This window comes from Galleria mellonella, unplaced genomic scaffold, assembly GCF_026898425.1.
Source record: "Galleria mellonella isolate WM207_F2 unplaced genomic scaffold, CSIRO_AGI_GalMel_v1 utg172, whole genome shotgun sequence".
Lineage (NCBI taxonomy): Eukaryota > Metazoa > Arthropoda > Insecta > Lepidoptera > Pyralidae > Galleria > Galleria mellonella.
Window position 1 is genome coordinate 260,935 of NW_026442015.1, and position 117,437 is coordinate 378,371.

General features: G+C 31.2%; 11 protein-coding genes across 15 annotated transcripts; 5 read left to right on the plus strand and 6 right to left on the minus strand.

The window, feature by feature from the left end:
• The first annotated feature begins 2,314 nt into the window (after window positions 1-2,314).
• LOC113513840 (coiled-coil domain-containing protein 63-like) lies at window positions 2,315-30,198 on the plus strand. Its single transcript, XM_052893098.1, has 12 exons — window positions 2,315-2,480; window positions 3,714-3,836; window positions 10,084-10,183; window positions 10,650-10,747; window positions 11,970-12,109; window positions 12,403-12,577; window positions 15,902-16,084; window positions 17,449-17,599; window positions 18,381-18,552; window positions 28,281-28,413; window positions 29,043-29,176; window positions 29,995-30,198. Exons 1-12 carry the CDS (start codon window positions 2,391-2,393, stop codon window positions 30,188-30,190), a joined length of 1,695 nt encoding a protein of 564 aa, XP_052749058.1. The 5' UTR covers window positions 2,315-2,390; the 3' UTR covers window positions 30,191-30,198.
• Window positions 30,199-49,115: 18,917 nt separating this feature from the next.
• On the minus strand, window positions 49,116-55,889 carry LOC113514319 (translocator protein). 2 transcript variants are annotated; one of them, XM_026898375.3, is made up of 5 exons: window positions 55,684-55,889; window positions 53,666-53,910; window positions 51,893-51,987; window positions 51,099-51,297; window positions 49,116-50,534 (listed from the first exon to the last, which is right to left on the minus strand). In XM_026898375.3, the coding sequence occupies exons 2-4, from the start codon at window positions 53,898-53,900 to the stop codon at window positions 51,103-51,105; spliced, it is 525 nt and encodes a 174-aa protein (XP_026754176.1). In that variant the 5' UTR covers window positions 53,901-53,910; window positions 55,684-55,889; the 3' UTR covers window positions 49,116-50,534; window positions 51,099-51,102. The 2 variants fall into 2 exon arrangements, with proteins under 2 accessions (XP_026754176.1, XP_026754175.1); XM_026898374.3 differs by lacking the exon at window positions 55,684-55,889 and adding an exon at window positions 55,244-55,382.
• Window positions 55,890-57,699: 1,810 nt separating this feature from the next.
• LOC113514395 (nucleolar protein 14 homolog) lies at window positions 57,700-65,263 on the minus strand. Its single transcript, XM_026898478.2, has 10 exons — window positions 64,914-65,263; window positions 64,127-64,320; window positions 63,718-63,809; window positions 63,025-63,350; window positions 62,709-62,854; window positions 62,173-62,288; window positions 61,188-61,843; window positions 59,392-60,386; window positions 58,296-58,451; window positions 57,700-57,843 (listed from the first exon to the last, which is right to left on the minus strand). The coding sequence occupies exons 1-10, from the start codon at window positions 65,109-65,111 to the stop codon at window positions 57,753-57,755; spliced, it is 2,970 nt and encodes a 989-aa protein (XP_026754279.2). The 5' UTR covers window positions 65,112-65,263; the 3' UTR covers window positions 57,700-57,752.
• Window positions 65,264-67,147: 1,884 nt separating this feature from the next.
• On the plus strand, window positions 67,148-75,079 carry LOC113514229 (uncharacterized). Of its 3 annotated transcripts, none has more exons than XM_026898252.3 (4): window positions 67,148-67,320; window positions 70,203-70,378; window positions 71,154-71,288; window positions 71,837-75,079. In XM_026898252.3, the coding sequence occupies exons 1-4, from the start codon at window positions 67,278-67,280 to the stop codon at window positions 72,104-72,106; spliced, it is 624 nt and encodes a 207-aa protein (XP_026754053.1). In that variant the 5' UTR covers window positions 67,148-67,277; the 3' UTR covers window positions 72,107-75,079. The 3 variants fall into 3 exon arrangements, with proteins under 3 accessions (XP_026754053.1, XP_052749038.1, XP_031763989.1); XM_052893078.1 differs by lacking the exon at window positions 67,148-67,320 and adding an exon at window positions 68,318-68,340; XM_031908129.2 differs by lacking the exon at window positions 67,148-67,320 and adding an exon at window positions 69,056-69,080.
• Window positions 75,080-75,289: 210 nt separating this feature from the next.
• LOC113514476 (cilia- and flagella-associated protein 206) lies at window positions 75,290-86,045 on the plus strand. Its single transcript, XM_026898568.3, has 11 exons — window positions 75,290-75,789; window positions 76,999-77,243; window positions 78,057-78,234; window positions 79,268-79,442; window positions 80,021-80,213; window positions 80,468-80,746; window positions 82,016-82,158; window positions 82,892-83,016; window positions 83,655-83,764; window positions 84,618-84,849; window positions 85,680-86,045. Exons 1-11 carry the CDS (start codon window positions 75,591-75,593, stop codon window positions 85,757-85,759), a joined length of 1,959 nt encoding a protein of 652 aa, XP_026754369.1. The 5' UTR covers window positions 75,290-75,590; the 3' UTR covers window positions 85,760-86,045.
• A 3,172-nt stretch (window positions 86,046-89,217) lies between these two features.
• LOC113514355 (uncharacterized) lies at window positions 89,218-93,427 on the minus strand. The gene is made up of 3 exons (XM_026898424.3): window positions 93,232-93,427; window positions 90,143-90,534; window positions 89,218-89,985 (listed from the first exon to the last, which is right to left on the minus strand). The coding sequence occupies exons 1-3, from the start codon at window positions 93,317-93,319 to the stop codon at window positions 89,815-89,817; spliced, it is 651 nt and encodes a 216-aa protein (XP_026754225.1). The 5' UTR covers window positions 93,320-93,427; the 3' UTR covers window positions 89,218-89,814.
• On the minus strand, window positions 91,138-93,141 carry LOC116412817 (glutamyl-tRNA(Gln) amidotransferase subunit A, mitochondrial). Of its 2 annotated transcripts, XM_031908187.2 has the most exons (2): window positions 91,958-93,140; window positions 91,138-91,486 (listed from the first exon to the last, which is right to left on the minus strand). In XM_031908187.2, the coding sequence occupies exons 1-2, from the start codon at window positions 93,035-93,037 to the stop codon at window positions 91,475-91,477; spliced, it is 1,092 nt and encodes a 363-aa protein (XP_031764047.1). In that variant the 5' UTR covers window positions 93,038-93,140; the 3' UTR covers window positions 91,138-91,474. The 2 variants fall into 2 exon arrangements, with proteins under 2 accessions (XP_031764047.1, XP_031764045.1); XM_031908185.2 differs by lacking the exon at window positions 91,138-91,486 and having other exon boundaries at window positions 91,511-93,141.
• Window positions 93,428-94,963: 1,536 nt separating the features above from the next.
• On the plus strand, window positions 94,964-106,654 carry LOC113514213 (biorientation of chromosomes in cell division protein 1-like 1). The gene is made up of 5 exons (XM_026898227.3): window positions 94,964-95,222; window positions 99,092-99,252; window positions 100,010-103,458; window positions 104,538-104,636; window positions 105,082-106,654. The coding sequence occupies exons 1-5, from the start codon at window positions 95,136-95,138 to the stop codon at window positions 105,261-105,263; spliced, it is 3,978 nt and encodes a 1,325-aa protein (XP_026754028.2). The 5' UTR covers window positions 94,964-95,135; the 3' UTR covers window positions 105,264-106,654.
• A 3,427-nt stretch (window positions 106,655-110,081) lies between these two features.
• LOC113514308 (uncharacterized) lies at window positions 110,082-111,859 on the minus strand. Its single transcript, XM_026898358.3, has 2 exons — window positions 111,724-111,859; window positions 110,082-111,628 (listed from the first exon to the last, which is right to left on the minus strand). Exon 2 carries the CDS (start codon window positions 111,608-111,610, stop codon window positions 110,762-110,764), a length of 849 nt encoding a protein of 282 aa, XP_026754159.2. The 5' UTR covers window positions 111,611-111,628; window positions 111,724-111,859; the 3' UTR covers window positions 110,082-110,761.
• A 473-nt stretch (window positions 111,860-112,332) lies between these two features.
• LOC113514361 (uncharacterized) lies at window positions 112,333-114,907 on the plus strand. Its single transcript, XM_026898433.3, has one exon. It carries the CDS (start codon window positions 112,703-112,705, stop codon window positions 114,140-114,142), a length of 1,440 nt encoding a protein of 479 aa, XP_026754234.1. The 5' UTR covers window positions 112,333-112,702; the 3' UTR covers window positions 114,143-114,907.
• A 32-nt stretch (window positions 114,908-114,939) lies between these two features.
• On the minus strand, window positions 114,940-115,612 carry LOC113514417 (28S ribosomal protein S18c, mitochondrial). Its single transcript, XM_026898501.3, has 2 exons — window positions 115,454-115,612; window positions 114,940-115,379 (listed from the first exon to the last, which is right to left on the minus strand). The coding sequence occupies exons 1-2, from the start codon at window positions 115,488-115,490 to the stop codon at window positions 115,009-115,011; spliced, it is 408 nt and encodes a 135-aa protein (XP_026754302.1). The 5' UTR covers window positions 115,491-115,612; the 3' UTR covers window positions 114,940-115,008.
• Window positions 115,613-117,437: the final 1,825 nt, after the last annotated feature.

Genomic DNA, 117,437 nt, shown 5'->3' on the forward strand with positions numbered 1-117,437 from the left:
GTACATCACTTTTTTAATTATTTGATAATGTGGTTAAATACCTATGTGAGCTGTCCCTGTGTTTATTGCATTTTTTTAGATGTTTTCTGAGTATAAATTATATCTTCTTTGAAAATAAATCATTGCTTTCATATAAGGTTCTCTGTAAGAGATTCATGTATATATATTTGTCTATATCATTTCATATTTATTCTCTTTTACCATAGTAAAACATATTCTAATTTCTAATTATCATTGCATATTTTGCATACATTTTACATGCAATACATCATAAATAAATAAATAATCCTGTACTGGACGGTGTAATAAGCGGACGCCAATGCCTTCTTTGTCTATTAAAATCCTCTTTTTCAATGTTTTTGCGGTACTATTCCCTTCGAAGTGCCTCTTACAGTTGGAACTAAAACTCTTCAGTGCTCATTTTCTGAGCCGAACGTACCTACTGTTTAAGATTTATAAAAAATAATCTTGTAGTATTATCATTGCATTTATTGTTTTTAATTGTCTATTTCTTATTCTCTACAAAATAAGACCTTTTTTCGTCGGTTCTTTTTACGTTCTCTGTCGTTTAATATTCATAATAAGCTTAAAATTAAATACCTATCTGTAACAGCTAACATTGATATATTCATTGATCGGGATAAAAATTAGCCAATATCCTTCTCTATTCCATATGATACCTACACATATGCAAAATTCTATAATAATTAAATAAAGAGTTAAGGTGCTAAAAAGTAACAAACAAATTTATTTTCATGTTTATTAATATAAACATAATATTAATAATTAAAAAAAATTTAACCTTACAAAAAAATCACCAAAAACGGTCACCAGAGAGGTTTAGTCGCTAAATGCTTAATTTACAAAATGGCAACTAATTTTATAAAGGACTAAGTGTGAAAAGGCTATTTCGATAAATTCTTATAATGTCTTATTCTCTTTAGGACTAATTCTTAAAACACGTAATCAACAAACATTTTTTTTAAATAAAGAATAAATGGTGTCGGCTAGATTCCACCTCAAACCACAATATAAATAAGTTTCTTGTAAATTAGTCAGCTATTCAAGACAACTTCCTTTTTCCTCAATGTACAGGCATTACTACTTTAAACGGTTTTCACTGGCTACATTCAAAGAGTAGGTCTGCGTTTCTTTTTTATTTTATGTTCTGTGGAAATTGTTTTAAACTATACGCTTCGTCTTGTTAAATTTGTTGTCTACTACAAAATCAACTAAAGTATAGACTCTGATCTTATTCTACAATATCCGTATGTTCTACAGTGTACAGTGTGTATTTTAACACTTATTTTAATAATATAATATTATATTTACTTAAAAACATATATACACATTATCATATAATTAATCAATTTTCATATCGTGACTGTAAGTAATAATGCTTTGCGAAACATAATTAATTGAAACAAACTAATATTGCCGGAGATTGCTTAACAAGATTAGTATAATAATGATTTTAAAAAGGAATCGTGCATCTCGATTTACTATTAGTGAAGAAATATTGTAAAAAAAAAAAATCAGTTAATATTCTATGGTTTGTTAAATGTGACTCAATATATATATATATATCTATTTATTCGAATGTCAGTTGGTAAAGCAATTCTATCAGTGATAATAAAAACATAAGACTATATTATTTTTATCGTAATAAATTACATCTCATATTTTGTTTTGTAACATAAAATTAAACTGACGGCCCACCAGATGAAAACATGTAACTGTCATCTCTACACTTGAATGGGACATCACAATACACTATGATCAGCTATGACACGAATGAAATTCCTCACCCGATGTCATACTCGAGAACAAGTTTAAAATGTTCCTCACTCTTCAAACATAAACACAGCGGCTCAACGATAAGCAAATGAACGAGTGACACATACTTTTTTTTTAATGGGTGATAATGAAATGGTTACCTCGCCTGCGCTAACGGTATACGCTGACGGGGCACCAGTGAGAGATAATAGGTGACGATGAAAACAGGTCAATTAGCCCATCATGACGAATTACACTAGAATTAACCATGACGGTTTCCAGGGGGAACCACGCGGAGGTCGAGCCGATAGGATGTATTATTACCAATGGTGCAGTTAGACCCCATTACTAACAATCCCTTTCCCCCCAGTGAGACATACGCCATACCACGTAGACCACGTACTTATAAACCCTTTCTCTCTCTCTCTTTCTCTCTCTCTCTCTCTCTCTGTCTTTATGTATGTGTGTGTGTGTGTGTGTAGGTAGGCATTATATGTTTTTTTTTATTATTAGAACACTGACAAATCAAAATTACAAATCACACAAATCAAGTTGGTCGCTGTAATATTATTTTAGAAAAGCAAATTTTTACATAATTTATAAATTCTTAAAGTATGGAAGGTTCCCAATCTTTGGAGACGCAGACCAGTGACATGGAACTGATGAAAAAGATGGAGGACGACCATTTAAGACTTCAAAGACAAGTATACTTATATTCTATATTTTTCCATAGATTAGTAGTAGCTACATTACCTAGACAAACAGCACACAAAACTATTGCTAGACACGTTTTCCTTAGCATATTTAATGAGAAAGAACCAAACACTTGTTGTCTCTTTTTATCTCATACCAGTGATATAGATTAGTTTGCGATTTATCTAAACGATATAAAATAAAATAAAAATAAACTACATTTTTAAAAGTATTTAAAATATTTATTTATTCTTTATTGCACCAGTTATAAAATAATACAAAGAGATATGTTTCAGTAGTAACAGCACATTTAATAATAAATACATTTCAATAAATAATATTTTATTCAAATTGACTCTTTTTTTTATTTAATATACCGCCTCGTAGAAATCATAATAAATCTAAAGTAGTATATAGTTGACCATAACAGTAGACATTGAATCGTGTGAACTAATAATACAAAATATGCCAGTAATTCATATAAGCTACGGAAAACCATAAAATACAAATAATTGCATAGAATAGTCACGACTCGTAATTAATCAAACTAATGTATATAAATGAATCTCTATCATTGACTAATATTGTATGTATGTATTTGCGAACGGGTACACTTTTCTATATATTATTATATTATATGGATATCCCCATATAATAAAATAATATAACTTACCGCCGTAATATAAAAATCTTTTCTATGGTACAATCCATAACTTTAAAAGAAAGAAAGTTAATACTTTTTTTCAACTTACGGCAACCACTTGAATTCTGCCGTTAGATCATTAAATACTAGGTACAATAAAAATTGTGGGATAAAAAAAGAAAGAATTATTACAGTGCGTGTGTAAGTTAAAACAGTCTAATTCAGCAGTTTACTTGAATAGATTCTAAGCATTTTTAAAGGTAAAAGCTTAATATTAAAACTGTGTATACTTTTAGTTTAATAAATAAACTGGAAATACTGGATAAGTACAAATATGGGCTCAAAATATCGGCTACCGCTTTATCTAAATCTACTAGATACCCCATAATGTCTTCCCGAATTTTTACTCATTATGTCGCAGCAACACTATCTTCGTCTTCAAACTGCGAGTATTTATTTGCTAATTTTATTTTTTAGTTCGTTTAAATAATTAATTAAATTTAATTCATGTTACATTAGAATTTTAACACGACAATTATTACTTGCAAACTATCAATTTCTTAAACAATGTGGTTAATTATAACTAACTTTTCCATAAAAGGTACGAATGATACAAATTGACCGACTCCATCGAACTATGGGTGTGCATCCTCAGTTTAGACGCCAAGATCAACTATTGAGGACTCTCAAGAAGGAATATATCAATCTAATCAAAGACTTAAAGGTGAGTTATTATGATTTGAGTAACTAAACTGATTATATATTAGAAATATTCTATATTTTTCACTACAAATATACCACTATAAGAATCAATTGACTTTAACCTATATTGTAATTTTTTGGTATGTTCACTTTCATAACTATTTTTTTATTGAAATTAAATATTATTAGCTGACTCCAATAAAGAATAAAAATCCGAATTTTACTATTCTCTTATGTGTAACATAATAGACGTCATCATCATCATCATCATCATCATATCAGCCGTTATCTGTTTACTGCTGAACATAGACCTCCTCCATAGTCTGTTATAATGAATAGGGCAATTCCTTCAGACAGATCTGTAATAGATATATTTCTTTTTAATTGCCACTTATTTTCAAATGAACTCGTACTAATTATAAAATATCAAATTTAAAATGTCTTACAACCTCTTCAGTGATGAAAACAACTGCTAAAAAGTCAAATTAATCTAATAAATGACGGTAGACTCGCCAAACGAAATGAAGCTGAAAGATGACTCCTCTCATCCCACGTTTGATCTAAATATATTCTGCGAAATGCGAGCATTTCGAGTGTTAAGCTAAGTCCACAGCTGCAATCTAACCTGTGACCTATCAAATCCGACCACCAGTTACCCAATAATCGCGTAAACCACTCTCTTATTGTGTGCTACGGAGTCTCCAATAACTGGATCAAAAACCGCTATTATTAGCTTTTTGTTTTCTTAAGTTACATCACTATGAATACTGCGTTACGTTTATCACTACGATAATACTCGACTATTGCCTCTAACTTGTGAGCAAATTGGTTTATTTTATAAAACTAATTTAACTTCCGAACTAGACAGTAACCAATGATGTAACAAAAAGGGCTCAAAACATTCTGACAGTGACATATAGGACAAGTCTGTAAGGTCGTGGATTCGGTGTTAGATCACCAAAAGTTTCCACTTATCGCATACTAACTTTGACAACTTCCCAAACACGTAGCCTCCTTTCCAGTCACACTTTTGTTCCCCTATTCTGGCACATTTTTTATTGTTATTTTTATTAGTGGAGAAAAAAGAAGTAAGAATTTTTATGGTATATGAACCATAAAAATTCCTACTTCTTTTTTCTTTATGTAATATAAAGGAGTCTTTCATTTATATAAATCATTTTTCTCTTTAACTAACATCAGTTGTCTGTAGACCCGGCGTGAGTAGAAATAGATATATTCTTGTATTATCAAAATTTGTTTAAGATTTTATAATTATTATGTCAGCTGTTAACTGTCTACAACTGAACATAAGCCTTCCCCATAAGTTGCCAGTAGTTGCCACGCTTGGCAAGCGGGTTGGCAACCGCAGTTAGGCTTTTAAAGATGTTTTAAGAGGGACGCTGCTGCCCATCCCTCGCCCTCCCTTAGTCGTCTCTTACGACACCCACGGAAAAGGAAGGGGTGGTCCATTCTATGCCGAGGCACACACAGCGATGTTTAAAATTACCTATTATCTACTAAATATTTTTATAAACATTTATTTTTCAAAATAAAAAGTGATAGTGTGTCTACCGGCTAACATTTTTAGATTATTTTTTAGAAATCAGTAATTGTAAATAAAATAAGTATCTCTAATTACATAAATCTTTTATACCTAACTACTACTTACCTCCTTTTAGATTACAATCGTGATAATTTCGTAAAGTTTTTATAACATAAAAAACTTATATCACTGAAGTCGTAATCTCACTACTTCGTGGTATACTGCAATAACTAATTTCTAATCTTAAATAATAAAATATATGCATACCGTTATAAAATGTACACGAAAATACCTGCAGAAGTATCAAAATTTGTATTAATATGGCTTTTATGTATTAATGTTAGACGACGTTTCGACTACGTTGCACAAGCGATGCTTTATTAGTCGAACGTCGGATGAGATGAATATTTTATAAAGCCATTAAATAACTCGTGTTTGGACTCGGCAAACGATATTAATAAATGTGTACTAAACGTGGCACTTTATGAAGCCAAAATAATAAATTATTTCAAATGTTTGGCTGAATTGGCGAACTTGTATAGACAAACGTAGTCTAGAACGGCACCTCATGAATCGACGCACCTGGAAAACGACGTCATAAAGTAGAAATACTCAGGACCACTGGGTCGCAGGTGACAATACTACACAACAGTATGAGGAAATATAGGTAGAAATATTATACAGTTAATAATATAATGTATTGTTCCCGTCTGTAGGCAATATTTACTACAACTATCAAGACCATAAGACACACCACAACAGTTTATTTCCATAGTGTATAAAAAAGAAACAGTGTGCTATGTACTAAAATTATAAATCTTCTACTTTTTAAAGTTGGTTAAAACAATAATACTTCGTCTGTAGTTAAAACAGTTTCTTTGGAAACGTCTTTAATGTTCCTTCTCTTCTCAATATTTGTTTTTTTTTTTGTTATTGTGTAGTGTAATAACCAACCTAAATTTCTTTCTCTATAAACATTGAAGTTGACGGTAATGTTGCGGGTTATATTGAGACGACAAGATGTGTGAAAATGTATATTTCCAATGGCTCGGTTATAACTGACAAAATTAAGAAATAAAAAAGATCTTATATACTAAATACAAATATAGGCAATTAATACAAAACTAGTGGGCCTATATATTGACCTAATACATGCAGTGCTAAATTAACAATTAATAAATTTCTTAGTAAACCAACAATTTTATTGCACTACACGCATGAACATAGATATGACTCCATAGGTAACAAGAAATGAAACAATAATGTAATATAGTTTTAAAAAATTTCATTATATTAAAGAAAATAGTGTACAAATTAAATATTTGTGTAGGTACCTACAGAAAGCCGCCTACCTTTCTCGCTCGCCCGAAAGAGAAACCGTAACTTTTTATTACGCCACTCTTAATAAAAGGCGCAGTGAGAACAAACGAATTTAATTCTACTTATATTTAGAATGATAGTAGATAATAAAAACAATTTAACAATAATGAAAATTAAAGGTTATTTCACTACGCCAATATTCTCAACAGTAGTGTTTATAATAAAGTGTAAGCAGTAATAATATTGTAATAAATAATAGTATGAATTAATTAAAAAATAATCTTTTTGAAATGAGTTCTACAAAACTTCGAAGATAATTTATATTATCTACTTAAAGTAATATACAATTATTACTTAAGTAAAAACTTTCGATGGATTTTTACGGACGAGAAGTATAAAATTTATTATGTTCGGTGAGAAACCTTTATTTCACCTTGATAGAGAGATTAACAGTCTGTGTCTCAATTCATACTTTTTAATGAAAGTCAAGAATTCTGTAATATAATTCTTTAATTATACTATAAAATTAAATAATAAAACACTATGGGGCCTTCACATTCAAAAGTTGCAACTAAATGAAGATCTGCGGCGTACATATGTTGTTGTTTTTTTATTATTTAAAATTTTCCTCTTGTCGCCGCAACTAATTTATGTAATTCTGTTAATGTCGTACGCAGAGTTAATACAGTATACTAATATCGGGACTGCTAGATTAGTTTATTTTAGTTACTTTTATAGTATACTATCCTATTTAATATTATACTGAGGTAAAGCGGCCGATATTCAAAGCATATTTGTATTACAAAAACGTGCAATTTACACGATTTATTCTATGGGAACTCGTGAATCACTAGGAAAAAAATTTCAAGGAATAAATGTTCTCACCGTAGCTTCATAATTCATATAAGTACGCAAACATTTTGTATATACGTAGAAATCTTCAACTGTTTCTTAAAAACAGCGATCTCAATAATCTTAACAATAGATACAAATACAAACTAACTGTTCCGAAATATCATTTAAAAAAATCTAATAGGCCTTTTTTGGGAATGGGTATTAAATGTTATAATAAGATACCGAAGAATATTTTGGATGACCTTTTAATAAATTTAAAATTGTTATTAAAAACACTTATTAAACAAAACCTATTCGTACTAAACGATTACTTGAATGACAAACGTGCATGGTGTTAGTCGATCATGAACTTTGGACTTATTTACTTACTAATGGGCTTTTTTATAGACCATGTAATTTTAGACATAGTTAACAAAGACTTAAAAGAGTATCTGTTGAGTTAAATGACGATTTTAAAGTGCTTGTAAACAAGTATATTTGAATAAAGATAATTTTAATTTGATTATCATTAAACTTTACTCTACTGGGAATAACAAACACGCCAACGGGTAACCTTAGGATAAGTGATAATAAACGCTATGTTATACTGCGTCGCCCTATCACTTTCCACTTATGTTACTGCACCATGTTTCTATTACTTGTGTGAGTGTGATACGTCCTAATATCACCGCCTTTCTATACATGAAATGTAAACAAATGTCTTTCACTCCATAGAATTAAGTAATGTGTCAATATTTTTTTTATAACACAAGGGCAAACAAGCATATGACTCACCTGAGGGTAAGTGACTACCGCCGCCCAAGAGCACCCGCTACACCAGAGGAATTACAGGTGTACTGCCAGCCTTTTAAAAAGATTATGCTCTTTTCTTGAAGATTATGATGTCATATCGTTTCGAAAATACTGCAGCTCAAAGTTTATTCGAAAGCGTGATTATGCGTAGAAAGAAGAAAGTACCTTAAAAACGCACGGTGGAAGATCGTCACTTATCTAGGTTTTTTTTTACAACACAGGGGGCAAACGAGCATGCAACTCACCTGGTGGTAAGTGACTACCGCCGCCCATGATCACCCACAACACTAACGCCATTGCGGATGTGCTGCCGGCCTTTTCAAAAGGAATATGCTCTTTTCTTGAAGGTTATGTTGTCGTATCGGTTCTAAAATACTGCTGCTGAAAGTTGATTCCAAAGAGTGGTTGTGCGTGGAAGAAAGTGCTTTGAAAAACGCACGGTAGAGGACCGCCACTCGTCCAGATGGTTGTGATGAAACTTTAGTTTGTAGCGGGTTGTACGACGATTGTTGCAATTATTGCGTAAATTTTATCATTGAGAAACACAATTCGTTGTTATATACATAACTGATTCTTATCACGATGACTTAATTATTTTGAGCTTGTCGTTATTTCAACCCTATTTTGAGTTATGGTCACTGTTACGATATAATTGATTATATAATATAATTCTATAAATAATTATGTATCTTAAATAAAAATACATCACCCAAAATCTTAAAAGTTTTGCAATTCCACGTTAATACACAACTGCGTTTTAATTTGAAATAAGAATGTAGTTCAATGTAATGTGTCTCAAAAATATACGCTTCTTCATCGGTATACTTTGCTGCGATTAAAATTACCGCTTTTTTTGCAAACCAAAATTTACTTTTCGAAGTAATTCCAATGAAATTATATCCTAACTACTATATACAGTTGTCATTTTTTTATAAAATTCTGCGATATATATTCGTATTCGAAAATAAAAACTTTTACAGTTTGTCTATATTGGCCAGGAACTTAAACTCCCGTAACATTCGCCAGACCATGACTAAAACATTTTACCGACGTTGCAGAATGTTTTCCAATAGCGAAAATAACCAATATATTTACAAATAACAATCGACTCACCGTCTTTGTTGCAAAATATCGCATACAAACATATTCTTGTTGAAAATACATGGTACGATATATTGTACGTGACAGCCAAATGAACCATGAATATCGAAAATTAATCAAGATTTAAACATTCTGAACCATCACAAACGTTACTACTTTTCATCAGATGGGTCATCAGCTCGATTGTCGTAGGTATTCAGTCGTATGGAAAATTAGACTAACCTATGCATATCGAAATTAACACCTGTATCTTTTACAGCTTATCCGTCTTTAAGTTTTGGTTGTTGTTGGTTTGTAAGCAATCTACTAAATATTTTTAAAACTACTCAAGCACGTATATCGAACTTGTAATTTTGGTAGGCAGAATTTAGAATCAGTGGCGTATATGTTATATCCCTGATGGGGAATAGGTTTATCATCGAACTCGCAACTTTGGTTATAACTAAATTGAGTTCATATCTCTGTATAAAAAGCAAGCTGTACGTATACAGACTTTCAATATATACATAACTCTGTATATATAGAAAGTGCATAATTATGTAGTAAAATATATTTATGGTAATAAGGATAATATTCTATATTCAGTTCCATTCATAGAATGGATGGCAGGCAAAGTCGTAATAATCTTCCGTATATTGATTGTACCAATTTGCTACAGATAGCGAGGTCTGGAGCGCACAAGAAAAAGGACAAGCGAATGAGAAGTGAGCTCACGAGAGCACTGCTGATTAGAATTAAAACAGAATTCGATTGCGAAGGTTAGTTTTGTATATCATGGTGTATATATTGAATTAATTATTCGAACATTTTGTACTAGAAGTATTCTACTAATACTAATATAAAGAAAAGTATAACTTAGGCTGGCAGCACACCTGCAATGCCGCTGTTGTGGGTGATCATGGGCGGCGGTAGTCACTTACCATCAGGTGAGCCGCATGCTCGTTTGCTCCCTGTGTTGTAAAAAAAAAGGTATTATTTTGTCTATGGAATAAGAATGAAAAATTTAATAGTTTCGCAATTGCTAATAAAATCTAGGAAAAAATTTTTATAAATACATAGGATAAATAAAATTATGGAATGTATTTATATATAAAGATTATGCATTTCTTAAAAAATTGAGAGTATTTTCCTTTTTGAAGCTGTTTAAAAATCCGAAATTGTATGTAAATAATGTAAAAGCAAGTATTTCTTGTAAATAGATTTAAATTTATTGTATTATTCTAGCTGGTCTAACCACGATGCATCAGATCGATGGTTTGCTCCATGACAACAGCAAGGAAATGTTATCACTGAGAAAACGCACCAATGCCAATGAAGGGCAGGTAAGTTTATGATTATTCAGAAGTTTCACATTAAGTTACTCCGAATTTAATTTCTTTCTTAGACCATGTATAATGTAATGATAAAATTATTTATTTAAGAAATATTGTACATAAGATACAAGAACCTGTATCTGACTTTTTTTTTTATACCACTGAGGTGGTAAACAAGCATACGGCCCACCTGATGGTAAGCAGTTACCGTAGCCTATGAAAAAAAAAGCCTTATTTGAAGTTCAATTACAACAAAACGTCTTTATTATTTAAAAATTAATTTGATTCATTTAATTTTGAATGCCGAATATTGAATATATGTTAATTAATGTGGGCTATGTTCAACGTATATCAATAAAAATAACGTAACTCATTTTAAAATCAGTTTTTAAACTAATAAAACTTTTTGAAGACATTACCCGTTTACGTAACCTATATTATGTAATAATGATATAGATATTTATTCTTCTTAGAATTAGATAGAGACTTAGAATGATAAACAAATTTAAATTCCATCCTACAGACATGTATTGCGCCATACACAAAATACTGCTCAGACTGTATATAAGTACATTATACCTCATTTTGACATCTTCAGTCGAAGATAGTTTTTTATAAAATTAATGAATAATCTTATATTTTTAAACACTTCATTTACCTTTTATCATCAGTTATAATACTTCGTAAAGTTTTAAAAATTTCTTAATGTTAAAAACTCAAACTCAAGAACATACCAAAAATTTTAAAGAAACCGATATATACTCACTGCAGTATAATTATAGTTGAGGGTGTAATACTTAAATGGCCAAAGTTACAATAAATAAAAATATAGGTTCTCAACTCCACTTTTCATTATAATTTTAAAAAATATACCGTTAAGATTATTTTATCACACTTAAGTGGCTGAAAAAATTTAAAACATAAACAGATTATACCTTAGTATAATGCATAAGGTATTTTATACACCAATTAGGAGTAATCCGCAGCTTCACCCATAGTCGTATCGTGATGTTAAATATCCTTCCTCATGAAATCAGCTATCATATACAAAAAGAATTTTTCAAATTCGCCTAGTACCTAGTTCTACAGACTAGCGCGTTCAAACAAACATAAATCTTATTTTTTATTACATTAGTATAAATTCAAGTAAGTGAAACTGAATATAGTAGTTTATAATAATAATAAGATTAGTAAAAATTTAATACAATTCCTTACATATTCCAATTTAAAGATTGAAAAACGAAGACAACAAAGTGAAAATCGACTGGTATCAATGGAGAACCGGCTAGAAGCTGCCAAGCTAAGGTTTAACGCTGTACAGTATGAAAACAAGAAGATTAGAGAGGAGATTGAACACATGTTGAAAGATAGGTAAGTAGTGTCTCAAAAAATAAAAAAATTTAGACCTCATAGAATTCTCATAGTTAAGTAATATCGGTATCGAACCCTAAGTCTAAGGGAAAACTATGCCTCTCTTTGTGTGTTCTACCGCTTGTATTATGTACCACTTTACCATCGCTTATTTCTTTGGTGAAAACGTTCAATATAATTAGGAAACTTTTCTTCAAAAGATGATCGATTTCGATTTCAACATGTAGAGTTCTAGTTAAAAAAATTTTAAGAAATATTTCACTCTATATAAACAATGATTATCAATTTTGCAGAGCAGCGTTCAATCAGGCGTGGGACAAATTGATGGGTGCGCTGAGTAAAGGAAAGAAATTCCTCATAGATTTATTCGAATCATCTACATTAGCATATGACCAGAGGGACGAATGGTGCACTAAGTTGCGCTCTCTACAGGAGAAGGGAAAGATGGACCAATCACTTCAAGTTCAGGTAATTAAAACTATTTTATGTTACGTAATAAATTAAATAGATTAAAATCGAAAGCTAATTTTTTTAAGCTACTTAAAACGTACCAATAAGTTATCAGAATATATAATGGTAATAGTAATCGTCACTTACACACATTAACGACACCATGAACATTATAAAAAATACTGTGACCCCATGGTCTCTCATGAGTCAACATTCTTGAGAACTAAAATATAAATGAAAAAACAGTTCCATCAAAACGTATCTTTCAATGTACTAGCTCTTATTGCATATCGTATAGGATTTGTGATCCATTTGTCTAAATCCGTCTTTGTTGAATATCAACAATGATGTATTAATAATAGATATTACACTATACTACAAAACTGATACTAAAATAAGTAGAACAGCGGACTCATTGTTCTCGCAGAGAACATAATCCGAAATAGTATATTTAGTTTACATATATTTCAGCGCCAATCAATTTCAAGCACCAAGTACTGAAACATTATTATAAACTCATACCCATGTATTTAGCAAAATTTTTGAAGAAGCATAGAAAAATTATCTTGGGTAAGACTGACAAAATCCAAAATCATTCAAAGAGAAATGTTACTAGTACAGCACTCTTTTTAAGTCAGTCTATTAACAAAAGTCGCCCAGTCGTGGTGAAATTTTGTATAAATATTGTATTTAGGATGAGGAAGGAAATAGGTTACAATATATAAAGAGGTTGGGCAAGAGAGAAAAGTTCAAATAATCCCAATGAAAATAATTGTGACCAAACTTCTTCCTCAAGCATTATCACTCACTAGTGCTCCACCGATGTATACTGATAGATGAAACAAAATTACCATTCCCTATTCATAGTTCAAAAATAACGCCAAGCATATGCAATTCTACGCCATTATTTATTACAAAAGGTCTACACATTACTCCACTACGTTTCACTCGGTAGTAATATAGAAATACAGTTTAAAATAACACGATATACCACTCAACGATACTTACACTACACCACAATAAAATACTTAATTGCAAGTTTTTGCTGCAACACATTATTACTAAATTAGTAGAACGAACCAGAGAATGCACTATAATGCCTACAATGTAATTAAATATTATAATATTTTATATTTTATATATATAATAATATTTTAAAAACTACTCGTAACTATTTATTTTTCCTTAAGAAATATTGAGGTTTTTCTCAAGTGTTACGGTCATGAGAGCATATCAATCTAAATGACCATTTTTCGCGGAAAATATCTAATAATATAATCCAACGTGACGGATAAACATATTAGTACTGTCATTAGGATTAATTTGATAATGCTTTCATTACCAGAGAGTTAGCTGGAAGTTTAAATTTTGATTGATATCAAAATTAAAATTTCCAATTAATTCTGATGATATCTGATAATAGAATCCAACTCATGACTTATTATATATTTGCCCCCCAGTGAAGCTTAACAATGTAGAAATCCCTCAAGCAGACAATGTAAAATATTTAGGTCTGTACCTGGATAGACGACTTACCTGGCAAAAACATATAATGACCAAACGCAAACAATTGGGTTTACAAATGCGAAAGCTTTACTGGTTATTAGGTCACCAGTCACAATTGTCTCTGAGCAATAAACTGCTTCTATACAAGACGGTACTAAAACCTATCTGGACCTATGGAATCCAGCTCTGGGGAACAGCGTCTCATTCCAATGTCGAGATTTTACAAAGATTCCAAAATAAAATGCTGAGAATAATAACTAATGCTCCTTGGTTTGTCACAAACGAGCAACTACATCATGACCTAAAAATTGGAACTGTAAGACAGGAAATACTACAATACACACAATCCTACAAGGAGAGGATAACAAAACACCCTAACAGACTGGCAAGAGATCTTATGGACGTAAATTACACAACTCGCAGACTGAAACGCAGAATGCCCCAAGACATGATTCTATAAAATAAAGTAAGATGCGACTCAAGTCGCATACTGAGCACGCCATTAAAGTATAAATCAAAATACTATTTATTGTCCCAGCAAGGAGACAGATCGTAGTATATACAAAAACAAAAAAAAAAAAATCTCATGACTTATAAGCCTATAAAACAGGGTAACATGCCACTAGGCCATGACGCCCTCATAAATTCATAATAATTCAATTCTTCCACTAATAATTAAGGATCAAACACAATCAGGTAGAATGATGTGCTATGCTGTGACAATCAATTGATTTACTTTTAATTGATGTGTAGGATCGCAAGGAATTAAATTCAACCTTACACTAATATAATTACAGTTAAAACTCAAATAAAGCTCGAACACTAATGATGTTTAATACTATTAATTAATCATGGACATATCACGCCATTGATTCTAGAATTACAATATTGACAGCACGCACGTTAGTAAGTGTATATTGTAATTAAATCTTTATTAAACAGAAAACATAATGGTTTACTACCCCGACACGTAAGAACCATAAATCATATCTGGTCATTACAATCGGACTATAACTATCTCTTTAAATAAATGGTGATGCTAAATACTGTTAACATGTTAAAATACTCCAATAAACAATAGTAAAGTTACTCCTAGCATGATGAAAAACAACTGAAATCTTTATTTACTTATTTGCCTATTTACTCGTTCACTCGTTCACTCGTTCACTTGTTCACTCGTCCACTCGTTCACTCGTCCACTCGTTTACTTGTTTACTTATTTACTTATTTATTTAACACTTTATTGTACCAACAACAAAAGGCGGTCTTATTGCTAAGCAATCTCTTACTACTTTATTACATTATTTAAAGATTAAATAGTGTTTAAAACTTTAGCTTGCTGGAGTATAGCAACATCGCAATTATATGTCAAATATTCAAAGAAAATTTAACATTTTTCAATCTTTCTAATTATATAAAAACTAGCAGAGGCTAGTGAACTAAAACATTAATCGTGCAATAATATTCTTATAATACTGCTCACTACTTATAACACACTAGCCATGTGGTTTGTTATATTCCTATTATATTTTACTTTGTACTTTTTCTCCTTATTTTTCCCTTAGCCGCCTCTTACATCGTTACGAAATTAACAATATAATAACGTGAACAAATTTTTATCTCGAAGGTGAAAAATATTTCATGTTATTATTTATTCAATCGATTAGGTGAACTTTACAATTTCCTAATATGCTCACCTAGGAAAAATATTCGGTACGAGAACAAATACATGGAAAATATAAAAAAAAATATAAACAATATTTAATACGGGTAATATGAAATATTTTAAATGTTGTTAATTTAGCCAAATTATTTATATGCTTCTTTATTGTATAGGAAATGCGGGAACTACAAAAATATTTTGACCATGAAATGAAATTATACAATTTCTTGGCAAAAAAGGGTATCATAAGAATTAACAAAAAGCAAGAGCAGAAAGAAGAAGAACAGAAAATAAAGGAAGAAGAAAAACTAGAGAGAGAATATAATAAACATTGCAAAATCTTGACAGAAATTCATGTAAGTTTTATTATATATTATATATTTGAAAATGAAATATTTGTCATGTTTTTTGTAACTTTATGTTTAACATCATTTACATATAGATTTAGCTTCTAGTAACAAAACATAACGAGAACGTACATTGGTTTTTTATATTAACCTTTAAAAAATTTAATCCCTTGTCTCTTAACTTTCTGACATTGTTTAAAAGAATAAAAATCTGATAACATTGTAAATATAAATAAATAACGAATTTGGCACATATATAAAATGCGATTAAAAAACGTACTATTTAATAAAATTTGTTTGCTCCTTTGTAACGATGTAAACATTGTTAAAACCTTTGAATAAAACAACCTACCTCTTTTTAAAAAAAAGTACATTTAAAAGTACATTTGACCTATGTCTAAGAAAATACTTTACTATTCAATGTTCCTTCTATCGAAATTGGCTTACCCATTATAAATGTATGGAAACCGCTAGCTGAACTAGTCCGATCTTGGCGAGTTATCTAGTACCTCTAGTTTCTAACGACAGCTTCGTAACAGAAATATTAAGAATTCATAAACTATGTATTAATATATTTGTTATTAATAGGGAAAAGCATCTGGAAGTCTTGGCTAGATTTACTACGAACAGATAAAATAAATATATTTAGCAGACAATAATTATCTTCTCGATAAGACAAACTTTCATAAAGATCACAAAGTTAGAGCTCTATGTGATAATCTTAGTGGTAATGGTTTATCACGCTATCTATGATATGTATATATGTACAAAAAAAAACATAATTGTGAATCCAATACCTAGTACACCCAACATATAAGTTCGTCTAGTTTAGGACTATAAACCGCTTTATGCCTAGCATTAATATGTACCTAATAAAAATATGTAGCTTTCCATTTCCACTTTACTACATCACTTTTAATAAAATGACGTATTACGTTAGTCTAGTGATATGACAAATTACTGCAATAAATATATTTGTAATATTTTATCATTCCGTCATTTTTTGCGATCTCCCTGGCGCAGTGTCAGACACGTGGCTTTTCGTTAATGAGGTCCCGGGTTCAATTCTCGATTGGACCAATCTAAAAAGCAAACTTTTCTAAATTGATTCGAGTCGGAGTATTCTTCGTTATGCCCAATTTTTTCGCTACATGTTTCCCCATAACGCAGAGTATTCTAGTTTGTCGTTTAGATGATTAGTGTTATTGCGTGGTACACATTTATTGTACCACTACATTTTTTCAATAAGAATACGTAATAGGTTAGAATATTCGACATTTTTTAGTGTTTTCATAATATTGTTAAGTATTTCATAAATTCCTCATTTTTCTAAAACATAGATACGAGTATAATACATAATTTTAATTTATCAGAATTATACAAATGAAGTAAACACGAAAAAAATAATCATGAATTTCCAAGATATAGAACATACCAACTTCTCTATGTATAAACTGCTGACAGAGTATTGCGCGGAGAATGAAGTGCTCAATCGTGAGCTTAACCGCGTCAGACAACTAGTAGGTCAGTATGTAATATTAATAGATACCATTCAATTGACGTGATAGGCTTCACACAAACGCATTTGTATTCACAAATGAAATACCCACAGTAGCTTATTCCAGCTCAGGTATTTACATACATGATTGAATCATGCGTAATAATAGATATAGTTATAATCTAATCTATGTACGGTTATTACCGTAGTGAGAGGTCATTTTACACCACAGACTAAATAAGCGTAATATGGACCACCGATAAAAAGGTGGTACCTGGTAAAAAGGCTACTGAAGCCTATAAACGCAAACATTACGCGCTTACTGCCAGCCCTAAAGTCCTTTTATCAAAATTATTAAAAAAAATGTCTGTAAAGAAACAACGACTTCGAATTTAATAAAATTTATATAGGACCAACAGGTCTACTCTTAAATCTAATATCAATATCGATCCAATCTATTGCTAATGTCAATTTTATAATATTCATGAAACAACAATTAGGAATTACTCGTAAATTATAATTAGGATCAGTTTACAATAGATTACATTGGCAAGAGCATCTATCAGAACAATATGGAGACAATATGTCGCTAGCTAGACAATTCGAGAGTGCAAAACATCTCAATTTCAATATCAATTTCTTGGAATTTGTTTCAAGAGTAACCCCACAGCACATCGATTACAGAAAGAATTATCGAAATTGCTTTAAAATTGACTATAAAAAAATGAAAATTCAGCATATTAACAATTCTATTCAAGGTCTAAAATTGAAACAATACCTACCTAACTACTAATTATATTCATTTAGTTGATCGTCGAGACTGGAATGAAATGATGGAAGCCAGAAGAACGGAGAAGTTGCAAGCGTTGAGGGATGACTTGGAGAATAAAAAGAAAATTACAAATGAATTGAGAGGCAGACTAGAAGAAAAAAATCTATTATTAAATGATACAATGGCAAAAATAGAAGAAATTTTCAAGTAAGGAATTAAATTTAATTAAAATTAGTAATTGTATGTATCTAAACTATATTAATTTTATTTTATTTAATGACGAATATAAAAGCTCATAAGTACTTAATTCTTTAAGGATAAGTCACTTCTTTAAGATTTTAATGATTTCTTTTATTTCGATCTTTTTTATTTAGCAGTATAATTGGAAAAATATAATATTCAAACATATCAAGAAAAGATAGAGTTGCAAGAGCGTGAAATATTAATAATTATAAGTATTGAACATATTTTTACATTTTACTAGTTTTTACCCGAATTTCGTCCGCGTAACTTGAACAGAAAACCTATATCCTACTCATATCAAACACTACGTTTATGTTAAATTTTATAATGATTACCTAACAACATTGATGCCTTATCAATAAAAAAAGGAAGTAACTAGCGAACAAAATAATTATCACAATGATATTTTAAGGTAAGTTCTAAGTAAAGATTTTATATTATCAGTGTACTAACATATTGTAATGTTAATATTCATGAATTATAATTTTCGCCTGTATAAAATTCAATAATTGTGTTAGAGGCTTTTTTTTACTAAACATTGTTTTTAATCTCGAGAGAATTTTATGTCTGTCAATATAATTCCATAACAAAAAATATAATTTAACCAATTTTAATGAAAATGTTACCATATTACACCTATTACGTAATGCGCTGTCACACAAAAAAGAAAAATAACAGTTTTCTATAAAACCTAAAATATTATTTTTTAGATTAACATATAGTATATCATATAAGAAGATTTATTTTGTGTTTGTTATAAACATAAAAAAATCTTTACTCTCTATAATATTCATCATCATCATTCATCATTTCAGTCATTTTTCGTACACTGCTGGACATAGACCAACATAGACTACAATAAGAAACAGTCCTGAGCCACCTGCATTCACTGATACCCTACAATGCATTTTAGGTCCTCATTCCATATAGTGGGAGATCGTCCTACACTGCGTTTGCGCATACGGGATCGCCACTCAAAAATCGGACTTAACTATTGGGACAAATTGTCCCAAGTATACATACTCGTCGACAATGTCGAGCATAATGTTCTCAATCATAACCGGTATAGGTGTGACATGGACATTGGACATGATTTTAGTCTAATCCATGTTCATTTTAAACCAACCTATTGAGAAACACCATTGAGATCATTAAGCATAGTATTCAAATCCTTCGGGAATTCAGCCATGATTACTATGTCATTGGAAATCAAAAGTGAGTGATATATTATATGTGCCATTGATGTTTATACCATATCTTTTACAGTCCAAGAGTTTAAAAACATCTTCCAGTGCAGCTATGAAGAGTTTTGGGGATATGATTTAACCCATCTTACACCTTTCAGCACTAGAATGGGTTTTGTACTCTGGTTCGATATTCAGATAGATATCGTAACCTTACTGTACATAACTTACACGTACTTCAACACTTCGATATACTGGCACCGCTGAAGAGACTGTAGTACCGCCCATGTCTCGACAAAATAAAAATGGCTGTCTCACAGTTCACAAATACCAGACTTAGCGGCAGATAATACTCTTCGGTCTTCTGTATAATGTGCCGTACTGTATGTATATGGTCTGTGGTGCTAAAGCCCTTCCGTAAGCCAGCTTGTTTGGGTGGCTAGAAGTCATTGAGTTTGTACGTAAGACGATTGGTCAGGGCATTCGAAAACAGTACTTAGACGCGATTCAGAAGAGATATCGGTCCATAGTTCTTAATTAAGGTATTGTCACCCTTCTTGAAGAACACCGCGTGTCTACCGCATTTCTGCTCCACGCCTCGGATGTAACACTGTTATGAATGACGAAATTCAATAACTTCTGAAGGACTACAAGTACCGGTTTTCCACCCGCTCTGCTGTAATTCCGTCTTCCTACGGTGCCTTGACGTTTTTAAGCTGTTTAAAAGCCATTTCAATTCCTGCAAAATGACATCCGGGATGTCATCGGTATAGTATCGAGTGACTTTAGCTCTTTGGTCGTTATTTGCATTAGTATGCAATGTTGACGACGTTGTGTACAGCTGTCCATAGAACTTCTCAATCTCACTCAAAATCTCAGACGTGGCAAAAACTATATCTTCGGTTTCGATATTAAACTTTGTCTGTTGACTTCACCTAATAGCCAAATCTCTGGCAAACACTTTGGAGCCTTGATTCCGCTCAATTGACTGTTCAATACATATAGTATTGAACTGGCGTATGTCACGTCAGTTCATTTAGAGATTTGCCTATTAAGCTACCTATATTCTGACGCAGACGTTGAAGACTGGGAACATAATTTACGCCGTTTCTTCAAAGAATCTAGAGTGCAATCAGAGAGTTATTTGTGTTCTTTTTAAGCGTTGGAACTTCCAAAATTTAACTCCTACTGCTTGGTCAAGATCCACTAACATATTATTGATATGGTCCGCTATTTCACAGCTCTTTATAATATTAATTTGGATGAAAAATCATGTACTTACTTTATTTTAATGAACAACTATTATTAACAATCAACTATTATTTTAATTTAAAAATTAAACTACTAAATTGAAAAAAAAATGTTTCAAATCGGTGTATGTTAGGACAGAGGACAGGATTATTAGGTAACAAACATAAAAATAATACAATCGAATTGAGAACCACTTTTTTTTTAATCAGTTGTAAAAATAAAAGCATCTTTTATTTATTACTGAATTGTTGAACGATTTTACAATTGAAAAGAAGTACTTACACACACTACAAACATAATGAGCCATCATTCTTTTCAATCTCAAACAGACCCAATTAATGCTAAAAATTTAGCATTTAAAATATTATATCCACTGTAGATGTCACTATGTATTTATCTATTCTGTAATGTGTCACTTTATTTGTATATAAAAATTTAACAAAATACCTCATCACCTTAAATATAATAGTAACTCAGTCATATTTGTTTTACTTCAATAGTCTATTGAAAAAATGAATAAATGCTCGTTTAATTTTTTTTACATAATTGAACTTTAGTAATGTTACTATATGTCAAGGACCTCTACAATATTACTTCCCCCTCCCCCCCACCCCAGGGGGAGGCTTAGTTTCAGCAGTGGACAATTAAGGGCTGGTATTATATAATGATAATACATTCTAACTCTTACCTGCGACTTCGTGCACGTATCTATGGGTGTAATACACACATCAAAGAAATCTAAATCTAAATCTAAGCAACACATACAAATTTAAATTTTACAATGTATTTTCGCATTAAATCCTTAGTATTTTCTTATTTATATTATTTTTTAATGCTTTTTTTATATTAAACAACTTTTTTTTTTATTTGTTTTTTGAATAATCTTAATTAACAATAATTACGAGTAAATACTGTTTGTACGTAGTACAAAGTAAGGTGCCTAATCAACTAAACTTAAATTAAATGGTTGTATAAAAATTGCATAAATTAATACAAAGTGTGACCTCCTCTGTTATGGAGAACTTGCTGGCACTGATTATTCATAAAATCGATGAGACTGATAATGTTATTCTGCGGCAATTGCTCCCAATGAAATTTTAATAAGTCCATCAGTTGTTGGGTTGTTGTCACTCCATCCAAGTCCTTTAAAAAACGTCTCTGGAGCATGTCCTATGCATGCTCCATGGGGTTGAGGTCTGGCGATTGTGCAGGCCAAGGCAATACCAGGATGTTTTCCCTTGCCAAGTACTCCCGTGTGTGCAAAGCTGTATGCGAACGCGCATTCTCATGCATCAACCTGAAATCGGAGCCAAGCGTTTGTGTGAATGGACGGACATAAGGCCTTAGACCATCCTCAACGTAATTTACAGCGTTTATGTTACCATTTACAAAAACGAACTCAGTTCGTCTGAGTTCATAAAACCCGCCTATACAATACCTGTTGAGCTTCTTGCAGTCAGTTGTATGTATCGATCTTGCCATGTGGTTGTACACATTCCTCGATCTGGATGCTGCTCAGCAGGATATCCCGTGTTAACGTAACGCTGATGAAGACGGCAAATAACGCTTCTGTTGACACCAAAATACCGAGATGCCTGAGATTAACTTCTTACCGCTTGCAACATCCCTACAGCTCTTTGCATTTCATTTACGTTCAAATGACGTCGCTCCGTGACGTCTCAAATTTGTTCAAAACTTTTTTCAAATTATTGTTTAAATCATTAAATTGATACAGAATACTAAATTTTAATAAGCAAAGAAAACTCTATAAAATCGAACAAATGCATTCGCTTTTAAATTTGTGAAAAAAACAAAATGTGACTCGATTTTTTTACAACCAGCCAGTATGTCCTGTAGATCAAAAAAGTTTACATAGATATTACCTACTTGGTAAGAAATGATATAATAGTTGATTAATAATTTGAAATAGTATGTATTGCTTAGACTTCTTTGATGTGTTTATAATATGGAATATATCGATTGTCGTGAATTTAATAGTAGCTTATCTCTTTCTCTTTCCCAAATAGTAAATGTATACCAAATTGCATAAAAAATAATATCATAAGTAATAAGTTTACTTTTACATTTATATTATTACCAACTGTATCCCGTGGCTTTGTTTGCGTATTAAAGTATCCTATGCGGTTATAATAAAATCTAATCGTGTACCTTTCATTCAAATCAATCTAATAGTGTTTATATGAAAGAATAACAAACTTGCCTTTCATGCATACATTCGCGTTTATAATAATAGTTAAATTTAAAATTTCGTGGATTATCGTCAAGCACTTAGCACTTTTATCTTAAGTAATTTTAATCTTAACTGTTAAATTAAATATTAATTAAAGTCTGTTAATATAAACTTCAATCAGTATTTCTTAATAGAATTCTTGTCTACAGATACATAAATAGTATATATATCTCGGTGCATACAAACTATGTCTAGATCTGTGTACCTATTATTCATCTGTGTCAATGAAACATCCACATACATATCTGTGTATGCATATAACGGAAGTCGACGGCTGTAACTGACGCGTGTAATTCAGTTTTGATGGTAATGATCCGATGATTACAGCGTGGTATCATGGTTATTAAATTCATAAACACACATTTTAACCAGCTCTGAAAATTATACATTTACATGCAGCTAATGGAATTTGCTTCTAATTAAGTGACTTCTGAAAGCAAGATTTTCTCAAATCGTCTGTTTCTTTTTTGTTTCATTATTGGCTGGCCGATTTCTACGATTTTACCTTATGATAAAAATTATACTATGTATTAATCCAATTTAGTTATGGTCCATATAAGTACCAAATTTCTTTCAAATCCATTCAGCTATTGAAACGTGATTGAATAACAAACATTTAAACATTTGTACAATCCTTCAAATTTATAATATTAGTAAAACTACCTGGCGAATTCCATATGCTGGCAAAACCCCCTTATGGGGAAGGCTATGTTCAGCAGTGGACAGTTAACGGTTGATGCAAATTTTTTTAACGGCACAAAGTCCTACTTGTTGTGATGTAAATTCTGTTTGTAGACACGATTCGCCTATTTTATAGTTTACTAGCAACGCGCCTCGACTTTACATTTTTTTTTTTATAAAATATAACCCTTATTACTGACTAATAATGTAGTTCTTTATATAGTACATGAAATATTTTTTTAAATTGGTTAAGTGATTTTTGAGAATATCCATTCATCATCTTCCTACTCTTATCCCAATTATTATTTGAGGTCGGCGTAATATATTTTTTATCCTACAAAAAGATTTGGCTTATAGTTTTACAATCGGCCGCCTGCCTAACGTCAACCCTCTTTGGGAATGTATTTGCTGGTGGTTTCTGCCTACGGAATGGAGGAAAGAATTGAGAAAAAAAAAGAACGTTGGAAATGTGTAAGGAAAATTGGTAAATAACAGCAATAAGGGACTTATGTGAGCAAGGAGAGGAGAGGACACTGCAGTTACAGTAAGGACTGGGACACTGCAGCAGTACTGTAGCATACCCGTATGCTCTTATTTTAGAATCGGACGTATTTCTAGAGAAGAACACCCCTGACATTTTGAGATTATCCATTGCAAACAAAAAATCTTTCCTGTTTATAATATTATAAACCTCCTGTTTCCTGTTTATAATATTGATATCCTATGTTTATTTCACGATTAACATCATCCGCCATTTGCTACTCACCCCAACATTGTCACATGGTTTTTTAAAGCATCCTACAATGTTGCCCTATGCGGTTGTAAATTTTTAATGACTCCAAGATTCGTCAGTTTACGACTGCGTATTACTGAATGATGATTCAAATACATAGTATGTAAGTGAACTTTTCAGGACAATGTATCGTTATAGGATCTCATTACTTACATAACATTATTAATGTGAAATTGAGTTTGTTGACACCTTAACAACTCAAGCAGTCTTGATAAAATTTAGCATACACTTTATATTTGGAATGAAGAAGGGCATAGATTATAATATGTTGCCGAGAAAGAGGAGTCATCAGGATGATCTTCTGACCTGACCTATCGTCCGTCATTGGCACTCCACTAGCGTGTACCGATAACGCAGACGGGGTTATTATTCCATTTCATTCCATAAAAAAAAATATGTTGCCAGGTTAGTCGAAATACAAGGAAACAAAAGTTTTTCAAGTACAAAAATAAAAATAAATACATCTGGATAGAGTTACTCACGTTCACTTTTTGAAATCGGTTTAATAAATAAAAAAAATTCAATGTATGTAACACTATACCGCACTATTCTAAATTAAATAGCTAAAATCCAATTACAAATTAATCCATTTCTCTAATCGCTAATACAATCGGTAAAATAAATCTTTACAAAATCGAATCCATTCACCCGTGAGTGGCGAGTTGCTACTACTAGCACGTACCGGTACGTGATCAATTTTAAAACTAGTTTGCTAACGAAAGGTGAACCAAATGGATTGCTTGCCCCTACAATACAGGGATGTAGATTAGAACAACCTTTTTGCACTTTTATGTCTTTTTTCGGGCGGCGACTGAAAATTCGTAACGTTTGCTCTTTGGGCACGTAGTAATTACTTGCTAAGTGCTTTGGGCAAAAACCCATATGAGTACACTGAATTTCCACGATATTATTATTAAGTCATAAAATTATTGTTACGTATATTTTTATATTTTTTATATAATATTATTTACTAACTTTTGTCGTGTGATGCCGGCATAGAATGGGCCATCATTTCCCATCCCGTGGATGTCGTAAGAAGCGACTAAGAAAATTTAATGATCAAAGAATGGGCAGCAGCGTCCCTCTTAAAACATTACCAAACCCTAACTGCGGTTGCCAACCCGCCTGCCAAGCATGATATCTATTGGAAAAACTCTACTTATTACATTACATTAGTGGTTTTAATCATATTAATTAATGAAAATAGGTCGTGTGGTTCCGGCATAGAATAATTTACTCCTTCCTTTCCAATAGGAGTCGTAAAAGACGACTAAGGAAGGGCGAGAGTTGGCAGGAGTGTCTTGATTAAAACTCCTCTAAAGTCTAATTGCGGTTACCAATCCACCTGCCAAGCGTAGCAACTATTGACAAAACCCCCAAAAGCGAGACTTTTGTTCAGCAGTAAGCCGTTAAAGGCTGTTATGATGATGATATGAAATAAATTAATAAACACCACAACCTGGTTATGTTAACTAACAAATGTAACATATTATATATTACAAAATCTCCTTCTTGTGTTCTGAATCGTACAGGTCTGAAATACAAAATATTTTTATAAAGATTAATGTTTATAATTTTTCTTGTCACCTCTATTATACTACTGAGTGGTTTAAGCACTACCGTCCCACGATTTGGTATTCTTTCGAAATAATATTAAAAGAATTAAGAGAGTAGTTAGAAATATTATAGTATTATATTTATTAAAGTAAAGGGCTTTTCACTTGCTGCATTCAATGACTCTCCGCAAAATAATTGTATGTAGTTTGTCACAGTGATAACAATCAACAAAATTCTCTAATTACCTAACTAGAGATGTTTACTTTTTTATTTATTTATAACTCATGTATTAATCAAATAATCATCTAAGGTAATTTCTATGCCATAACACACTTGTACAAGAATGGCAACCCTGATAGTCACTGACAAGACTATTCGCTACTCAAATAAAAAGAAAAACAAAATGTATCCTAATAATGAACTGAAACGTTTATTATTTCTCGGAAAAAATATTGAGTCAATATTATAAATAACAATAACAGTAAGTATGCGTTCCTAAAACTCAATAGAAGTCATAATTACAAAATCAATAGACAACTTCCATACATAACTCGCTGTTAATTTAATTAATAAATTTATTTTAATTAACATAATAATTCCACTGACACAATTTCTCGCTCTTGTGTAGACATATTGTCATAACTTTTAATTGGCATCTATGTAATTGTAATAACAATCTATAATGACATAGATGAGAAAGTCGGTAGAGGGTGCCTCAACGAACATTGACTAAATAGATGATTAAAAAAAGAGACTTAATTAAAAATACCAGAAACCGACTGCATCTTTTGCGGTGACAGATGACCTCTTGGCAGTTTTTGCAGATTCCATTATAAAAAGATTGTCTTGATTAGGATTTTTAAAATTGAAAAAATCTAATTACGTAACCATAATTAATTTGATCTCACAATGATCTGTTTCCCTCAGTTACGTTTTAGCAATTTTTTACGTGATTTTAGTGACTTACTTCACACTCTCATAATGTAAAGGACCTCCAACTTGCTGGAGTTTTGTCGAGTGACCACAGAGTATTTGTGTTCAGATGTTTTTTGTTTGAGTTAAATCTTTTTATATTATTCTTGTTATTTATGTGTAATATGTCTTTTTTATATGTTATTGTACTCATGCTTTCCTGGGTGAGCATATTGGAAGACTGTAAGGCTCACCCAGTGGATGTTATAAATAAATAAATTGGAATCGAAACATCGACGCACTCAAATAAATTTTCACATCAACACCCTTACGGTGAGGTTGACATGAACACGATATTTATTAGTATTATCCACTAAATTAAACAATTGTCCAATTATATTCGCATATCCCAAAGAGAAAAAGACATGTATCTCAAAATAAAAGAGAATCTCAGGCCATATTTTTATAAATAGTAAAACCATATCGTTTAAATTTAAAAAAATCATATACTTAGCCAGATATTGTAATGATTTAAAAGAAAAAGAATAACCTACATTGTTTAATAATAAGGGCTTCTGTTGAGCTTTAGTTGAGCACTCCCATTTAAAACGTTGAGTAAACCCATTATATTTATAATTTAAATTACAACACAATCAGAATTTAAAGTTAAATAGCAAACTGTAGAGTTCATTTTTAACAAAATGCTATTTTATTAAAGTTACAATAGTGAAGATTCTAATTTATAATACAAAATATGTATTGTATACTAACACCCAACACCCGGCAGCAAAGTGTATTTTCACAGGTTACGCCTGGCGAGATGTTGACATCGGACATGTGAAGGCTGTCATAGATAACCATACGTTTCGCCACCGGACACCCAACAGAACATGTAAAAAGACACTTAGAATTGTAAGTTTACAGATACACACAATTGCAATAAAAAATGCTCAAAACTCTGCACTCTCAAGGGACTAAAATATATTTACGTTAAAACAAATTCAAGAGCCATTTTCTTGTGCTCTATCGTTATATTTTTGTTATAATAATTATATTGTTTCAGAATGTTAGATTGTTCGTTGGAACCGTTCCAAAACCTTCTTGGTAACAAGCAACCCTCACTGCGCCGACTGAACTTGACTTTGAGACTCATAACAGACAAAATTAAGGAGCACATAGAAACCGTTTATTATTATGTAAGTTTAAAACATTTTGATTTTCCTTTAAATATTTCTTTTTTAATATTTTCTGTGGCGGCTATACAGTTGCTTTGAAAGAAAATTATTTTCTTGAATGAGTGTACCTATATTTATTCAAAGGAAAAAGCGCACACGAACAGATGTCAAACAAGATCTAAAAATAAATGTATAAAACAAAGAATATGAAATATACATAATTAAAAAAAGTTAGCTGGTCAATTTGCAAGTATTATTAACAATTCGAAAAAACGTAAAAAATATCTATCTACACATAGTAGGTATATTAAAATAAATATATCGCAGCAAAACAGCGCTTATTGAGTGACGCGCCGCGTGAATTCTTTCTTAAAAATCCGCTTATAGAATGAACACTAATCATACGAACTAGTTATTTTATGATTATGGCTTTTATGGAATAATGATTTAAGAATTTATTTCGCAAAATAAATATAGATTCAACACGAGAGTAGACCAAATCTATTGCAAAATAATCATCAAAATTGATATAAAATTGGCGAATGCATAAAAACGCTAAAAACCCAAAAATCACTCAAAACTCAAAATGTATAGGTTTAGTAAATAACACAAAAGGAATAAATTAAAAGATTTTCTTTTTAATTATTAAGGAACGTTTTATACAAAAGAAAAGTGATAAGAGCAATACATCTCGTTTGAAGAAATATACTGTGCACGCAGAACAACGGCCGTCTTACACTCCTTTGCCTATCAACTTGATAATCCCTGGGGATCCATGTCCTTCGTAAGTATTTATGCTGACGTCAAGTTCCTTAATAGGGAGATAGAACACGAAATAGCATTACACACATCTCTTGCTTTATTTACTATAACAAATTATCCCATTCATTATGTCAGTTCTGTACAATTTTGAATTAAGTATATCACTCAAAAATATACCAAGGAAAACTGTAAAAAAACTAATTTTATTGACTATTCGACATGGAGACCTACTGGTCCCGAGAGAGATGAATGATACTGCTAGACTTCTACTAGCAACCCTACGCGGACAGGGAATAAAATACATTATTAATAATGTAGTCTAATAACCCCTTTGCTAACAATATACCCTGTCAGGTTGACCTCCATACGGTTCGCTCTGGAAACCATCGTGATTATTTTTTTAATTCGTCCCTATGGGCCAACTAACCTGCTTTTCTTACTCTCCTATCATCTCTCCCTAAGGCCTCCTAAGGCCCCGCCAGCTTATACCGATAGCGCAGGCGTATTATACCGCCATGATTACCCATCCTATTTTCAAAAAATCCCTACGCGGACGTGGGTTCGCTTTCACATTCACATTGTACTAAATAAACATTACATTAGGATGTGTAAATAAGTTAGAATAGAAAATAATGTTTGACATCATCTCAATAAAAACAATAGGAATTCTATATCTCTTAGTCTTATAGTCATGTCATCTGTCCAAGAACTACAGCCATAAATAACTACATTTCATATGAAAACGGTTTAAGGCGGCGTAAAAGTATTATAGTTTTGTTTAACTTTATTTATCTATGATATCAAACAAAATTTCTATTTAATTCAAACTGTTTTTTATAGATGTGTAGAGGCCCGTTGGATGTCCCGAGTAACCGATACTCAAGAAGTACCATTCAACCACAAGATGGCACTACAGGCGTTGACAGAGTTAAGCACAGACCCAGCTTTCATGACAAGCGACCGAGTCCACCCACTCACCGAGTGTCGAGTATCGCGCAGTCGACTTATACTAGCCCGCACGTACATGAGTTATTGAAATGAGCATTATCCAATAAACGTTATCTTTTTTGCAATGTATTTATTTTTATACAATTAAAAAAAAGTAACTATTATTATATCTGCTGTGAATTTCTTTTAACGGCAATACACGTATCAATCAATATTGAAAAACCTATAATAAAAACGAGCCAACTGGTTGACCATGTTGGTTAACCGGGATACGTTCTATACATCGCGTCACAGAGATAAAACCATGGGTAAGATCTGCTGAATTTTATAATTTCAAACTCTTAGTATAAAAAAATTCCATATCACAATGTTTGTTCACGCTAATCTCTAAACCCATTCGACCAAATAAATGTCATTAATGAAATTTATTGAATGTGTATTGTTTGCCTCAACTTGAGAGAGAGTTTTATATCTAGATGTGTTTCTATAAAATCTTTTACTTGTTTATTAAAATCGGTAATACAGCAGTAGGTTCTGGATTTTAATCTTGGTCGAACCAAGGTAACAAACTTTTCTTAATCAATTCGCACCCCCATTTATACCTAGTTTCCCTAACAAAGGATATCTATGACTAGTTTGTATTATCTATAACTAGGTAACTATATCCAGTTTCCCTAACAAAGGGTATCCTATATTAAGAATCAAGCAATTGATGTTTCTGTCAGACATTTATTTATTTCATTATTTTTCAGTTATTTTATACTTCCAGCTACAGCCAGGGCCAACTTCCTTCCTTTTCCTTCTTCATTTTGCCATCATTACTGTCATAATATCAAATATAAAACCATATTATCATCCCGTTAAACTATGATATCGTTACGTATGTAGAGATACTTTACTTACATTAACGGATTACTTAACCGGCCACCAAACGTGGTAGTACTAGGAAAATCGCTGCCAATTTGTCAGGCCGACATCTCAGCCCTTTTATAATTTAGATTTATTGTAGCCCTTCGCTGACGAATCGTAGTACCCTTTTACCGGCAGACTTGTACACAATTAACATACCTTAATATTTCAGGAATACTTGTACCTACATTAAAATACTAGAATAGGAGAATCTAGAGCATCTTTTATACTACTATGGTAGCAAACAAGCATACGACCCGTTAGATGCTAAACAAGGTTACCGTAGCCTATTTTATTATACTACATAGTTGTTTTTCGGAATATATTGATTGATTTCAATAAAAAATAGACTATGTCATTCTTTAACATAAATACTTTAAAATCTAAATACTTATTTATAGTTTCACAAAAAGAAAACTTCAATATTAATAAAAATATGATATATATATATATATATATATATATATATATATATATATATATATATATATATATATATATATATATATATATATATATATATCCCATATTATATCTGTACTAGAATTATAAAAAGAAATGATTTAATTGGTTGTTTATAATGCATAAACTCAAAAACTACTCAGCTGATATTTAATATTCTTTCACTTATAGAAAGCGAAACATTATCAGTGAGTAACATATATAGGCTATACATTATATTCGAAAAGTCTATCTATCCGTACGAAGCCGGGCCGAATCTCTAGTATTATAAAAACGTATATAACATAACAAGTTCCGTAAAAAAACCATCACATTTTATTTATAATTGGCAAAAATATCACGTAAACATGTAAAAAAGTACAATCCAATCGAGTGAGTCCTACTTTTTAATTTACAAATTATATTTTACCAAAATATATTTTATCCCTCCGGAAAGACAAAATTTAAAAGATTTGCCTTATGTGTTTTGTATAATTTTCATTATCAAAAACAAAATGGAGCTTTCTGCTCAGTAAGCGTTTTATGTATGTTTTCATATTAAGAGTCAAAAAAGAAAACATAATTTTTTCTCTTTCTTTTTAACCATCTGATATCCATCTGATGAAAAAAGACAACAGTTGCTTATGGACATGAACGGTACTTTGAACATCACAAAATATCCTGTGACGCCCATGGTACCACCCTTTATACATTGCCATTTCTGAAGATTATATAATTTCATGTTGTTGTATGTAATTTCACTTTGCCATATTCCACCCTTAAAATTGAGACAGAGCCATGCATGTATAGCTGCTTCACGGCAGAAACACGATTGGGAGAGGTAAATGCAAACGACTTTTGTACAAAGTCTCCCTCTGGTAATATCTCATCTGAAATTCTCTTTTTCAACTACCTACCATTCGTTGTGTGTACACTCACCGTTTCCAGTATTATGTCGACTTTAGTTAGGCTGTACCATTTCATAATTATATTAACGACGGAACATTCTGGAGCATGCTGGCTTCTAAATAAGGCTATACTTATTAATATCCGTTTCGCAGCGTTAACTTCTCAGAAGTAAAATGCATTTTATACATATATATCTGAAATTTACAAGTACAATAATAATATCTAATATATGTTACGTAATATATTATTTTATTATCAATAATAAAATACAAATATTTTGGCTTGTTTTAAATAAATATCGTGACTACAACACTAGTATTATTTTTTAAACCATAATTTGATTCAATGAAGTTAGTTTTATTGGCAAGTATTTAGAAACATAAAGGAAAGATATTAATTGTATTTAGTGATGTATATGTGCAACTTGTTCTGTCATTAACATTTTTTATTAATAGATAGCCACATTTATAATTATATATATATATATATATAATAATTATATATAATTATATATATATATATATATATATATATATATATATATATATATATATATATATACTTTTTTTTTATACCACCGAAGTGGCAAACAAGTATACGACCCACCTGATGGATGGATGATTGTCATTGTATATTTTTATATTTTTGGTGCAATAAAGAAATAAATATATAATTATGTATTCAGAAATATTGAAAAAAATTTGCTTTGAATATTGACAGTTTAGTATTACCCGTCTTCGGAATAAACACTCGCTAGTTCTAAATCTAGTAGGAAAGCTAATATTTTTCTTCTATACATTAAACTATTACCTTCATAGCATACCTGTTGACTTTGCTCATTGACCTTGATGCTAACCAACATTGCCGTGTCCGTCTGGATTTATGTCCAGTTAAGTTTTCAGCCAAGGTCCTCGTGATGGAGAGCATATAAACCTTCCCTTTACTGCCCACTATAAATTACTATTGCTCAATATACCAGAACCTATTTTTTTACCAATACCTTCTGTGCACAGGGTTGTTTCTTACAGAAATTAAGAATAGGTAAACATAGAGTTTACCTATTTTTAATTTTTGCAATTAAATTTAAGGAAAGGGTTGACTAAAAAAATCAGTACATATACATTAGAATCTGACCATTGAAACTATCAAATTTGATGTATAACTATAAACCTACAGAAATTATAAAACAAAAATCTATAGAAATGTTATGCAACATTTTTGGTGGTATGTACGTTATTTAACGAATTCATATTAAGCGATTACTATTAAGCTTCTCTTAGTGCGTTCTTTATCTGTCGCTGGTAATCTAGTTGAAGTTTCTCGTAATTAAGTATAATAAAATCACAAAATCTAATATCTGTACAAAGTATTATTTTTATTTCATCTATCGCTTGACAACCCTAACAACACCTTTTCCCGATTTACGACTGTTTCGTCGATAGCTGATAATTTAAGAGCTCAAAAATTATACAGCGCCCACGATTACATCATATATATTATTACTTGTATTTTGTACTTTCTGTTAATTTACATTGTTTATACCTACATAGATACTTACATATCATAAAATGCCCGATATCTACCCAAATTCAAATTTATCTCTACTTCTTGTCATTCATACATGTGCAACTTTATACTTAAACTTTAGCAAATAAAGAACTATGCTCCAGCTCAGACTATGACTTGTGAATAATTGGCTCCTATAATTAAATTATAAGGAAAATGAAAATATTGTTAATAAAATCTAATAATATTAATCTTGATTCTGCACATGTATGCATCCATACACGCTTTCTTACCCGTAGTAGTTTTACTTTAAATAAAATTTCTAAATATCTCTATTTTAATTGTCCTACGAAATCTTACTTTTTTATATTTAGAATGTATTTAGAATTCATAAAAGTGATCAATTTTACCCACGAAAGGTCGTACGAAGGCGGAATAAAAAAATTTTCATCCTTCACACAATCATGCGTCATGTGTTACATTTTGTATGAAAGGTTCAAAAAATTGCTTTTATATTTCAACCCGACATAGGTTGGGAAAAGTTTGGAGAAAGTTGTTGGTAAATACTGCCGCTGAATTTCAGATTATTATAATATCTATCTATCTTTATGCCAGAGCCCTTATTGTGGGTAGAAAATAACAAGTAGGTACCTATGGCTTCTACACCTGTTTTTACATCTACTTTCTCGAATGTCATGCCGTTACCAGAGACTCTTGACTCTGCCCTCAGATAGTACATGATCTATTTGATCAACTATCAAATTTATTATAGCCAATTTTTTTATGTAACTTAGAGTGGCGGCTGACGGCCCACTTGATGGAAAATGGTAACTGTCGGTTATAGACATGAGCAGTACCATGGACAGGGGGAAAGGGATTATTAGCAATGGAGTTTGATAGCCTCCTTGCTAGCAATATGCCCTATTAGGTCGACCTCCACGTGGTTCCCCCTGGAAACCATCGTAAATAATTCTTGTTAAATTCGGCACGATGGGCTAACTGACCTGCTTCATCCTCACTTATCACCCTTCATTGGTGCCCCGCCGGTATATACCGATATCGCGGTAGGGTTACCATCCATTGTCACTCATAAAAAAAAAGTACCATGGACATAACGGAGTATACTATTTGGCCCATCATTTTTTTTTTAATTAGTGAAGATAGAATAGTAACCCCGCCTGCGCTATCGGTATACGCTAGGGGGGTACCAGTGAAGGGTGACAAATAAGAATAAAGACAGGTCAATTAGCCCATAGCAACCAATCAACAAGAATTAACCATTTTAGTTTCTACGGAGAACCGCGTGGAGGTCGACTTGTTGGAGTCTATTGCTAGCAATGGGGCTGTTACCTGTCATGCTATGCCATTCCTGAGGAGTAAGGTGTTATGCCTCTGTACCCTGTAAATTCACTGCCACAACCCACCCTTCAAACCGAAACACAGCCACAATTGTTTTATGGTTGTAACATGAATAGAACACAGGTGCCCAAGCAAACGACTTTTGTAGAAAGTTTCCCTCTGGTTACTTTACATGCTTTATAACATAACGTATGGAGTTATATTTCGGAAATTGCGCTTTTCAACTTTATTAACTTCCAAATAACTTCCCCATAATTTTTACAGTTTTACATTTCCCATCATTACTACAATTTCATCCACACATTTCAATAATTCAATCAAACCAACCAAATCGAACTAAACAATAAAAATAAGGTTTCTTGGAAGAAATCACTATTTAGTAATAATGCCGCTCATTGATCTTTTTTTCTTGCTTTTATGTAATTAAGTATTATTTATTTTGTTTGTGTATATATCGTTAATCTATATAATCTGTAACACTCTTTGAAGGGAACAATAAAAAGTTTCCATTCATTCATGATTCTTTAGATGATTCTGTGTTTAGTTAAGTTATAATAGGTAAATCATTGACGTATTTAAGATTACTTTTCAGGGAGACCCTTAACAAATTATGTATTCCCAATATATATTTTTGAATAGTTAGATGTTCCACTCGTATCCTAGGATTAGTGCCAGACAATTCTGGGGTGAACACGACCCACCTAACTCCTCCTAAAACTCAAATATGAGATAATTAAATATTTGTTCATATGGTATTTTAAATTTAGCACACGTTTAAAAAATATCTCACTACATTTTATTGGAACAAAATATGATGATTATGGGTGAAAATGGAATGGTACCTCGTCTGTGCTATCAATATATTCTGGCGAGGTACTAGTAAAGAATGATAAGTAAAGATAAATGCCCATAAGTTGGCCCATCATGACGATTTCAACTAAAATAAACCATGATGATTTTCAGAGGGAACCGAGTCGAGGTCGACCTGATCAGGTATATCGCGATATTAGACCACTTCGTAATATATTTTGCGTAATCAAATAACTACATCAATGTGAGTGAAATCCTGGAGTCGGCAAACCTGTCATGCCGGCCCTCGCCCCAGGGTATATGTCAAAAAGGAGCAGGTAATATAGTTTAACCCTTGTGTGCGAACACAGAGCCTCCGGCCAGGTATCGTTACTCCACAGGTGTGCTCAAACACCGCCTCGTCACGTCACCTGTCAAAGTCAAACGTTTTCCACTAGGCTATGCCCGCAGCAATGTTCGTGATGTCTCGTATTTCTTTACGATGAGATTTATAAAATCACTACAAACTCTTTTAAAGCGGCGGCTGAAAAGAAAACGCAATGTATTTATGCAAAAGATAAAACCTTCACGCCTTGAAGGTATATTAAATGAAAAGATTCTCGACACATGTATGGTCGCCACTAAAAATATATATTTATCACATTCACACAATATAAACTACATACTAATGAAATAAAATTTTATACATTCCCATATATTAAGATCTTAATTATGTTGTCAAGTACTTGCACGGTATGTCTATTAAGAAACAAGCTTCAATTGAAATTTTGTTTATGCGTCTATTTTTCATATTATTTAGGTACATTTCTATAATAATTATTCATATTTGTTCCAAGTACCTATTTTCTTCGAAAATATTGATCGGAAACGAATGATGTCGGGTTCCTTGAGGTTAATGACAATAGATAGGTATTTAATGAAGTATCCAAGTAATAAACTATTAAAGTAACAAATTAATTTGAATATAGTAGTATTAGTTTAAATTAGTTAGATTGAAGTAGTAAATGAGTTTTAATAACTATCAAAATAGCTTAAAATATCTCACTAAATATGAAAATGCTTAGGTCAGCAATTAGCACGTCTATGAATAGTATATATCTACTCATCCGAAACACGACCATCCTCAATCGCGCTTAACCTCGTTAATTAACTGAACAGCTACGCTGGAAACACTTCTTTACATACAAAATATTAAGTAAATAAACGTTCGCTTGCCATGTCTGAAACGTTCTCGCGTATAACCGTAATTCAGAGCTTCTCGTCTCCACAAAAGTTAGTCCCTTGCAAGTTCTTAAGTCAATTACACAATACCACTTTGGTCTTAGTAGGTAAAATACGTTTGCTAACTGAAAAACTCGAGATTTAATTAATAGTAAACATTTACTTACATCAATATAACAATATAAATAACATTCTATCAGTATAATGTACAAGATGAAGTCAAAATTATTCGAACACATCTAAAGAAGTGTTTTATTAAATAACTGACATTTTTCCCTAAAAGTTTCCTCAAAAAACATGAAAATTTAGAATTTCCCATACTGATTTCATTGAGATACTCAACATTCTTTATCTTTTGTAGACTCGTTATTTATTTATTTATATTTTATATCTATAGTATTGTTCATGTCTATAGGTGACAGTTACCACTGTCCATTACGTGGCCATCAGCTTATTTGCCATTTTAAGTTGCATTAAAAATTATTAATAGAACCATATATACTTGAAAAAAATGTTAAATTTTACTAAAAAAAAAAATCTTCATTTAAAAGTGCTTTGATATTGTTTTAACCTGTATACGTAAATACCCGTATATAAGTAGTATAATTTAATGAAGAAGATAGGAACACAAAGTAAGTTTCGCTCTTGTGCTAATAGGTATATTACTCAAGTAAGTCTCTTGGCATCCTCCTCTCGGATACAGCACAACAGGTTTACGATAATTAAAGTAGGTATCTATAGAAAATTTTGCAACAAAATTAACTTTTATTCAAATAAATATAATAATTTACTAGAAAGACTAATGATGTAAAAAATATTCTCTTAATACGACTTAGAAATGTTATTCTCTGTTCCTAGAAAAGAAGTTCCTAAAAAAAGTAACCTTAACCATAACATAAAAAATCATTTACAAAGAGTTATCAAAATCAGTTAAAAATTGGCTAAAATATCGCGTAACGTGAACACGCACACACTGTGAAATTAGAATCATCTTTTTTAATTTATTGTGCGTAGTATTTTTTTAATGGGTCATACTCAATGTAAGTAAAGGTAGATGCATGTGCACGTAGATGCATTACATTGTGTGAAAAGTGAAATGAATGACGACATGAATTAGCTTTTAAAATTTACATACGTACAAGCAATACAAGCAATCCGGTACTCCCCTTTACTATTAATTCTTCGTTACTTTTTTTTACTTTATTGTAGATCCCATACTATTGAAATGTGTTGATATTCTTTTAACTTTTAAACTTTTTTGTACATACTATGCTCCTAAAAGCCTGTTGGTACTATTGTTATAATATATTTATGAGTTATTTTATTTGTTAATTTTCATTCTGTTTGTAACCTAAACAAAATAAGAACAGTAACAATGTACGGTCATCAAGCAAGTCGTAACATACCAACATAGTATTTAATAATATTAAAATATATAACACAATAGATAAATAGATAAACAATCATTCTTCGACCATCAACCGTTAATCAGTGAGGTGAGATGGGATCCCTCAACCCTTCCTTTTTACATGCACCCACCATCCATCTCTGTGGGTCATGTGTAGACCCAAAATAATTGTAATAGCTTTAGACTCTGATTTAGAAACGATAGGAAAGGGTTTTATAGTAAATGTATTGTTCCACCAACACGATATATTTTTATGATAGGATCTTGATAGGATTGTTAAATATATGCAATAATTTAATTAATTGTTATTTAAAGTTATTAGATGGAATATTATGTTGAGATTTACTATTAATAGTAAATATGTCATTACCGTTATGGCAATGCTCTAACGTGCATTTAGCTCTAGGAAAAGTTTCAGTCTCCTTTTAAGGAGTGACCTACCAATCAACCTGAACAATTTTCCCCGGAAAGTAAGGGTCTAAAACAATTCAATAAAATCAAATTTATTCATAGAATACTCCCTTAAAAGAAACAATAATACGATATTATATATTATAATATTAAATTCTTTAAATATTTATAATAAATATAAAAGCTTGTTAAAAAAACATGTAACTTACACATAAATAGCAGAATAAATTTAAATGAAATTCGCCGCACACATGAACCATATTCTGATTGACTCATATATAATATAGAATATTTCTATCGGAATTTACGTGAGTAAACCGTGGAATACAACCAGTAATTAATATTTATTATAATCGACAACGTATTGTTAGTGATTGACCATCGATGAAAATTTGCACTTACCCAGGCAAGTCATATGAGATTTATCATTAACTCCAGATTCGGTTAAACGTAGATTAATTGAATGTTGACGTTTAACATAAAAGTAATAGTCGGCAACCCCTTTGACTAAAACTAATTACAGTCCTGAGCATATTTATATAATTAAAAACAAAAACAGTGCACAGCACGTAAAATTTTTATATATAATATTATTTCATTTATACTTCACTACACTTTACGTTCTACAGCCGCGAGCGAGACTAATTGTCGCGAACAGATCACAGACCCCCTTCCTCCCGCCACCCGTTCCCGGGAGATTATTTAAATCAGTTCCCAGTTAAGTTTCATCAGCAATACTTCATCAGGCGTAAGGACTGAATACCGAATGCCATTTTATGGTGTTTACCGCTTGTTTATTGATTCAACGGAAGCGTCTTTCTACGATACTATAAATAGTGATCCTACGTAAACTTAACAGAGCTCCTGATGAGTTTTATGTCAGCAACACGCACCTGATATCAACGGATAGCCATATACTTGATTGACATCTTTATGGTAGAAATAAAAAACCAAGGCTTTTATTTTCGTATCCTGTGAAAACTTAATGAAAAGTAAAAGAAAGAATGGACATTTGAAACAGATTTCAATTTTTTATTTCCTGTTTGTATTATGACCATAAATCTAATAAAAGATGTTAAAGGAACTGTAGAAAGAAGTAAAAGTAGTCACTTTTACTTATTTTTGTATATTTTTCAGTCTACTGAATTTTATATTTCCAAGCGACTACGTCATAACAAAGTATGCGCTCTGGTCGTGCATAGAGGACCTCGTAAACCAAACAGCCCGACACCTCTCAGATTTATTATTGCCGGTTACAATGTACATACATTGTTACTATTACTACCCACTACTGATGTACACACAGTATTCCACTGCCACAGAGATGAACATATTCAACTCATCTTATATAGTCAAATAAAATTTTATGTATGGATAAAATTTCTGCGACTTACTTAAACTGATACAACGTGTTGTCTCTTTCTGCTGTGACAAACCAATAAAGGCTGAAAAAAATATTGGTTACAGAGACATGATGCTTTTATATTGTGTATAATGCTCTGATATTGTGAGAATTACCGCTTTTCTGACTTTTCATTAGACCTGGTATAAGCTTGTTTTGAATTTAAATTCTATTTGATGGAAACTTAGTAGCAGCATCTCTTGTAGTAGTAAATATTCCTATGACAATTTGATACAAGAGATGGTATCTATTAAAGCAACTCTATTAGTTTCTCTTAGTGGTTCAACCGCAATGTGTACTGCACGTATGTAGTTTTGGTTTACGATTACGACGCACTTTGAGGCCAAGGGCCGGGGGTTGCGTTCTATTTGATGGACAGTTTACTGTTACTAATTCGTTATTTGATGTTAACATCTCTGTTAACAACTGGAATCAGTGTAATGTTATGAATATTATGTATATTATGTCATATTAGATCAGATTATACATCTAGAAACAAGATTATTTATTAGCATACTGATCTTGTCAAGATAGAAGGTAAGAAAAAAAAGAAAGAAAATAATAGATTTACTAGCTATTACTCGCGACTTCGTCCACGTAAACGGAATATCTTCATCGAACAGGATAAAAAGTAGCCTATGTTCTTTCTATCCCATACCACTTGTATAACAATTTCATAATAATCGGCTCGGCTGTTTAGGCTAGGTAATAGACAAATAAACTCACTTTCACATTTATAATATTAGTATAAATCTAAAATATTTTTAATAGGATATACATACACATACATTACTCGTACACCATTCATTTTATACAAAACCACATCCTTCTATCAATATAATTAAATTGTGTTTAATAATAACATGCTGCTATAAACTCTTAATAATGTTCGGTTGTCTTAACATATTATTAAAGTGTTATATTATGTATACACCTAATTCTGCGGTGAAATGTGCGTGTATGTCGACGTAAATTCGAGCGTGACGCGTATAGAATAACATATAAAGCTTTTATACTTTACCTCTGCTTTCGTCAAAATTTTAACAAGCCTGAGCGCCATTTTAATACAGCTAAGTATAAAACAAGACGCCAGTCGCGTCCTTATATATGGTACCACGCCGCTGTCGTACGCTTTATGATATATTTTTACGTTACTCTTAAAAAGAAACTTGATAATTCTGAAGCTTACTTGAAGCTTGATCTTAGAGTTCGCCAAGAGATATTGTACTATTTATTTCATATGTTATCCTAGATTTTTTTTTATTTATTAATTTAATTAAGTATTACATCACTACACTCTATGTAAGTTAGTCATTTATTTATTTACAATTTGTGTATGATTGTTTTATTTACATTATTTTTACCTGTACCTTTCCTGCACTATATACCTGCCAAATAATTATTTTCTCTTTAACTACAATGGATTGGCTGGAAGAGATCTCTTTTAGAGATAAGCCCACCCTTGCTAACAAGTTGTTAAACTAATCGCTGTATCTATTGTTCAAGTGCAATAAAGAATATATATAATGTTTTATAGCTAAATTTCTAAACCAATTTGAATTAAAATTAGTCTCTGTATTGTCAGACAAATATTCGAAACGTTAAAGATGATCGTAGACATATACGTAATGTCATTAGAAATAACATACGTTATATTCATTTTATTTGGTTACTACTTTACTATCAAGGTATTTATATAATATGCTTTCTTGTCATACAAACAGGCATGTATAAAAATACATAACTAATGTAAAAAAGTCGTAAGGCGTAGGCATAGTATATACTAAAGGCGAGTCCAAGTTTATATTTCTCATAAAATTTCGGATAAGAAAAAAACCATGAATTACTAGTAATATCTATAGATTATACTATATAATAAACTAGGCAACAAAATTAGACCATAAATAAAAACGAATGAATATAAAAACTATGCCTAACTGCTTATAAAAGTCTTCGAACTTTAAAAATTGGGGGCAGATAAAATATTTCGTTCTGGTCCACTTCGTAGGTAACTACGTAAATATTTTAGACAAAAATAAGTGAGGCCCTTCGAACCTAATTTCACTAAAGTAACTTTCAGTAAAATTGAGTTCCAAATACTTTCGCATTATAGATGTTATCGCCGAATGGTTTAGGGGAACGAAGTGGAGGGAGTGCGAGAACTTATTGCGAAAAAAAAAAACAAACTTACACACATAATTAAAAAATAAAAGATATTTGAACAAGTAATTGTATGATATATATTTAGTATATATTTTTTTTTATATTTCTTGCACAAAATAATAAAATATTCCCTTTTATATCAGTCACCCATGTTTGTACGTATGTGAATATATAATTATAATAATACGAGTAATTTTATGTATAACCAACTTTATAAAGACGGTTTTAAAATTTCTTTGATGTCGGGCCGAAAAATTTGCATCTCCTTACAATTAGCTACTGTTTTTACTAAAAAATTGTAGTAATATACTGCAATATATTGTAACATTTTTATCATTTTTGATACATACCGACTTATAATCATAACTTATGATTACTGTTACCGATCAACCATCATCATAATAACATACTTTTTGTCCCTGACAGTATACATATATATTTAACTTTTATCAAAAAGATAAATTGTAAAATTTCAAAATACCTAGTTATAGACTACTAAGATTTTGATGATAGGTTTTTTTTTTAATGGGTGAAAATGGTATGGTAACCCCGCCTGCGCTAACGGCATACGCTGGCGGAGCACCAGTGAAGGGTGATAGATGAGAATTAAAACAGGCCAGTTAGCCCATCATGATGAATTCATCAGGAATTAACCATGATAGTTTCCAGGGAGAACCGCGAGGAGGTCGACCTGGTTGGATATATTGCTAGCAATAGGATTCTCAGCCTCTAATACTAACAATCCCTTTCCCCCCTTTGATGATGGGTTGTTATGGTTATAAAATATACTGCAATACAAATCGGTCTAAATAAAGAGAATAAATAATAATGTTTCAAGAGAATAAATCACTAATGTTTTAATTCCATGCAAATATTTACATTTTGGTCAGTTTAACTAACCGACAGAACAACACCGCAAATCCACATTTTGATTTCACAATTGGAATACAATTAGACTTTTAGATTAATTACTACGGTTTAATGAATATAGTTGTGTATATAGGAAAAAGGATGGACAGCAACATCTCTCTTAAACATTTCCAAAGCCTAGTTGTGGTTGCTAATCCTCCTGCCAAGCATGGCAACTTATAAATATATATATTAAGTATTTTGTAAATTTTAGAAACTACTTATATATATATATATATATATATATATATATATATATATATATATATATATATATATATATATATATATATATATATATATATATATATATAACTTTATATATATATAACTTTATATATATTATATGTATATACACTATCTACGCTTATTAAGGTTACTTAAAAAATTAATCTCACAGTAACCTACAATTTCCGTTCCTAAAATTTACAAATTACTTTTAATCTTCTTGTGACGGGTGATTTTACAGTAATTTTTATTTTTTGCAGCCTTCTTTGATACCTAATTTAACTTAGAAGTTTTAAAAGTCAAAGCTACCTGGAAAAGGTGGGTATTTATTCATGTAAATGGATGAACTATGTAATCCTAAGACCTTGTATACACCCATAATGAACAATAAAGGTAATAATAATAAATAATATAATGTAACGCAAATGAGTATACATTAATAACCAACACTAGTACATAACTAGGTAATCTAATAATATAATAATAGACATTTAGCTGGATGATTCGTGGTTTGTGTAAAACCTCATTCGTATCGTATCTCGCTAGCTAGACTACCTAATTACAGAGTTATACTCCGTTAAGAAACTGCTCATTATATGCTGAATTAGACTTTGAATATCTAGTTAGCAAATAAATAGAATAACCATACCTGTACCAATTATATCCACATATATCCACATATGATAAACACAGTAAGTGTTTATTATAAGTATGTTCTACAAATAGGTTTTTTTTAAATGGATGACAATGGAATCGTATACCCGCCGGCGCTATTGATGTATGCTGACAGAGCATCAATGAAAGAAAAGCAGACCAGTTAGCCTATCATAGCGAATTCATCTATATTAATTACAGTGGTTTACAGGGTGAAACCACGTGGATATCGACCTGATAGGGTAGCAATAGGGCTGGTAGTCTAACAATCCCTTTCCCCCTCTACAAATTAGTAGCTGTATAAATTATTTTGCAAATTAAGTTAAACCTTTAGAATAACCAGTAGCAGATTTATATATTTGCTGCCAGTAGGTTTTTCAATTATATTAATTACAAATTTTCGTCAATAAAACTATTACTTTCGGCCCCAAATTTGCCGCTCCTAAAACCCACTGCCCTAGGCTCTAACCTACGCAGCCTACTAGTAAATCTGCAACTGAAAATAATTTTGAAAACGGCATTTAATTTGATTCAGTAGTTTTTACATGATATCAGAACAAACAGACAGACAGACAATACTCATGATGTATTCAAGTAACTTGAAGCTAGTCATGCTCATTATAATGGTCTTGACTGAAGACGTGATGAGCCGGGTCGTTGAGTTTCCTAAAATATGACCGAACGCAATAATGGTTTTATTGCTCTGATTAAAACCACTCATTATTTTTAAATATCTTCTATATACGGGCATCATTTAGTTACAATTTTATTATATTATTAAATTTATAATTAGTATTTCCTAGACTTTTCTATAGGTTTCATTAGATATTAAAAATGTAAAACTCATTTTCTACTCTAATTTTTCTAGCTTTAGTAAAACCATCGTATACCATCATAGTACAGCTAAACTGGTAAAGTTATCAAATTACTATGATAAAACCAGAGCACATAGGAACAAGTCTTAGAAAATTAATCCCAAATTTCATCAAGTATCATTAATCACCAAGCAATTTAACTTTTTTATCTTTTTAGTTTAAATATTTCGATAACTAATGACTTGCCGTCATTCTTGTTTAATAAATCTCAAATTTAACGGTGAACTAATGAAAACATATGAGGAAACACCGGTTTGACGCCGTAATGAAGATAAGTGTTCAGTGCACAAACTGCATGTCAAGTACATTAATGTGGAAGGAATGTTGGTAAATTATGCATTAATCCTATTTCCCACTAGTATTATATATTCGTTGTATGTGGAATTATGTTTGTATGTATGAATATCATTTAATTTCAATTAAACATCACGCAGCAACAGGCTTTGCTTCTCTCACATACATATTCGTAACGCCAGTAACGCAGAGGTCATACTGTTGTCAACGTCAAACAATTGAGAATGTTGAGAATTGATACAAAGGCGTCAAATTCCATCCTCCTCAGGTATTCTACATCGAATAGCTAAACTAATCAGTTCAACTACCTATATTCAGACCGTTCTAGCCGCTCCCATCGCTCGTAGAGCTCACATCGCTCACAGTGAGCGTGTTTGAGCACGTATGATGCAGCGACATGCTGACGTGCCGCCGAGACGGGCGTTGTTGAAATTTCAATGGAGGTTAAGGAACTGTATTTAAACAATGCTAAGCGATAGAGGTTTTTTAATGATTAAAAGTAGAACTGGTTTTTTTTTTATATACCACAAAGGGGGCAAACAAGCATATAGCCTGTCTGATCATAAAGGTCAATCTCACCTACACTTTTAATTTACACTAACCGGGTATCAAAGAAGACAGGTCAAATAACCTATCATGACGAATTCTTCAGAAATTAATCATGATGATTTCCATGTATGTGACGTAGAGCCACAAAAACACGTTTATTTTTTATGAAAAATAAAGTGTTTATGGCAATAAAATAAATAACATATTTTTAAAAATTTTTACATCCCTACAGAATTGGAACCCGCATCTCTCCTATAAACAGACCGAACGCGTTCGAATATTCCTAAACACTTTCGACGTCATTAGGCCTGACTATAGACTTAGTATAACATACTATAAAACCTCACTAACGTAAAAAGCTAAGGACGATCTACCAGGTTAAAAAGCAACACAATTAAAACGATATTTCTTTCATATAATATTTAAGACTAGCACCCCGCCCAGGCTTCGCAAGGTGAGCATTCTTTAGATTGATATAATTTTTTATTTATGAACAGATTGAAATAAAACAAACATTAAATGTTAAGTGGAGTAAATTGCAACGCACTAGTGAAAACCGCATTTAAATCGGTTAAGCCGTTTATAAGATTAACGTGCACAAACGTACGGACAAACACAAAAATTCTAAAAATCATTGTTTTTGTTTCATAAAACTTCTCTATAATAGTTTTTCTTATATATTTTCCGTGTACAGATAGCGACCAGTTACGATTTTATTATATATATTAATTCCAGATAATTACGAATATATATTTTTTTTTATTAAATTCAATTTTTATTTTTTAGACTTCCCTTTTTTTGACATTTGCAAATTGGTAATCCAACTAACCGAAATATTCTGTTTAAATGGTACTTTTGAATTATAAAGAAATACTTTAAATATCATTTTGTAATTATTAGCATTGGTATAGCTAAGTATATCACTGCTTTGACTGGTATTCAAACACGTGTACCCCAACTCGGCAGCAATGCCGGTAGGTCGGAGCATGTTTTCACAGCAATGCAAACGTTGCCGGATATGTTAGCAGAGCATACTTTACCACAATAACCCAAAATACATAATTTGCCTCTATTTATGGAGCATAGAAATAGGCAAATGTCAGGCACAATATAGCGTCGTGTACTCTGATATCGCGTCTCCCCTACTCTGTGGTCCAAGTACATATTTACTGCAATTTGAAAATTGCGATTGAGAAATAAACCCATTTCCATTGCAATCCATATCGAGTGTTTTTTTTATGCAACTTAAGATAGCAAACAAGCTAATGGCCCAACTGATGGAAAGTAGTAACCGTCCCATATAGACATGAGCAGTACCACTGACAACAAAGTATACTGTTTCGCCCATGATACTCCGCATGCGTTGGCATTCCTGAGGACTCAGGTGTTATTCTTCTGTACCCTGTAAATTCACTTCCATATCCCACCCTTCAAACCGAAACACAGCCATGCAAACATAACTGCTTCACAGTAGAAACACGAATGGGACAGAGGTGCCCAAGCAAACGACTTCCGTACAAGTATCCCTCTGGTATACAAAGTCTCCCTTTGGCATACGTTGCCATTCATAAAAATTAAGATGTTATACCTCTATAGCCAGTAATTCCCTTGTCATATTCTACCCCATTAACCAAAATCCTACAGTGCTTCTACAGTTACTTAGCAATAGAAACACGTGTGGGATAGATGTACCCAAAACGGCGACTTTGTACAAAGTTTCTCTCTATATAATTGACAGTTTCATTACATATTCTTTGGATTGTCCAAACCGATGATTACAATCGTCTGTGTATATCGGTGTTTCGAATTATTTCACGAAGTGAAATTCCAAGAATAAACCTTTCCATAGATTCTCGAGTAACTAGGAGACTAAATAAGTATTTTCCATATTTACGCAGTCTATTATTACATCTGGAACAAAACGTTTTATAATACAGACTGCAGTGAGTAATCAACCCAAACCACAGCCCGCGGGTATAAAGCTCAAAAGGTTTTGTAAAAGGGCCATATGATTACAACGAATTGTCCTGACATTGCTTGCATTGACACTCTGTTTGTGAATTGAAATGCTGTTCGAAAATATTAAGAACGTAAATTATTTATTTAATAAATTAATTATATTTAAATTAACTGTAAACAAAGAACGTATTTCTGAACACGAAGTAAAATTAACTCAGTCCATTTAAATATTTATTATTTATTATAAAGCAGGTAAACTTAACCTATTTTATACTAAAAAAAAGTCTCTGTTGTAAGAGCGCCATCAAGAAATTTTGCCCAACAAGTAAAATGACACTTATCCACTTATTGAACAGTCTCTCCTAATGGTACAGTTCAAGTCAAAGTACCAACCCCGAATTTGATGATTTTACTGATACGTGGCTCCAAGCCCCTTTTTCAGGGAAGGAAGGGATTGTTAGTAATAGTCTAAAGGTCCCATTGCTAACAATATACTCAATCAGGTTGACCTCCAGCCGTTGGGGGGAAAGCAAATATAATAAATAATAAAAACAGCCCCATTGCTAGCAATATTCTCCCTTAGATCGTCCTACACGGAAACCGTCTTGGTTAATTATTGTTGAACTCGTCACGATGGGCTAACCAACCCGTTTTTATCTCATTTATCATCCCTCACAGGTGCCCCGTCAGTATAAACCGATAGTTCAAATGGGGTTACCATACCATTTTCATTCAATGAAAAAAAAATATCCCGCGGTCCCTCTGAAAACCATTGTGGTTGTGAATTACTGACAATTGTTCGACTGACTTTCATCTGTCATTGGTTCCCTGCCAGCGTATAGCTTTAGCGCAGGCGGGATTACCATTTCATACTTACTTTTTCATCCACCGGGAGATCAGCTCGTTTGCCACTAGTACCTACAAATAAAATACCTTTATACTGAGAATGTATCTCAGTACAAAGATTATAAAATCATTTTAAATTTAGAAAAAAAAAAGACTGAAATGCTAAAATTATGCAGTTTTATTATAACATGAAACAAAATATTCGAAAAGAAGCATAGTTAACAACAAACTATAATATATACATCGAAAATAGATCAAAGTACCTACGTAGGTATTTTTATTTAGTAAATGCTTTAGGAATGCTAACAATAATTGTGCTCAAAAGGTCACTTATATCTTAAGTCTAGGATGAATTATATAGATAATGATTACAAACTAATAAATATGCCAAAACCAACTAACAATACTAATTTAATAAAATTAATATTCTTAACACCAGTGTGCAAATTCCTATGTTTAATTATCTTTTACAATATACTTCGATTGCACTTCCACCCGATTTTTGGTACACTTACCTAATAAAATTAACAATTTGCAACAATAAAAAGGTCCATATGTTAGACAATTATTTTATTAAGCATTGTCAATTATTAGTTAATTTATTTTAACAAGCTTTACACTTATGTGCTTTACTTATTTACATCGCTAATTTCGTTTACAAGATTCAAGTCAAAATTATTTACCAAATAATACAGATACACATTATACTACGCACATTTAATATAAATTATATAAATAACCGGAATGAGCACACTGTTTCACAAGAGATTTCAATATTTCTACAATTTTTCAATTGCAATCATTTACCTGCTGAGAGGTTCTCTATTGTCGCCTCAAGTCACTTCAAAAATATAACAATTCTTCATAAAACATTAAACGTTATATTTTTTATAGGTGCAATAATGAATAAATACTGATACGTAAACATAATCTTATTTAGTTATTAACAAAATATTGCTAATAAATAATATATAAAACCATACAATTTATGGGTCGATTATAATAATAAAATACTGTTAATAAATTGCAAAATGCATTAAAAATGTAGTGACTTGCTCAATGTACTTAATAGACTTACATCTCACTGGATTATTTATCAAATATATATACTATACATTAGGTAATTCAAAAAGCAAATATAATTATTATAATCTAATTATTTGTATGAATGCAATATATATCACTACTGACACAATTAGAAAGGCAAAGAATAGCCTTTCAGCTTTACACCAATTTTAGCAATTAATTTACTTGGCGACTTCAAAAATTTATGCCTTAAGAAAAAAAGATATTCTATGTGATGTTAATATAAATATTAGTGTTGTTAATTCCAAAATTTGTTTTTCAATAGACTAGTTATTACTTTTCAAGGCTTGCTTATAGACACTAACGGTCAATTTCTGATTTGAGAATTAATAATTATTTAAAATAGACAGAAATTTATGTAACAAATAAATGGTTTCGGTATCAAATTACGAATAAGGTAGTTAAAAATGTTATAATTCTCAAATCAAAAGTCGATGTAAAGACTAAGAAAAGAACACATTGTTCGTTATATTTAAGTAAAACGCCTTTAGATCTGTAACAAAAAAATCCTTAACTTAATTTAGAATTCACAGTTTACTTGTGTTAAATAGAGACAAAAGTTTATAGTAACCGGTTTTTGTATCTATTCCGTAAAAGATCTGGGGTAAAGATATACGAGTATGTATGTTTTAAACTGTGCATTTAGCGCTTCATTTTGAAAAATATTTTTTAATCAAAGTACGCAAGGATCAACACAACATAATGCCGCCCACAGCATAAGACGTTGCCACTCTCGTAGAATAACATACAAACATATAGATACATAAATGGAGAAATCTTGCGTAAATGTCATGCGAACTGTTTCCGCCAAAATACATGTCACAAATACATGTTTTTCGGTAGATAATTTTTCTGATCAAAAAATAGGTGGCGAAAACAAGTGAGACAAGATACCTAATTAGTTATACAAAACTCTTTCAACATAACTGAATTTTAATTCACATCAGTAATAGCTTCATTAACTTCTAATGTATGTTCTTATGAATATATTATTGTACTAATAGCATGCTACTTTTACGTGACTACCAAATTTGAATTATTAGAAACATATATTTACCTGTTTACTTGGTTTTTTCATCATCCTTGATCTCCTTCACTTGAGGGTTGTTTTTCCACACATAGTATGAGAGGGAGGTGGCGTATCCGAGCCACGCCAGATATGGTACCAACAGCAAGCCCGCAGTCCTATTCACGTACGCGAATGATATCGCGGTAGCTGTAGCCGCTCCGGACAGCACCGAAATCTCGATGAAGGCCTATAAACGAATTATATTCTTTTTTTTTCACATAACGATAAGAGGGCATCCTTCATATAAATTCGATTTTTGTATGCAGGATGCAAATGACAGACAAACAGCCCACTTAATGGACAGTGATTACTCTCAGCTATAGACATAGACAAAACCATGGATATTACAAGATACACAAATTTAATGAAACTTTATTACGTTGTCAATGAAAATTTTACAACTTTTCATTGTAATCTTAATTCTCTGAAATAAACAAATTGAAGCAAATTAACATATAAAATTATTAAAATCTCAAGGATAAATGTGACATACAACATAAGGAGACTCACAAAACCTCACCAGTGGGGAGAGAATACAAATAAAAAAAAAACCTCATTATTAATGTTAAATATACTTCAATTCTTTCACTTAAAAAAGCTATACAGAATAGCAAATATTTCCTAACAGCAAAAAAATGTAAGTGAGAGCGTCAACTATCACCGCTTTTTGTCGAGCTGTCGACAAAGGCAAACTGCCATCACAATCTATTGAGAGTAACTCTATATATGTATATTATACCAACTTTCATTTATTCCACTTTTAGATTTAAAATTCTACTAACCAACTTAAGATCTTTCAATCCGAAAAAGATGGGTGTCCATGCCCAATTCAGCAACAGCTGACCACCATATAGAGATAATGGTACTATAGCGCGTTCTGAAAATAGAAAAAATTATAAATTAAAAACGGTACAATTTTTCATAGGACACGTTAGAAGCAATGGGAATGTATGTAACCTACATTATTACACTTTGGAATATCATTCATAATGCATATATATATAGATATAGATATATATATTAAACTAACATTTTATAAATTATAATTTAAGAACTTTTGTCCGTGCGTGCGCGTTGCGTGTTATGTTTTTGTATTATGTAGTATATTACTATTTGCAGATGGCGCATCAAAATAAAACATACACCAGATTTTAAGTTAGACCTTCAGAATAACAACTGTGAATACTGCATTCATTTTGGTGTAGTAGTTTTAATATGATGTCGGAACAGACAGACAAAAATTAAAAATAAAATATTGTATTGGCTTTTACTACTCTTATTAAGACCCCCCTCTCCCTATATCAAGTATTTATGTACAAACAAACATCGTTTAATTACAATTTTATTATATTAGTAAGGTAGTCCCAATTATCAATCCTGCGTACCTGTCTTTCCTGTATCTAGGAAGCTTGATTTTAGATTATAAAAAAACAAATAGGGAAAGAACTTTCCATAGCACTTAATATTAATTATTTAGTGTTCAACATTACTGAAGAGAGTACATGAGAAATTTACACAAAATTTTAATGCTGACTGAACCTTTTATTTATAAAAACATCAAACAACTCATAAACCTATATTTTGACTTAATCTATAATAAAACACTAGATCACCAGACGTGAACATTTTATTACAAGTTCATTTTCAGTCCTCGAGATCACTACATATTCATTCATCCGAATATGTGATAAATTTCCATAATACTACTTCCACTAAAAAGTAATTCATCTAAGTCAGATTACGCTAATCTTATCGAATAAATCATTGTGTAAACCTTTTTCCTGTCTACATAATATATTACGTCTACATAATATATGTATAATGTAACATAATATATGTAACTAGATAGCTATGTCCACTTGTTCTAAGTTAAATAAGATAAGATATAACCTATCCGTGTACCAAATTTCATTCAAATCTGTTCAGTCGTTTCTATGTGAAAGAGTAACAAACGAACTTTCACATTTATAACAATAGTAGTAAGATGTATGTTGCTTTTTTGTATCATAATGGAATGGTAATCCCGCCTACACTATCGGTATACGCTGGCGAGGCATCAATGAAAGATGACAGCTGAGAATGTAAGTAAATAATCAAACACTATGAGTTTCCAAGGAAAACTGCGTGGAGGTCGACCAGACAAGGTATATTGCTATAAATTACGCAAATATGATTTTCACAATTTTTTTTGCATTTATAATGTAGTCTACATTATAAATCTACATATGTATATGTATATGTAGTTTGTACACCTACGATATTTAGGTAGATATTGTAGGTGTACAAACTAATGCATTCCCAATTGACGTCGGGTAGGTAGCCGATCATAAAAGTAAAAAATCAAAACCCTGAGTAACATGGATAAACATACATTAAGCTGACCTCAAAATTTATGTATATATAATAAGAGCTGGAAAATATCAATGATTGCTAAAGACTTTCATAGAATAAATAATAAACAAACTAATGATAAATGATTATCGTAGCCTATGCTGGACGGCATTCTCCTGTACATGTATATTAAATATAGAGTTTAAATTTACAACAAAACTTACCTGGTTCGTCAGCACACTCTTCCCAAACTAAATAAGATGCATATCCAATACTGCTGTACAACACAGTCCATGCTGGTGCAAAGGCATATTTTGGTGCAATCCAACTGGGTTTCTTTAAATTGTCATACCAAGCCTTGTCTTGTCCCTTACAAATCTGGCCAGCAAAGTATATACCACTGGCAAAGCCTCCAACGTTTGGCAGAATTATGGAGCCAAGTGCTGACCAGTTTGTCATGATGAATTGGCTAATAATGAACACAGGAAATTTTAATTAAAAGATTAAATATTCCATAATTATTATGTACTAGCTTTTCCTGAATATGTCCATTCTCTGGGATAAAAAAATAGCAGAGGTATTTTCTCCTTCATCACATATAGTGGGTGTATATCAAATTTCATAACCATTGGTTAAGCTGTTAAATCTCCAAGAAATAACAAACAAACTCACTTTCTCATTTACAATACTAGCTATATGTTTCACCCATGTGAGTCATCACATATTAATTCAATATAATAAAATCTATTAAGTACCCTTTTATCCTAATTTAATGCATTGTAAGACATAACTAAGAACATATTAATACTAATTGGCTGGGAGAAAAAGTAACCTATAACCATCTCCATGACCTACCCACTTCTATACATTCAGAAATTTAGATGTGAAAATGTAACAAACAAACAGCTTCACATTTATAATATTAGTTAAAGATAATTCCTGCCGAGTTAAAACCTACTTTACATAAATAATTGCAAGGTAAATTTTTTACAACCCACCAATGGATCTATACATAATTGTCAAATAATTTTAGCATGAGATGCCAGTTATAGTTTATGTATTATACAAACTTAAATAATTTTTTAGTCCTCTCAAGAATTAATTTTTTATGTAGGTGTGCATCAGACATAAAAATAAAATTGTAATATTATTAGAGAGATAAAAAGTAAACAATAAAATAGATAAAAAAATTAATAGAAATTATGATGATGAATTAGAGAAGTTACATCATGTTGTACTATTTATTCTTTATTATTTCATTCCAAATGTATTTTAACTTTCAAGTACCCAAATAAGTATAAGAACCGGACTGTAAATGGCAATAAATATGGACTAACTTAATTAGCCACTCACTGACTACTATGATACAGGCCTGTGAGCCTAGTGTAGTAATCACTGTTTAGTAAATTGTGTACCCACATTTTAGTTCAAATAAAGTTATTACTATTCAGATAAATATGTAACAATTACAAACTAATAACCTCATAATCAGAGAGATTACAATACTAGATATTAATAACAAAAATTTACAACTGAACTTTTATCCCATTATTCATTAAAATGCCAGACCTATTTTAACTTTTAAAGTGTTTTGTCATTTTTTTTTTTTGCACTAATTTCTCAATTTGAATTTGAATTCTTAGTGATAAAACACTATAATGGTTAAAACAGCTTTCTAGAATGTTTTAGATTTTATGTTAAAAGAGTTAGTCTTTATTTGCAGTAGAAAATACTGTCAATATAATCATAGTGACCAAGTACTTGGTAAATTAGTATAATTAATTTTATAAAAAAATAAATACCTCGCATTATCCAAAGTTCCAGCGGTAGTAGTAGTAGTATCGTTATTATTTTCCATTATTATAATACACCTTATTAAAAGTTATGACAACATGCACAGGAAAGTACTTACATACTAAAACTAAATTGATATACCTACTGCCAAGATCGCGTGTCTGATAAAGAATTATTAATTGGGGTAATCAACGCTGATAACAGTATTTCTTATTCCAGATTTAGCTTTTTAATATCATAGTTCACTTATCTACTTTAGATCATTACAGAAGACTACTCGTTCAGCATTGGATTTACCGACAGGTGATTTAAAACTACATGTGTATAAAAATAGAAGACAAAAACTGTAATACCATTTTAAATACGCAATTTATCTACTTCACTTTGGACTTTAAGTATGAACTACTTAAATAAACGATTAAGAAAACCTTCATAATTTAGAACTTACCTAAATATCGAAGAGTGATCAACCTTCAAGCAAGCCGGGAGTTGTACAAAACTTAAATATATAGATTTGTAAAAATATCTGAAAAACTTCCTACCTGAAAAATTTTAGCTATTCAATGAACCGACCGACTGAATAAAAATTACAAATAACAAAAAGAATAATAAAAATATCTTATTTCAGGTGATCTATAGATAAAGCGAAAGATAACGAAAACTAGTGACATCTTAAAATTGTAGTATTATAATATCACGTCATGTCATCTGACAATTATCATATGTTAAATCTATTCCGTTTAACGCATTGTTATAAATATTATCTGTATTTCGATTGTAATTTTTATAATTTTGTTCGTTTATATGGAATAGAATGGAATTATATTTCAATTGCATAGTTCAGATCCAAAAACAAACAAAATTAAAAACTGTAAAACGTACTCTGTATAACAGGGTACTGTTAAACAGAGTACGTTTAAAGCCATAAATATAATATAACGCGATCAGAGAAAAAGGAATTATTAGTAATTAAGTGAACATCCTCATTGCTAGCAATACACTCTAGCATATACATCTCCACACAGTTTCTCCTGGAAACTGTGATAACTACTTCTTGTTAAGACATTTTATCATTCCATTTTCATCCATAAAAAACGCACACATGCCTTTCTTTATGACATAGGGAGCAAAAGGGAATACAACTCGCCTGATAGTAAATGATTACCACCGCCCATAGTCACCCGAAACTACAGAGAAATTGCAGGTGCGCTGCATGCCTTAAGGAATATACTACATGAATCTACCTAAAGATGTCTACCGAAGGGGAAGGGATTGTTAGTAATGCGGACTACCAGTCCAATTGCTAGCAATATACCCTACCAGGTCGACCTCCACGTGGTCCCTCTTAAAAATCATCGTACTGAATTACAGATGTATTCGTTATGATGGGCTAACTGACCTGCCTTTTCATTCTCATCTATCATCCCTCACTGGTGCTCCGCCCGCGTATACCGTTAGCGCGGACGAGGTTACCATTCCATTGTCATTTATTAAAAAAAAAAATCTAAAAATCCCGTCTCCTGAGACCAGATAGAAGAGATAATATAAACTATAATTTGAAATATTTCATTATTAGTGAGACGACTGTTAATAATGGAGGCTAACAGCCCCATTGCTGTATACCCTGTCAGATCCGACCACTACAAAATACCATTGTGATTAATTAATTCCTAGTAATAGATATTACTTCTTACTAGTACCCTACTAACATAAACTTATATGCAGGTGGAGTTACCATTCAGTTTTCGGCCATTAAAAAAAACCATTATTCGACACTCATCGCGTTGTGATAGGCAACTTTGTAAATTAAATTTTGGATTCGATTCTCGATCCAACTAATAAAAAAAAGTACTTTTCTAAAACTTGTTTAAATGTTATCAGCTGTTCTGTGACACAGAATAAAATAATAATAGGTACTTGTGTTATCCCCAGCTATTCGCTATTTGGTTTTAATAAGACCAATACCACACAAACTTAATAAAAATACTGTAATAAACTGAGAATCCATATTAGTTTCAACTCACCACGATTCTCCTGGAAATCATCTAGAAAAAACCTTTTATTTGAGATAAGCCTGCCTTTGTACATTATGTTTCAAATTAAATATTCTTATCACTATGTTTGTGTAAAATAAAGAATCGTCTTGATTATTTCCAAGTAGATTCGCCATGGATAGCTTATCTCACTTAACTTCGTCTTCGTTGTTTCATCTTGACAATACCATTTTATTTATCATTAATTACTCACAAGTAATATTAACATAATTCAACACTTATCAAAAACACAAATTAACAACATTTATTAAGTAATATTTGATTTTTGATGGGATATTGCATAATTTATTGCAAGATACGCTATCAGAAGACTTGTGTCACTTGACTCCTCCCTCAGAGAGCAAAATTCATCTAATCATTATAGGTTAATAATGTAAGTGACCTCCAAATAGAATATACAATAAAAGATATTCTTGTTACACAAATAGTATATTTACATGAAAATATATACATTTGAATTACATTACTTTGTTCTCTTCAGTTTATTTAACTCGCCCTGTTGTATTGATGCCTCCTTGTATATTTGTTTCACCTTCTCCCTCCTTATGTTATCGCTGTAAATATAAATAAAGTTTATTTAACACTGCATATTGAATTCCTTTTATTTTCCACTTATAGGTCCACTCAATAAAAAAATCTTTTTGAAAAACAAATCTTTTTTTGTAACTATAGTCTGTCTAATTACTTAAATGACACCAACTATCCGCAACAATTGGTTTATAGCTGCAGTACCTCAGTGACTGCAAATTCTGCTATTATTATGAATGCAAAAAATTATAACGATGAATAGATGTTTGTTACTCTTTCATACAAAAACTACTAAAAGGATTCATATGAAATCTGTACATAGATAAGTTATATCCTAAGTTAAAAGATGGTATACTTTATATAATGACTTAAGCTGATAAAGCCGCGAGATACAGGTAATAGATAAATAAGTAAACAACGAAAAATAGGTTATATACCATATTAATAAAACATATTATTATGAAAATTCCATTCATACCTCTGAATCTTTTGCTTGATCTTCACTGATGCTATATACGCCTTATCTCGTCTTATCTCCCTCAGAGCACCTTTCATCTCTTTCTTATACTTAGTCTTCAGCCGTCTCCTCTCAGCTTCCTCCCTGGATAGTTTTGAGCTCTTACTGCCAGTAAAGCTGTAGAGAAATGATATGAAAAAATAATATTTTAATGTAACAATTGTCTACTGCAACTCGCGCTCAAGTGGCCGAGGCGCGCAGTCAGCTAGTACTCGCATAACTGCCGCTATCGATTAACGGTCCCAAATACTCCCGAAACTAGTCGAGCTTCCTTGATCTACGTAAGTTAAACCCGGTAATTATTACATCAAAATATACAATCTGTTCATCTTCACGAAAAGTTCATCAGAATTTCATTCACATGGATGTAAGTCAATGCCAAATAATATACGAATATATTAAATATAACAACACCACTGATCATTTTATTGTCTACAGTTGAAAATAGGCTTAGACCGGCAAAATATCACAAAACCTAATTCAATTCACTAATCATTCCGTACCGCCAGTCATGGCTTACAGAATCAAAACGTTTTTTAAGGCCGTGTTTGAAAGAGCGATTAAAATGTTTTAAGTCCGTGTTTGAAAAAATGATTAGTTTCCACCAATTAAAATGATAAAATAAGGATCCAGATTTATAATAAAATACAATATCTATATATATATAATATATATATATATATATATATATATATATATATATATATATATATATATATATTAAAATTTTAAAGGGAAATCCTTATAAGCAAACGCGGCGTAGATGCGGTATGCTAAAAAACCATAGCATTTAATATCTGTAATCACGGTCCTAGATAACGTCCCTCGTGGCACCGTCACAGGCTTAGCAGACCGAGGCGTGCAGTCAAGCTCGCGCTCACGTTTACAGCTGGTCATGATTAAGGGTCTCGAATTGATCCCGAAACTAGTCGAGCTTTTTCGATCTAATTATACGTAAGTTAAACCGGTAATTATTTCTATAAAATATAATATGTACTTACGAAAATTTTAATATGTTCTGAATAGTTTAGGTTAATAATATGTTATAGAAACTTACATTTCTTGTATATCTGGTTCATACAGTCTCAGAGCTTTAGGTTTATGTTTCTCTGTGGTCATCGGTGTGTATGTCTTGACCTCCAAACTTTCTTTCATGTACTGCATTATTTTAGTCACTATACAGACTACTTTCTTAGGGTACAGCTCAAAATCAATACGACCCAATAACCGTATATGTGGTTCAAAGATACATTGCTGTGCTTCTAAATCATTGAAATTATCAAAAAACTCCTTTAACATTGTAGAACTAACTAGCAAACACTTTATTTTAAAATTGTTATCAATGCTCTTTAATACTAAATCCTTAGCAGCCATTTTGCTCTCAACCTCCATTGTGGAACAATCATGTTCTAAATTCAAAATTTTTACATCTTTATGGAAACGAAATGGAGGGATAACTTGCACTGGATATAAAATGGAGGTATTTGCGCACAAGTATAATACACCTCGAAGAAAATTTATAGCTGATGGTACCAATCTCTTTGAAAGAACTGTGTATTCTAAAATTAAGGCTGTAATATACAGACCTCTAGATATCGAATATGCATCATTAAACCTACAGTTTGTTAATATTTCAGACATAAAAATCAAAGAGGGCGTTGTTACAGGATGCCTGAAATCTGAAGTTGGATATAGCAATGACACTAACTTAAAAAATATTAAAGTATCTAAATCAGGCACTAATCTGTGTCTCTTTTTGAAATTATCATGTTTCTCTTTAATTAGCTCAACTAAAAACTTCTTAGTGGAGACTTTATTAGTTTTTGATAAGTCGTAAAAGAATGGTGCTAATTTGTCAAATATTAAAAATGATTTAATGATTTCTCCTTCATTCTTTAGACCAATAAACAAGTCATTGATATATTGGAGTAAGTGAGCAAATAATCTGCTAAGCAATTCCTTATTATTTTCAGCTAAACTTGGGTCATAACTCTTTATAAGTTTCTGCAAAGCAGATGCTTGCTGCGATGGAGTCTTCTCTGACAGTAACTCCTGAAAATATTATAAAAGATTTATTTATATTCTTTTGTAAAATCACTTACAATATATATATACATACATAAACATGTGGATACTTACATAAATTTATATAAACATAGAATAACTATTATACATATAAATAACTCAACTGTCAATTGTTTTGTAAAATAATTTTGTTGTTTGAGGTTTGAAGGCATGATATATAAGTGCAAATGGAATTACATAATTATTATTATTATTGATTAATAAGTAATATTCATTAAAAAGAATTAAAACATTATAACAGCAAAAGCCAAATCAATGTTATTAATCTAGTATGCTAACATACAAAGTTATAATAAATGTTTTTAAACCAACTCTAGATATTTCTGAGCCGCTTCTAATATCTTTGGCAGGCTACTATTAAATATATCAATGATGTTTATAATATTATTTAATAAATGTATTGACTTGATAACCAAAACCCAAACCCAATAAAATAAGGCAAAAATAGGTTGCAGTCACTTCTGTGTGTTAAAAAAATTTGTTTAAGTCAATTTTTTTTTTTACACTAATATAAATTGTGTTAAAAAAATTTGTTTAAGTCATTTTTTTTTTACACTAATATAAATACCAATTGAGAAAGAAAACATTTCGGAAACATGTGGAGTGAGGAGTACCCACATCACTTATTATGTCATAACCAATTTTAAAACAACCTAACTATAAATTAAAACATTTCTGTAATATTTTAAATACTATATGTGTTATTATAACCTGAACATGATGTGAACTTATATTGACAGGAAAAAAACAAAAGAAAAATCAAATTACCTTCAAATTATCACCTTCAGCTAATTTAAGGTCAAAGAATGAACTGATTTTTTCATCAACGTCTTTCATCATAACTTCATCCTCGCTTTCCTCATCTGACTCTTTTAAATCTTTAAAATCATCTATCATTTCTTTTTCAGACTGTTCATTATCTTCTACATCAGAATCTTCTCCATCTGAACTTTCTTCAAACCTATTTTTCGGCACTATTTTGCCTTTAATATTATTTGCAAAATTTTTGCTAGCCTCTTGTTGATCTGCAGATTCTTCATCAACTGAGCTTCCTTTAGAATTACTTTCCCTTTGTAACAACTTTTGATCTTTCTTTTTTTGTGTTTCAATTTGACTACTTTCTTTATCATCAGATTCTACTTCGTCATTTGAATTGTCATCAGAATCACCATCCTCAGAATTCTTTATATGGAGTAACCCATTTTTATTCATACCTATTTTTCCTCGTTTCATTTCATCTTTTGTAAAATTTTCTTCCCCATTAGTTTTACTTTTATTATCGCTTTCATCTTCAGTCTTGACATCATCTTCATCGTCATCACTATCATCTTCTTCTTCTTCTTCATTATCATCTTCATCATCATCATTATCTTCAGACGAAGTGTCTGATATACCATCATCAAATTTAGGTTTCGCATTTGGCACTGAAATAAACATTTTAATTCAAATATCTTACTAATATAATAAAATTGTAACTGAATGATATCTGTACATGGGAGATATTTAAGAAAAATAATATGAGAGAAACTTAATAAGATTAATATAAGTCTTATTAAGATAACTTTATTCATTAACAACTTTAAAAGGGAAGCGGTTCTCAATTTAACCATATTTTTCAGTTTAATAGTAAATGCCTGAAATATTGAAGGGTGAAACAATTATATGACTCCACCGTGAGGTATGTGGATGGTTGCACATTAACATCATTCTATATCATCATTTGGTACTTTAAAAATATTCAATTAGTCTTTACCTGAATAATCTTTGAGGATTTTCTCAGGCACTAAGGGCTTTCCATCTTTATCATATGCTAACATAAATTCTTTTTCATCTTCTAGCTCAAAATTGTCATCCAGATCATCTGCTGACCTAGAAATGTGTCCATATAATTAACAATTCAATTATATCTATGACATTACAATCATAGATCCAGAGTAATTTCCAGACTAGAAAATTTTAGACTAGAAGCTTTAGACAACTAGCACCTATTTATATTAAATGTGGCAAGAACTGAGCCTACAACTAACCCTGGGGATAATTTCAATTATTAGCAATATTAACCCATCAGTGGAAAGTAAGTCGAAATTCCAAAATGACAGATGTTTTTAACATCACTTAAATTAATAGTCGGCTATTAGATTTTATAAGTTATGGTAGTAAATCATTGGACCAGACAATGGTATCATCTCTTCTTTTTAATTATAATAAAGTCAGAATGAAGAACTTATAGAAGTTCTTAGAATATACAATCATAGCAAATTTTTAACTACATTATTGTTTAATACTTACCTGTGTTTTCCAGCAGATTTTTGAATGGCTGGCGCCGACAACTCAAAATCGCCAAGCATCCTTTGTTGCCTTTCTCTTTCCCACTGTTCCATTTTTTCTTTTTCTTCTTTAGCTTGTTTCTCATCAGTTTTCAACCCATCTGAAGGCTAAAATTAAATTCAACAATATATAAATTTTTAGATAAACACAAACAATATATTTTATGTAGACAACAAACATCACTATGGTTTACTGCATTTTTAATAGACAAAATACAGAACCTAGCAATTACAATTCAAAATCAAAATCAATACATATTATCACAATTTTTACTTACAGTGCCTCTTTTTTCAAACTTCAATTCCCGCATCATTTTATCATAATCCTGATTCTTCTTCTCTGCTTGACTCAACAATTTATCTATTATAGACTCATTCTCCACTCTAGCTTTCTTAAATACAACTGGTTGTAAATCTTTCCATTCATTATCTAATTTCTCTGTTAAGTCTAAAGTCTGTTCTTTCTCCTTTTGTTTCTCTGCTTTTCTCTTCTTAGATTCTGCTATGAGTTGTTCTATGAGATCTTTATGGGATTTAGCACCATCTTTTAAATCCGTCTTTGAAAGGATTCCACCACCAAAATGCCCTTCTGATACAAAATCATCTGAAAACCAAATCAATATATATACCTCTAAATAATAATAATAATATTTAATAATGAAAATTGTACTACTATATAACTAGGAAGAGCAAACTTTCAGTTGTTTAAGAAGTTTCAGATCTGGTTTTTTTATATGATGACAGCATTCATATCAAAATCAGAACAATAGATAGAGAACAATGCTTTATTAGTATAATAATTTTTGGCAATATTAAGTTCATTATTTGAACATAAAGTTCTTATTTTCAAATATGAAAATAAAGTTTAAATTTAATTTAAGTAAAAAAATAAAGTTATGTGAAATTGGGTGAAGTAACCCAAACTTAAGAATTCATTAAATGTAAATAGTGTAACTGTAAAATTTGCATACCATCTAGGCCTCCAAATTTTCCTCCATCTTCATTTTCATCATCAGAAGATCTAGGATCATCAAATTTCTCAATTTGTTCTAGTGTTTGCCCCCTAAAACATTTTAAAATAAAAAAAAATAATAATAAAATCCCTTAGATTTTTAACATGACTATTTTTATTAATTAACTAAATAGATACTATCATATAGCTGATTTTCATATATATAAGTTCAGTCACTAGTCAAGTACATTTTTTTTATTTTTAATAATCTTTTTTACCTTCTATTAAATTTTTTAATAATTTCTTCTATTAATGTATAAACCATTACTTATAAGGCAAACTAAAACCACCTTCTATACCTGTAGCTTTTAAATTTCTCAATCTATTTTCTTTTGTAATAAAGTATCTAAATAAATACATTATTTTACCTATGAGTTAAAATTTCATCATCAGCCAGATTATAAATACTCTTTTTACTATGTTGTCGAGCCCTTTCTGCAGCAAACCTGGCAACCATGCGATCTTCAGCAGACAGGTGATTATTCTTTTCTCCGATACGACGATCTATGAAGGTATTTGTCTTATTCATCAGTCGCATTTCAGTACCAAGAGTCTCTTTTCTCTAATATAAAAAAAAAAAATTACATAAGTTGCTTATGTCATGTTTATTAAATGTTTACAATTACATTTATTTTATTCTGTACTTTATTAGGGAAACACAGTTCCTAGAACATATAATGTAAATAATTAATATAACTATAAAATAAATCAGGAAAGTTTCCACAAAGAACTGACACATGAAATAAATGGGAGTAAATAATAAATATGAAAAAAGTTTATGACACAACAAAAAGAGGAATATGAGAATAACAACAAAACATACATACATATATATCTGTCACACCTGTCTCCCATTAGAGTAGGCAAAAACAATGGAACGCCAGAAACGACAAAAATAAGGTTTTTTAATTAAAATAAATTTGAAAAAAAAATCTCTCTAACATGTATCTTATATAAGATTATACCTGCCCCGAATATAACCAAATATATTTATGAGAAAGGTTGTCAGGATATTTACTACTTACGCATGGAAATAATTTACGATGAGGGCGATGAAAAAATTATTGGTATTATTACTCTGATATTATGTTTCTTATAATCACACATTCTCAAATCATAGAAAATAATAGCATGTGTATTGTATGTAGAACTTACTTTTTTAATAGCCTTAGCACGTGATACACCAGGTAAGCCTTTATCATGTTTAGACTTTTTACCTAAAACTTTAATTTTTTCTCTGTTTATGTGTACTTCGAAAGGATTTAACTTTTTTTTGTTGATTTCCTTCTCTCTTCTCTTAGCATGGACAGTATCTGCCAATTTAGAATTCCTTTTATTTTTTGCCTTAGCCATTTTTTTATTTAATTAAGGATTTAATTTAATTATTGAAATAAAATAACACATAAGTAGTATTTATCCAAAATTAGAAAAATTAGGTTAGATATGTATTTGAACTCGCTAAATCAATCGACAAGACACAAAATCGCAAGAAACTAAAACTCAGTGTTGGCAGATACTATTCTCTATTTTTCCTCAAATAAATATTTTCACCCAAATTGATACGATTTTTACTTTTTCTTTTCAGTACAAGCTTTTGTCAGTTTTCGCTAGCTATATTTTACTAAGTACTATTACAAAATACGAATGGTGAAGAAAACGGTTATATGCGCTCTATTATTATCTTATTTATACCAGGTCCCTTCAATACTATATTATACGCTACTATATATGGTTTACATATTCTAAAACTTCCTATAAAATATGAAGAATTCTCCACATTGTTTTTATTTATTTGTTTTTCTAAAAATTCCTCTAAAATTTATTTTCTTGTATTTACCCAAAATAGTGGTAAAAAATCAATTGGCAATACTGCCAAAAATAATGTCACACGCCACCGGCTGAATGATATCGACACGTGGTTTAGACAGTTGACATCTTAACAATAACAGCACAGATCATAGACACAAAGATTTTGATTGTCATTTACCATATACCTATTTCACTACAAGCCATGTCACTTTAAATAAAAAATGTTCCTATGAAGTCTATACATTTAATAATCAATTCAGAACTACCATATACAGGCTTCCCCGACTAATACGTAAATATACCGATATCAAAATAATCACAATACAGTATTACTCACAATAGTTATCAATAAATTTGTGCAATAATTATTTAATTTATAACGGTTTAAGCTAATCTCATTACATTACCACCTTTCAATATAAAAATTAATTTACATATCATCATATCAGCCTTTAACTGTCCGCTGCTAAACATAAGCCTCCTATTAGAAATAGGTTTATTTTCATACAGCTGTAAACTACTGGCCGGATGTGATTTAAAAAGATATGTTTTTTTTTAATTAAGTTGACACACTCTTAGAAATAATCTATACTTTTTTTCTTAACTTTTTATATTGTGTTTATCCTAATCCCTTCCACTACGGAAATATTAGCTGATATCTAGTTAAATATTAACACCTCCCCCTTAAGGAGTTTTGCCAGTAGCTACTATCCTTGGCAGGTGGATTGGCAACGGTAGTTAGGCTTTAGAGATGTTTTAAGAGGGACGCTGCTTGGCAACTGAGTTTGCAACTCTCGCCCTCCCTTAGTTGCCTCTTATGACACCCACGAAAAAGGAAGGATTGGGCTATTCTATACCGAGATTACATGGCAATTTATATTATATGTAATTGTATTAATATTATACAAGTAGGATCATATCTTTTGCATGTATATATATCATATATATCCCTGACTGTTCTCTAAATAGGAATGCATATTCTTTTTCAGATGCTGTTTGTCTCAGTGCAAAATAACAGTCATTGTATGTATTGAAAATTTGGAATACTTATCTACAAAAATTTTGAAAAAGCTTTTCAAGGATAACGACCCATCACAAGTGTGAATAATATTATAATTAGAAAAATTTAGAGTATGAATTAGCTAAATCTTTTATGACACCTGTCGGTATTTTGAATAGAGACGCAAATATACGGTTGCAGAAAATCGTGAATATTCATTTATTTTGTTTTATTGGTTAAACATAGTAACATAAATTCATTTAACAAGTTTCGTTATTATAACGATACTGTCTGCTCTTAAAGAACGTAACGAGTGAGCGATTACTTACTCTGTGATCATAAGAGCACGGAGAACATTTTAGACTTTATAGTAACTGACTAGATATCGTAATTACACCTATTTACTATAACGATGACTTGTGTTTTAACACTTAAAAACTTGTTTAAATACGTTTTTACTGGAAACTATAAAAATTATATATTGTATATCAATATCATATTAATTATGTAATTCAAACCTCAGAATATTTCTGATTCAAACTAAATACAAAAAAAAAAAACAATTCGTAAGCCGAACGTATCCGAACGATACTTCGGATATTTCCGTAGGAACGCCGTGTGCATCTAGTGCGTAGGTATATTATTGTGTGGCTCCTTTGCTTATTAAAGAAATACTGACAATCGGAATCTAATCTACTAAACTGAAGAACATGTCAGACGTTAGTAAAAAAGAACTTGAAAAAGAGATTGCAAGTGAGTAAAATATTTTCTGTTTAAGCTGAATATATTTTCTGGTCTAAAATTTTTTTTGCATTAAGAAAACTGCTTGGTTAACATCTGCCCGGGGGCCGCGTAATGGCTTCCTATAGTGAAGTCTTGCAGAACTTGGAATTTTCGTAACTTGTAATTCAAATATCTCTGATAGTATGTTATTTATGCCAAAATGTTTTAAGTGAAAGTTGTTTGGACACATTGTGCGGATCTCTCGGCGATATTGGCTTCATTTAATATTTTGTAATTACGTCGGTTCACTGGTGGTTTATTTTTATGCTCCGCGTAGGAATGCTCCACGTATGAAACTCTGTAATAGCTGAACTTTATAATAATAAAAATTTGTACAACAGTGCGCATAATGTTTTAGAATAAGTTTTACTTGAAACATTTTTTAAAAAATTAAACGCTTATTAAGAAAATGAATAATTTCTATAGTAATGTTTCCATGTTTTGTCAATTTTCATACCGCCATTGTTAAATACGTTCAGAAACGCATCGTAGCCAGTTCAAGCGATTTAGATTGTTGTTATGATTCACCATATTATGAATACGTCTATATATTTCTATGCTCATCATAAAGTGATAGTAGGTAGTAATTAGATATTTTAAATAGTAATGCCACATTTATGCCACGATATTCAAAATATCACGTACATATGTTTTGCTTATGATGGAAATTTCTTAAACAAGGTTAAAGATGCAAATGGTTGCAACAGCAAAAAATTTCCTGTCATTTTTATTTTTGACTATTTACATTTCTTTGTGCTGCCTTCTCAGGAATTTAAGAACTAAACTTACTATTTTTAGGGTTCCGTCATCGTTTCCTTCAAAGGAAAAACAGACGGTTAAAAATAAAAATGACAGGAAATTTTTTGCTGTTGCAACCACTTCGCTGTCCATCCGTCCGTCCGTTCGTACCATTTATGTCGCATATTTTGACATTTGCAGAGGAAATTAAAACCTAGCTGGGTACTTCCCGCTGACCTAGAATCATGAAAGGCAAGAAGCAATGTCATGTAGCACAAGTAAAGGAAAAGATCCGATTTTTAAAACAAGATTTTTTATAACTTGATGATTTTATACAGAACCCTCGTTACGCGAGTGTGTCTCGTACTTTACCGGTTTTTTTTGCAACTAGATTGAGTTGTTTGTCACAGAAATATTAATTTAATGTATTACGCTTTAAGGAAAGGCGATGATCGCTACATAATATTTTTTTTTTACAATCATCGCAAACTGTATGGTGTTTGGTCTTTTTTTTTTTATACCACTAAGGTGGCAAACAAGCATACGGCCCACCTGATGGTAAGTGGTTACCGTAGCCTATGAACACATTACACGTGTGTTGCCGACCCTGATAAAACCTCTTTACCCCTCTTTTGAAGAACCCCATACTGTAGTCTCGTGGGAAAACTTTGGTTGGCAGGGAGCTCATTCCACAACCTGAGTGTTCGTGGGAGGAAACATCTCTGAAACCGCGCAGTACAAGACCATTGAGGCTGCAGGACATGAGGATGAACTCCCTGTCAATGGCGAGCCGTACAATGGTAGAAAGTGGCTGTAGGCATCATATTGAACAATTCCTCTGAGCACAATCCATTGTACAGGCAGTAGAACACGCAGAGTGAGGCAAAATCTCTCCTAAGACTTAAGGTTTTGATACCGCTTGTGAGCCTGGAAACATCGACAATTCTCATAGATTCATCATCTCTTATGGAGTACCTATGCAATGTTTGTAGGTACTAAACCTAATATTTTAATTTCGTGAAATTACTATTTTATTAATCATCATAAACTAAAATAATAATAACTTTAACTAACTTACTATTAGAAAATTAGTAGTTTTAGATCATAGTTATTAATTTCAATTGTTATTTTAAAGATATTAAATTTTAAACATCTAAAAATAGGAAGCTCTCAGTTTGTTAAAAATTTTTTTGTGGCAATAAGTTCTATTCTGAGGCGCCATTTTTTTAAAACTACCTATCTCTAAATTTAATATTTTAATTTGATATCACAGCGTAATTTTTATTCTAAACACCAATATGAACAAAATTTCTAATTTATTTAAGTCAAAATTATTGCAAATTAAATTTATGCTGGTCCATAAAAAATAACTTTGGGAAACAATCAAAATATAAGGTAAGAGTGATTTAAAGATTTATGGAGAGCCAGACTTGACCTCATTGGAGTCAATGGGAGAAATGGTGTCTCAGACACCACACCATTTCTCTAAACCAGTCTCGAAATTCCAAATTTCATTTTTATGTCACATAAAAATTTATTTAAGAATGAAATTTCAAAAAAACTTTACATCAAAATTTTTAACAATTTTATTTTGGTCTATAAAACAATAATTTTGCTAAACTATCATATTAAAATATAAGATTAAAGTACTACATCCCTCAAAAGGACATTTTGAAAATTTTATACCCAGATTAGGCCAACAGGAAAAAATCTGAATAATATTAAAATCTGATCCTTAAATTACAAACTGCTGTTTGAAATTATTTGAATTATAAATTACAGTCATTTTCTAAAAATTGATATTCTGCCAAAACCCTTAAACAGATTTTCAAAATTCCTACACAAAATTATAACTCATGCATTTTTCTTAATATGTGTGTTTAATTTTAAATGTGGAATTCCAGGTGTAATCATCATGGTGGACTAACTAACCTAACTTTTCATTCCCACCTATCATCATGGCAGCCCCGCCTACGCTATCGGTATATACAGGTGGGGCTCCAGTGAAGGGTGATACGTGAGGATACTAGCAGGTCAATTGGCTAACGTGACAAATACATAGGGCATCATATGAGCATTACATGCCATCTATTCATAACATCTTTTTTTCTCAGAGATTCTCAAAAATGCAGATCTCGCTAAAACATCTACCAACAAAGTAATACAAAAGCTTGAAGAGGTATTTGGGGTAGAACTGGCTGAAAAAAAGAAGATGATAGATCAAATGGTGACAGAGTATTTGCAAGCGAATGGCTCCGAGGATGAAAATGAGGATGATGAGGAGGAAGAGGTAAAATATTTTGGAATACTTACAAATACATAGATCCCGTTAATGACCAAGCATAGTATATCCTACTAATACTATGAATGTGAATAATATTATATGTTTTTAATCTTTAATTTCTTTATAAATATGTATTTTATGTAATGAATTAAATTTGGTACAGGGGTATGTTATATCCTAATTTACCACTTTACATACTAATATTCCAATGTGGAAAACATGTTTACAATCATAATAGCATTATAGAAGCTAATTTATTACTAAAACGCTCATAATTTTTAATTTAATAAAGACAATAGAATTACAAATACTTTTAAATCCTAATTTTAATTCCATATTAAAAAGGAACTCATGTTCGACTTCGTCCGCCCATCTGTCACATCCTATTGCAAAAATCACATACTATCTTATTGCAATTATAATTAATGTTATTAGACATCTATACTATATGAAACAAAAAAATATTTTTCTACATTGATAAAATTATATCTATTTCCCAATTAAATTATCGCGTAAATAAAACAAAAGCCCATTTAAACAGCATTTTAAGTACGGAACCCTCACTAAGAAGTTTAAATAGTAGTTAGCCAGTTTATCTGATAACTCATTATTAATATTGTAATACCACAATATGGGAAGGTTAGCTGCTAAAAAGAAGTAAAAGAAGACAATAATGACAAAAAAAAATTAAAAAATTACTGATGTTTGTTAACTAAAGGCACTTAATATTTATGATTCTCAAATGAATTTAAAATAGTAACGATTAAAAAATATTTTGTAGGAAGAAGAGGAGGAAGAAGTAAAACCAAAGAAATCAACCAAACGTGCTGCGCCCGTCTCCAAAAGGTCCAAGAAGAAACGCAAAAATTCCTCCGATGAAGATGATGATGAAGATGAAAAGAAAGATAATAAAAAGGTCAATATTTTTTTGTATAGGGTTGTCATGGCACTATAAGAATAAAAAGACTTAGTAGTAGTCACACACATACTTTCATGCACAACATGTACACTTGTTTCCATCAAACCGTGCATAGATTGAGGTGTCACAAATTTATTCATATTTAATAAATAATTTTATGGTATATGGGACTTACGGGACATATGTGACAGTGAGCGAGACGTATGCACTGCAATGGCTGTTGCTTGCCCTGTCTTAATTAGATGGACACGAGTTAGATGCGAGCCATCATTACCTTAATGCAGTTTTTATTTGGTGGAGGTGACAGGCATTACCACAAAAAACGACTATAATTTATTTGTTGATACTGTAACTTATATGGCATCAACAAAAGTATGATATGATACAAATGTATAATAATAGAGAGATAAAACCATTCAATATTGAAATAGACATAATTAGACATTGAATAAGATAAGGTTGTGGGTAGTTATAAATATGTTCAAGAATATGGGTGTAAGTCTGAAATGTTTGTTATTGTTAATAATGTGTGTATTGTATTTTAGGGGGGAAGGCGTCGCAAAGGCAAAGGTAGTGGCTACACCCGCGCATACAAATTGTCGCCCGCACTGGCTGCGCTCATGGACGCCGAGGAAATGCCGAGGCATGAAGTGGTCAAGCGTGTATGGGCTATCATCAAAGAGAAGAAGCTTTATGACCCCAACAACCGCCAGTTCGCTATCTGCGACGATGCACTGTACAAAGTGATTGGGACCAAGCGCTTCCGTATCTTCGGCATGATGAAGTATCTCAAGACACACTTTATTGATGAGTAAATTTCGTTCTAGATCTAGTTTATCGATTGATGTGGTTTTATGAATTAAAAGTAAAGTCAGTGTTTGATCTGTGACTTGAATGATATAAAATGAGCATAATTAAATAAAATGTCAAAAATGAAAATTAAGACTCAGATGCCCTTTGGATAAGAATGACAATGACAATGGCGTGATTTTTTAAAGTTTGTGGTTTTTGATTATTTGATAATAGATGTTTATGATCTATTAATATGGAGTGAAAAATATCATTTACTTTTTTTTTTTTCTTAATAGTGTATTTTCAACCGATTAAAAAAAAGGAGGTTCTCAATTCGGTTGTATTTTTTTTTCATGTTTATTACCTCATCCTGTCAGTTGTAAACCAATTTGGAAAACAAATTGGACCCAAATTTTATCAAAATCAGTTTATTAGTTTAGATGTTAAATTAAAAATAATTTAGTAATAAAATAATGGTTTTGCCACAATAGAAGTCAGGTTTCTCTGTGAAATTCAATCTTCTCCTATCTTTTTATTGTTAGAATCATCAAAAGTCCATTAGGTACAGCTTGATTTGCATTCTGGATGTATCACAGAATAACAGCAATAAAATTCATTAAACTACATATCATACCATTGTGATTTTTATTCGAGAAGTCCTGCATTTGAGTTTAAAAATCAAGAATTTCATTTGTAAGGGCATTTTCTATAGTATTATGGTAATGTAAATTACTGTTTGGCTACGACTCTGGGCTAAGCGGGAAGCTAATATAACACAGCATATAAAAAAGTTTCAAAATGTACAGAAGTAAATTTTAAACTTGGGTGACACATATATTAAACATACTATCGGGACTTAACGCGACTTTAGTCCTGTCGTGACCATGTCGGCTATAAAAATCAGGTTGTAGGTAAAATTTACCTACAATCGCATCGCGTTAAGTGTCGATAGTGTATTTAAAATAATAGTCAATAAAGCATAACGAGTTGCTACCCTCTGCATCAAAATCTACTTATTCCTATTTGCGCTTGGCAAAGGTTGAACAATTATATAATTGAGATGTCATTCTGCCTATCCCGCAAGGGACTTAACATGATGATAGCTAGATAGGTGTTATGTATAATCGCTTATCCACGACTCATAGATTATGCCAGCCCGAAAGAAAAGCTAGTCACAGTAGATACAAGGTCGATTCTGAGATAATATTAACTAAACCTGTTGCTAAAATGAAATTTTCCATATGGTATTACAATGAAAAAGATTATTCTAAGAACTGATGGACAAAAATATCTATTTCTTTTATTATTTTAGCCGTTAATGGCCCAATCCTGTACAAACTTTCCAAGAGGAGTTTTGCCAGTAATTACCACGCTTGGCAGGCGTAGTTAAGCTTTTAAAGATGTTTTAAAAGGGGTCCGTTCTGCTGTCCATGCCTCGCCATCTTTAGTTGCCTCTTACAACACCCACGGAAAGGAAAGGGATGACCCATTCTATGCCAGGGCATACACGGATAACTTATTTACATACTTAACTATTGCTTAACGACAAACTATCAAACCTATAAAATTAACAAAAATTAATATTTTAAATATTAATTTTATTTATAGGTTTAGAGAATGGTATCTCAGACTCGATCTTATTAATTGTAATGTCAATCGATGAATTAGTATATCATGTACTTAGGTTAAGGAATCCATGAAAGAAATTTCAGTAATATAGTTATAATGTCATGAATTAAGGTTAGGACTTCCAGCGCGTGTCACCATCATTATGATCTCTATTAATTAGTATAAAAAATTGGTTCCCTTGCAATCTGGACACGCGTGGGTATTTCACTAAAACCTTAGATTTAAGTAAAAATTGCTGTGATATCTTTTAATGGATTAAAATTTGTTTCAAAATATAATAAAAAGGCAGCAATTTATGCATTAATGGAAAAAGAAGTTAATGCATTTGTTTAAATATAATTTGACTAAGTTGAATTGATTGTTACAAAGAACTCAGTGGTGCAAACAACACAGAAACAGGTTTATTTATATTTAATAATTATATGTTTAGATATAAGTATTAATACGAGAATAATGTACAATATACAGAGGTATAATGTTCATTGTTTTATAATTTGTTTCACTTCAGACTACATATTGGGGCTTAGACATTGGAGATGGTTTAGGTTATGATAAAGACTGATAGGAAAACAGACCGATATGTTGAGCTTAGTTTATTTTGTCTGTTTTCATTTAGGATATGGGATAAATAGAGCATGAATCTTTTTCATTACATTACATTTTTCCCTCTACATCTAATAAACCTTATGCAGAAATTCAGAAACAGATGATCCGTTTCCGAATTTCTACAAAGTTATTTTATTAGAACATTTTTTTTATTTTTAGGAGTAGTACAGCTATTTTCTATGTGAAATACAATATAATATTGTTCTTTTAGCGTTCTTGCCTAATATAGAGTGAATTTATTAAAAAAAAACTGGGGAATATAATATCAGACAATCGAGCTAATATCTTGCATTTTTAATATAACTTATTAGCTTGATTGTCTATATATGAGTTAGGATAAAAATAAATACCGAAAACTAAATAGAAATGATCGTTCACGATAGCAATACTGACAATGAACAATGTTAGCAATGCTATTAGAATGGAACAAACGGTGTGACGCTGCACTGCTAGGATCGTGGCTAATGACGTTTTATTTTTTAAGGCAACAATATATTATTCACATTAAAAATTATGTGTGTTGCAATAAAAAAATTACTAATTTTGTTAAATGCTGTTAGTAAATGTTAAAACTTCGGCTCATTAAATTTCCTATATGGCAAAGTGCAAACTGAAGTGTAGCAAATTATTTACTTATGTTTCATATCAATATTATCCACGAGTTTGAATCTAGTTGGCTAGATTTTGTAGGTTGTATTGTACTGGAGCCTGTATGGCGGACGTATAACGTAATAAAAACATAAATACATGACATTATTAAATGTACTTTTATTTAATCAGATTCCTATATTATAGATCTATCCCGTTTGATTTTAGTATTTATAAAGCTAATTAAAATATCAGTATGTTAATGTTTATATACACGTATTCCTGTTACTATACACAATACTATTTTGCTTGATATTATTAATTCGACAATACAAGGTTCATACCTCGTTCTTCAAAAAAAGGCTTAATAATAATCTATTTGATAATAATAATTTTATGTAAAAAAATTCCTCAATCGTGTAATCTTTATATAGAACCAACATTTATATGTTTTTTAACATGGGAGTAACAAACAAACACAGGAGTAAATACTATTGATTTGCAAAAAAACAATGACGTAATCAGTTTAAAACTAAGAATCTCCTTTTTTTCTCGTTTAATAAACAGGATGTAATATTTCATAGATGAGGAAAAAGCTCCTTATTCGGCAAGCAATGTCACTATGGCAACATCGATAAATCTATCAACTTATTAAAATCCTCATTTTTTTATAATTTTATTACAATGGCTTGTAACGAGAACATAATAAAAAATATGGCAAATGAAATAACTAGGAACTGCCAAGTGGCAGTAGATCTTGAATTTGTTATATACCTTATAGAACTTCTTTTATTAAATCCAAAATATGGGAAACTGTTTTCTAAAACAATAAACAGAAACAATTTGCAGTTTTTTGTTGGAGAATGTGTTGCTATGCTGAATCGTAAGTATTTATCTATCTATCTATCTATCTATCTGTGTTGTATTTTATTTCTCATCTCTTACGTATACACGTTATATTTGACCTTTCGCCTGATGGTAAACGGTGACCGTATTTTATAAACACCTGCAATACCAATGCGCTCGCGTTGTCGACCTTGAAGAAACCTCTTTACCCCTTTTTTTAAGAGCCCCATGCTGTAGTCTTTTAGAAAAACCTCAACAGGGAACTCATTCAATAACCTGAAAACATCTCTAAAACCATGTAGTACGCGACCATTTAGGCTTCAGGGTATGAGGGTGAACTCCATGTCGATGGCTAGCTGTAAGTGATCTTTCATCCTCACATATCGCCCCCCACTGATACTTCGCCAACATACACCGACAACGTTGGCAGGGGTTACCTTTCCATTACTAGCAATAAATTAAAAGAAAACTATTCATCAAGCCGGTTCCAGACCCGACTTTGTAGTAAAAAATCCAATAATACAGGTGTATTATTAGATAATTTTTTAAAACTTGTCTGGTTAAATAGTACCTATTTTTCTAATGAGTGATGATGGAATGGTAACCCCGCCTGCGCTATCGGTATATGTTAACGGAGCACTAGTGAGACATGGTAAGTGAAGATGAAAGCAAGTCTTTTTTTAAATGGGTGATAATGGAATAGTAGCACCGCCTGAGCTATCGGTATACGCTGGCGGGGCACCAGTGAGAGATGATAGGTGACGATGAAAGCAGGTCAGTTAGCCGGTCGTGAGGAATTCCGCTAGAATTAACCACAATGGTTTCCAGGGAAACCGCCTGGAGGTCGACCTGCTACAGCATATTGTTAGCAATGGGGCTAGACCATTATTAACCATCACTTTCCCCTCAGTCAGAAATATGTTGCCAGATTATATACACGCATTCTTTGGGAATAATGTAATCCCATGATCAAAATATATACCTAAACTTTAAAAATTAAACCATCTAAATATATTTCAAAGACGTTTTGCGATATATTTTACACCACATCTGCCCTTTATACGCTTTCTGTTTTTACCTAATAGTTAGCTGGTAGAGAATGCCATATGGCATTAAGTTCGCCACTTGTACAAAGTTTTATTGTGCAATAAAGTATAAATCAATAAATATTTGTATACTGTAGTGGAAACAGGAGGTTGTGTATATATACCTACTTTTGCCATTCACCTGTAGGTACTAATTGCAGGTGACGAAAGCACATCAATAAATACCTTAAAGATGCAATTCGTAATACAGAACAATTATGATAAACTACAGAAACTAATTGACAAACACTTGGACTCTATCAATAAGTGTCTTCGGCCGCTAGTTACTGAAATATTAGAAGAAGATCCTGCTCTAGAAGATGAGTCAGAATTCAAGAAATTATTTCGAAAGATATCGATTTATATAATACTTGCCAGTGGACTAGGGAATCCTGGAGTTATACTTGTTAGTAACTTATTACTAGTTATAATTATCTAAGTGCCTACTTGTGAGTAATAAATTAACCACTACTATATTAAATATTTTCTAACAAAAAAGTAAAGACGAAACCTTTAATTTTAAATTAATATTATATATCTTTACATTGTAAAAGGAAAATGGAAAAAAGAAGTTTTCTTATTAAAAAAATTCATGTGGAACTATAGAACAATAGGGGGAAAAGTAGCAACGGGTACTAGCAATGTTTAGTAATCTAGTAATAAGCCCCACCAAGTCGACCTTATTCCGGTCCCTGTAAAATAAAAACATCCTCACCTATCATCCCTGGCAAGATTACCTTATTCCATCCGATTTCAATTGTGTCAAACCCAATTATTTTGATTTAAAAACTAAACTACTAAACCAATTTTGATAAAATTTCTATGGGATCAATCAAAAAATTTTTTTTCAAATCTACAATTGACGCTGTTATGAGGTAACAAACATAAAAAAAAAATACATCCGAATTGAGAAGCTCTTTCTTTTTGAATATAGTTGTACCAACCTGCTTACCTGCTATTACGAAAAGGTTTCATTCATATGTATCTAAATCCGATTTTAATCAAGGAGGTATATTTTTACTGCGTAAATATTGACTCGTTATGAAAAATACAAATAGAAATAACACTCCTCTTATCTCAGAATAGGCTAAGTAACTAAATGAAGTGAATAATCTTGACCGGGGTTTCTTAGAAGCACAAGAATGCGAATTACAGCGATAACGTAAGCTTAGAAAATAAATGATATCTGTAATACTTGTATATATAAATCTACTCGTAGACACTGAAAGAAGGCATGGCAGCACTGGAAAGCGTTTTTTCCATGGACGATTTGCGAGTTTTCGTGTCGCTACCTCGCGGAGAGAAGTTGACACAACTGTCTGAATTGATGGAGCTAGTGTCTGGTGTGCGACTATTCAACAGAGATTGCAAGAAAGGTGGAGAAGGAATTCCAGATTGTAAGTTGCTTAATTATGGTTTGCCGGAAACAACAATCTTCTGATTTTGCAGTCCTTATTATCAGCGGCGGCTTTAGGGAGTGGCGAATAGGGCAGTTGCCCGGAGCCTCGCTCTTGTAGGGGTCTCGTGTAACAACCTAAGCAAATTTTAAACAACTAGTGAGTGGCATTTTGTCTAGTAGCAAGTCGTAAAAACTTCCTGAATTAGGTATTTTAATCGCGAATGAACAAAATTACCAACACTAAAATATACAAATAAAAAAATTGTAAAAAATATGTAAAATAAGACAGTTTTTTGAGTCAGAGGAAAATTTCCAATAATTTGATATATATATATATTTATTTGTCACTAGTACTTATTACTATTTGTCATTATTATATCACAAATACCTCAATCAAACAACCACACCTAGTTTCGCATCACATACTTTTCATGAAGGACAAAGGGCCTTGCTAAAACCTACCGCCCGTAGCCTCGCAAAGACCTACCGCCCAGAGCCTCGCAATGGGTAAGGCTGCTGCTGATTATTATTCTATAGACTGTTAGAATACCAACATTTGTTATTTTTTTTACTACAGCTACAGAATACACGCTGAATACCATAAGAATAAATAAATCTTATTCTTATACTTTACTAATTATTTTCCTTTATTTCTCCACCATATATTGTAAGTGCCTACTTAAAAATAAGTATTAAATAATGTAACGAAAAAATATAAACATGACTAAGTCTATACCATATACATTTATTTAACTTATACATGTGTCCGTTCTTTCTTTAATCTTCTATTGCTTCCATGCACGTTGTTTTCGTTGAAATCATAACACAGTACCCTTAAAATATTTTATCCAAACAAGACAACACAAGAATGACACGATATAGTTTATTCTATGATACCATCAAATAGTTTATTCGTCATCATTTATCTATAAATGTTCACGCAAAGTTATTTATGTAAATTCGTTCATTTTCTCCATATTCATCAGAACTGATCAGTACAATCTATACAGTAGTATCTTAAATGTTTTCAGTACCATTCAATCTGGTAGATGCTGGAAAAGCGTGTCTTGCGTCTCTTTCTAATGCTTTGATAAGCGTAATGCAGCGTGTGAATACACTCACCACCGCCATAGAAGACACAGTGTCGATACAAGAGGAGACCGGCAATGTTATTATTGATATAAAGCCTAGTATAGATTTAACAGAGTGAGTATAAGTATATATTTTATAGAAATATGACAGAATTAAGCACGCCTGTTGCACATCTTTGTACAAAACAAGTGTTTCCTAGCGATTACAGCATAGGTTTCTTTAAAAAGGGCATACTAAGGTTTCTTAAGGGTCAGGAACCCGCATGTGACTACCCTAGGATTACAGACCTCCGTAGGCTATGATAACCTCATTTACCATCAGAAGCCACCATAATAATGTATAACAAGTATTATAATATATATTGTATATTATAATGTATTCATATATATATAGCTTTTTCATTTACTTTTCATCCCTCACTAGTACCCCGCCAGCGTATACCGTTAGCGCAGGCGAGGTTACTATTCCATTATCATTCAATAAAATATATATATATATTTGATTATATATTAATTTTTATTTGCAATAAACCGTAAATTATAACCATTTTTTAAGATATACTAGTTTCTAGGTTCTTAAACGTCCATTCTACACATATACACTGTATAGCTTACCACGTTATATCACCATCTATAAAAATAAGTTAAGGATTTTGTCCGGTGCTAATCATGTTACGTATTATCATTTTCCAGAGAAAACTATAAGCAAATATTCGAACTGCTCGCCTTCAATCGCCAGTACGAGGTGTTTATACGGCGTTTTCTCTCTGACGTGGAGACAATGGTCTACAATGGAACACAATACGTCGAGAGAGTGCGGAATGTCTTGGAAGAACTGCATGCAGCGGTCAAGTATAAAGCAGCTGTACCGGTCGTAACGGTGTTTGTAAGTTCTTATACATTCTAAAAGACGAATAAAAACACTATGCGAAAGATCACTTTACTTAGGTACCATTTATTAAAAAATATATTATTACTATTTTTAAATATATATATCTCAAACTGTTATTATATATTTGTCATTCCTAGTGGATAGTTTAAATAAAAAATACTGAATTACTAAAAATATTTACTTAAATTAATATTAAAAAAGAAATTCTCGATGCGGAGTCCAATTCACTGTTTTAATTTTTTTTTCAGCCAATATTCACCAAACTCTGGCAAGTTTGGCGTTCTATGCAGAACGTAATGTACCTAGTCTCCACTGTTAACCGTCTGATGTCCATATTGTCGTCAATTCAAGAGCAAATGAAGATACCTTACGACATAGTCGACAAGATGCTCCAAGGGAAGTTAGTGGTGACAGATCAGGATAGAATGAGCGGCAGAGTTAGTTTAGAAGAAAAGATCTCATTGGGCTCTTTAAAAAACTATGTCGCGTATAATAATAGTATCACTGTGAAGGACAAGCATGTTCAGGTTAGTGTTTTAGAAGAAAACATTTTATCATTAATGTATGGATGAATGTTTGTTACTCTTTCAAGCACAAATTACTGACTCAAATTTGGTACACGGATAAGTTATAACCGAACATAGACATAGGATGTTTTATATACTAACTAGTTTTTATTTGCGAATTCGTCTGTGTGATCGATATGTGGTTTTAACCGGGAAATAAAAAGTATAGGCTACTTTTCCGTCTTCATGACCTATCTATACCAAAACTCATCATAATCAGTTTCAGCAGTTTAGACGTAAAAGTGTAACAAACTCACTTTCGCATTTATAATAGTAGGTAAGAATTTACTCAGGCAAAACCGTGGGATACGGCTCGTGTGTTCATAATACTTTTATTTGTAATCATAGTGGTACAAAGAGTCAAAACTTAAATTCTTATTCGTATCAATTTGTCTGTCTCTTAACACTAAATTGCTAACAAACATCATCAACCAATATATTTAATATGTCAAGCAACTATAAGTTCGTCTCCGCAACATTGTATAGAAATAAGTTCATTATGGTCGTACCATTCCTTATTGCTCGATGAAATGTGGACATATCGACATGGCATCAAATATCGACACTAAGTAAATTCTTGAGATAAGTTCTTAAAAAAGGGCATATTAAGATTCCTTCAAGGTCAGCAACAACCATATGACATCCCTACTTTTGCAAGCGTCCATAGACTTCAGTAACCGTCTACCTTCAGATAAAATCGACAATATACTTACTTGATATATCAATTAAGAGGATATTGTGTATACAGTCTCATTACTTCTGATTTATTTTTAATGATGTCAAAATTTATAATTGATTACATGCTGCATCCACGACTTCGTTTCGCGTAATATCATCATCTGATATCATCATCATCATAGCCGGATGATGATGATATCAGCCATTAGCTGTCTACTGCTGAACATAGGCCTCCCTCTTGAGGGTATTTCTAGTAGTTGCCACGCTTGGCAAGCGGATTGATAACCGCAGCTAAGTTTTGTTGATGTTTAAGAGGAACACTGCTGTCCATCCCTCAACCACTAAGTTGTCTTAGTCGCCTCTTACGACACCCACGGGAAGGGAAGGTGGCCTAGACTATGCCGGGACTACACGGCTATAGTAATCGAAAAATTAATTGTTTGAAATACAAAATAGTTTGCTTTATGGCCTAAGGATGCAGAAAGTAATTTTGTCGTGAAAACTTGATAAATAAACATTCCTGCTCTTCATAACTATAGATCTTTATTGCAGTATCTTGGTTTTTGCGCTGTTTGTTTGAGCGTTGGTGCATTAGTACCTAGCAATACGAAGGTGGGTTTAATCAAGGCTAAGGGGCAAAGATTTGGTTTCTGCAGTGTTAAAATGGCTGCCAGATTCGGCAAGGATCCACAGAGGTAAAATAAATACATGATTAAAATTATCCTAATCTTATTCTGCTTATAAATATTAACATTTTAAAATAACAAAAATGGTGAGTCTTCTATACTACCTCGATAGATGCACGCGCTGTGGAAATTATCATGTATTACGTAATAAGGACGCTAGTCCCCATTCATAATTTCAGCCGTTAACTGTTTACTATTGAACACAAGCCTTCCCCATAAGAGGAGTTTTCCCAATAATTGCCACGCTTGGTTGGTTAACGGATTAGTCCCCATTGTTAGCAATATACCCTGTCTTTTAATGGGCGGAAATGGGATGGCAATCCTACCTGCGCTGTCGGTGTACACTACCCACAGACACTGACGATGAGAGATGATAGGCGAGGATAAAAACTGGTAAGTTAAGTTACTCATCGTGACGAATTCCACAATAATTATTAACCACGGTTGTTTTCAGGGGAAACCGCGTGAAGGTTTATTTGATAGGGTATATACCTATCAGCAATATTGCTAGCAATGGTGCTGTTAGATCTTAATATAAAAAATCCCTTTCCACAATATTCCCTATTAATTCAACATCCCCCCCCCCAACCCTGGAAATTATCGAGTCACATTGCAATTACATAAAAAAGTGTCTACTTTTCTCATAAAAAAAAAACTCAATTCATAATTATATAATTACAATTGAATTTTTACTTATCTTTTCATGTGTACACTTATAATTCCGTAAATAAATATTCCCTAGGTACATATATGAAGTACTCGAATACGCCCGAAATAATCCTCATATTATCAACTTGCTAAATATTATGGACGAAGTTGAGAAAGTCAAGAACATAGATAATCTGGTCGTTAAATGTTTACCAAAAAGTAAGTACCTATAGTAGTAGCCAACAGCTTCGAGGCGGCCATATGTTTGCTTTCTATTTTCAACCGACTTCAAAAAGATGGAGGTTTTTACGTCGGTTGAATTTTTTTTATGTTTGGTACAGCATCATTCTGTTAATTGTGAACCGATTTGGAAAATTCTTTTTTATCTGAAAGGATATACTTGCAGTTTGGTCCCATAGAAATGTTATTAAAATCAGTTGGTTCAATAGTTTAGTTTTTAAATTAAAATTACTGGTTTTGCCACAACGAAACTCAGTTCTTTTTTTTTTTAAATACAGTTTTAATGTGGTATAAAAAAAAAAACATAAATACCAATCTTGTAGTAGTCTTAGTGTCGACTGATTCTTATCCTTTTACTTTTAAATATTTATATACTTATGGATTTTTTCCCACTTTCATACATTAGATTGGTACTTACAGAATATTCGTATATCAAAGCGAGATTTTTCTTATTATCACGATATATATATATATATATATATATATATATATATATATATATATATATATATATATATATATATATATATATATATATATATATATATATATATATATATATATATATATATATATATATATATATATATTATATGTCTTGTATTAATAAATTACAGTTAAAGTATTAGACAAGGATATACAGACGGAGGTCCATCCTATTGAAGAATACATAGAGAAGAACTACACTTGGGATCTTTGGGAATGGAAACGGAGGGCTTGCCAATGGGTATGTCGCGTCGTTTGCCAAATTAATAAAAAAGAATTTCTGAAGTAGTGATTTCATCCGTTATTAATTTCATCCCCATACTTTTATTCAATTCAATATTTTTCATAGCAACCAAGTATTATTATTATTACTAACTAGTTTCTACCCGTAACTTTGTACGCGTGGATTTTGTAAGTAGGTAGATAATCGCTCCTAGACGGCGTATAAGATAAAACATACACAAATGTGAAAACCGCATTCGATTTTGTGGAGTAATTTTTCGTGAAGCCGGAGCAAACATACAAACAGACAGACAAAAATTCTAAAAATTATTACGTTGACTAATATTGCTCGTGTTAAAACTACTCACATTAATATTTCATATATATTGCTCATGAACATACATTGTTTAATTACATCATGGGCGAAACTCTATACTCTGTTATGTCCATGGTAGGTACTGCTCATGTTTATAGGCGATGGTTACCACTTTCCATCAGGTGGGCTGTTAGCTTGTTTGCCATGCTAAGTCGCATAAAAAAATACAATTTTATTATAATAGTACAAGTAAGATAAGAATTAAGATTTTTTTAAACTTACGTCCAGAAATGACAAGAGATTTTGAGGCTACCGTACTAGCTGGCAAATGCAGCTGTAGAATTTGTATAGAAGTCTCAATATTTTTTAATTTTTTTTTATTCACGTAATTCCTGTATGTTCTATCGTAATACGTTCTATATTATAGTTATATTCTCATCTCGATTTCGTTTTCACCATTCGACTACCTTCTATATCCGTCTCGACTTCATTAAAAACTATTCCGGATTTTTTCTTTTTCATTTACTGATTGTTTAATGTTAGTTTACATTCGCAGGCATCGATAGTGAATTGTCAAACACACTCCACCCAAACTATATACAGTCATCTTCGCTCCGAAATTCACTGTCAGACTGTTGAACCTAGAGACAAGAGTCTGCAAACAAAAAAGGATAGTGGAATCAATACCGCCCCTAGTAATTTCTTTATTTGGGGTTTAAGGGGACAGCTGGGATACGGACAGCATTTTATGGATTTAGTTGAAAAACATTCACCAGAAAAGAAAAGAGGTAGGTAATAAGTATGTATGCTGCGGTTGTCAACCCGCCTACTGAGTGTGGCTACAGGCAAAATCCTCTTTTATGTGGGAGGCCTATGTTTAATTACGGACACTCAACAGGTGATATAATGATGAAGCAAATCCGAGAAAGCTAGCTTTGTTCGAATATGTCATAAGAAAGAATGAGGATAATAATGAGTACGAATACAAAAAAAAATGGACGGACTAGGACTAAGAATGGTCATTCTTAGTGTGATTCACTAGTGCTTTTTTAAAACTGAACATTTATCTCAGAAAAACATGAATTGAAAAATTACTAAAAACGTTGAGTCTTCTTCTTTTCCTTAATAGTAATCAGTCGCCATTTTTATAACCGTTTGTGCAAACGTCAATTATAAGAGGCTCGTAGTAGTAATTTGCTTTCCAGTTGCTGGATGGGTTAAATCTTTGATTAAGTACGTCCTTACTACATACACAGATATGTGTATGTGTTAACTGCAGAGTGCATTCATGTACTCTTCTCTAATGTTAAGTCTTCTATACTAACATGACTTGCAATATCATAAATAATACTATAATAGTAGCATTATTGTCTACTTTGATGCTGCTGTCATCTGACGAGAATAAATACGGGAGTACTAGATAGTACGGGAGATTTACAACGGAAGTAACATTACTTCCGTCATTAGAGGTAGCAGTCAGAGATTTGGTGGGCTTCGGACTTATTTTACGAGTAACTAAAGCTAAAACTGTGAACCAAAATCCTTTTTTCGTATCATAACTTGTAGGTAAATATTACATAGCATTACTGCTATTTAATATTAAATTACATTTTTTTAGCACAAGTGGTAACGACTTGTACATGGCCTTGCATAGAAAAGTCGACAACGAAGGAAAATCATGACGTGGAAGAAAATTGAATTATTTATCAGTATGTGATTAACTCCTGTATAAATTTGAATACCTAGATCTTACCGGATACAAATATCTGACTACACTCCTTTACAAAAAATAAACGGACAATATTTTTTATGAAGCTAATGTTAATTTTATATTGTAGACATAATAAACTTGCAGTTTTGTAATAAGAAAAGATTGAAAATATTTTAATTAAAATATTTATTAGCATTATGTAGCTAGACCATTGTATTTTTTAAATAATTATTTAGGTATATAATTTAAAACATTGGTAATCTATATATTGTTACCCAAACAATATATAAACCCAAACAAGCATTCTATAAACGACGCTTAATGACTATTGGCGGATATACAAAACACGGAAATAAGTATTTATGTTTCATTGTATAAAATGAAAATTGTTTTTAAGGAAAAACTCGATCTTGAGTTCATGAATTATCAGGAAACTGGAGTTTGATACACAGAAGGTATCTCAGGGGCCCTAAATAATTCCTTGTAAAAATTCAGCGACATGGATTGAAAATTTAATCAACTTTAAAACCGATTTTTCTTAACTCTTAGTATATAAATGTTTACTTATTGTAAAAAATAAATGTTTACTTTTTAGTAAAAAATATCTATCTACTTAAAAATAGTACTATTAATATTTTATAATTGGGGAGAAAGGGATTGTTAGTAATGGAGACTGAGAATCCTATTGCTAGCAATATTCCCAACCAGGTCGACCTCCTCGCGGTTCTCCCTGGAAACTATCATGGTTAATTCCTGATGAATTCATCATGATGGGCTAACTGACCTGTTTTCATTCTCATCTGTCACCCTTTCACTAGTGCTCCGCCAGCGTATCCTGTTGGCGCGGGTGGGCTGAGTTACTATACCATTTTCACACATCAAAAAAAATTTTTATAATTATATTATACATTATTTTATTATTATTGTACAGTTCATAAAATAAAATTCAATATTATACTCGTCTCTAACTTGTACAAAATTACTATCAATTTACTTGATGGAATGTGGCTATCGTCGCCTGTTGAAGAAGTAGAATAGTAAAAGTAGACATGAAGAGCATCACGGCCATCACCAAATGCACTATAACGCCCATGGTACGCCTCATTTGTTATCATTCCTGAGATTTAAGATATTGCCTTAGTACCCTGAAATTCCAGTGTCATATTCAATCCCATCATTCAACTCCAATCCAACCATTCAACAAGAAACAGCCGAGTGAGAAATTATTAAATATTTTTTAATAATAATAAACCATGAACAACATATATTTTCCGTAAATAAAGTCTTAAATCAAAAAATGGACCAGCATCCCTTTATTATAAAGCCTAATGCTATTATTTTGAATTTGGAATAATTTTTTATGCTATTGGCCTACACACATCAGCGTTGCCAGTTTGAGCATTCTTTATTATACTACGAAGGTGATATTGTTTGTCACCTGCATATGGCTTACCTGATGATTAGCCTATGAATGCCTGCAATGCCAGGAGCATTACACGAAGGTTGCCCATTTGAAGAAATCTCTTTTTTGATGAACAGCATGCTATAGTCTAAGCAGTAATTAGACAAGTACGATGACGCTTCTGTGTTACATTAAGAAAACGAGCGTTTAAAAAAATTTCCATCATTTAAAAATTACTTCATCAAATCTGCTGAATGTTCTAGGAAGATCAGCACAACTAAACAATATCGAGTTTTAATATTTTACACTGCCATCTAGTGAAACAGAAATGCAACACTACATTCATGACAGATATGTAAACAGAGATAATGGATAATGTTGAATGTTTTGTGTGGAACTAGCCTAAAATCAAATTTCGGTTTATTTTTCTAGCAACACTGTTTATCGATATTATGATATTCCCTACGACTGGTAACCAGTCAATATTTAAGCTATTTCAATTTGAATCCTAAGTAAAAAAATATCTCTCTAAAAAAATCTCGATAAAAAAATTCAGCCAAACAACATTTATAGTCAAATTATGATATTTTTTTTTTTTTATTTTTATGTATCTTTAATAGAAATTTAGCAGAAAAGATAACAAGTTGTGAAATGTATTTGCCGAAATATTTGTACATTTAGTAACATACAAATTACCTATATTTTTTCTTTTCGTGCCAATTTTTTGAGATCCCCCACTTCATCAGCGGCAAACTTTTTATATATATTTTTTTTTTACTTTTTTAACTGTATTCTTGAAATATTAATAAATATCTTTGGTATCTGTCCTTTTCCTTATATTATCCATTATTCAACTTTTCTGATCCTTATCCTAAATTCCGTCGTCCAAAACTCCTTTACTAAAATGCTATTTCCCAAATTTTGTTTTTGGCGGATGCACTTTGTGCCGTGCCATAAAAAAGAAAAAATAATAATAATAAATATAGAAAAATGGATAGTAAAAATATTGATTGCCTTTTTTACGGCAGTTAAAAAATTTTCTTAAATTCGTACCTAGTATAGTAATTAGTACCTAGACCAGTGGGTCTACCATGAAATGAAATTCCGAAATTTCGGACTCGATTTCGTGTTTTTGTTTATACTAAAATCGGACCAATAAATGCAGTTTAACATTTCGTTTGTCATACATCCTATCATAAAAGTCCAAAGGAACAATATTTTAACATTTTTAATATTTCTAAATAGAATGTATTATGTAATTTTAACATTAAATTTGTGTTTCGGTTGGCTTCGAAATTTCGGAAAACATTTCATTGTAGGCCCTCAGAATACCCCCTTAAAGGCCTTTATAAAAGCCAAAGGTGGCTATTAGAAATAGATTTTTTTTTTTGCTGAGACTAATAAATATGTAGGTATAAATAATAATAGATGAATAATATTACACTACTTCATAAAAAATGCATTTTCATTTGTAACAGAACTTCGGGCTGGACCAGGTATAAGCGACAAGCTACACGCGTTATTAGCTATCTATATATGTCTAGTTATGACATGTTTATTCAAACATAGTTTAATTTTACTGTTATTATATCTATATACAAGCCAATGATTGAACTCTTTATGTTCACATCAAAAGACAATATGCAAGCCAGATTGCTGTATTACTATTCAGCAACAATAACATTGTTGCCATTTTTTTTATGCAACTTAGCATAGCAAAACAATTGACGGCCATGGCCCACCTGATGGAAAGTGGTAACAGTCGTCTATAAACATGAGCAGTACCATGGACATAACAGAGTATACTGTTTCACCCATGACACCCCCCATGCGTTGCCATTCCTGAGGACTCAGGTATTATTCCTCTGTACCCTGTAAATTCACTGCCATATACCACCCTTCAAACCGAAACACAGCCATGCAAACACAACTGCCTCACGGTAGAAACACGAATGCGACAGAGGTGCCCAAGCAAACGACTTTTGTACAGTCTCCCTCTGGTGCTATAAGGTATATTAAGGGTACAATAAGACCAATTTATTATTTTATAGCTATATATTTGTTAATAAGTAATAATAAGTAAGGTTTAATCACAAAAAGAATATTATTTTTTCTCACAAGAATAGTATATTATAAATGAAAACTGAATGAATACAATGACTATCACGAAACTTTATATTGTAAAAATCAATCAGAGTAGCAACCAGACAAATCCTTAGAGAAGCGCCTTTTCACCAGTATAGGTTGCCCAAAGACTCGGTTCACTATGGCACTGTAAATATCGACATTAGAGCATAATTTGCTTCACGACACTCAATTACATCAAAAATAGTGACAATACAAACTCTGTAATCATTACAAAATCAAAATATTAAAAATGATTCAATCACTCATAACCGTATTTTATGAATTCCTAACTGGCTAGTCAGAGACTTTTGCATTTGTGGTAAACATAACATTATAAGAGTACAAAGTAAAATGACGGCGGTAGGCCTGCCCTTAATATTTAAAAGATAACTATTTTTGGGTAGGCAAGGCAAAATATCAATATATATATATTGATATACGTTTAAAAGAATATTATTACTTTGAATCACTTTAATTGCTTAGATATTCTTATAATTAGTTGATGATATATTTTTATCTACGAAGCCTATTGAACGTTTCCCTAGCTTCCCTTGCCAGAGCGACCTCATCCGCGCTCTGCTGTAGCGTCATAGCTTCTGTTTTTAATGTAGCTAATGTCTCCACCAGTGCAATCAGAGATTTCGGAAGAATTTGGTCAGGCACTGATAATTTTGTGTATTTCGCCTGTCAATAAATGATTACATATTACTTAATTGCCTTAATATTATAATTAAAAAATATATATTTAATAAATAGAAATTTTATTCATCCATCATGATTATACTCTTTTTAAACTCATACAGCTTTATAAATAAGAAAGTGTCATTATTAGAAAATATACCTTGGCTTTTTCACAGCTCTCTGTATATGAAGCCACCTTATGTCTCATCTGTCTTATATAATCTTGAATATTATCAGGGTTTGGTGACTGTTGTGATAAAGACTTTCTAGAAAATTGTAATTCCTTCTTCAAGCCCTCCAAAAAATTGTTGTTATTGTCAATTTTTACTTGTAATAACTGGTTACTCTGTTTTAACTTAAGTATTTCATATTCTTCTTGTAATTTTTTTGATAGCTGTGAAGTATGATGTACTGATATTGCAATGGGATCAAGGATATCAATGTCCATTGATGCTTGACACTCAGCTGCTTGGTTTAAAAGCTGTTGACATTTCTGTGGCAATTCTTCAATGGATACATTCAGTTTCTTCAGTGTCTCAGATGTAGCTGTAGCTGAAAATTTATATACAATTTTATTAGTTTTGTGTTTGCTACCCCATAAATCCATCAATAAAACCGATTTGGAAAATTCCTTTTTTTTATCTGTAAGCATATACTCAAAGATCTCAAAAGTCTCATAGACATTTTATTGAAATTGATTCAGTAATTTAGTTTTTAAATTGAAATAACTGCTATTGTCATAATTGAAGTAGACAGGAAGGTAGGTTTTTTATGTATAAATCTTTAATTATTTTTATCTATTCATATAAATAATACAATATAAAAAATACTACTATAGTACTATAAAATAAAAAATATATTAAAAAATAAGTACTTAAATTTAAATAACAATACCTCATATCTACATCATTTGTACACAAATATAGAAAACTTTTTTATTTTTCAAAAAGGATATACTTTTAGATTGGCCCTACATAAATTTTATCAAAATTAGTACAGTAATTCAGTTTTTAAATCAAAATAACTACTTTTATCCACAATCAAAGTCAATGTTTTTCTGTGAAAAGAAAATCTTAAATTATGGACAAATATTATCATAGACTACCATTGTCAGGACAAGTATTACCATAGATTCTGCAGAGAAAGAATAATTACTTTAGTAGAGTGAATTTTATCTTTTTCTTCTTTTTCCTGTTTTTTTTTTTGAGTCTCTCCCCCTAGTAGTTGTGCACCACACTATATTGTTATGGGTTGTCTGTTTATTGTGTTCACATATTTCATGCATTGTTTGCAACTAGTTGATTGGTCGACCATGGCACCTTTTCCTTCTTTTATTTAAAAAGTGATACTTTTTGTCATATTGTTATCATCCCATATCCTCACATGTCCATAATATTCTTGTACACTCGCAATTCTAAAGGTGCCATGGATATATCCGTTTAAAAAATTTTTGAGGAGTAGATATTAATATTTTGCTTTTTTATAATTCCATCTAATTTAAAGGCTAGAAGTGAAATAAAATATAATATTAACTATGAACATTTTTAATAGTTATAAGAATATACATTTATAATGCTACAGCAGGAAATTTAACAATATTTTCAATTCTTTTGGCAACATTTAGTAATATCTCTTCTGATAAGAATGGACCCATCAGTTGTACTGACAGAGGAAGATTATTCTTTGACAAACGAATTGGTATAGATATGGCAGGAATACCAGCCATATTCGCAGGTTGTGTACAATAGTCTTGAAATGCACATTGATCTCTGTTGTGTTTTGACATAAAATCTTTATATAAAGGTGCATCTGATAGTGTAGTAGGTGTCAACAATATATTCACATGATCATCACCATTAAAAATATTTTTAAAGTCATTGGAAATAAGTCTACGTAATTTTTGTGCCTTTACAAAATATTTGTCATAGTTTCTTGAGAGTAAAAAATAGTTTCCTGCAAATATTCTACAACGTACCACATCATTAAACCCTTGAGACCTTGTTGATGCATATAATTCTTCTGTAGAATAATTTTCCTCTGCTCTGAAACCATACTCTAAACCATCATATCGTGCCATATTGCTTGCTACTTCGCACTGATTTAAAATGGAATAAACAGCAATTGAAACTGATGTATGTGGTAATGACACAGATTTTAACACAGCTTTTTGATTCTCGAGTAAATCGGCTACATATCTCCATGTGTCTATGACCTCTTGACTCATACCTTCACAATAATACTCCTTAGGTATTCCAATTTTTATTTTAGTCATATCAAAATCATCTGTAATAGACACAGGATCAAATTCTTTTTTTATTGTTGTAGAATCTAAGAAATCTGGTCCTGCAATGCAATTTAAAATAGTTGCTGCATCTTCTACAGTTCTAGTCAATATTCCTGGTACATCCATTGAATTTACTAAAGGTATTAAGCCATATCTAGATACTAAACCATATGTGGGCTTAAGACCAACTATTCCACATAATGCAGCTGGATTTCTTGTTGAACCTCCTGTATCAGATCCTATAGCAGCAACACAAGCCCCCGAGCTGACAGCCACAGCACTACCTCCTGAGCTACCTCCAGATATTCTCCAATCATCATTACTTTTATCATAACCCCATGGATTGCGAGTAGGTCCAAAAATAGAATCCACTGTCCCAGCACCCATAGCAAACTCGTCTAGGTTACATTTACCAATGAGACAAGCACCAGCGGCTCGTAACCTAGCATATACAGTCGCATCATAAGTTGGGACAAAGTTTTTTAACATTTCCGAAGCACATGTCGTTGTAATGTTACTAGTACAGAAGTTATCCTTTATTCCAAAAGTTATGCCATCTAACATTCGTGATTTCTTGTCTATATAAAATCGCTTTTCACTCTCAACACCATGGTTTTCTGCCTCATCTTCAGTCACGGTCACAAAAGCGTTTAATTCACTGGTTTGCTTAACTTTTTGTAAACACAAATCTACGAAGCTTGTTGGTGTTAATAATTTATCTCGATATATTTTATGAAGTTCTTTTATTGTATAAGTTGTTAATTTATTCATTTTTAAACTAATTTCCAGTAAGTTATTATTTTACAATTTCATCAGTTATAAAAATGTCATTATTAAATTGACAGGAAAACGAAGGAAAACACGCAGATTTAAAAAGACCATGAAAAACGAAATCAGACATTCAGGTTTGGGAAGTTCTTAAATAAGTAGAGTAATACACAACGAACTCTTAAACATTTACTTACCAAGAGCAAGTTGTTCTTGTTTTTCTCGTAAAGTAGTATTTACTTCTAATTTAATATGCTCATCTTTAATATTCATTTTGAGTTTCATTGAAATTACGGTAATATTGAACAAAATAACGAAAATAAAATATTAATAAACACGAATTCAAATTTGACAGTCTCAGAAAACATCATTGACAATTGACTTTTTGTAACAGCCACTATGATTCGTCGACCGTATTAGTGTTACCATTATCATTAAATGTCATCACAACTTCTCATTCAATGAAGAATATAATTTTAGGTGTTAGTAAACGGTTACATTTTCAATAGTCATTAGTACAATTATTTATTGGTAACCAGACAAAAGCTAATACCACTGTGTCCGGATATTTGGTAACCAGACAAAAGAAATTGCCGTAATTTCATTAAAAGAATAACCTCTCAACATGACTCCAAAGATATAAAGAAACACACCCACACCTACACAACTATTGTCTGGTTTGATATATTTATTGTTTTATCTATATTAATATTTAATATTATTATGCTTGTAGTGCTTGTAACTATCTTTTTTTCATAATCTGCATATGAACACGATTTTATCAAGAACGTGAACATTATTTGCATTATTACTTGCATTTTAATGCAAGTATAAATTATTGCATTCTTTAAAAAAAATTGTGTTTAGCATATTCAGTGTAGTTACTTACATGGTATTTAATAGTTAAGTCATGTTGGTCATCTATAAAGCATCTATGCTATAATTTCACCATTTATTTATTTATATTAAGGTTTGCTATAGTATAATAGAGTTTGCTAGATTATTTTTAACTCAGACAATAAAGTATAGTATGTTATACTAAGTAATTTCTATTATCTGTCATAGAGAGGACCACAGATACCATCATTGATCTATACAAGTAAGTATTTTTATTATTACGTGCTATTTATTATCTCTGACATTGTGTTATATAGGAAATCTATATGAGGAAAAAGGAAGATTATGGTCACATAAATACTAATTAAAAATAAGTTATATGAAATCCATGCAACCATTTTTTTTTAATTCAAGAGGTTTACACTAAATTAATTAGGTCTATTATGATACCTATCGATACTTTAGAAAATAGTGTACAATTAATAACTAACTAACTATATCGCGCCGCTTCGTCCGCGTAAATTAGTACATAAAGTGTGTCTATGTGCTAAATTAAGAGATAACACAGATAGTGATAGATATAACCGTCATAAACTTTTGTATTTATAGTATAATATTAGTAGGATTGTATAATACATTTGAATATTCATGTATTTTATTGGTAATGCAAATGGTTGGGGGGGAAAGGGATTGTTAGCAATGAAGTTTGACAGCCCCATTGCTAGCAATATACCTTATTGGGTCGACCTCCACGTGGTTAACACCCCAAAGATGGATTGATTATTGTCAATATTATTTGATGATAATGCACAACCATTAGAGGGAGCAGGAATATTATATTCCTTAACTATGGCTTCATGGAAACCATCGTGAACAATTCTCGTTGAATTGAAATTTTGATATATGCTCCTCGCGATGGGCTAACTGACCTACTTCATCCTCACCTATCATCCTTCACTGGTGCCCCGCCGGTGTATACCGATAGCGCGGGTGGGGTTGCCATTCCATTATCATCCATTAAAAAAAAAAATGCAAATGGTTGCATAGATTCATTTTCCAATTTTATGTATCTAAGAGCAGTGTTGATTTTTTAATAACCTACTTAATTTTTTGTACCTTGTCAAGAAAGTTAATATTTGTTATAAGTAATATTTTTATTATTTTCCCTTTAATAATTGTTACTAAAGTAATTTATTAAAAGCATGTGTTTATATATATTTATCTAAGTTATGTATTTTGTCATTACTATTCGATACAATTAAAAATGGCTCACATGCAATATATTCCCGGTGATCCTCGTATGGTTGACCAATTGGTGTACGAGCTGAAGTCCAGGGGGATATTTGATCAAGTAAGTAACAATCAAAAAAGAAACATCGCTTAAATCTGAAAGTTATTTAATAGGTTTTAAGAAATTAATCTCAATTTTCTTAGAAGGTCGATAATTTTTATTCATGTTCAAATTATAGCAAAGAAACGTTCCTTTTACCTAGTAGATACAGTTAAAAATAAGGATTTTACTATTAACTGAATATTTCTGAATTTCGTCCCTTTTACGTATAGGTTGTGGTGTAGATAGGTAGGTAGGTTCTTAACTTTATTAATGCTGTCTCGTCAAGTTCTTTTTTAGGATTCCGTTACAAATAGGTACATAGGTACAAATCTTATGGTGTTACTTTATCTGGTCCCTAGATATTTTCCAGACTTAAAAGTCTCAGATATGTCTTTGCGAATCTTTGTTCATATCTAGGGTGGGCATAAGACAATTCTGGGACAGGTATTGGTTTAATGCACGCATGTACTAACTCATAGTTAATGTTTTTGTAAATTATATTTTTTAGTATATAGTTTGTTTCAATAAAAGTTAATAAAAAGTTACCTAAGTTTTTTTTAATTTATCACAGAAAATAAAAGAAGTAAATGAAAGGGTTCGGTTTCTCATATTAAATCTACACTGGTGTCTTTGTTGCCATGACATTGGTACCTTTAATACATTGCTAATTGTTGGCTAATTGTCAAACTCCTAACTTCATTCATTTTTAGAAAATGGCCATTGCAACCGCTAACTGGGTACAGAGGAATAACACCTGAGTCCTCAGGGATGGCAACTCATGGGGGGTATCATGGACAAATCAGTATACTCTGTTATGTCTATGGTACTGCTCATGTGTGTAGGCGACGGTTATCACTTTCCATCAGGTGGACCGTCAGCTTGATTGTCATTCTAAGTTGTATAAAAAAAATGTCAAAATTATGATAGTTATTTGAATGAAATCAAACCGTCATGAAAGTACCTAATTAACTTTGTATTATATATTTTTTATAATTTTGCAAATAATTATAAGGTAGCAAAAATATATTCAAGAAAATAGAGGCAGATTTTGATGATTATTTCTTGAGGTACATCAACAAAAAAAAAAACAAAATCAATTATATAGATGTGTGATGAATGGAACATATTTAAAAAAATCTATGTAAGTAGGCATAAAATAATAAGTACACTAGTAGTTTCAACTGACACTAGTTGAAATTTATAATACATTGCACTATTGACTAGTTGTGACAAAACATGAAACTGTGTTATTTTTATTGTATTATTTTACTCTCGAATTTCTTTATTACACTTGTCAAATAATAATTTCATTTTCTTTCAAAATAAAAAAAAAAAAACATTTTATTCTATATTTATTGACTATTCAATAAATGTGTTGTGTTTCATAGAAGATAGCAAAGAAATAGGCACTAAAAACCACTTCAGTTTTAGTTTTTATTTCTTAAAATTCTTTTTTATTAAAATAACAAGTATAATTAGTATGTATCTAACTATAATACATAACAATTACATAGATGTGTGTTGGGAGGAACATATTTAAAAAATAAAAATTTTATGTGAGCAAAGACATAGTGTATAGCATTTTTTATAAAATATATTTTTTTAATTTTTTAGTTTATTTTTTAAGATTTGTGAATGTTTTGAGTTTTTCTTTAGATTAAGAATAACTGTTGATTATTTGATTAGAATTATTTTGTTTAATTCCACTATCAGTATGTGTGTGACTACCAACACTCAAAGATTGACAACCACAATTACTATATATATATATTATTGGCAATGGGGATGCTAGATCTCTTTACTAACAAGACAACTAGTTAACAGACTGCACTGTACATTATAATACAATATACTATAAGCATTACAAATTATATAATATAATCTGCACTTTATTGGACATAGCAACCTAGATTGACTGGTTGACATTTATATCAATTTAGTCTTTAAATATTTTTCAACAATAAAATAGAAAACTATATACTTTATAAAATAGAAACCATTTACTAATATGTTAACAAATTTTAATACATTTTTTATTTTATATTGTTGTGTTATTCATTATAGATTTTAGTTGATACATTATATGGTACAGAAATATATTTATCATTTTAAAATGATTGTATTAAATTATTTTTGTAACAACATTATCTTTCTACAATCAGCCAAAGCTGGGCAGATGTCTAATATGTACATTTCTGTTTTCCAAATAACAAAGGTTGACTGAGCCGTCAGCATGTTGTGCCATACTTTTTGTAAAATGAAATAAATATGAAAGAATAAACAAAAAATAAGTTATGAGAAAAAAAGAACATGTGCTTTCCAGCAAAGACACCTACTTGCAGAACTTTAAGTAAAATATATATACATATATACACACTTAATCATACTGTTATGTAATGATTCTGGCTTCAATGTAATAATGAAATTAAATAAGTGTTACAGTTGTTGTTAACTAGTTAAAAGATTTTGTCTACATGGCTAAGGTATATTAAATGATTAGGTTATAAATTACAATTCACTTTTTTCTATCTCAATTCTTTTTTAAATTATGGCTCCATAATTTTGCCATTGTCAAGATTGAAAGAGACACTGCAATTTTATCAACAATGCGATAAGATTTCTTTGAACATGTTTGAACAGGGATTTTTCAGGAAGAATAGTTTATGATAGTTAATTGTTAAAAGGAAATATATTAATTTTATATATTTTTTTACAGAAATTTTGTAAATATATTAAAGGAAAAAAGACTACAGTTAATAGATACTTGACATTAACATGATGACAAATATTATTGAGGACAGTGTTATATAGAGGGGCTGATATATTGTGGCATTCAAGTAGTATGTGTTGTATAGTTCCTTTATCTAGTCTGCTCACATAGGGAGCAGTGTCATATTCTTAATTTGGTCAAAAACACCACACAGCATACATGGCCTAAACATAATATAATAATGAGAGAAGTGGTTAGTTAGGTTAGTAAGTCCTTAATATATAAAAAAAAAACACAGTTTGGTGGATAAATTTTGCTGTATTTTACTGTTTATGTTTTTCTATTCGGGTAAATTGCAATTAGTTAATTCAAGCAGGCATCATCTGAAGAATAGCTAAAGAGTGAAGGTCCCTGGTGACGCAATTGGTAATTTCAGTTTTAATCTGTATTGCTTCTTTGACGTATAAATCAGCAATGTAACTGTTAACAAGACTATGATTTGGAATTCAAGCCAGGATAAATTCAATGCCGGCAAGTTGGCATTAATGTGACTACGTTTATTGAATCCGAGAATATAATAGTTTTGTTAAGATTTTGAGACTATATAGCAAATAGCTTTATATAGGGCAATGGCTTCGCCGTTGAATGTAGTGATTTGAGGGGCATTTATAATTTAAAATTATATTAAATTTAGGTATCCACATAGCTATCCCTAATGTTACTACTATTGGATAATTTAGAAGCTTCTGAATAGACTTGGTCAACTATACCAATCTCGAATGAGTATTTTATATCCAAATTTAAAATCACAGAGGGATGAAATATAAGAGACTCATTCAGAAATACAGGGTTATTTTTATATTAGTTACAAGGGATGGAGTTGAATTTTCTGAAAGTTTGGTTAGAGAAGTGATGTCTTTATGTGTTCAGTACCTTGAGGAATTAATAAGATCTAATAGTAATTTGATTTTGTATATATGTGTATGCCAAATTTTATAATAATTGGTTGACAATTAGTATAGGTGCCAAAAGATAACATCATTTGTTATCTTTTGGAAACAGATAAATATCACTTTTTTATTTATGAATAAGGATAAATACATTTGTATCATCAATATTTTTTATTCCTCTTTGATTTTTTTTATTTCCCTTTTAATTTCATATATTTTAATTGCAGTTTCGTAAAGACTGCATTGCTGATGTTGACACAAGACCAGCGTACCAGAATTTGCGTCAACGTGTTGAAAATTCAGTTGCCACTTTTCTGTCTCGACAATGCTGGACACCGGATTTGAATAAAAATCAACTTAGAGAAAAACTTAGGAAACACATACTTGAGTAAGTAGCATACTGGAAGGGGATTTTAAATATCGTCCGCTTTTGGCTTCACTATGATCTCATGGCTATATTTTGATTTGGAGGGTGAATAAGGGCATTGAAATTACAGAATGCAGAGGTAAAAATATCCTTATCCTTAAGAAAACACATAAGAGCGTACCCTCCACATTGCAGTGTATTCTATGGTGCCCATTTTGCTATTAATATTTATAAGCTACGTTTATAATTAGCTACCAGGTAGATTGTCAGCTTGTTTGCCTAGTTACATATTGTTTATGCAACTTGGTATGGGCATTCGACGAATTACACATTGAAGAGGTTACTTATTCTTTTTTATTTTTAACTGTTCATGTATTGTACAGTATCGTAGACGGCGACTGTTTATATTGTGTGCGCCTCTTATAGTTATCTCACTTATATGAAGTTAGTTATAAGGTTTCTTCAAGATTGGTAACGCGACGTGATTCCCCTACGCATGCAACGTTCATAGGCTACAGTGACCGTTTACCATCAGATGGGCTATAAGCTTGTTTACCACCTTTGTGGTATAAAAAAAATCATTTTATTTATTTTTTTGAGTGAGATAATATGACATTTAGAATACAGATTTCGAAGAATAAAGTATTATGAACTCTAGATAGTATCCTTTTTTAGTTTTATATTTTAATAATTTTGCTCTATATTTTCAATGTTAACTTTTAAATAAAGTATTTAAATATACCTCACCGTTAAATATGTTATCTCTGTTATGTTGCAGTGGAAATTATTTGGAGCAGGGTGTGGAAAGAATTGTGGATCAGGTAGTAAATCCCAAAGTGGCATCAGTTTTCATACCTCAAGTAGAAGATCTTGTATATGACTTCTTAGGCATAACTCGTAAGAAAAAAGATGTACCTGTCGCAGAAACATCTAATTTAAAGGCCAATAATAATGACCTTCTCCCTACAGATTTAGAAGCCGTTAGTCCCGGTTCGGTTAAAAGTAATGATGATAAAACTGAACAAATGGATATTGACGAAATAAAAGATGAAAACAAAATTACTATAGATCAGGAACATAAATCGTGTATCAAAGAAGATAGCTCGGTCGGTTTAGAATTACCTGAGAAAGAGAAGCTTGATGGTCAAGATACTCAAATGTCTGGAATAAGCGAATTAACATCGAATGAGTCTGATGTTAGTATAGATAAGTCTTCAATACCTTTACCTAATGATGAAATAAAGCCTGAAGACATACCGAGACCTACTGATAGCCCTCCTAAAGTGGCTAAAGTAGAATTAGACAGCATAGAATTGCCAAAAGAACCTTATTTATCAACAGATATACCATTACCAGATGAAATACATACGTCCGACAAAGATCACTATTTTAAACCAGTAAATGTAAATAGTGAAGATGAATCCAGCTCTGATTCATCACTTAGAAGAAATATGTCTCCTTTAACACCAATTCGCAATTTCAATAATGAAAATTCCTGTGATGCTCAACAAGCATTTGAGAATGATTCAGTAGACAAAAGTGATGAGAAGAAAGAACCAAGTACTTTCAGATTTGCTATTGCAGAGACTAAGTCTTTAGAAAATAGCTCTGATGGAATAGAAACTGAGAAGAAAGATCTTGATCAGTCAGGTTTGTCATATCAGTTTAATAATCAAGTTAATATTAATACATTCAATACTCCTGTATATGATGACAGCTCAAATAGTAATTTATTACATATAGATTACGAAAGTGATGTTAATAGCAAAACAAACACAGAAACTAAAGCTCCTGAAGCTGACTATTCTCAGGATTCAAAGAAAGAAAGAAAAATTGAAGAAAAGAGGAGCAGTCATAAAAGTTCACATAATTCTAGAGATTCGCACAGACATTCCAGCAGCAAAGATAAGCGTTCAGATTCTAAGCAGTCTAATTCTAGAGACAGCAGCAAACACGATAAAAAATCATCGTCTTCTAAAGATGATCACAAATCTAAATCGAGTCATAAAGAATCATCAAAAGATAGAAGTGATAAAAAAGATAATAGAGACTCTTCAAAACACAGAAGTTCCCACAAAAGTTCTAGTCATAGAGATTCTAAATCACATAAAAGTTCTAGTTCAAGTCAAAGACATTCAAGTAAACATTCTGATGATAAAAAGTCTTCGTCTTCCTCGTCTAGCCACAGGGATAAATCTGAAAAAAGTTCTGAAAAGAGTTCTAAGGACTCAAAAGAAAAATCATCTAAGGACTCTTCAAAATCCAGTTCACATCGGTCGGACAAAGATCGAAAAAGTGGCAGTAAGAGTAAACACGATGATAAAGATAAAAAGAAAGAAAAGAAGGAGACTGATGATCACTACAGTTCATCAGGTAGAGGAAATCATAATCGCCGGTCTACCGATAGAGACTCAAATGATGGTAGCTCATCGTCCAAAGGCTCGAATAATCCATCTAGTACAAAATCTACGGAAAGTAAGAAAGATAACAAAGGTACTTCTAAATCTGATTCTACATCTACAAGTGGAGATTCTACAAGTCCTAGTGATAAAGAACATTGTGTAAATGAAACGCAAAATACGACCAAGGAAGTAATGCAGCCGAAACTAATAGTTAGAGTTGAACATTTAGAAATGCCAGTTGCTACGCCGCCACGATTGCCATTTGTACCTGATGTAACCTTAAAGAAACCAAAATACGCTGCTAATTTAGAAGAAGCTAAAAAACTAATGAAAATGCGAAAGTTTTTAGACGAAGAACAGAAGAGAATGAATCAAGAAGCTGCTTTGCTTTTAGAGTTTCAAGCAAATGTTCGACCAAGCTTAAGCCAGATCTATTCCAGTATTCCTCCTGGCCCGGAATTGGAATTTGCTTGTGTTACTAATCCTGTAGAAATGGTTATAGAAAAACAACAAACACCAGAAAGCTCTAATAGTAGCGCAGATACTTCTGATGACTTAAAAACCTCAATTCAGTCTGTTGAAACGAAGAACGATGCTATTATAGAAATTTTGACAGCCGCGCAGCAAGTGGAGAATATAGAAGAGCAAAAGCAACTACAAATCCAGAATAATAACGAAATATTACAGATGGTAGAAAAGGTTGAAGATGAAGTAGAAGCTGATGCAGACTCGAAAGCTACAGTTAAAAAATTAGAAACCGTTGAAAATATTGATATTGCTGACAAAGATACTTTGGAAAGAGAAGAAAATGATAATAAATCAGATGGAATTAGTGTTGAACTTGCTATGGAATCTTTGCATGGTGAACTATATACACACAATGATTTTAAGAAAGAAACTGAATCAATGATTAGTAAAATAAATACGATAGAAAACATCCAAAAAGAGCTAAATAGCAATAAAAGGACAGAATACTTTGAAGTAACTATTATAACTGAAGAATTGTCTGAAGCAGAGGATTCGGTGGATAGTACTAAAGACACAGAAATAAAAACGAGTATTAAAAAAGTAGATGAAGATAATGAACACGCAGAAATAGTAACAAATAATGTAAAATCAAAAGAAATAGAATATCATACTGAAGAGCATCAAAACAAATTTAAAATCGATATATCTAACAGCAGTTCTGATGAAAAGCTATTACGATACTTTAGAGAACATGAAAAATTTACTGCAGAATTGGAAAGGGATACATTTAGCAAATTTTTAAAATCTTACACAGATAACATTTCCGTTAGTAAAATGTATTTAATGAATTGCGACACATATGAGGAAAATATTCTTAAGGAGATATCTCAGCATTTTGGAAAATATAAAATTGTTAACTACTATAAAAATGGTCATTTTAAAATGTCGAAGACTACAAATATTGTCAAAGACTTGAATGTTTCTGGTGAAATTATTCTACCTAATATAGATTATTTTGAAAGTAATACCAACAGATCGCCAATATTTAGTCCAGTGAAATCAGAATGTTCATTCGAACTTTCAAGTGATTATGATGCAAAATTAGAAGAGATGGTAAATAAGACATCAAGAAAAGAAATAATGGAAATTATACTCGGTAATATTGCAGATGAATCGCCAACTAAAATGCCTAAGATTGATTATTGTTCTGAATTAAATATAGAAAGTAATAATGAAAATCCGTTGAAAAGGAAATTTAATGAAACTGAGAGTATAATTAATAATAATAGACCGGTTTTAACTCCAAACAAGATTAGAAAATTAAGTGGATCTGATCAGATTTCGTCAACTACTGAAGGTGAACAAGCATATTTTGTATTTTTATATATATATTCTTCTTAATAGTTATTAATATTTTAAATAGGTAAATTTTGTTTTTACTTTAATGGTGGGTTTATGGAGCTACTGAATTGATTATTACTACACTTTCTATTTTTTTAATGAGTTTTTATAATTGATTTACAAAAATATTGTCCTACATGTTTTCTTTCTAGATACAAATCAATTTATTTTTAATAAATGGGACATTAATATGAGTTTTGTACATGTAACTGTAGTATTTGTATTACGAGTACTTTATTTCGAGACATTTTTTATATTTCTTAATTAAAACAACATTACGATGTATATATGTATGTACAACGAGAATTTAACGAACGTACTATTTGTGGTTTTCGATTGTTTCAACTTCATCCGGAAGTCTTCTTCAGGGGGCGATTCGCGTTTAGCGTCACAGCGTCTCACCTCGCACTGCGGGCTACAACTCGCAGAGTCCATGAAGACGTCAGCGCGGCCGGTGGAGGGGGCGGAGATAGTGGCGGTAGGAGATAATAATCTAGTTGAAGATCAGTCGCTTTATCCAGTGTAGTTATCGTTGACTGAAGGGCTCTCGTCTTCGTTGCTGCTATTTTCTGAGCTGCCCAACACAACCTGACACGCAAAGCTCACTGTGTCTTTTTTAAATTCATATAAGGATTTCCATGTAGACACGTTCTCTAGGCCTGCGACAAAGTCCACACTTTGTCTCTATTGGAATTAGGCCGACGACAAATTTTTATTATTTCTCGAATTTTGTGAAGAATAAACTACTTCTCGAAAAAGACTTACGGATGAAATCGAAGCAGTTGTCAGAAGCGGCGAACAAAATAACTTCGTTAAATTCCCGTTGTGCATGTATATAGACATCGTAATAGAAAATAAACGTAAGTTTTAAAATAACAATATTTTTTTTTATTTGAAAATGTATATAATTCACTGTTTATGTTGTGACTTCTTGATGAAACAATATTATATCGTTATACATGTTATGTCCAACTAGACAGTCTTGCCTGTATAGGCACAAAATAATAACCTTGAATATTTTTTATTTTATTTTAGAGAATGAAGAATCTAGCAATAATAATGTATCAACAAATGTTCGATCGAAATACTTAGGCAGAGCCAAAAGAGTTGGATTACCACGCCCTAAGAGAACTAGTGAGTTGTTGTGCTGTTAATTATCTTTTTTTTTTTATGCAGTTTAAAATATTCACATGCTTACTGGTTACCTGATGGAAAGTGATAACCGTATCTGCTGTCTTATTATTTTTCTTATTCTTTTTGGATTTACTGTAGCATATAATGGTAACGTGACTGTAGGTACATTACAGTACGCAAGAAAAATATGTTCTGTTTTTATATATATATATATATATATTATATATATATATATATATATATATATATATATATATATATATATATATATATATATATATATATATATATATATATATATATATATATATATATATATATATATATATATATATATATATAAAATTACATATTTTTTGCTTTCCAATTTTATTGCGACGCTGTGCTATAGTATAGTACAGAACATCGCACACTACAGTAAAAATAATGATATCTGATTTTTCAGACTTACCCAACAGTCCATCGAGCGACAAATCTATTGAGAATTACGAACAAAATACGCCAGTATCTCAAACACCGAATGGCAAGATAAAAGAGACCCCCAGAAATAAAGTACAGCGATATGATACATCTGACTTGTATAAACCAAAACTACATTATTTATCAAGAAGGAATAATATAACTTAAAGTTGTAATATTCTACATTTTATTTATAAATTAGTTGTGAAATAGATTGAAGTCCAAGATTTGACAAAATTATGCTAAGGCTAAATCTCGTTTGGACAAAATTGCGGATATTGGCTAGTTTTTGGAATGACATTGTTGGTTCGGAAAGAGAAAATTTTGAGATAAAAGTGCTATGTTTATTGGTTTATTTGGATAACGAAAATGGCTAGAAAAATTATGAGTAGATAACACCATAGTTTTAGCTGATCTTACATTTGGTACATTGGATTGGATATTTATTATGTTTGAAATACTCAGACTGCCATGAATAAAAACCAGCAGATCTGATATAACATGGAGCCATGATTATTCTCTCTAAAGATCTCTTGATTGAAGAATTCTATATTGAAAGTGGCGAAAAGTGAAAGCAAGTGTAATGTTAAAGATGTTTAGAACTCAAACACTCTTAAACAGCTGGATAGATTTGAATAATATATAATACACAGTTGGATTATAACACAAAGGATATTTTTAATCCCAATTTATGCGAGTGAAACCGCGGGACATAGCTTGTAAAATTCGGTGAAGTATATAGATGTTTTTTAACTTACGGATGTACAAAGAATATTTGGTGATGATTTGCTAGTTGCAAATCGTTTCCCCTTTCTATGGACTTCTGTTTATCCTTTGATAAAATCAGGATAAAATATCGTTTCGCTCGTCAGATTTACATTTACAGAAAAATAACAGTATATTATAATACTATATAAAATAAGATTTTCGGAAATTACTGCAATCCCTCTATAGCACAGATAGAGAACAAGAATATATAATATCTAATAAATTTATAACTATTACAGTATCTAAGGTTTATTTCTTTTTTTAACTCGCTACATAAAGGGGTGTCTTCTAAATTCTATATATTTTTTTCCAAGTCTATTAGATGGTATGTTCCTTTCATTGTGATGGAATTTCATAGCTGTGTTTGCATGGCTGTGTTTCAGTTTGAAGGGTGGGATATGGTGTGAATTCACAGGATACAGAGGAATAACACCTGAGTCCTCAGGAATAGCAACGTTTGAGGGGTATCATGGGCGAAACAGTATACTCTGTTATGTCCATCGTACTGCTCATGTCTATAGACGACAATTACCACTTTCCATCAGGTGGGCCGTCAGCTTGTTTGCCATTCTGAGTTCTATAAAAAAAAAAAAACATAATTCCTTGGTTGTTTTAGTTCAAAATACAGTCTACTTATATTGTTAATTAAAGAACTTCTTGTTAGTCATTCAGTTGACTTTAAAAAAGAAGAAGTTTCCTAAATCAGTTGTATTATTTTAGTTTCAGTACCCATTATTTATAAATCGCTTTGTGAAATTATTTTTTTTATCTGAAAGGATACACTTTCAAATTAGCTCCATAGAAATTTCATTAAAATTAGATCAATAGATTGGTTTTTAATTTAAAATAATTATGTTTTTTGTGGAATTAAAACTATTTGTGTCAAAATTTAATTAGATTTTTGTTACATTATTCATTTTATATTGTTATTTTTAGATAATTATTATTGACAATATTTATCTTACAAACAAATAATGACAATCAGTATTTTATCGATGCTTCATGAGGATTGTAGTGATTTTCTCCTGTAGTCTTTCTGTATCTATCACAATCTGTATTTTCTCCAATTGAATATTAAATAGCACTTAGATATGTATAAAAAATATTTATTTGTTAATGATTGAATATTATATTGGTTCACAACTTTTGTGTATTTTCTTCAATTGAATATAACACTTATTTATAAAAATAGAGTATTTTTTTAACAATTAAATATACTTAGTCTGCGCTTGAAAGTATATAACTATAGGTAAGCAGGTAATTGTACCGCAATAGGTGATAACTTTGATTCGCGGTAGCGTTATGTGATACAAAAATGTGCTGGGATGTCCCAACTCTTCAAATGTTATTAATATTATTTTAATTTACATATTTATATTGTAAATAAGTTGTAAATATATATATGGTTAATTTAGGTATATAAAACTGATAGTAAACTTTCGAATTCTAGGATTTGCTTTTTTAAGTATTCTAATAAATGTTTAGAATTCAGTATAAAGGGAGGACTATTACTTGATGTTAATTTGTTTATACTTATAACAATAAAGTGATTTTAACTTTGGCCGACACCACTAATTGTGTAAAATTTGGTATTAAACTTAGAAAGTTAGTTTTACTCACAACGTATATTTGTATTATGAGACATTCTTTTTTACTCGTTATCACGAGGCCACTAAAAATCTACCAGACCTGAGAATTTATAAATATATAGAAATCCCTTGACACGATCTTGTTCACGATTATCTTCGAAATTGTTTTTATCATAATAATGGATCCTCTTCATTTTTGTGGCAGTAAAGGGCAAAGTGTTTGCCTGGTCTTCTAGAATTATATAGAAATAGGAAAATAAAAATATTTAATATCAATTACATAGGCATGCGTTTTGTTTTGAAACATCAAAAAATTATATGTACAACCATCTTGAAACGGCACTTTGAAACGTATAAATTAGGGACTATGGTAACAAAATTGGAGTTTTGATGGTAAAAATGGTACATTGGCGATCATAGATTCCAAAGACTTTTTCTCATCAGTTACAAAAAAAATAGGTACATCCGTGTCATTTCTATCTAAGTACTTTTTATTATTATTTTGTTCATTCCGTAAATTCTTGAATGTTTCTTTAAACCTGATTTGTTGGATTTGACCTTTTGAAGAGTCCTTCGATGCCCTTTGTTTTTGGACATCCCAATAATTTGACCGTTTTCTGCATATTTAGCTTATTTTTGTTTTTTAAATGCAATTTTTTTCCAGAGGGAGACTGTACAAAAGTTGTATGCTTGGGTACCTCTGTCGCATTCGTGTTTCAACCGTGTAAAGCAGTTGTGTTTGCATGGCTGTGTTTCGGTTTGAAGGGTGAGATATGGCGTGAATTTACAGGGTACAGAGGAATAACACCGGAGTCCTCAGGAATGGCAACGCATGGGGGGTATCATGGGCGAAACAGTACACTCTGTTATGTCTATGGTACTGCTCATATATATAGGCGACGGTTACCACTTTCCATCAGGTGGGCCGTCAGCTTGTTTGCCATTTTAAGTTGTATAAAAAATGCAAATATTGGAACTAATATATTTAATACCTATATATTGAATTATCTTGATGTTGTATTTGTTTCATTTCACTACTATTTCACGTTTTCGATGGTTGCAGCTTTGTTCCCCACACAGTATAAACGTTTATATATATTAGTAGATATGTCTATTTGTATTGACGCAGATAACAATACTATAGCGCCTGGGTGTTTTCATTATACAAACCTATTTACAAGAAAAATAGGAATGTTTAATAGTTGTATACTAGTGCCCATAGTATAAGACCTGCTTAATTTGGGACTAAATAGCATTTTGTAATATGTCCAGTGCTATTTATATCATTGAAATCTACTACATACTTTAAAACCGATTCAGTGGAGACTAAATATATAATCGTAACGTCCAGTTACCAGGTCGTTAGATGCTTTTTGGAATAAAATGTTATTATATAGGTATATACTCGTATGTATGTACTTACCTATAAAGTGTTATACTAAATTAAATAGTTTTTTTTTATTTAATCATGATGTGTTTTTTTATGAATGGGTCGTAGAGTTATTCTATTTTCTTATATTATCCTGACTCAGTGGAAAGAGTATGTTAGTAATGGGATCCAATAGCCCTATTGCTAGCAATATACTTAGCAGGTGGACCTCTACGCGGTTCCCCCATGCAAACCATCGTGGTAAATTCCTGGTGAATTAATCTATCATCCCTCACTGGTACCATCGATAGCAAAGGCGGAGTTACCGTACCATTATCGGAGGGGAGAAGGGATTGTTAGTAATGTGGACTACCAGTACCATTGCTAGCACTATACCTTGTCAGTTCGACCTCCACGTGCCCAACGTGTAGGTAGGTATTAATAGTACGAAGGTCACACATAAAATATTAATTATATATTTATAATGAAATGAGTAAAAGTTTATGCTAAAAACTGTATTTTTTCATAATTTTGTGACCTTAGACAATGAAGGAACAAGCGTTGAGCCGATAGCTTTGGTTTTAAAAGCCTTACAAAATAAATGAAAATTCAAAACAGTCATTTAGAATAGTATAAATTTTATATAGATAAGAGCTACAAAACTGAGATTTATAATACGATAGGAAAAGATCACAACGAAAATCAAAAGGCTGAAATGCAGATAAACAGATCATATCTTAAGAGGCAAATGTAAATTGAATTTTTATTTCCGCACGTCTTATTTCAGCCGTTGTGCGTACGAGTCTTAGCTAATACATCCAGCCATACTCCGCCCAAAAGCACAAGCTTCTTGATATCTTGACAGGCCTCATTGTTTCGAGAATTTGTGAACTCTAAGGGGCCACAGCTACACATTCCAGAATTAAGTGAGCACCCGTTTCTTCGGCCTCAAAACAGCCACGACATAGAGGGCTGTCTGTGGCCCCTATTGTGTATAAGTTTTTATTTTTATATTAGTGTTAAGATGCAACAGTAAATGCACCCAAAGTAACAAAATGAATTCCTCAGTAGAAGAACTAAAAGAAGTCTGCAATATTTGTTGGTCGGATGAAATCAATTGTTGCAGGTGCATTGTGGCTCAGGTATCAAAAGTATATGTTGACACAGTAACTGTTGTATATCATAGCTATTAATTATATAATATATAAGGACAATAAGGCTTTGAAATTGAAGAGCATATAGGTAAATAAAATGGCCAAATAAATAAATAATCTTTAATCACAAATCTTACACAGTTGTTAACAAAAAATGAACAATAAATAAAAAATGGCATGCTGAAATAAATTAATTCCAATATTTCATGTTCTAATGAGATAATACTTGGTGTAATATCAATGATTGCCTGACATAATGTGTATACATTTATTATTATATTTCAACTAATTATTTTTATCAAAAATGTACAACTACACTTTAGACTTATAATAATTATCCCTATAATTACTATTTGTAACACAGTCAAAATGAAATGCATTCTATGTTTACTTTTGCCATTTTATACTCGGTAGGATATTGTTTGTATATTTATAATTACATGATTGTATATTTATAATCATATGATTATATTAAATGACAAGTCATTCCTACAAGATTTTTGTTTTTAAACTTGTGCCAAATTAATGAGGCATTTTTTGAATTGTAAGTACAAAATCATCTCAAAATGCCTGGCATTATTAATTTACTAATGAGACAATCAACTTGTTTAAATGTCAATACCCACTGAGTAAAATATTGGTGGGCTCAACAAAGACATCTCAGATCAATATTAATACATATTATTATGCTCTGTACTTATTTCAAATTCTACAATTTTTTTAAGTATGTTTTCAAAGGTTCACATGATGGGTATTGACTGTAAAAGGAAAAATATTTGCGATTGTTTAATTTTGAGCTGTTTGTTTATCCAGTCCAGCAGGATCCATTATTGGTGCCTGTTTCTTTACAATGCCAGATAATAATGTTTTAATCTGTGCAATTGCTCGTCCCGGATTCAATCCCTTTGGACAAGTCCTTGTGCAGTTCATGATTGTATGGCAACGATAAACAGAGTAAGTATCTTTTAGCTTAGACAAGCGTTTTGCTGTTGCATCATCTCTAGAATCAATGATCCATCTATAAGCTTGCATAAGGACTGCCGGACCAAGGTATTTGTCTCCATTCCACCAATACGATGGACAACTAGTTGAGCAGCATGCACATAACACACATTCATACAAGCCATCAAGTTTAGCTCTATCCTCTACATCCTGAAGTAATTGGGTCTCTTTACCCTTAACAGCCTCCTTGTCACGTTGCAACCATGGCTCTATAGAGCGATACTGATTGTAAAAGTTAGTCAAATCAGGCACAAGGTCTTTAACAACGTACATATGAGGCAGTGGGTATATTTTAGAGGGTTTGGACAGGTTTTGATCAATATGACTGATGCATGCCAAAGTATTAACACCATCGATGTTCATGGCGCATGATCCGCAGACGCCTTCGCGGCAGGATCTTCTAAATGTGAGAGTTGGATCCATCTCATTTTTGATCTTCAATAACGCATCTAGAACCATTGGCGCGCAATCATCTAGATCTACCTGATAATTTTGAGTGTAAGGCTTCTTGTCGGGCTCGTCTGGGTTCCATCGATAGACAGCGAAAGTCTTGACCCTCTTTCCTAATGCTGATGACGTCGCAAAAGTTCGCAGCTGGCCAAAGCTCCCCGATGTCAATCTCAGCAACGGCATTATGTAATGTTTTGTTTACTACAACAGAAAAATTATTCTATATAAGTATAATACATTAATAAAAATATTTTATTTACTATCAAAATACATTAGTTTTTTTATTATTCTTATACCTAAGTAAAAACAATAATAATTAAATAGCAGAAGAAAACTCGGGAACTACGAAATATAGAAATCAAAAATTTGATGTACAGTTCAACATCAAATTGACATAGATTGACAATTCACTCTAATATTGACAAAAATATTGACTTTGACATTATTTCTTTTTTTAATTTTGGCAAAGGGTTTAGTATTTTGCATGCCTAGAAATAAGTTCTTTAAATCAAGTTTACGCACCTATAATTACTTGTCGTTGATAAATTAGGTATTATTTGTTTATGAATTACGTATCGTTCTTCTTATTTTACTCAATACTAGTTCAGTAATTTAGTATTTTATTATTGGGAAACTGTGCGAAATTTTTTTCTATCTTATATCGTTTTATTATATTTATTTATATCGTTTAATTTTTGGTGGTCATAATTGTACTTACAGCTTACTGTAAGTAAAATTATGACCACCAAAAATTTTACATTGTACATTTTCTCATATTCTATTTGAAAAGTACTTTACATTAAAAAGAAAAAGATAATTATTCCAGTTTACTTTATCGTCACTGCTTTATCTGTGCTTTAATGTTATTCTAAGTCTAAATATCACTTGCGTAGTCTCTGTGCCGTGATTGTGATTTTTTTTACTGAAAATCCGGCTATATGGCTTAGTTCATTTACTTTTCCCGCTGAAGATAAATTGATACTACTGTCATAGAATACCCATTCTATGTTTCTCTTTTTCTTATTTTGGCGGGAAACACGCAAACGCAAGCAAGTGGAAGTAAATATTTTTGGTTTTTGATATTATAATTTTTTTATTTTCCTAGCTTTTGATTATTGGCATCGTTTGTAAATACAATACAAAAATAAACATTACTCACTGAAGAATACAACTTATAAAACATACCTATATTTGGCGAATAACAACAGGACAATTTCCATTATGTAAACAGAAACTAATAGAGTTATTTTGTAACTTTGTAATAAATATGAAAATATGTCGTCGATAAAATCGACTAATATAGCTGAGTCTCCAAAGACACCGGGTGGCATCAGTAAATCATTGTTGACTCCTTGTAGAAGAGTGGGTCTTTCACGGAACTGGAGGAAAGGTGGGTCTTCACCATTCATATCGCCGTTATCTAGTAAAAGTGATGATATAATACAAGAAAAATATACTAGGAAACGAAAAAATAGAGAAAATGACGTACGGCAAGATGAAAACAATACAACTAATATTGAAGAAATAGATGAGACTTCTGTACAAAAAGATAATGTTAACAAAACACCTCATAGAAATTTTGAATTATCAAGGCATAAGAGATCTAAAACATTACTGCCAGTGTTAACATCTGAAACTGAAACACATACAAATCTCAGACAAAAATTAAAAGAGGAAAATAGAGTAACTATTAAAGATACTTTGCTAAAAGACAATTTAGTTAATATATATCCAGATATAGATAAAAATATGGAAGTGTCATCTGTTCATCTTGATTCAGAAAGCAAAAAAGGTGCATCATCTTCGACATTGTTTAATCAAGATATAGTCATTGAATCTCAGTTCGATGAAAATTGTGTTGACCATAAAAAAACATTCAAACAAATACAAGAAAATAAAAAAGATAAAAAAATCCCTGAGAATCTTATAAAAGAATGTACAATTGTCATACAGAAGAATATTTTTAAGAAAGATATTCAGAAACCTGCAGAAGTAAACTCAACTTCTCAAACTTTATTTGACTCTGATTCTGATGATATTCCTCTATGCAATTTGAATAAAGTTGATAATTCACAGAACAAAATCCAGACGGAAGTTCTAAAGTTAAAAGAAAATGATGATTTTATAGAGACAAATACAGTTAGTACAAAGAAAGTAGATAACAAAAAATTGTCTGTAGGTAATTTAAAAAAACTTAAAATGAAAAACAAAAGTAAAGAAAATATCAAAATTTGCAAAACTCAAAAAAATATAAAGCAACAGGATAGTACACCATCATCACAAAGCTCTTATAATGATGATGATGATGATTTTGAAGTAAACAACAAAAGAACAATACTTATAAAGAAAACCTATGATAAAATTTCCAAACCAGTAAAAGCAAAATCAACTGGTTCTATTACTCAGAAAGACATTGATGAATTAAGATCTCGTATAAAAATAAAAAAGAAGCTGTTGTTAACAAAAGCAAAAACCGAAGATACTGCAGAACTTAGAACTTTAGTAAAAAAATGGCAGAAGGGTTGTCAAGATGCATTAATAGAATTAATGGAACTCATGAGAAAGAAGTTCCCAGATAAACCAAATATGGAATATTCAGAAATGTTGCAGATGTTAAAAATACCAGCAACATTGGTGGGTTATGATTCAGATAATGACTGTTTTGTTACACCTGATGATTCATCAATTATTTTATCCAAGTTCAATGATATATGAATTATCTAATAGCTAATAAATAATAATAATTTCTGCAATAAACAAATTTGTTACTTTAAGTAGTCTTTGCAAACTATTAATAATAATTTCATAATTTGCTTCTAAACCAAATTTTTTAATATATTATTAGAATGTAGAAGTATGATATTAATAGAATTGCTTTTGTCTGCAATTTAGTATGCTTAGTAAATATACTTTCAAAATGTATTTCTAGATGGTGTATCAAGATAAAACATATGCCACAATTTAAGTTAGATATTCAGGTACAGAATTGTTAATATTTGCATTCAATTTGGTGCACTAGTTTAATCATGATGTTAGAACAAACCCAGACAAAAATTCTTAAACTATTCTAGCTTCTTTTGCTCTTATTAAGACTGTATATTTTTTCCTTAAACATTTCAGTCTAGCTAAAATTTTATATTAGTGAAATTTAGGATTGCAATATGGAGTGATATAAAATATGAAATATATATCTGTGAAATGACTATATTCTAGATAATTATATTTTATAAATATGCAAGTTTATAAAATGTAGATGTATCGAAGAATGCTTTTTACTTTTTCACATAAGAATTCTGAATTGATTGAAATTAAATTTTATACATATATAGGTTAATCTTTTACCTTAACATGTAAGATATTATATATACTGACAATATAGTTAAGAACTTTGTAAAGGTATTTGGATGTTTAGTAAACACTCTTTAACAAGTACTTTTTACTATTAATCACGAATGTAAAGACAAAAGGGAAACAGCCAGTGGATAATAAATACAAGACAATAAAACTAAATATTTAAATTTTCAAAATATTTATTAATTTACCTTATAATACAAACTACTTAATAATATACTATTTAGGTATTAAAATCTGTGCGATCTTATTGGATTTTCAGGGTCGAATAGTTTTGGATCTTTTAAGAATGCCTTATCTTTGTAATAGTATGGCATGTAGCCACAGTTTTGTGCTTTCTTGATTTCTGTTTCTACTTTTTCTTGTTTAGATTTGCATAAACCAGTAATGTGTCTCCCATAGATTCTACCAGTATATGGACTCTGGAACTGTGACAATAAACGGTAGTTTTTGTAATCAGGTGTTATATTCAACTTGCATAGTATACATTCTCGTCGCTCCTTTTTGAATGGATTTTCTATTTCAACAGGTGCATCTTCGTCAGGTTTTAATTCGGAGGCGAATCTTGTTGTAGATACTGTTACTCGGTGAGTATTTGCAACTAAAAAAATAATACGATGCCGTAAGTAATTTTATCTTATTTATTATTCTTTGAATTTGCAGTATTATACTTACAAATTTGGCGTTTTAAAAATGTTCTTAATAAGGACATTATAAATATTTAATATTGAAGTCAAGTAAAATTCTTGCAACGATTGCTTTGATAATAAAATTATTTATAATAACCTAAAACCGAAATAGAGTAAAACTCGAATAGAATACGATTTTGACATTAATTGACATTAACAACAATGTCAACAATTTGACACTGACTGACATTCATTCTCAGTGTTTTTTTTTTAAGAGTAGGTATAGATTTGGAATTATACGGGTCTCATAAAGATTAACCAATTTAATAATTTTCAATATTTCTAATAGATTACTTAAAAAGTAATCTGATATCAAACTAAAACGTTAACAATAGAATACATTATAATGCACACATTTTGTTATCTCTCTAATTTGTTTCAAAGTTCTTCAGTTGCCTCAAGATAGCCTATGTCAGCGTAATCAGAATTTTCAATTATATGTTGAGTAAATTTTCAATCGACCTAAAAAAAGTTCTCAATTCGGTTATATATTTTTATGTTTATTAGTGTTCTGTCATTTATAAATCGATTTGGATTTTTTTTTTTATCTAAAAGGATATACTTTTTTCAATAAAAATTTTATTAAAATCGATTCAATAATTTAGATTTTGTCGTAATTGAAGTTCATGTTTTTTTAGGAATAACTTCTTAAATTACTATTCCAAAATTCTATATAAAATTTTAAAACCCGCGGCGTGTGCATTGAACTCTCATTTGAACGGTTTTTTACATACAGATTTCATTGACCATACCTGAGTGTGGAATAAATGGGTAAATGAAATCCGATTGCACTAGCATAGTAGTAGTAAGAGGGGAGGGGGAAGGGATTGTTAGTAATGCGGAGGTTAGTCCCCATTGCTATCAACATACCCTAACAGGTCGACCTCTACGCGGTTCCCCGTGGAAACTATCGTTGAATTCGTCGTTGATGGGCTAACTGACCTGCTTCATCCTCACTTATTATCTCTCACTGCTGCCTCGCCAGTGTATACTGGTAGCACAGGCCGGGTTACCATGTCATTTTCACCCATTAAAAAAAGTACTAGTAAAAGATGAATTGGAATAATAGATAAGAATTTCAATGTTACGTTTTCTGGAGATAATGGAAATAGTTTCGCCTGATATTTCTTGTACGGCAAAGATGCATAGCATACAAAATGAAGCGAGAGGATATAACGTACTGAATAGAGTTCTAAATAATTAATGGATTACAAATATTTTGTCTAATTTGGATTATGTAACAGTTTTTATTAGTTACTTTGACTTCAATAGTCTCAGAATGTGGGGAAATGGTGAATGGGGTGCTTTCAGCGGCACAGTATATAACAATATCCCAACATGGATGGAACAAAGCAGATTATGAGTGTTCTAGTATTAAATAAGTGATACTGGGAGAATTTGTTAATAATGGGGATTAATATTTCATAATACTTGGTGCTTCATTGTAACCAATCGTCATGTAATTTGTCAAATACGTAGTGTTTGGCAAGGAGACTGACGTAGGTTAAGACTATTTATCTTTCATATCGCGCGACGAAATCGCGAGTTGGTATAATTATTGTATAACGTCTATGATTTATATTAGGATTCATTACTATTCCTCATGGAAGGCTATGGCTGGGGAAGGTGGTATTTCCCTTTATTGAAAATATTTCTATAATTCTATATGCTAGAGCATCACTCTAATTATAAATCATAAATATACATCTATTATTATTTAGGGATCTATGTTTTGTTGTTTTCATATCCACTTTTGAAATCGAGTGTGATTATCAAAACTTATAAGTAGATTTTGTTTCACAGTCAATCATGGAAAAACCAAATTTAGTAAAATTTCTGTGACACCAATCTGAAAGAATATCAGATAAAATAGAATTTTCAAAATCAGTTTATAGATGACGGAGTTATGAAGTAGCAAACATAAAAAAAGACAACCTAATTGAGAACCAAATACTTTTTTTGTAGTTAGT

Bases quoted from the DNA above. Each gene is read 5' to 3' on its own strand.
- LOC113514417 (XM_026898501.3), bottom strand. From the start codon at position 115,490: ATGTCCTTATTAAGAACATTTTTAAAACGCCAAATTT. The intron at 115,380-115,453 runs GTAAGTATAATA...TTATTTTTTTAG, and splicing joins ATTTTTAAAACGCCAAATTT to TTGCAAATACTCACCGAGTA.
- LOC113514476 (XM_026898568.3), top strand. From the start codon at position 75,591: ATGGCTTGTAACGAGAACATAATAAAAAATATGGCAAATGAAATAACT. The intron at 75,790-76,998 runs GTAAGTATTTAT...TACTAATTGCAG, and splicing joins ATGTGTTGCTATGCTGAATC to GTGACGAAAGCACATCAATA. The intron at 83,765-84,617 runs GTATGTCGCGTC...TTACATTCGCAG, and splicing joins AACGGAGGGCTTGCCAATGG to GCATCGATAGTGAATTGTCA.
- LOC113514355 (XM_026898424.3), bottom strand. From the start codon at position 93,319: ATGAAACTCAAAATGAATATTAAAGATGAGCATATTAAATTAGAAGTA. The intron at 90,535-93,231 runs GTAAGTAAATGT...ATAAATTTTCAG, and splicing joins ACAAGAACAACTTGCTCTTG to CTACAGCTACATCTGAGACA. The intron at 89,986-90,142 runs GTATATTTTCTA...ATTTATTGACAG, and splicing joins AGAGCTGTGAAAAAGCCAAG to GCGAAATACACAAAATTATC.
- LOC113513840 (XM_052893098.1), top strand. From the start codon at position 2,391: ATGGAAGGTTCCCAATCTTTGGAGACGCAGACCAGTGACATGGAACTG. The intron at 12,110-12,402 runs GTAAGTAGTGTC...TCAATTTTGCAG, and splicing joins GAACACATGTTGAAAGATAG to AGCAGCGTTCAATCAGGCGT. The intron at 17,600-18,380 runs GTCAGTATGTAA...ATATTCATTTAG, and splicing joins CCGCGTCAGACAACTAGTAG to TTGATCGTCGAGACTGGAAT.
- LOC113514308 (XM_026898358.3), bottom strand. From the start codon at position 111,610: ATGCCGTTGCTGAGATTGACATCGGGGAGCTTTGGCCAGCTGCGAACT.
- LOC113514395 (XM_026898478.2), bottom strand. From the start codon at position 65,111: ATGGCTAAGGCAAAAAATAAAAGGAATTCTAAATTGGCAGATACTGTC. The intron at 63,810-64,126 runs GTAAAATAATGT...AAAATGTTTTAG, and splicing joins GATGAAATTTTAACTCATAG to GGGGCAAACACTAGAACAAA. The intron at 60,387-61,187 runs GTAATTTGATTT...TAATATTTTCAG, and splicing joins CTGAAGGTGATAATTTGAAG to GAGTTACTGTCAGAGAAGAC.
- LOC113514361 (XM_026898433.3), top strand. From the start codon at position 112,703: ATGTCGTCGATAAAATCGACTAATATAGCTGAGTCTCCAAAGACACCG.
- LOC113514229 (XM_026898252.3), top strand. From the start codon at position 67,278: ATGTCAGACGTTAGTAAAAAAGAACTTGAAAAAGAGATTGCAA. The intron at 67,321-70,202 runs GTGAGTAAAATA...TTTTTTTCTCAG, and splicing joins ACTTGAAAAAGAGATTGCAA to AGATTCTCAAAAATGCAGAT. The intron at 70,379-71,153 runs GTAAAATATTTT...AATATTTTGTAG, and splicing joins AGGATGATGAGGAGGAAGAG to GAAGAAGAGGAGGAAGAAGT.
- LOC116412817 (XM_031908185.2), bottom strand. From the start codon at position 93,037: ATGAATAAATTAACAACTTATACAATAAAAGAACTTCATAAAATATAT.
- LOC113514319 (XM_026898374.3), bottom strand. From the start codon at position 55,299: ATGGAAAATAATAACGATACTACTACTACTACCGCTGGAACTTTGGAT. The intron at 51,988-53,665 runs GTAAGTTTTGTT...TTCTATTTTCAG, and splicing joins AGAGTGTGCTGACGAACCAG to AACGCGCTATAGTACCATTA. The intron at 51,298-51,892 runs GTTAGTAGAATT...ATTCGTTTATAG, and splicing joins GATTGAAAGATCTTAAGTTG to GCCTTCATCGAGATTTCGGT.
- LOC113514213 (XM_026898227.3), top strand. From the start codon at position 95,136: ATGGCTCACATGCAATATATTCCCGGTGATCCTCGTATGGTTGACCAA. The intron at 99,253-100,009 runs GTAAGTAGCATA...GTTATGTTGCAG, and splicing joins CTTAGGAAACACATACTTGA to TGGAAATTATTTGGAGCAGG. The intron at 104,637-105,081 runs GTGAGTTGTTGT...CTGATTTTTCAG, and splicing joins ACCACGCCCTAAGAGAACTA to ACTTACCCAACAGTCCATCG.